Consider the following 140196-nt stretch of genomic DNA (forward strand, 5'->3'; position numbering starts at 1 on the left):
ATCCCACATAGCAACAGCTTTTCTTTTTCTTCATCCTTTACACTGCCACCATATCATTATAAATGTGGACGCAGGAAATAATAAACCATCATTTGAGCACCGCATCTTTTGTAAATATGACAAATCTTTTCCGAATCTTCTACCTGACAAAACAGCTGTGGCACAAAATACTGTGTTGGTACATAATTATGCTTTCATTTTCCCATTTGATTTCATTTTTGTTGCCAAGTTCTGCCCATGAGGACTATTTGTGCCAATATTTGCATTCATCCTTTTGTTTTCCTTTTGAAAACAGCAAACATCCATTTGGGAATTTGTATGCAATTAAACCACCAAAATGAAGGCACTTCAGTCCCCATGACACCTGCGTTGCAATCCTGTTTTTGTGCGCAGGTTGATGCTCCCACATGTTGGCAAGGCATTCTTTAGTCAGCCATTGGCATGATTCATGTTGTTTGGAGAAGGACCGATGAAGAGTCACAATGCTGTCAACACCGAAGATCGAGAAGTCAGAATGTCAAACATTTATCGCACAGTGAAGATGAAAACAGAACATAGCTGCAAGCGACTTTTTGACAGGACAAGCAAAGTCTTATATGAATCACTTCCTGTTGCGGATTTTTCTTTTTTTGATCGAGTGAAAATGCTGTCGTACAGAAAGTACCAACACAGGAAGAAGTGTAAATGGTATACTTTTCATTATAACCATGATCTATTCCTAACTTTATCACATTACACAATCTCTATCACGAATGTGAAGAGTTTGGTCTGACCAACAGTTAAAACACCTGAATGTATTTACAGTATTAATGCATTTAGAGAGTCCAATGTGAGACTTTGGTAGGCTCCTTATCACCTGTCAAGCCAAACATGGCCTGTCGATGATAAATCCTACAACACCGAGGCCCTCTGTGACCGAGTCATGCATGTCCTTCGCTGAGCTCTGCTTTATGGCTCCCAGCTTATTTCAAAGGTTCAGTTCTAGACAAGTTCAAAGAGCTTGCACGCTAAATCAACGCTTCTACATATATATGGTCACACTGAGGCCAACAGCCTGCGGTATCTGCATTTGATTTCCTTCTTATGGCGCTATTGCATTTATAAGCATCACGCAATCATTAGTTTATGGTTATTGCACCTCAAAAGACTGGATGAGCTCAGTATTTCAGTTAGACCCGAGCCAAAGTCAGCCGTTTCATGCTGAGCTGTTATATTCATGCAATGTGGAGGGGTTTCCCTTTTTCTTCTGAAGTATCAGAGGGACCACATGTGTTCTTTCTGTCCACCAAAATGGAAATCAGAAGTACACCATGGATCTATTTTCTTCTACGTACAGTCCAACTAACAGTTGTGAATCATAATGTGCACTATGTGTACCGAGAAGCATGATTCTACTGAGGCTATGTAAAACTGCATATAAAGTAGAGAAAATGATTTTGTGTGTAATATATTCAATATATTCATATATATATATTTAGTCATCAAACTACACAATATGAATTTTCCACAGATCTCTGCGAACACCAACCTTGATTCACTGACCATTTCCCCTTCCAGACTTTGCACGGCTACCATCTTTAGGCTCCACCCCTGACCATTAGATGAATGAAATGTTCTTCCTCTCAGACATATCATGTGGGCACCAAGAAAGCAAAAAGAAAAGCATGCTATGACCATCCCTGTCACTGCAGGCAAGCAAAACAACAACATTTACAACAACAAAAATGCAATCAAATGCTACAATTGTAAAAACAGCATTTAAATCAAGCTGACAACTAGTCTGAAATGATTGCAGGCGTGACAATTTTCCGAAAATTCCAAACTTCTCTGCTGTGCTTTGGGGTGTGACGAACCTTCAACTATCTGATCTGCTCAAACTCGGCCTCTTGTATGCACATTAACATTGACTCCTCCTGGCCGTCATTCTGATGTCATACTAAGATTCAAGATTCAAGATTCAAGATGTTTTATTTGTCACATACACACACAGGGTGTGCAGTGAAATGAAAGTGGCAATGCTCAGCAAGAAGGAATGCAGGCAACAAGTACACACTATTTACAAATAAAAAACAACACAATATTTACAGTAAGTGTGTGTGTGTGTGTGTGTGTGTGTGTGTGTGTGTGTGTGTGTGCGTGCGTGCGTGTGTGGGTCTATGTGGGGGTCCTGGTGAGGTCGGAGTTCACAATCCTGATGGCCTGAGGAAAGAAACTCCGTCTCAGTCTCTCTGTTCTTGCAGCTGACGGAGGCGCCTGCCTGACCGCAGCTGCTGAAACAGTCTGTTGTTGGGGTGGTGAGGATCCTTCATGATCCTGCGGCTGGTTCTGCACCTCCTGGTGTAAGTCCTGCAGGGTGGGAGTGTAGTTCCAATAGTGTGGCCAGCCACGCACTACTCTCTGCAGAGCCTTCCTGTCCTGAGCGGAGCAGTTGCCAACCAGGCTGTGATGCTTCCTGTCAGGACGCCTAGCTCCAGAGTAGAAGGACTGAAGGATCCTCTGGGAAAATTTCCTTCAGCTGCCTGAGGTGGTAGGCGCTGCCTTGCCTTTCTCACCAGAGTGTCTGTGTTTGTTGACCATGTCAGACCTCGGTGATGTCAGATCCTCAGGTATGTGGACTCAGGTATTTATACCACCCTCTCCACAGTAGTCCGTTAATCCCCAGTGGTGGTTGTACCTTGTTACAATCAGCCTTAGTGATGGTCATGATGAGGTTGGTGTCCAGGCCAGAGTGACAGATCAGCAACTTCCTCCAGGTAGGCCTTCGCCGGAGAGATCAGGCCCACCACCACTGTGTCATCCGCAAACTTGATGATGGTATTGAGGTTGAACCTGGCCACACAGTCATGTGTACAGGAGGCGGCAGTAGGGGCTGAGGACGCAACCTGGGGATCCTGTGTGTGGGTGAGGGATTTGGAGTGTGTCTGCCCACCCTGACCACCTGTGGCCTGTGCGTCAGGAAGTCCAGGATCCACACACAGGGGTGTTCAGTCCCAGCTCAATCAGCTTGCCGGCCAGTCTGGAGGGGACTATGGTGTTGAAAGTATGATCAACAGTAGTCTCCAGCCCCTCTGGCTGTCCAGATGAGAGTGTGGTGCAGTACCTGGAGACAGCATCATCCGTGGGATCTGTTTGGGCGATAAGCAACTGCAGCGGTCCATGGAGGAAGGAGAGCGCAGGATGTAGTCTCATCAGCCTCTCAAAGTATTTTCATGATGAGGTGAGGCCAATTGTCGGTAGTCATTCATACATGCTGGAGGTGAGCATTCTTGGGCACCGCCCAGGTCATTCCATGCTGGAGAAGCATTCTGGGCGTGGGGACCACGGATCTCTTGAAGCAGCTAGGGAGAGGTTGACACAGGTGAACACTGGAGCCAGCTGGTTACAGGTTCAGTACTCGCCCAGACATGCCATCTGACCTGCAGCTTTCCTGGTGTTCACCTCAACAGAGCCTCCCACCTGTGCTCGGTCACAGAGAGTGTGTTCATCCCCAGCGTAGAACTCCACCTGCCACGCTTAACGGTAAGCAGCAGCAGGCCGGGCGAGCTAGCGCTGTTGTTGCTAGCCTCAAAACCGCATAAATGAGTTCAGGTCGCCCGCTAGGATGCGCCGCACCACCATTGCGCTGGGTCTGCTCTGGTAGTTTGTGATAGTCCGTAGCCCTGCCATAGGCGCCTGGTGTCGCGCTGCTCCATCTGTGATTCCACTCTGTCTCGCACTTTTGGCGCCCTTCACCGCCCTCAGTCCATAGACCGCCGCCTTGTACTCATTCATGTTGCCGGATACAGACCGGAGTTATAGGCAGCACGGGCTGCTCACAGCTTCACGGATGTATCTATCAACCCACGGCTTTGATTAGAAAGACCCTAACTTTACCGTGGGGACGATGGTGTCCATATGTTGCTATGAGGCTCATTGTTACTCAAGAAACTCGCTGACGCCACTGGAACTGGCTTGACCGTGTCCCAGTCAACCATTCCCCAGAGCGCCCTGTAGCTCAGCCTTCACTGGTCAGGACCACCGCATTACGCTCCTCGTCATCATCAGCTCTACATCCTTGTTTATACCTCGAAGCAGAAAATACAGATGGTCTCATTTCCTAACGGAGGAGAGACAGCTTGTAGCCCTCTTGAATGGCGAGGCAGTGGTCCAACGCTCTTTCCTCTGATGTCATACTGCACTGTTACCTCCATTTCACTGTTTAGGTTGAATAGATTGTGATTCTACATGTGAACATACCGCTTACTAGTTTGATGGCTTATCTGATAAAAACTGTAACAAGATTTTAGGCCTAATTAAATAACATGTAAGCCTAACAACTAGTGTCCAAGATTACAATGAAAGCTGTCCCAGATTATAAAATATGCAAATTCTGAAACAATTTAGCACAGGAAACACTAATTTGTGTGCCATGTCCCCTTTGAATACAATATGTGAAAAATGTCTTCTGATTTAATACACCATCTTGGGGATTTAATAATAATATGCTGATGTTGGCTGTGAAACTCCTAAATGTATCCTCCACGTTAGAATTGAATCGAATCCAAAATTTCTTGACGTGACGCCATAGAATCAGTTGAATAAGAAGAGATAAGTTTCGACAAAAGAAAAAAGACGGTGGTCCGAGGAGGAGATAATGCTAGAAGACGTGGAATTCAACTCTCGGGAGGGTGAACCTCCAATTCATTTCCACCACAGTTCACGAGAAGAATTATTAGTGTGAACGTGAGGACATCGTGGTGACTGGCCGGCCAATTCCCCAATCATCTTCAACAACAAAAAAGGAGACAACCATTAGTCATGAGAAATATCTCACGCAGAGCGATATTTGTGGCCTGAAAGCCCAGCTGGATGAGGCTCAGTCTAAACATGTCAGGGATACAAACTAACTGAACTCCCAGCTGGCTCCAAATGGTGCGGAACGTTCTTAAAGATCTTGAGCAACAAACCTCCAACACCGAGGACCTGCAAATCAAATTGGAGCAGATGATGGCAGAAAAAGAGGCCCCTCAAAATTAAGTGTAGGCCATCAATCCAGAGTGCCGCGCTGAAAAGGACTCTGGTGCAGTGGTCATATACAACCTGGAGTGCACCATTCATATAAGCTGAGCAGAGGTGACGGCTTAATCAAGAGCGTTGGGAGCTCTCATGTTTGAGAGGGTTCAAGCTTAAAAGCTGCAGTATCAACTGAGTAAACTGGAGGAGGCTGAGAAGACACTGGGAAGGTCCCAGGCTTCCCATCACGCCCAGCTTGAGAAAGTGGAGACAAGGAAGGACTCAGTTGCAGCAGGCCAGAAAAAACATCTCCCTGGAGAAGATGAGTAAACGACAGCCTCCTCTGTGGCTCAGCTGTGTGGCTCAGCTTGATGAGCACTCGCCAAGTGCTAATCACTTGGAAAGTGAAATGACTCTTTAACCGGTGCTCACGAAGATATAATTACGTAATGCACAAACACACACACACACACATCTGTGATATTGTATTCTTATAAGGATGAATCAGTCTTTTTATAGTCGTGCCAAAGACAAAGCTCTCTTTTCTGACGAGCTCCAGGAGGCTTTGTAAAAAATTGTGTTCCGCACACACTGCAAGAGATGTTCAGCTGCACAGTGTGGCCACGCCGGCATAAAAGATGTTGTTTAGATGCTCAGTTAGCGATACAGCTTACAATAGCAAGCCTATGGATAAACCCAAGCATGATACACATGACATCTATTGCTTCTGTCCATCCTGGAGAGGGATCCTCCTCTGTTGCTCTCCTGAAGGTTTTTTTCCATTTTCTCCCTGTGAAAGGGTTTCTTCTATTTCTTGGGAGTTTTTTCTGATCCGATGTGAGTTCCTGGGACAGGGATGTCGTATGTGTACAGACTGTAAAGACCTTTGAGGCAAATCTATAACTTGTGATATTGGGCTAAACAAAATAAACTTAATTGAATGATCATGGCTTGTGAAACACTTCAGGGTGGGGGCTTGAACATGTGGTCTCACATAGTTGTCGGTCTCCTGCTAAGAGTCTCCAGCTAAGACAAAGGCTCTGTGAGACAGTTGTGAGATGCGTGTGAATGTCAGCATGCTGGCATGCTCACAAGGACACAGCTGATATGTTGATGGTGAGGTAGATATGTTTGACATCTAGCATACGAACATTTGATAACGAGCAGTTACACAAAGTCGAGTTATTATCTAGATTCTCGAAGGTATCTGGTTACAAGGAAAAGTGTTGCTATATTTACATCAGATGATGGCACCCGGGATCCATTTAAATAACTTAAATGGTTATTTGTCTTACATCTAGTGCCACCGTTAGTCTAATCTCTGATGTCTAACATACGAAACAGTACTCAAACATCGATATTTTAGCACATTGTGAGCATGTTAGCCTTTAGCTCAGAGCACCGCTGTGCAGCTATTGTGGCTGAACACTCTTAAGGTGCGTTCACACCAAAAGCTAAACTATTTTTTTGCGCGACTGAATCCCATGAAAAGTCAACGTACAGACGCGTGTGGCTGCGATAGACGCGATATTTTCCCGGGCGGCGCGTTTGGGGCGACGCGATGTGGCCGACGCGTTTCCAGAGGCACAATTTTCGCCCCGAGTTGAAATATTTCAACTTGGAGGCGGTCATCTCGCAACTCGGGCCAATCAGCTCTCGTGTTCCGCTCTCGTAGCGCTGGAAGCGGAAGTCTTTCAGACGTAACAGTAACTTCATCTGTGAAAGTGACCGAGCTGAGTGAGCCTACGGGTGATGTCATGAACCCAAACACGAGGGCGTTAGTGTGTGGGATGTCCACGACAAATATAAAGCAGAACTAGTGGTTAGTTATTCTGGTGGAAGAAGGAGATAACGGTCTTTACGGAGACGAGACACGGCGATAAGCCCCGCCGCTCGCGCAGTGTCTCGACGCTTATGCTTGAACACGGCGAATGGTCGAGCGAGTAAACTCACGCCATTGGGCGACGCGAAAAATAGTTGGGCTTTTGGTGTGAACGCACCTTTAGTCTTGTCATATTTGAAGTTGTCAAACCTGTTTGTTTTTTCTAAACTTCAACAGCAAAGGAATTTACATTATATGGGATCCTTTTGATTTTTGGGATTTCTAAGGCAAACCAAAAAAATTCTCCAGCCCTATATCTATTTTTGTCAAGGCTAACGCCACAGGTAGCGAGGTACAGGAGATCAAACGCAGAGAAATCGAGAGGACTCAATGTAGATGAACAAAAAACACTTTACTGAAGCCAAAAGGGTAACAAAAAACACAACAAAGTCCAAAAAGGGGCAGGCAGGCAGGATCAGGTACGAAAGACAGGACGACGGAAAAAAGACAACAATCCAGCAACAGACAAGGGAAAGAGTGGCACAATATATAGGGGGGAAAACAGGTGTACGACATGGAAACAGGTGTATGACATGAGACATTAACGAGACGAGAGTGGCTGAGGGCAGGTGCAGGGAATGACACAATCAAGGAGACAGAGGAGACACAGAGAAGACACAGAACAGAACCTTACAATTTTAGAAAGTATTTCAGTGTGAGTATACTCCTCAGCTCAAAGGATGAACAAAATTAAATTAAAATAGCAAAGCTTTGCATTTCTTAAAACATCAAGGTGAGACCACAAGGAGTACTCGGTCTTCATCCTGAACAAACACCTCCAATTGATTAAGGCTTCAACTGATATTTTTATGCACAACACTTGGTGACACTAATCATAAATTTTCTAGCAAAAATAATAATTGCGACTTCTAATCCATCATACGTTTATAATTAACTGGTGGAAAAGTTTATCATTGAGAGTATAGTAAGGACTTGAATTAGTATTGGGGGTAAAACACGTTCCTGCAGTGTCAAGGATTTTTAGCACATTGATGCAGAACACACACACACACACACACACCAAGGAGCTGAGCAGTCAGACAAGTGACAATTGTGGATCCAGAATGGCAGATTAACTTGTGGGGTGCATGGTGTGTGTGTGTGTGTGTGTGTGTGTGTGTGCATGGCCAGGCGTGTACGGGTGAGAGAGAGCCAGCCTGACAGGGTCCGATGCCACTGTGGGGTCAGGAGTGTGTTGCTGAGTGCAGAGCTGTTCAGCTTCGGTCAATACTGTACTCCTTAGAGTTGGTCTCTTAGGAAGAAACATGGGAACAAAGAGGCAGAGACACAAAAAGAGAGGATGATCTAAACTCCTGCACCAATGGATGCTGACACAGTCCATCTGCTTCCATTTTGGCATTTGTCTTCATCTTATGCTCTCTTTCTTTTTCAGCTTTCTGTTTCAATCATCCTCTACTGATCCTCCTCCCCCCCCCCCCCCCCCCCAACGCTTTCTTTTTCAACTTTCATCTCTTTGTGTAGCGTTCATATTTCAAACCAAGCTATAGCTGGAAAAAGAAACACTGAATCTAATTGGTAGCCGCAGAATGTAACACGAAAGATGATGGGATCCGATTATTGTCATAATGATGCATAAGACATGAGTTGCAGCCAATGTCGCGAGGAATTTAGAATGTCATTTATTTGTTTTTGGATGACAGAATATCTACCGTGTGAAATTCAAGTCGTTATTATGTCCACTCAAAGTTTAATTTCAGTCAAAGGTAACTTAGATGATCGTATGCTACATTGCCTGTCTTGAGTCATGACAGTCATGAACATGAAGAGCGACGCAAGTTTACGGGGCTGTCGTGACTCCAGACTGCTAGCTACCTCCGGCTATCGCATAGAAAAACGGTTGAATTACAAGCAGCGTCGCCCGCCAAACCCGTGTTCTAGACGGGAATCGGTTCTGAATTAATAAAATCCCAGAGTACTGATAACATCTGAAGTTAACTGCTTAGCTTTAGAAGTTACGCAGTGAGATCTTAGCAGAAAATAGCAGCATCACAAACCTCCTCTCTGTGTGTCCGTGCCGGCCTTCGTTTACTCTGACACCCAAATACTCCGACTCAGCACAGCGTGAGACACACATGCTGCTGGGGAAAACAAAAAGATGGAACGTGTCTTTCATTTTACTGAGGTTGATGCTGATAACTCTCATTGTCGCAAATGCAATAAACCCCGAACAAGTAAGGGAGGTTGTAGCCTACCAACAATTTATCAAAGATTTGGAGAAGCATACCATACCCTGAAAAAGACTTAAACCACAGTTAACAACATCAGTATGGCTTTGAAATAAATAAATAAATGTTCTTAAAAGCTGTTTAGAAACCATCCAATAAAAGATCTCATAAAATACGAGGAAAGCTCTGAATTGTTGTCAGAGAAACCCAAAGGAAGCCACATGTGCTTTCGTGAGAATGATCAGAAGTGTTGGAACGCAAATCAGCAGGATACGAAAGTTTGCTTTATAACTGAGCGTAATCTGACTCTCTTTGGAGTTTAGCGAGTTGGTGGCCTTTAACTGTTGGAAACGATGACAGTCCTCCGTCATCAATCTGTCATCGTTAATAATCACACCGATGCTGATTCCACCTCCACACATCCTGCTCCTCCAGCGTCATCACATCAGAGGCTTTAACAGCCAACACTCTGAGCGTCGAGGTGCCGGATCAGATTAAGTTCAGGTCCACCGATGCCCAAACCTCGCTGTAGCCTTCAGGACATTGGTATGAGAAAAAGAGCTGCTGTTAGTGACCCGACAAGAGACAGAGCCGATAAGCCTACTCAAGGAGCAATGAGCCTCACTGACTAGACACTGGGTAAATTGGGATAGGGGTTGAAAAAGAAAGGTGATGAACCTCATTCTAAATCAAAGTGCCACTTTCCTTCTGCGATAACAGCAGGGGAAGGTGTCTGCCGGCTGGATCAGTGGGATCTAGAGACTTTGATTACCTCTGTGATGGCCTAAACTGTCCTTTTGTGTGTGTTTTTTTCTTCTTTTCTTACATCTTTTTCTTGCCTTTGCTGTACTTTTCTTCAGAAGGAACTTGAGAGAGTCACACGTCAGCCCTGAGGAAATGGGAAGGCTGGTTCAGTTTCAATTTCAGCAGCAGCAGCAGGGGATTGCAGAGGAAGCTGTAGCCTAGTCATGTCTTATGGGGATTGTGGGGCAATGAGATTCCCGCTAAAGCCACTTAGAGCTTTATCAGCACGAGCCAATCACTGTGGCCACTGTGGAGCGCCGATGACCGTCCATCACAGCACAGAGAGCAAGGCCTGGGACGTCTATGTCACTAGATAACGCATTGTGAGGAGAGACAGGAGGAGAGATGGCTCAAGAGGAGGGTGAATGTCCTCCACTGACCCGTCTTTTTCAGCCTGATGAAGTCTTTGACTCAAGGAGTGACTTTTACTGTGCAGAAAAGACAGAAGAGACAAAGTGAAACTTACCCAGAAACGTAAACAGCTTCCCACACTCTAACAGCCATGTTTTTCTAGAAGCCTCCGCCAAAAACGCCAACAGCATCGGCAAGGCCTAAGCTATGAGAGCCAGAGGGCTCGATGTCCACCACCATCGCCCAGTCTGGAGAAAATCCCCACAGCCACTGGATCACTGCGTTTGATTAATGCCCTGTTTCCTCAAACTGTTAACAAGTGAGAGAAATAGAGAGCCATAGGATGGGAAGAACCCGAACGGAGGAGAAATAAATGAGCAGCGAAGAGGTGTCTAGAAGAACTCTTTTCTCACAAGGTTTTCCCCCACAACAGGAGCAGAAGCGCCAGATGTCTTCAAGCTGGAAGAGCGACCTGGCTGTGGGATGTGAGGTCACCTCTTGACATGAATATTTCAACTTAAATGAGGCTCTCCAGCGGCCGATCTGCATGCCAGTGAGCGATCAGAGAGAGGGCCAGTATATAATCTATTAAGAGATAGATCTGGTCTGTTATATTCTTGAACTGACAGAGAATATATTTTTTTTTTCTCTAGAGTTCCCAAAGACACCACACAGTTTAATCTTCAACACCAGGTCCTCTGACACCACAACATGGGAGATGCCCTTCAGTAATCTACGTGATGCAACAGATCGGTTGTCTTTGTGAGAACAATCATTCGTCTCAATACTTTTGACCAAACATGAAATTGAAGTGTTGAAGACACATAGCTAAACAGCTTCTGAATATCAGAATATGAATAACATCTTATCTTACAGCACACACCACAACACACAAGCATTGCTTGCCACTGTTGTGAGTTTTACATATCACATTCATTTTCAGATCATTGACGGACTAAATGATCCTGTTGGTGTTATAAGCCTTAGTTTTCTCATCTCTCCTTTGGGGGAATCAGAGTATGCGCTGGCCTGCTGAAGGTGCCCGTGTCCAACATGGACTTTGAAAGTTGGATGCCACCTCAGCCCACCCTTGAATATTATAACAGAGTGATATATCCACCTCAAAATTAGATTGTGTTTGGACTGTTTTTGTGGTGGATTTGGATCAAATAATAAAATTGGGATGGTAACATTTCCCAGCAAAGAAGTACCAGAGCGTACCTTGGTGGTGCTGTGCTCGTTCTTTTAATTAAAACAAATTAAAGCATTAAATTTTCGACACTACAGACCACAAATCCAAAAATATGCAATTTATTTAAGGTGTTTGTAGACTGTAGGTGCGGCCTGTTGGTGGAGCATTTGTCTCTCTGATGGATATAATGGTTTTCTCTCTGGCTGTCTGGTCGATTAATCTTGAAGCTCCACTGCTGTTACCTGCTGATAAAGTGGCAGGATGTATTAAAGCTGATATAATGGTGTCTGTTAAAAATAAGATGCAGCTGTATGCTTGTTGTTTCCGACCAACAGTGTCTTGTGGCCGATAGAAAAACTCATTAATTTCTGCCTGGCACTGACAAATGTCATCACCCTACTGATAGGGGGTCATATCAGAAAATTATTATATTTGTACGAAAATATATATTGGCAATTTTCACATGTGTTCATTTTGCAGAGAACCCTGATACACAATGAGCTATGAATATTACATTCAGAGGTATTCCACAGTGTGTTGCTTGTTTTTTGTTGATGTCATTTATCACGACTCGACAAACTGATCTAAATGATCGAAGATCACTCAGAAATACCACGTTAAGACACCAAGACTCCGAGGACGACCAAGGAAAACCCTGTTTGATTGCAAAAACTTTGACATTTAAAAAATGTTTGCTCATAAACCCCCTTATTATCAACATACCTAGGAAATACATATGTCATAGCAATCACAGTGTGAATACAATTGGGCTCATTGGATTCACAAGAGTCTCAAGGCATTTCCAATGTATGCAATTCCAACACCCTGTTTAAAATAGGCGAAAATGACATGTTTATCCTGCATGCAAACCAACTGCGTGGCTTTGGCCCAAAACTGCATGAGATTAGTCAAGAAGTTGGCCTTAAAGGGGAGACTCCTGGTATCCAAGGAAAACATTTGCATTTGAATCCAGTATCTTGAGGTGAAAGGTCATCGGGCTCCAAAAACCACCTTGCCAAAATGTAGCCCGGGTTTGGAGCGTTATTTGGTCCCTTTCCTGACAAGCTAGCGTAACCAAAAAGGGTCGTTGAGTTTCGTATTTTACCCTCGCTCTAGCTTCAAAACTGAGGCAGCTAGCCTCTGAAAGACGTGTCAGCTAGGATCACCAGCAATCCCTCCCTTCTCAGCTGGTTTTAAGAGATTTCCTGAAAGAAAAATGTAATTATATATTTGCTTGATCTGTGTTGGCATCACCAGCCGTAGATTCACGTGGTCACGCTGTCACACTTAGATACAGATTTCACCAACTTTCACTTGTCCTGAAATGTTAAATTTCTCTATTTTGCAAGGTGACTGAGCTGAGCTGTACTTTGTTATTATCATTTGCTATGCCCCAGGGACCTTTCAGTCCCTCATGCCTCACCACCAGACTGGAGGCACTCCATAGGCAATTGCAGAGTGAGGAGTTCATGCAACCCTTAATGAATAATGGCGCAGTGCGTCTTTTGGCTTTTTACTCAGTCCTGAAATGACTGTCTAGCCTCTAAAAGTGAAATAAAACTCAGTGTATTTTTGCCTGACAGTAAGCCCAGTAGGATTTCCGTGCACCTGACTAGTCCTGAAAGACACTCTACCTCGGTTGACCCTCAGAGCGGGATGGGAAGGAAAAGTCATTTGGCATTGTAGCGCTCCACAGGATGACTCACTCCTCCTCTGCCAGAGCCAGATGAGAGGGGAACTTCCCTTCTTTCCTCCTTCAGCAACTGCTGTCTCTTCACTGCTCTTCTCAGAGTCCACGTTTCCACAGCAATATGAGCGCCTGGATTGGTATTTATGTCCTGCTTCTTTTTCCGCTCCAGGCACAGTGTCAGACACATTAAAAAAAGAAAATGAAAAAAAGAAAGATGGGCAAAAAATGGGGTAAGAGCCATAGGGTGAAAATGATAAGGGTGGAAGTAATCTGAGGTGATATTGTATTTCCAGTACTGTATGGCTGCAGGAGGGTTTTTATCGCTGGACGCTACAAAGCTGCTTCCAAGCACCTGTCTCATATTGGAGAGTGACGCTCTGCCTCTCAGTGTTGTTCACTCCATCATCGCTGTGGCAGGCAATGTGCTGGCACAGACTCCTCAGCAATCGGTTCCATCTCCGTGGGCACTCCACGAACACACACATCTTCACTTACGCATACTCAACTGCACTAAAACTCTTTTTCTACTGCACATATGTCTTGCAAAGACAGCTGTGCTGTGTGAAAAAGCATAATCTACTTATCAGACGAGATGTATGTCACGCCATGAAAACAGCCGCTTGGTTTGAGTCATATCGCACATTAACAGAGCTGTGGTTGAGCAGAGAGAGAGAGTGGTTCAAGTAGTTGCTCATGAGACCAGAGTTATAGCATCACTTCTTTGGATGTTTACAATCTCCACAAAATACTTTAGCATACCCCGAGTCCTGTAGGTCTCTGGATAAACCCGGCAAAGAGTCTGGAGGCAAAGCAGAGAAGCTGGAAAGATGCATGCTTTGTAATAGGATTCCAATGAAAGGATTATTCACCTATATCTGGGTTTTATTGTCACAATACTACAACATACTCACAAAGCTGTCTGCTGATAACTGATACACTTAGAACCATTTTCAGTCGGAGGAGGAGCCGCTAGAAGACATGCAAACAGGCCACATTCGTGCACATTACATATCAACGAAAGTATAATCAGGTTTTATTTAATTTTTTACCTCAACTGACCAAGGCATGGTTGCAGCATCTGCATTGCTGCAAATGGCCCACGTGACCTACTTCATCATAATGTTCCGTGAAGCAAACTTCAAGTTGTATTGTTCTTTTAATTAACTGCGGACCCAAGTGAGGACCTATCGGCTCTTTTACCACGCGGCAACCCGGCGGCACAGCAATGAGCTGAGCTTCGGACCGTGAGTCACGATGTCCGAGGCCTCAGGACTTTCCACATATTTATCACGGCCTCTGGTTCACAAACATAGATACAAAGCCAGAGCAGGCTATCACATTTCCATATCCACTCTAACATGATGGTGCCTATTGATCCCAATGGCTGCTAATAAATACCTTGTTGCTTCGTTTGCTGCGGCTGCAGCAGTTTTTCCATGAGCTTGCATTTCTCAAATATGGATCTCCCGTTGCTGCTTGATTCCCCTATTTGCTCAAAGTGGAACCACCTGCCATTACTTTCTAATAAAGATTAAATATAATATAATATAACACATAGGCTCTTAGATAATGGTGTCGATGCAAATGGGTGTCTCATGATAACAGATGCTATTAAGAAGAGCAGAGCCATCAGCCTGGGCAGAGAGTCAAGAAATGGATAGCTGCAGTGTGTGTGAGTGTGAGTGTGAGTGTGAGTGTGAGTGTGTGTGTGTGTGTGTGTGTGTGTGCGTGCATGAGGCATGCTTGGCTTTCATGGTAGTATTTGCAGTGTACAACACGGAGACAGCGGGCTGTCTGGAAGGTTTCCATGTGTGCAATCATTGTTATTCTTTTTGACCCACCTGACAGGTCCTCAGTCCTTCAGAGTGTTGTGACATGTTGGAGCCGCAGCTTCCAGACAGCAGTGTGACCGACATTGAGCTGCTCACCTCTCAGTTCCCTTCTCGGTGTTGATTCGGCTGCTCGCTGTCGGCCACCTCAGTCGTTGTGATCACCGTGCTGCTTTGTTCATTTCCTGGAGCAGAGCCAATCAACATTTGAAACACTCAGTTTTCATTGCTTTCTTAATTTGACAGACTCTGGTGTGTCATCAGTTTTTGGGTGTGTGAATTCTCACTATTTCTAAGCAGAGCTGCAAGTCCATCCATGACACTTGGAATGTGGAACCGAATAATCTCAGCTCAAGAAGATTTCAATCTCGCATCAGAGCCCACTCCATTGGCCAATGAAGACTGTGATGTAAAGTAAAGGTTAGAGGATCTGTGATCATTTTGTCACACATTTACCGAGCTTTTCTTTTATCAAAAGAGTGATTTGTGTTAATACAGTTATTAATGTCCTCTTACGTACTTTTAAAAAATAATCGAGGTATTTTCTCGTAATGCCAGGAGTAAAGCATAGACATGGCAGTGACTAGATTATGAAGAGAGGGGAAAAGAAACAGATTTTTTTTGTATGTCTCCACCTTCTGGAACAATTCTGTAAAAGTTGGAAGGAGGAAATGGAACTGGAAAAAGAAGACAAGAAATAAGAAACATAAATAGATGAAATCAGAAAGAAAAACATTGTGAAAACAAAGACAAAGCAACTCCTTTGCTGGAGTCCCATCATCCTTCTGATATCAGGCCATGAGCTGATTTCCGCTGACCTCACGCATCAAAGGCTCCTGTTCCTCTGGCCGTTACCCATGAGCACGAGGGCTGGACACCCATCCCATCCTGTCCCAGAGAGACGCATCGTCTAAGGGAGGGGTGGAAGGGCAGGTGCTGCGTCCCAGCAGGATGGCACGGGGAGGGACAATGTATGCAATTCCTTTCTGGCACACAGTCAGGTTCTCACAGGAACAAGGCACAGGAAGTGTATGTGTGTGTGTGTGTGTGTGTGTGTGTGTGTGTGTGTGTGTGTGTGTGTGTGTGTGTGTGTGTGTGTGTGTGTGTGTGTGTGTGTGTGTGTGTGTGTGTGTGTGTGTGTGTGTGTGTGTGTGTGTGTGGGTGTGTGTATATGCTATCATTGGGACTCTGCTCCCCGCCTCGCTGAAAAGTGAAAATCTGGTGAGGCAGCAGGCATAGGTGTAAAAAACTGCAATGCACTTGGATGTGACATAAGGTCAGCAGTACTGTGCTTGCACACAGACACACACACACACACACACACACACACAGACACGCCATAAATGCTTTTCAGCAGGTCTGTTGTAAAAGTCAAGTGATCTGTTTTAGGTGCATTATATGCCAGCAACACCTACAAGAAAGCCATACTTCACTCAAACTCACACAGACTACGTATGATATGAGATCCTGAAGAGTTTCAACAAACTGTAAATGTTAAGGCAATTTGGAGTCTGCGCAATAGTGACCGAGGCATGGCATCAGGGTATCGAGGTCCCGCCCACACACCCACACCGGCCGGCTCAATCACGAGCCAATCACAGAGCATTGCTACAGCGTGCTACGTTAGCACCACAATAGCTGTTTAGAAATGTTACAGCCTATGATCACACAGAGCTCTGCGACCTGTACGACCCTTTACCGATCGAGATGGTATGACTTCACTCGTGCTTGCTGTCATGACATCCATCTTAGTACACAGTCTACGTTTTCAAATTGCAACATTTTAAAGGGTTTCACTATACTGGAAGTCAGTGAGCTATAAGTCTTCTTCTTCTTCTTGTTCTTCTTCATCTTCTTCTCCACCTCCTCCTCCTTCCTGTCATGTGAAGATAGAAATTAGATAGAATATTTCTCGTATGTGCAGTGTGCTCTGTTCCTGAGTTTAGATGTTGCCCATTAGTGTCCACGTTAGTGTCGAAGCGGTACTCTCAAACCGTCTTTAAACTCTGGGATGCGTCTCGGCAAGAGGAATACGATGAACTGGGAAGTGGGCGGACCCATCTTGATTTGCTCTGTGACGTATGAACTTTTCTGCTTTACATTTTAAAAAATGATGTCCAAATGTCCACCCGTTTGTCCCAAACGTTAGAGAACATTGTTTCACACTTGTTTCGTGAAGTGTTGTAATGTGTATGGTGGTATATTATTCCTTATTATTCCTGTTTTTAGTCCTGTGATCCAGGTTGTTCCGTGTGCCGGGATGGACACCAGCCCAGAGGGTACCCAAACTACCCATGCACCAGGAAAAAAAGAGTCAAGGAATGGATTGACGAATGTAATATGCAATCTAATATGTCCATGCTTCTCAGGTCTGTGGGTGCACAGATCAAACTTTCGGTCAGACCACGGTCTCTGCACTCCCAAACACGAGCCAAGACAGAGTTAGGAATGATCCTCGGTGGTGCTGCGGGCGAAGTGGAAGCCAGAGCGAAGGTACACGGTGGAGGAAGTGGATGCAGTCGCTACTGAGTGTGAGAACGGGAGGAGGCTGTGTTAAGGCCCGTGGAGGTGATGTGGGCCTGATTTAATAAAGACTCTAAAAGACTAACTTAATCTCAAAGAGTTTTAAACTCATCCACTGTATGTTTGATTGCATTGCCAGTTAAAGCAGGTTCCTCATTATTCCCAACATGAATTCAACTGAATTTATAGTGGTAAGAGTGTCATAAATTCATCATATGGAAATGTATTTTATGTATTTAAAGTAATGCACTGTGGCAGCGGGGGGTGCGGAAGCACGGCTGCAGAGGGGGAGGAGGCGGGGGCGTGGCTCGGGGAACGGTGCCGGAGTGGCAAAGTGACCGCAGCTGCGCCGAATTACGGGGGTGTTTCTGTCCAATATAGGGACAGAGCGAGCGAGGGAGCGGGAGGACAGGACCTGGCAGCAGAGCGGCAGCGTCCTGGGAGCTGGAGCTTGAATAAAGGATTGTTCTTCCTGGCAAACCCCGTTGTGCGTGTCCCTTTTGTGCCCGGAACCTCACGGACGTGTACAAGTGGAGCCCAACTACGGAGGGCAGCATGGACACGCAAGCTCAGCAGGCGGGGGCACCGGGCCAGCCGCTCATAGCCTTAGGGCAGATGCTCGAAAGGATTACAGTGATGCAGCGCGAGGAGGCGGTAACAACCCGACAATTCCTGGGGGCGCTGCACGACCAAGCCCAAATGCACGCGGCGGCCCTGGAGCGGGTGCGGACCGACCAATCAGCGGCAGCTCCAGCACCAACGGGACCGTCAAGGCTGGCAGGGGTAATCATGCAGAAAATGACGGCGGAGGACGACGTACAGGCGTACCTCGAGACCTTCGAGGCTACGGCGGAGGCGTGCGGATGGCCGGCGGACGAGTGGGCGGTCCGTCTCTTGCCGCTGCTGGTCGGAGAGGCGCAGACAGCAGCACTGGGGCTACCCCCGGCAGCCAGGCGGGTCTTTGCGGACATCCGCAAAGCGGTGGTGGACAGGCTCGGCCTGTCCCCAGAAGACCACCGACGGAGGTTCCGGGAGGCCAAGCTGGGGCCTGAGGACCGACCGTTCGCTTTCGGCCAGCAGCTGAGGGATGCCGCAACCAGGTGGCTGCAACCCGGGGACTCCACACCGGCGCAGGCAGTAGTGGAGCTGATTGTCCTGGAGCAGTTTGTCGGCGGGCTCCCGGCCCGCACATCGGCTTGGGTCCGCTGCCATCGGCCGGGGGGGATGGAGGCCGCCATCACCCTGGCGGAGGACCACCTGGCGGTCCATGGCCCAGGGAAGGGGGATGGCGATCGACCGCCGTCTACGGGCCGGCCGATGCCCGGCCAACGAAGGAGGCTGCCTCCGCAGCAACCGTCACGGCCGGTGCCGTGGCCGACAACCCGCCCTCGGATCCCCGAGCCGGGGTCCTCGACCGGTCCCGGTACTCTTCCTGACCCACAGGGGGTATTTCAAGCGCCAGGGCAGGAGTGCTGGAGATGCGGGCAGCCCGGGCACTTCCGGAGGGAGTGTCCGTTGATGGAGGTGGGCCAGGTGATCCGGGTTGCCGGCTCGCCAGCCTCTTCCCCAGGTCCGGGACCGACGTACCGCGTTCCGGTAAGAATCCAGGGGGGTATACACCAGGCAATGGTGGATTCGGGCTGTACGCAGTCTATGATCCACCAGAGCCTGGTTCGACCGGGGGCATTGGTGGAAGCGTCGTGGGTGAAGATACGGTGTGTGCATGGGGACATTCACGAGTATCCTATGGTGGCGGTGGAAATTAGATACGGGGGGAAAAAGCATAGCGTAAAGGTCGCGGTTAGCTCCCGCCTTACGCACCCCTTAATCTTGGGGATCGATTGGCCGGGGTTTAATAAATTAGTGGGGAAGGCAGCGGGGGTGCGTTCGCGGCAGACAGGGTCATGCGATGTGTGCGCCGTGCGCAGCGGTGACGCGAGGTTGTCCGACACTGCAGACGGGGAGGGGGAACCGGAGGAGCCTCCTATGGCGACTCCTCCGGCTCCCGAGTTTCACTCCATGGAAGATTTTCCACTCGAGCAGTCTCGGGACGATACTCTACGCTCAGCCTTTGACCAAGTGATACGAATTGATGGTCAGCTGGTGCGCCCTGACGCAGCGCAGACATATCCGCACTTCATATTGATTAGGGACAGGCTGTACAGAGTGAGCCGTGACACTCACACAGGGCAGGAAAGCACCCAGTTGCTGGTGCCAAAAAGCCGCCGGGAAATGGTGTTCCAGGCGGCTCACTATAACCCAATGGCTGGCCACATGGGATATGATAAAACTCTGGACCGGATAATGGCCCGATTTTATTGGCCGGGCATCCGGGCGGATGTGCGCCGGTGGTGTGCGTCCTGCCCGGAGTGTCAATTGGTAAACCCTCCGGCCATTCCGAGGGCACCGTTGCGGCCGCTGCCATTAATGGAGGTGCCATTCGAGCGTATCGCGATGGACCTCATCGGGCCATTTCACCGGAGTGCACGCGGATATCGCTTTGTGTTAGTCTTCGTGGATTACGCAACACGTTATCCGGAGGCGGTGCCATTGCGCAACATTTCCGCAAAGAGTGTCGCGCAGGCGCTGTTTCAGGTCATCTCCCGAGTGGGAATCCCGAAAGAGATTCTGACTGACCAGGGCACCCAGTTCATGTCAAGAACACTGAGAGAACTTTACGGGTTACTGGGCATCAAGTCTATTCGGACCAGTGTGTACCACCCCCAGACTGACGGTCTGGTGGAGCGTCTGAATAAAACTTTGAAATCCATGATCCGTAAATTTATTAATGATGATGAACGTAATTGGGATAAATGGCTTGACGCTCTGTTGTTTGCAGTACGGGAGGTTCCCCAGGCCTCCACGGGATTTTCTCCCTTTGAACTGTTGTTCGGTAGGACTCCGCGGGGGGTGCTCGACCTCATTAAGGAAAACTGGGAGGAGGGGCCAAGCACCAGTAAAAACGAGATCCAACACGTCCTGGACCTGCGAGCAAAGCTCCACACCCTGGGTCAGCTGTCACGTGAGAATTTGCTCCAGGCCCAGGAGCGTCAGCAGCGGCTGTACAACAGAGGTGCCAGGCTGAGACAATTCACACCGGGAGAGAAGGTACTTGTATTGCTTCCTTCTTCCAGCTCTAAACTCCTCGCCAAGTGGCAAGGGCCCTTTGTGGTCACACGGCGAGTGGGGGATGTCGACTATGAGGTGGTGCGTTCTGACAGGGGCGGAGCTACACAGATTTACCACCTCAACCTCCTAAAGGCATGGAGGGAGGCGGAGTCGGTTTCTCTGGTGTCCTCGGTATCTGAGAGAGAGGAGCTGGGGCCCGAGGTCCCAAAATCCACTAATCCGGCCTCGCTCCTTTGTGAAGACCGTCTCTCCGGGACCCAGAAAACAGACATTGCCAGGTTGCAAAAGCAGTTTGCTGATGTGTTCTCTCTCCTTCCAGGACGCACAAACCTCATAGAGCACCAGATTGAGACGCCAGGTCGCGGCCCTACAGGTTACCTGAACACAAGAGAAAGGTGGTTCAGCGGGAATTAGCGGCCATGCTGAAAATGGGGGTAATAGAAGAGTCCCACAGTGCCTGGTGTAGTCCCATTGTTCTTGTGGTCAAGAAGGATGGGTCTATTCGGTTCTGCGTGGACTATCGCAGGGTGAACGATGTGTCACGGTTCGATGCGTACCCAATGCCCCGGGTCGACGAACTCCTGGACCGACTGGGCACTGCATGTTTCTTTACGACACTGGATTTAACCAAGGGCTACTGGCAGATTCCTCTGTCGCCAGAGTCTAAGGAAAAAACGGCCTGCTCCACTCCGTTTGGGTTGTACCAATTCACCACGCTTCCCTTTGGGTTGTTCGGGGCCCCGGCCACCTTTCAACGCCTCATGGACCGGGTGCTGCGTCCACACGCGGCATATGCGGCCGCCTACCTGGATGATGTGATCATACACAGCACCACCTGGGCGGAGCATATGCAGCGGGTCGGCGCGGTGCTGGAGTCCCTGAGGCAGGCGGGGCTTACGGCCAACCCGGGGAAGTGTGCAGTTGGACGGAGGGAGGTACGGTATCTGGGGTACCACTTGGGCGCCGGGCAGGTGCGCCCTCAGGTGGACAAGACCGCCGCCATCGCAGCCTGTCCGCGGCCCAAGACTAAAAAAGAGGTAAGGCAGTTCTTGGGGCTGGCAGGCTATTACAGGCGGTTCATCCCGAACTTCGCAGAGCTGACCAGCCCCATGACTGACCTGACCCGGAAAGGTGCCTCAGATCCGGTCCAGTGGACGGAGCAGTGCCAGTTGGCGCTTGAAAAGGTGAAACAAGCTCTCTGTGGGGAGCCACTCCTCCACACGCCTAATTTCTCTCTCCCTTTTACTCTGCAGACGGATGCGTCGAACAGAGGGCTGGGGGCCGTTTTGTCCCAGCAGGTAGGGGGGTTTGACCGCCCCGTGCTGTACATCAGCCGCAAGCTGTCGGAGAGGGAGGGCAGGTACAGCACGGTGGAGAAGGAGTGCCTCGCCATCCGGTGGGCGGTCGACTCCCTGCGCTACTACCTCCTGGGACGCTCATTCACCCTCTGGTCGGACCACGCCCCGCTTCAATGGCTCCACCGCATGAAAGATACCAACGCCCGAATCACTCGGTGGTATCTGGCGTTACAGCCTTTTAATTTCAAGGTGATCCATAGGCCGGGGACACAGATGGTCGTGGCCGACTTCCTCTCCCGCTCTCATGGGGGGGAGGGGGAGTAGGTTCGGCCGGATGTTGCCCCGGCCTAAGTCGGGCGGTGGAGGTATGTGGCAGCGGGGGGTGCGGAAGCACGGCTGCAGAGGGGGAGGAGGCGGGGGCGTGGCTCGGGGAACGGTGCCGGAGTGGCAAAGTGACCGCAGCTGCGCCGAATTACGGGGGTGTTTCTGTCCAATATAGGGACAGAGCGAGCGAGGGAGCGGGAGGACAGGACCTGGCAGCAGAGCGGCAGCGTCCTGGGAGCTGGAGCTTGAATAAAGGATTGTTCTTCCTGGCAAACCCCGTTGTGCGTGTCCCTTTTGTGCCCGGAACCTCACGGACGTGTACATGCACGTTTGGTATAGTACGACTGCCAACTCACAATGTCGAAATGCATTTTCCTTTCCATTAAGTTACATGTCTTACCTTGCGTGTTTGACTTATTTTACATGAATAAATGTTAATGAAGCACACTGTCAGGGATTTAACCTCAGGAGAGCATTTGCATTTGTCCCTCTTAGCAATCAATGTCTTCCGAGGCAAAAGGCCTTTAATTCACAGGGTGCGATGTGTTCATGTCTCTCCTTTGTTTCAAAATCAACGTTAAAAAAAGGAAGAAATGTCAGCGGTTGCCATAAGATTGCAGCCACTACCACTAATCAGCCAACAGATAACCACGAACAATAACACAATGCTTCATCTTGAGATGCCCAGCGGAGACACTGATTACGTTGTTCCACGGAAGTGATCTTTTGGAAGTACATTATAAATCACCAGAAAGGTGACGATGAGAAGAGGAACTCCCAGGTGGCCCACTTCTAAAGGGTAATGCCGGTGTTTTCAGTCTCTGTCTCTGCACACAGTCTAGGAAGCAGGAGAATCCCATTGCACGTTATGTATCACGGATTGATCGTGTGAATTCAACTCTTTTTCGGTACAGCGGTTGTACAGCAGTATAAAAATAACCGCAAAAACAGTCGGAGGAAATAATAGTGCTACTGGGATGTTTGTTCACGTGCACGTCCACCTGCTGTGCACAGGCCTCAGAGGCCCCTTGATAACGCTATCAAAAGAAAAACAGCGTTTTATCCCTTTAAAAACACCAATTGGAAGCACACCATGTATCCTGAAGCTGAGGTCAACTTCATGGATGCTTTATCTTGAGCAGATCATTTTTACATAAAGAAAATAAACAAAACAGCACTACTTGTATTTCATGCACATACCGTCTCAACAATGAAACGCTGTCCTACATTCCTCACGTATAAAACACACACACACACACACGCACACACACACAGAGTGACTGATTACAGTTGGCATCCGTAGCCTAGATATGAAGATAGTTGGTGCTCCAGCTCTTATCCAGAGGAAGTGGAGCTCAGCCGGCGGCCACAATGTATGAGAGGAGAGGGAAAGGGAGGATGTTATCACCGTCTCCATCTGTGGAGGGGGGCACAAGACAAGATGAGAGACGCACCTTTCATTAACCTTCACCTTCCTCCCCTTGAGCCTATTTGTGTTCATGCGGTCAGATGGCAGATACCAACGCGGGCGGAGCAGCGGGCAGAAAGTTATTAAGAGTGAGAGATGGTGTACTCCCTGATGTTAGTACTACAGACGTTTAACACTTGTCTTTACTGTATCTACATCAAATATGTTCTGCTCATTGGTTTTATGTTTGAAGCACATGAACATTTTCATGTTTTTAAATGTCAAAATCAGAATTTTAAAAAACAGCAAGAAAAAAAATTATTCAATCACTTCAATCAGCTTTTTGATGCAGAGACTATTTGCCATGACTCCACTTATTCCCTTAGTAAACATTGTAAACACAAGTTCATGTAATAAATCTCTAGTTTCAAGTCTTCTTCAATACAGCACGATGTTCATTTAGAGTAGAAGTGGCCTGAAACTGTTGGGTTGCACTGAGCTCCACACACTCGTGTCGCTTATGCAGAAGATACAGACGAACAGAAAACCGAGGCGTGACGGCCAGAATGCGACCTTGAGGCTTCAAAACGTAGAGAAGAGAGGAGGATCCACCTCGTGCCAGTGAAAGTTGCTCACAGTGTGAGCCCACAGAGCATTACAGCTCCTCTGAGCTGGTCGACTTCCTGCTTGCCCTCTGACATGAAAACCAATTTGGCTTATAGCTTCGTTTACTTCAGTCCAGTTCTTGTTGATAACAAAATCAATCAATCAAGTAGTTCAATTCAATTCAGTTTATTTTGTATAGCCCAATATCATAAATTACAATTTTCCCTCAGAGGGCTTTACAATCTGTCCACATACGACATCCCTGTCCCAGGACCTCACATCGGATCAGGAACAACTCCCAAGAAATAGAACAAAATATTTTCCGACATCCGCCACGGAATAATTAACCAATTTTGCTATGGTATACTTCTTGTGGAAATGCCACACACGTCGTAACATCTAGCGCCCCGGTGTGAATGACTTCCGCATCCAGCGCCACCAGAGCAGCAGCAGGCTCAAGCACTGGTCTCAAGCCTACTTGAGGATCTGGGAGAGTCCGAGGTCGGCCTACCAGAATGTGGTAACCAGGATGTGTACCCGAGATACTGGTCGGTATACGACTGGCGGGGGATGTGTGAATCCCACAGAAGGGGTGGGGGAGGAGGGTTCTCTGATATACATGGTGAACTAATCTGACATTAGGTTGTTCAGCTGTAGTAAGACGGCATTGAAGGCCGAGGTAGACAATGCACGGCCCGCCACTGCGAGCAACAGAGGAGGATCCCTCTCCAGGATGGACAGAAGCAATAGATGTCAAGTCGTACATTCAGTGCGTTGCTGGTTCAATGTTACAAGACCCAACATTTATATTCTATATGCCACAGTGTGCTGCAGTGTCCGCTTCCCCCCACGGACCAGGAGAGTTCTGCTGCATCACATCTTAGTCCGTGTAGCTGATTCAGAGAGCGTTGACACTCGTATTGTTCAGCAACAGTTGAGCCTTGTCTGCGATGAGGAGACCTGGAGCTTAACGCCGGCTGACAGCCTTGTCGTGGAGGATTTGATTGGTCCCCGGGGGAGCGTCAGACACTGGCATGAAAAAGAGAAAAACATTAATTGGGCTGTTAACATTCATGAGGAATGATCAGGACGTCAAAGGGAGTTCATCAACTCGTCATCTCTCCAGACACTGATCCATGTGACTGTGCATCTCTCCTCTATTCAGCCCTCTGATGTGGAGATCTACCTTTTATCGCTTTTTGTTTACCTTTTTCTTCAGTCCGTCTCTCCAGTCCTCCCCTCCCCTTGTTCCCACTCTTCATGCACTAGCACCCTTACTTGCTTCTCTGACTTGATCCCTTCTCTGTATACACCCTACCCCCTGTGAACATGTTCTCCCTATGTGTTTTGTTTTTCTACTGTGATTCTACTGTGATTTGTGTATGTATGTTTGTGAGTTAAGTTAAGTGTATAAGCTACGGGATGACCTAAATTTCCCTCGGGATTAATAAAGTATCCATCTATCTATCTATCTTTCCTTTCTTCCCTTCCAGTTAATGTCCCCCTCTTCCCTCCCTTGTTCTCTCTCTCCATCATTTCCATCATTCCCTTCATTCCTTCCCTCCACCCCTCCCTTCACACACTGACACCCTTCCTGTCTTCCCTTTTTTCACTTGCTCACTCCTTTTTCCTTTCTTCCCATCATCGGTGGATGATGTCATGTAGTGTTGAAGCGCTTTGAGTGGTCGGAAGATTATAAAAGCGCTCTACAAGTACAGGTCCACTCCCATTCCCTTCTTTATCTCCCTTCATTCTTTCCTTCCTTCCATCCCTCCCTCCCGTCCTCCATTCTCATCCTTAAACCCTTCCTTCCTTCTTTCACTTGCTCAATCCCTATTCCTTTTTTCTCAGCCCTTCCCATTCATTTCCTTTTCTTTCTTCCTTCATTTCCTCCATCCGTCTAATCTTTCCTTTTCCTTTCTTTACCCTTCTATCCATTTCCTTTTCCATTGAATGACCGCAAATGAGTCCCAGCCTCATCCTCCTCTTTGGTCGACTTTTCTCAGCCAGTTTGTGGTGTGACTTGAATCAAGTACACAGAACGATATGATCAATGAGTTCACGAAAATAACACAGACACAGTGTAGAAATGAATAACCACAGCCACGAGAGACATTTAGCATCACAACGCAAATCTCAAGGCCTGATGTAAACTGTTGAGTGTGAGCGCGTCCCCACTTATCAGCTACCTGTCCATCCAGAACCCTCTGCTCAGCGGGCGGCCCGGAGCACCTGATGTGCTGGCCGATTCCTCCCGGCCCAAAGCCCCATTGTTGTGACAGTGGGAGCCACGTGACTGTAAGCCTTAATGGGCAGTCTAAATCACAGGCCTGTCACTTTGTGCCTTCATTCAGATGAATGTGCACACCGACCGGCCGGGCATTAAGCCCCACAGGCCCCCTCAATATGTGACACACCTCAGTGCTCGGTGGCACTCTGCTGCGCACCTGCCGCATCGAAACGCACACTGAAAACCCACAGCGAGGCTTGTCACGCTCTCCTTACGAAGCTCGTTCACAGGCACACACACACATCACGAAAAAGCCACTAAAGCAACATTCTGCAACCTCGGGAAGAGAGATGAGGTGGAAAGAGTGAAACAATGGGAATGTCAAGGAATCAGAAGCTTCTCAACTGCGGAGTTCTCCAATAAAAACCACGCAGCTATGGTCTCACCTCATATCACCCTCTTTAGTGAGCAGCTGACACACACACCAAGGGATCCATACGTGATCATATTATTTGACTGGTGTCTGGGAAACAAAAGAAAATCTCATGTGAATCAGGTGTTTAAAAAAAGGAATAAAAAAAGAAACAAAGAAATGCATTTATTAGACATTCACTATCGATCCAAACAACATCCCACATGGTAAACAAAGGTTAAAATGTTAACCTGACATTAAAACATTATTTAACAGCTCTTAAGGGAGCATTCACAAGGAATATGGGGGGGATATCACCTCGTTGTAACCCCTACATTAAACATTGTCATTCACTGAGACATTCCCTTTTCAAAACAAAGCTTTTGGAGCTTTCACTGTTGGAGTATCTTAACAGTCACAGGCATTGCCCAAATAATGTCCTCATCCAAAAGAATCAGATGTTAAGTATTAATTCTTGGGTTTGACGAGTGGCTCTTTTTGTTTTCTTGGCCCAGGTTCTTTAGTGCCACCAGATGTTGGTGTTTTTACAAATGCTCATAAGTCACACTGGTGTCCGCTCTTTTCCGCTTTCTCCGAGCTCAGAGGGATTCCCAAGAGCATCTGGCTAATTCTAATGAAAATAGTTTCATCATCTGTAGGAGGGGAGGGATGTGAAGGGATACTCTGCCCCCATTTGGTAGCAGACAGAAGTGCAGCGCTCCACATTCAGGACAGCGAGACCTCGCATGACCGAAACCAACACTATTTTCAGATATTCCTTTTGAAGATGTATTGAGTATCATTCCCACGCTACACTGAACACGGCCCATGCTCCAAGTGTTTAATCACCCAACTATAACTCACATGCAGGAGTATACAGACGGCACAGTAGTTCACCAGATTTCAATTAAAGTACATTTCATGATTGTGAATAAAAAGATTATTATTAGCAATTGTTTGTATTTACAGAAACGCATTTTCTACATCAGAGGGTTAGGGAGGAAATAGCAATATGTGATGAAATAGAGGAGAACTTGATATGTAGCACGAGCAGTGAGGGCCAGCATGGCTCTGCAGAAAAGCAGAAAATACCACAACAACTTTGCAACAACATTGTGTCTAATATAAAAGAGGTCACTCGTAGTGACATAAAGGTCACCCAACCCTCCATCTCCCCGTGCCAGTGTCTTCCAGGTCATTGTTGTGGTTCTGTGATGGTTTTCACTCTCTGAGCTGTATAAAACAAACACCTGTACGCCTCTAATGTTGCACCCATCCAAAGACACAAAGAGCTGGAATTAGAAAAGAAGGGGTTTCCATACAGTACCTGAAGGAAACTTTATAACCGAAACTATATGTGAGGTTGCACTTCGCAACATATTTAAACCTTCACACAATCCAAAGATAAATGTCAGCAGCAGCCAAATTAAATATACTTTCAAGCTTAAAGCCTTTCCATGATCAAGTTGTTTTGACTCATTAAGTTCAGACACCACTAAAGAAAAGAAACTTGAATAATTCAAACACAGTTGGGATAAGTATTCTCTCCACTTTTTCGACAAAACAAACCACCTCCACCTTCCCTCCTACGTCTCTACCCCTCAGGAACTGAACAGCACTTGATTTTGATGGCATTGTTAAAGGAGTAATCATTGTGGCCTTTTCTTTACTCTATGAATTGGCCTCCCTTGGTTAGACCTTCATATAAATCCCAGACCTCTGGTTGAGAGCAGCTCTGTATGATGCCAATAAGAGCGGTGAGTCATATGTCACCGGCCACCGGAGAATTCAGCCTCCTCCACTTTGTGCTATAAATTTACCTCTAGATGTTACAACGTCACGGTCTATTGTCATTCTGCTGCTGACGGACAGGGGCCATTGATATATTGCCTACCTGCTGCTGTCAAGGCGATGTGGTGGACTGTGTGTGTGTCTGTAAAAGGTCGGAGTTTAATCTGATATTATATTGCAATTGCGGTCATTCATTTCCTTTCAATCACTTTCTATTTTGCATGAGTCGTGTACTGAAAATTCTACCAGAAAACGAGGGCATTGAAGGCTTCTCTTCACCTTCCTCTGAGTGTACAGCGAGAAAAACAACCAACGCAACAAATGATTTGCTCTTGTTGATACGCGTTGAGCTCTTACACAGCGATGTGAGGCGCTAGGCCCAACCCCCAAGGCTTAATTAGATTAATGGAAGAGATGGAGAGGATCTAATGACCTATCTCCCTGCATCGCTGGACAGAGTAAAGATGGAGAGGCATAAAAAAAAAGTGCATCTCCACTCTTCCCCTTCCACTCACGCTCTCTCTTCTCTGCACCAGACAAGCCAATGGTCCTTGAGAACGCTCGGAGATGCATCACAGGCAGCGGCTGAGTCGAGTCCCGTCTGCATCACTGTGGCATTTCGTTGGTTGTCCCCGCGCTTGACAAGAGGAACGGAGTGGGTGATGATCGTGGTGTCATTTCATCCTTAATGCCAAGCGAGCGTACGAGTGTCTCACTGAGATAAGGGGCTAAATGAAAACAAGAAAATATCCAAAGATAATGAAAACGACAATGGGGAGAGATTTATGAGTGGAAATGGCCATACATGCATCACGCTGATTATGAAACCAGCTTAATGTATTCATGAGGTGGAGTCTACATTATATGAATCACTGTGATGATATTGGTAGACTGCTAAAAGACAAAACATAGAGCAAAACCTCTCAGATGTTGATGTTTGGTGTGTAACTAGAATATTCTTTTTTATCCAATTGTTACAATTTTCCAAATGTAAAGACGAAGAAGAGGACTGCTTTCTGACACGGATGAAAAACAAAGCAACGTTTTAACATTTTATTTAATAAGGGAACCCATGCCATTAAATACACTAAACATAACAAAACTACAAAGGGTACCTTTTCACAAAACTGCATTTTCTAATATATTCAGACATTGTGGAACGAAATGATTTTTGCTGAGTTTGAGTTCACTATAATTGAGCCATCAAACAGCAGGACTGAGTCTTTGGCGTTTCTCCTGCTGTACCCTGTAATCTGCTGCTGTACTGCATCAATGCCTTTCAGCAGATGCACTGTGAGTTTTGTTTCTCCAGTTATTTCTTTATAATTCTCTGTATCCTGGCAAAGGACAGGAAGGCTGCTCATTCAGCATGTTCTTAAAAGGAGATAATGGTATCAACAATATTTAGTTATTGTTTCATTAATGAGACGGTGTGGTCTCACGGCTTGCATTTGGAACACCTTTGCTTCATGGAAATGTTTTTTTATTTTGTATTTTATTTATTTTGCACAATTCAGACAATAAAACAAAAATAAAAATCACAACAGAGATAAATGAATATCACAGTGCATGAAGAGACAAAAAGCCAACTCGGCTTATTTGAAACCTCCACCTATGTAATATTTAAGATTTTCCAAAATTACAGACATAAAAAGAAAAATGCATAAGATAGACAACAAAAGAAAAAAGAAAGAAAAATAATCTAATTATATCGAGTCGGTGTAGGCATGTGTGTGCCTGTGTGAGTGTGTGTGTGCATCACACTCAGCCATGCAGGCTGACTTGAAGTGAACTCAAGGGAAAGTTTGGGTGTTTAACCTTTGAGGTTATGTATAGGGTACTCATTCATAATTCTGAAGGTAATACCTGCAGTGGACAAACTTTACTCCAGAAATGAGGAGCATACCACGTGTATCTGCCTGAACGACGGGGATAACCTTGTCAATCAAACCTGTGACGTGTGAAAAGTGTCTCGTGCTTGGATAGATTTCTTTCTGCCGACAGCCAATTAAAGCTGAGAGTGAGGCGGATGACAGAATGGGCTGCGGTGCGTTCACCGTATGTTGAGGCAGCTCGTGAACTGAAGCGTTTCATTTAGAGCAGTGGCACATGCTCTCCACACACATGCATCCTAAGCCCTGCTTTAGTGGTCACCCGTAAGCCTCTTGGGCTTTCATCTCCTTAGGAATCAGTACCCTTCATAGTCACCTGCAGACGGCAAAGCAGATGCCCCTTTAGGATTCTAGACATGTTTGGCAGGTTGAAGGGTCTCCTCGGTGGCCCGCAGGTGCCAGAGGCTCCGGGGAACCCTGACCCGGCTCCGGCTCCGGCTCCAGCCAAGGTAAGACATGTCTGGTGGTATAAATTAGTGTGCTGTATATTCAGTGAGTAAATACACATTTTCTTTATAACCTATAACGTATTTGTATTCATATCTAGTTTCTCCCAATGGCAATGGATCCTTGTTTGAAGCCCTGACACGTGTTTAGTGGCTCCGTCAGGGACGCCAGGAGAAGCATGAACTGAAATCGAGCGTTGTCCGTAAATGCAAAAATTTGAATTTGGCTTTGCGATTGGTTTCCACTACGATCACAGCAGTGGCTTCTCATCTGCTCCAACACCATTACATTGCCCAGTGCTTTAGCCAACAAACAGTCTCAGAAAATTGTTCCATGACACAGACACCATTGAAATTGCTCATTAGCCAGCGGGCACTTTTCAATTTATTTCATCTCAAACTCATCTTGTTTTTAAGAGAGTCGATCGGACGAGGGAGTAATTTGTCAAATGCTCAATTCACTTTTCTTTAATAAGGCTTTCTTAATTAAAATGTCTCTCTAATGGCCGAGGTTTGACTAATGAAGGCTAGCATCCAACAATGTGGAACATGTTGATTTATCTGGTAGGAGGAGAAGCCAGCCAATACGGAGAATGGAGCCAAGAATGTGGACAAACCCCAGGGTAAGCCATCATTCAGAGACGAAAATGTTTAGAAACAGGATTATTTAATGTCTAGTTTTGTCTTGCATAGATGGTTTTTTCCGTCAAACTGAATCCAGTGTGCCTCATCCCTCCACCTGTGTCTGTGGCTACACCCGTATGGGTGGACCGGGTCATCCAGAGAGTTTAGGAATATGTCGTCTCTTTCAGCTGAAATGACACCCGCTCACCAATGTCTGCAGTCAAATCATTATGTTTTCCTTATTGCTGTAATTTGTCAAAACTAAAGTGGCTGTAATCTGATTTGTGTGCACTTGTAAGGCCGAGATATTGATTAAGAAGAAAATCAGATCTTTATGGCAACAGAGGCCCACATCGACTGCTGACGGGTTCATCAATATGAAAGTTCACGTTGTTCAACTTGTCTTGAGCTTATTATCTATCCAAACCTCATTATTGTTCACACTTTGTGAGTTCTAACGTAAAGTGAATTATTGTAATTTGTTAATTGTGCTGCTTTCAGTTTAGACACCTGTCTTAGAGAAATTGTGGCATCATGCAACTGACCTAATTTAACAAGTGAATGCAATTAAACTTGTAAAATATGAAATGATAAAATGCAAGGCTTAAAAAATTAGCATTACAAAAATCAAGTTTGGAAGCGATGAAATGTAAATTATGAGTGCTTCCCTATCCCAGAATCGACGCCGGCTCCGGCTCCAGCTCCAGCTCCAGGTCCAGGTCCTGCTGCAGGACCAGGTCCAGGTCCAGGTCCTGCTGCAGGACCAGACCCTGCAGCAGCTCCAGCTAACCCTGATCAAGCTGGGCCTGAGGGGTAAGACCTGTTCCCCCTTAAGCAGTTTCCGTAGATTCCACTCGTTTCAGTGACAATCACGGAGACACTTTCTCCCTGATTGGATATTTTGATTGCAGGAGAGGTGCACTGTCAGTGTAACGGAAGCACGGGCAATTACAGAGAATCTGTGTGTCGTGTATTTATCACTCGAGCCTCCAAACTCCACTTTAGCTGAACAAAACACATGCCTGCCAAGACACTGACACCACAAACCAGTATCAAATGAATCACCCCGTTGGCCACTAATTAATCAGATTCCCTGGCAAGATCGCAGAGAGAGAGAGAGAGAGTAACATGTGAAATCTTTATCCCCTGGTGCAACACGCATATTAGGACGGGGATGACCTGAAAGTGGATTAAAAGCTTTTCAGCTTCTTAGGTTTAAGAAGCTGCTCAGCTTTGCTTCTGGACGAGCAGTAAACACCATGAAGGCGACACACTGATCCTCACGACTGTACACACAGTTTACTTTCAACATGATGAGACAAAATGTAAATGTTTCATCAGTCGATAGTAAAGAAGGCGGAGGAGGAGCTCGTTGTGGAGCGCAGTTAGAGGTGTCGAACCAAAACTACATTTCAATTGCCGTGATTTTAACTGCTACTGTACATCGTGCTTGACTTGTGCAGTAGCGTTCAGAAGCATTCAGTTACAATATGATGGACATTCATTCATAAATGTGAACTTTTGGATGCATATGTCTAAACTCTAAAGTTTGCTATGGCTTTAAGCACAACTGACAAGGTGTTTAGGTGTGGGTTTTTTCTATCTATATAAAATAAAGATATTCATTATTTACCTTAATAACTAACTCATTAAGTGCACCCAGATGAAAGTTACCTCAAATAGTACCTATGATGGTTATCATGTCCAGGTTTGTGCTATAATTCCCTCATTGATATAATATATATATATATTATATATATATATGTAAAATACATATAGTATAATATTGATATATAATTATATTATATAATATAGTTATAATATAACTATAATATATAATATAATATTGATATATAATTCAATAATTCTATCATACAATATTGATATATAATTCCCTCATCGATATAATAATATGGATAAGTACAGCAGCTGCACACAAAAGAGAGGAAGCATGTCACTCACCTTTGAGTTGACGTGTAACGGAAGCTTTGTTTCTCACGTGTCGCCCTGTGGAGGACAGTCCTCCACATCAGCGGACTGCACAACCTAGAACATCAGAAAAGTATATCGTCTATGATTTGATGGAGTAAAGTGCTTAAATTAAACATATTGTGGTGGTGGTGGTGTTTCTTTGGCAATGACTTGACAATAAATACATCTGGCTCCTCCAGTCAGCCAGATGTAATGATGGAGTGTGTCCACTAGGGGGAGACCTTCGTGCACAGATCTATACTGCTCAGGCGAAAGTAGCCCGTGTGTGTCAGCTGAGCCTTTCCACTTGACATGTCATTACTTCATAGTACAACTGTCTTTATTTGACATTCTAAATTGCACATTGCTATGCCAAGACACACATGTCTTGGCATAGCAATTGCAAAGTAGTTCTTGTGATCACGAAAAATAACAGATTGTCACCACGGTTGCTGGTTTTACTGATTTTCTCTGGAGTAAATAAACCAGCCATAGTAAACTATGGTTAGTTGGTTGGAATTTAAATGATTCAAGCCCCTCTCATACCGGTAGGTTTTTCAGTGTTTTTTTATTTATTTTATTTCAGTTTAAACAACAATCCTACTGAATTAAACTAAACTAAAACTATCATAAGAAAAAGCTCTTCTAACATATCAAAATATAACCTAAATAATCAATGATTAAACAATATTCCTTTACAATGCAATGAAATACAAATGTCAAAATAAATAGCTCCAACACCGCTGTTGGAGCTATTCAATTTGACATTTGTATTTAGGTTTTACTGTAAAGTAATATTGATTGTTTATTGCTTATTTAGGTTATATTTTGATATGTTAGTTGTTTCTTATGATAGTTGTAGTTTAGTTTAATATATTTAGTTTTAGGTTCACTGATTGGTTAACACTGGGCACCTGTGGTTATATGTAGAGGTGGATAGGCACAGGACCAGCATGCACCAGGGTGTCCAATGTTTTTTTACCACAGCACAGAGAGGAAGTGTCAACATTTTGTTTGTTCTTTTTTTGTTGGTTTAAGAAATAAATTATCAGAATACTAACAGGCGGAAATGGACATTACTTTCTTTTGCATGCGTCAACACCGAAACCCACGGTGCATCAGCGGCGGTTTGATTTATAGTTTTGTTTGATTTCGTACGACAAATGGCCACCATAACCGCTATTGGCAGGCAACGGGGGGAAAGACGTGAACACAGCACTTATTAGCTCAAGTTGAAATTGCAAAATTGTCAGCATAAATATGGCCCTTTAGACATTTAGCTGATTTTAATTTGTTCCATTTTTCTTTACTTGACAAGTCCAATCTTGCTACCATGCATCTTATTATTTTAAATGTCTGGTTCTTTCGCTCCTCGTGTTCACCAGCTGTGTCGGTCTATTGTTTGGTGCTAAGCTGGGAATGAACACTATCTTTTTTTACTTGTATTCACTAAAACACATGCTATTGTCCCCCAGGGTGGGAATTTAAAGCAAGCGTTGAAAACATGTCATATTACACGTCAGTGTCTGTGGCTCAGATCTAGTCATGTTTAGAATATTGATGGCGCTCTGGGATGAAGGACTTCTCAAATACATATTGAGTTGCTAAAAGGAGGTCAAACTGGCTTCCTAGAAAGTATATTTTTAGATCTACAGGGAAGGATTTCCTGAGCATCTCTGCAAAAATATACTCAAGAGCTGTGCCAAGGTTTCCACACTTTGATCAAGTGAAACTGCCTCTGTTGTCAGATCTTGTTCATGCAATTAATGTATTGTTCTGTCGCGATGTTGTTCGGGCCCTCCTGTGGGCCAGGTAGGCAGCTTCCCCTTCTGTGGGGTTCTGTACAAGGTCAACTAGGGTCAGGTCAACTAAGGCCCTTGTGTCCGCATACGTAAACGATTTAAAATGTTTCTCACTGATCATAAATTCATTGGTAAAAGAGTGAGAATGACACTGCTAAGAGAGTAGTGAGAGTAAACTGAAGCTACAGTCTTTAAAAAACACACAAATAGATAGATGCTAAAGCTCAATAGATATAATAGAAACAAAACAAACAAAAATATTGATTAAAACCACTAAATAACAATAATATGAGTATTTTACTCGATAACTCCCTCATTTGACTCCAATTTCTCGTCCACCCATTATTATTAGATTTTTAAAAAGCTTGTGTGGCTCATTTGTCTGATGTTATTTTCCATCTTCAGACAAGAGTCGGCCCCTCCCCCACCTGCTCACATCGTCATCAACAAGTATTCAGACCAGAGGCTCAGATCCATTGTGGTATCCATGAGTGAGAGACTGGCGCTCTACAAGGAGAAAGTGACTGATCAATACGCTTCCTCCCCAGAGATCAGCCCTCCTGTCAGTGAGTACAAACACCCGAGTTAGACCTGCGAAGGCTTCAAACGTGTGACTTGTGATTGTCGTCATTGAGGCTTCGTAGGCCGCAAATTATGATTATTTAAATTGCATTGTATGCTTGAGCACACTAAGACTTAATATTGTCCTTTTAGCACCTTTGCTGCGCAAAGAACACGACGCAAAAGTCATAGAGGAGAGGAAGAGGCAAGCAGAGGAGGACCGCATCAAGAAGGAAGAGGCAGACCAAAAGAAGAAAGAGGAGCAGGAGAAGAAAAAGAAGGAGGCCGAGCAGAAGAAGAAAGAGGACGAGGAGAACAAGCTCGCTGAGGCCAAAGAGGAGAGAAAAGAGGAGAGGGATTTGAAGAACAAGTTGAAAGCGGCCGCCTGGTATTCGGTGGACGTTGTGCTGCAGCCGTTTGAGGCCCTGATGGACCGGGTGCTGGGGAAGACCATCGACCCTTTCACAGACCGCCGCTACATCGCCTGGCTGAGCTTGGTGACGCTGGCCTTCAACTACAACACCTGGTTCCTCACGGCCCGCCTGTGTTTCCCGTACCACAACGAGAGCGCCATCCCTTACTGGTTCGCCATGGATACGCTGGCCGACATCATCTACCTCACAGACTCCATCTTCTTCCAGGCCCGCAAACAGTTCGTCAAAGGAGGTGACATTATCGTAAATTTGATGTAATCCCGATTGATGGAGCTTGATGAGAATGATGGTGTGAAAAAATGGCAATCTTGTCTCCGCCTTTCAGAAAGACCGAGAGGGGACGAAGATCAACTACAGAAAATCGGAGAGATTCCTGGTACTGTAACTTGAATTTCTTTGAACTTGGAACATTCGGATGAACTCGTCCCCGTGGCCTCACACATCTGTCTCTCCTCCACAGTTGGACACGTTCTCCACTCTGCCATTCGACTTGCTGTACTTCCAGTTTGGATTCAAATCCATTTTTAGATTCAATCGCCTGCTAAAGGTGAATTTAACCACGTGTTACGAAGGCCGGTCAATTGATTCAAGATTCTGCTTCCTCCCTGGGGTTGCCTGGCTCACGTTGTCCTGCTTATTCTCCAGGTGGATACTTTTTTTGAGTTCAGCGATCGTCTCGAGAGCCTCATGACCAAGGCTTATATCTGGAGGTTAGTCACTTTTTTGTTATTATATATATATATATATAAAACTATGTATCTGTTATGTAGGACAAGGTGTAAATATCCCTTTCTGCATACTCGAGACTCCGTGGGCTGGTCGAATGATTGATGGCATCCTATGGGTTATCAAGTGGGCGCCCTCCTTCTTCGATGTTTCGCTGATTGACCCACGACATATCCAGAGGGTTCAGCAGTGAGATCCGGCGTCCCGGGCTCACTCCCTAGATGTCATCACTCATCCGACAGCCCAGGTGGAGTCCTTCCTCTTAATCCACAGCCACTGACTTCCCTTTTCAGCAGCCCTGGAAAGGTCTTTGACTGCTTGCCTGTGGGCCTTCCCCCGCACTCCCATCTCTAGAAGAAGCCTGGATGTTGAGGTGGCTACAAATCCTCTGCAGCCTACTTCAACTGGACAGACCCTAGCTTTCCAGCCTCGTTGATGTGCATCTGCTGCAAGGTCCGCATACCTTATCTTCTTGCGCTCGTAGGCCTCCTCCACCGCACTCTCCCAGGGCACCGTGAGCTCGATGATATAAACTTGATTGAGTGAGGCCGACCAAAGCACAAGGTCTGGTCGCAGATTTGTTAATGCTATTTCTGCTGGAAAGCGGAGCTTCTGGCCTAGGTCTGCCAGCATCTTCCAGTCCCGTGCCCCACGTAGCTGTCCAGTTTCTGGTCTTGAAGTGGTGAGAGTGGCCTGGCCCCCGCCCTCCCGGACAAATGTTGTTGCCGGCCTACGAGATGGTGGAGGAAGGGCATTGACGCTCATCCGTCGACTCTCCAGCACTGCCGCAAGACATTGTAGCACCTGGTTGTGCCACCAGGTGTACCGGCCTTGAGTGAGGCCGGTCTTGCAGCCCACCAGGATGTGCTTTAGTGTAGCTGGAGTCGGGCAGAGGGAGCATGTGGGGTCTTCTCCGTACCACTGGCTAAGATTCTTGGGAGACGGCAGTACATCATAAGTGGCCCTGATGGTGAAGCTAGCCTTAAATGCCTCCATCTCCCACAGCTCCTGCCAGGAGATCTTCCTCTTCTCCACTCCCTCCCAATTCATCCACTGCCCCTGCCTTGCCTGTGACACAGCTTTTGCACACCTTGCTGCCTCCTCTTGCTGACGTACCTCCTGGACCACCAGCTTGTGTCTCTGGAACGGAGTAGCCTTGCTCCAGGCCGGTGTACTGGCTTCGGCTCCAAGACCACTCCTTCCGTGCTGCACTCGGCCCACGATGTCCCTGTGCTTGAGTGCTGCCTTTGCCTGCTTGGTTGCTTCCAGTGGGGTCCACTTCCGCCCAGTAGCCAGGATGGGTGCAGCTTGGGCTACAAATGGATCACTAGAATCCAATAGCATCATTTCCAGTCTAACTTTGGCACATTTATACTCCTCTGCCAGACTGGAAATGGGCAGTTCTAATACTCCTTTGCCATAGAGCCCTATACTGCAGAGGCACCTGGGAAGCCCAAGCCACTTCCTTGCATATGTGCTGATCAGCCTCTCCAGCTTTTCCACTTTCGAGATCGGGACCTCGTACATGGTAAGTGGCCATAAGAGGCGTGGAAGGAGCCCGAACTGCATACACCAGAGCTTCAACTTGCCAGGTAGTGCGGTTCTGTCGATGTTCCCCAGTCCGCTAGCTACATCCTTCCTGAGCTGATCTACTTGCTCTTTGTCCTTAAGGGAGGCATCATACCATCGGCCAAGGCTCTTCACAGGCTTCTCAGAGACAGTTGGAATAGGCTCATCGCCAATGAGAAAGCGTTGGTCTGACAGCTTCCCCTTGACGATAGAGATGCTTCTGGACTTGCTTGGCTTGATCTTCATCCGAGCCAGCTCAATGTTATCTTGCAGCTTTCTCAGCAGCCGTACAGTGCAAGCCTTGGTTGTAGTGAGGGTGGTAAGGTCGTCCATGTAAGCTCTCACAGGCTATATATATATATATAAAACTATGTATATATATAACTATATATATATATATACACTACCGTTCAAAAGTTTGGGGTCATCCAGACAATTGTGTTCCATGAAAACTCACTTTTATTTATCAAATGAATTGAAAATTGAATAGAAAATATAGTCAAGACATTGACAAGGTTAGAAATAATGATTAATATTTGAAGTATTAATTTTGTTCTTCAAACTTCAAGCTCAAAGGAAGGCCAGTTGTATAGCTTATATCACCAGCATAACTGTTTTCAGCTGTGCTAACATAATTGTACAAGGGTTTTCTAATCATCCATTAGTCTTCTAAGGCGATTAGCAAACACAATGTACCATTAGAACACTGGAGTGATAGTTGATGGAAATGGGCCTCTATACACCTATGGAGATATTTCATTAGAAACCAGACGTTTCCACCTAGAATAGTCATTTACCACATTAACAATGTATAGTGTGTATTTTTAATTAATGTTATCTTTATTGAAAAAACAGTGCTTTTCTTTGAAAAATAAAGACATTTCTAAGTGACCCCAAACTTTTGAACGGTAGTGTATATCATTAAAAGACATAACACAACATAATGAATACCGGCAGAGCAGTAGGCAGACAAGTCTTTACTTCTCCATTAGAGTGATCCGGACCATCGGATATCTTCTCTTCATGCTCCACATCAACGCCTGCTTGTACTATGTGGCTTCAGACTACCAGGGCCTCGGGGGAACTAAGTGGGTCTACTCCGGTCTGGGCAGTGCGTAAGTACAGAAGCTCCACCTTCCTGCTTGTGTTTGAGTGCTTGTCATTCTTGTTTGTTTTTTCATCCTAAATGCAAACTTCTGAAAAAGTGTATCCGAGTATCTGTAATGTGCTCTTCTTTTACTATAATTTACCATAAAAATACTACAATTGTGTTACAATTGTGTTCACCACAATGTGTCAAATACAAAATGAAATCTGATTCTTTTGAAAACTTTCGGGAATGTGATCAACTTTTACCAGCATCCATATAACCATCGGAGCATTAACTCCAGTCATTTAAGTTGATGATTAATGAACAAAACATTTGAAGTAATTCCCCATTGGGTTTTTTTAAGACACACAACTGATAGGGCTGCCACGCATGACACAATGTGACGGACATCAACGCAGAGCTGTTCGAGTCGCTGCAGGGCCTGCTGCACTGAAACAGAGTTCCAGTTGTCTCCATCCATATTGAAACTGTCTCTTATGTTCCACCTCTGCTGCTGCTGCAGTTACCTCAGCTGCTTCTTCTATGCGGAGAAGTCCCTGCTGCTGATCGCTGAGTTGCCCTTTCCAGACACCATGTTCGGACAGATCTTTCAGATGACAAACTACCTTTTTGGGGCTTTCTTTATGTCCATCATTCTTGGCCAGGTAGTTTATTCGTAATATTATTTATTTTTATATTTTATTGCTGTAATTGTTTTCATTCATATTGTACAGAATTATTTTAAATGAACCTGTATTTGGATTATTTTTGCTTTTAATTTGCAATTTTAGCTAATTTAATTTTGTTGGGGGGGGGGGGGGGGGTGGGGGTTCTTCTGTGAAAATCCGGCAGCAAGATGTCAAGAGAATCCCACTCGAAAAAGGGGAGAAATAACAATGATTCCCCCCAAACACATGTACACACATACATCTATCCGTCTGTCCAAAAAGCTGCAGCCCGATGACCCACCGGCTTGTCTGTAACCGCCCCTCTCACGCCCACACCCTCTCTGCAGGTACCTGTGTTGTTACTACTATGCTGTCCGCAGTCTGATCAACATCGGGGGTCTTAACGAACCCCATACCGTCTTTGAGATTACCTTTCAGATGACTAACTTTTTCGTGGGCGTCTTTGTGTTCTCCAGTTTGATTGGACAGGTAGCATAAAGACACACTCTGCCCGTAGCACGAGTCAAAGTCCCTAAATACTCAGCTTAGCACCTCTAAATTAGCATGTCTTTCCCCACTTGTTTTATGAATATCGTGACAGATGAATGGAACCCTTCGTGTTAGAAATGGCAACCCTCCGTCATCTTACCATACTAGTTTCACTAACACCCCGTCATCTGTATTTCACTGGTTCCCTGTTGAGTCTTGACTGTCAAAAATCATCTATTTTAAAGAACGTTTTCCTTATTGGATGTTTTTAATCTTGCCGACATCTTGCCTCAGATGAGAGACGTCATCGGTGCAGACCTACTTCAGATCCACCATGGACGGCACCGTGGACTACATGGTGAACAACCACATCTGCACCCTTTGGTGCAGAACCGAGTCCGCAGCTGGTACACCTACACCTGGGACGCACAGGGCATGCTGGGTCAGTAACGCTGCTCAGATTTTACAGGATGTTAGAAAGCCTTGAAGTATAAGAAACCAGTTAGTCCTTCGCATATATCGTGTACACATAGTTGCACCACTCCCCTCTGTAGCTCTGGACTTATATGACCCCGGAATAAATGAGCTGCTTCGTCTCGATGCTTTCAGACGAGTCCGAGCTGCTGGACAAGATGCCCCTGGTGATGAGAACCGCCATCGCTGTGGACATCAACCTGACCACCTTCCAGAAGATCGCCCTGTTCCAGGTGAGTCAGCAGTCACCACGTCCTCCTGGTGACATCAACCTGACCACCTTCCAGAAGATATAGATCTTTTTAAGACAAACCAAACAGGCAGAAAGCAGCCTGGGAATTAAGTCAATTAAATATTGTTGTTCCTCTACAGGGCTGTGACCAGCAGATGCTGGTGGACATGTTACTGAGGCTCAAGTCTATCGTCTATTTACCTGGAGACTTTGTCGTAAAAAAAGTGAGTTCAAATTCGTCTCCTCTCGTCACCTGAAATTCTATATTTGAATCTTTATCATCCTTCAAAACCCCACGAGTCTGTACAGTATTCGATGTGTTTTCTGCACGTGTAAATGACTTTGCCCTCTCGGCAGGGCGACATCGGTAAAGAGATGTACGTCATCAAGAGTGGAGCGGTGCAGGTGGTGGGAGGACCGGACAACAGCATCGTGTTCGTCACACTGAAGGCCGGCTGCGTGTTCGGAGAAATCAGGTCGGCCAACGTTCAGCACAAATATAAAGCTTTAAGAAAGAAACCTCAGAGCTTTGCTTATTTCAGTTCATCCATCCAACTGTGATGAACATTACCATGTTTAATGTGCAACGACTGTATGTAACGGCCCTGATGACAGGATAACAGATTCAACACTTTCAGGGAATTTTCTTTTCATCAAATCTTTTTCCTTCTCAGTCTGTTACAATCCTCCAAAGATGGAGGGAACAGGCGGACGGCTAACGTCAAAGCCCACGGCTTCGCCAACCTGTTTGTCCTGGAGAAGAAGGACCTGTTTGACATCCTGGTGCACTACCCGGAGTCTCAGAAAGTGTTGGCCAGGAAGGGAAAGTGAGTCAGAGGCCTGAAGACTCACTTATAATAATAATAATAATGCACACACTTGTTCCAATGCAAATACTTATTCATTCACCATCTATATCAACAAACACATTAACAAACTCTGACACGCCACCCACGTGGAGTATTTATTGTTTTTACTATTTAGTAACCCGTTATATTTTTAAATAACGAAGTAATGACTTAAAGAGTATTAAAATCGCTCACCTTCTTGACAGTTGTTACCCACATGCGATTACATTTCTCACTCATGAATCAGAACACTTGTTACTGTTTTTCAGCTGCAAATTTTAATTTTAAAATGATTCTTTTTGAGATCATTCTTCAAATGCAGCCAATCCTCGGCTCTTAGATCCAATACATTTGAACAAGCTTAGATATTATATTATTCTCATACTCCCAGAGGCTGTTTGATTAGCCAGCTTCTCTGTGCGTGCGTGTAGGAAACTGATGAAGGCGAAGGGTCCAGCAGCAGCTAAAGTCGAAGAGGAAAAGAAGAAAGGCCTGGCGCTGTTCGGACCCAAACACCCCACCCCCAAACTGCTGCGTAGAAACTTTAACAAACTTGTCAAAAAATGAAGGTAACGACATTTTTGTGTTAATATGTGTTTATATCAAAGCTAATGCAGGTATGCTGATGGCTAAACCCATATTTTGTGTTTTCTCCACCCCCCCCCCCCCCCCCCTCCAGACTGCTGCTGGTGGCCTGCAGTGAGGATTGTTGTGAGCTTATTTTTTATGACTCCTTTTTGGGAGTTAGTGTACAGTTTTGATTTCAACCTGTTACTCTTTCGTACCGTGTGCATTTCCGGTCATTTTAAGGTGTATTGTTTAAAAAGCTTCTGTTATTTCCCATTTTGATTGACATGCTTGTTGGTGACGGCACCAGATAACACAAGGTCAGCAGAACTGGTCGACGAAACCCACCTAACGAAGACAACGGGCAAATTCTAACACATTTCTAACTATTTTGATGATATGTGAAATATGTTAATTTGTCTGTGAACATCAATCACTGCCTCTAGTGGAAACTATATATTCACCTTGTTTTGTTTGTCTGCTTTTATTGGCTATATTTTCAGTTTGCCAATGCTCACGCTTGTAAAGTTGTTGTAAAAGTCAAACAGAGATTATCCATCATAACAATTGGGAACAATAATGCTCACAATATCATATTTGATTGATTTCACCAACGTTATTATCTGCTTGAATAAATAATTCCCTGACTTAACTACATTTTACTTATGTTGGCATCGTGTCCTGTTTGAGAGAGAGAGAGATTTTTTTTTAGATTTTTAGAAAACCTTTATTTTACTTGTCTCAAACATGAGTGAACAGTCATTACAACCTTAAGACAAAACAAAACAGTTGCTCCTCACTTTGAATCAAAAGGAGCGTTCAACAGCAGCTCGCCTTCAGCTACATGACACACTACTCTGTTGTAGCACCACTTCTCACAGAACCCTTGTGTGTTGTTTGTGCTGTTAAAAAACTTAAAATCCAGCCGAATTCTGGCTCTGATGCGGGAGGTGAAGATGGGGAGAGCCTCTTGCCCTGCTCCGCCTTCCACCCTATTCTTCCTGCTAGTGTAGACCGCCAGTTTCGCTTTTCCAACCAGGTGGTTCAGCAGCCTCCACTTGGAGGCCTTCACCTTTCCATTGTTGACTCCTAGGATGAAAGTGGTCCTGGACCAGTTCTCCCCAATCCCTTTAAAAACATCTTACTGTAACACCCTGTTCTGTTTCTCCTATGTTCCGTTTCTCCTATGTCTCCTCTGTGTCTTCTCTGTCTTAATTGTTTAATTCCCTGCACCTGCCCTCAGCCACTGTTGTCTCGTTACTGTCTGATGTCGTACACCTGTTTCCCCCCCTATATATTGTGTCAGTCTTTCCCTTGTCTGCTGTCGGATTGTCGTCTCTAGTTCCGTGTCTTTTTCTGTCAGGTTCTTGTGACGGGGTGAGGCTCAGGTGCAGAGAGACAGGCTGGACGCAATATAAATAACACAAAAAAAGCACTCTTTAATGAGGCAAAACTGTGAAATGCCGCTGCATTTGAGACACAAGCTCCTAACTATGAATTACTGGGCCAACCTGCAAGGGCATTCTGGAGATAATCAGCCAACCAAAAAAGTACTTCTGCCATGTTGGGAAAGAGACAGGGCCAAACACGAGTGTTTCGCATGGAGCAGTGAAGAATTAGCCAAAGATATGTCATTGGATCAGATAACATTCACCCCTGCAATACCGCTATCAATTACACCACCATGGCTATTTCCCTCAGTGTCAGTTGATCTTTATTTTTTAGACAAAGACCAAGCATTTAAAGACAATAATAACGTGGCAGGAATGGTGGAGGATAGACGGGAGACGACATACTTATCATTTATTCCAGCATTTACAGAGGGATCAAAAGACCCTGATACAGGGAGAACTGGGTTTGCAGTCACCATACCGTCCTTAAGATATGAAGTTAAAAAGAGAACCTCAGAGCATCTGTCTGTGTATACAGTGGAGACGTTGGCCATTTTAACAGCACTGCAGTGGGTAGAGGAGGTTCGGGTCGAAAAAGTCATTGTCTGTTCAGATTCTAGTTCAACACTATCCTCAAGAGTCATTACAATCATTCACTTCACATAGCAGGCAGGATTTAATTAATGAAATATATGAAACACTGTTCCGTTTAAAAAATATGGGTATTGTCGGAGCATTTATGTGGATACCAGCACACAGGGGGGTGCAAGGAAACGAAAGAGCAGATACACTAGCAAAACAAGCGTTAGAAAGGCAGCACAAGATGGACATTTTACACAGCAAAGCAGAAGTTAAAACAATTATCAAAAGAAACATTAAGGAATGGCAGCATAGTTGGGATGTAGGGGAAACAGGAAGACGTCTGTATGCTGTGCAGAGGGAAGTTGGCAAAGGGAGGCCAGCTAGAAGAAGCACCGCAGAAGAACATATAGTAACCAGACTGAGGATTGGGCACACAAGGCTGAACAAAACAATGCATCTAGTAAATAAACACCCAACAGGACTATGTGAGCACTGTCAAGTCCCAGAATCTGTAGAACATATAATTTGTCATTGTCAGAAATACACACTTGAGCGACACATGTTGAGGAAGCTGGGAGTGGAGGAACTAAATCTAACAGATGCGTTAAAATTGGGGGCAGGACAAGTATTACAATATTTGAAAGAAACAGGATTAAGCAGTAGAATTTAAAGCACTGACATTTTTTAATCTCCCTTTTGTTTCATTTGTTTTATTCATTTCGTTTTGTGGGTATTTTGTTAGGTTTGGTTTTGTAAGGGGATAGGGTACTCTGGTCCACACTCCACTCCAGTAGGTGGCGGAAATGCACCGTTCACTGGATGCCATCCGCCTAAAAATTTAAAAAGAAGAAGAGGCAAAACAGTTTACAAAAAAAACAAGGTCCAAAAGGGGCAGTCAGAGGATCGTCGGTCAGGGCAGGCAGGCAGGGTCGAAGCAGGCAGGATCAGATACGACAGACAGGACAATGGGAAAAGGACACGGAACTAGAGACGACAATCCAACAGCAGACAAGGGAAAGACTGACACAATATATAGGGGGGAAACAGGTGTATGACATCAGACAGTAACGAGACAAGAGGGGCTGAGGGCAGGTGCAGGGAATTAAACAATTAAGACAGAGAAGACACAGAGGAGACATAGGAGACACGGAACACAGGAGAAACAGAACAGGGTGTTACACTTTCAGTGCATTAAAAAGGTTAAAAAGCCTCTCAGAAATAAAAACAGTGGAACACAGTTTCTATCTCATCACAAAATGGACATTGTTTATCAACAGTGGGATTTATGACAGACGAATGCATTCACGGCGATGGCCCCGTGTAGTATTCGCCACTGCAGATCCCCAGTTCTCTTGTTTATGGACGGTTTGTAGAGAACCCTCCAGCACGGGTTCAACTCCACGCCCAGGCTCAGCTCCCACCTCCACACCGTGTCGGCCCTCTGGTCCAGCTTTCCTTTGTTCAGCAATTTCACGCATGCTGCATAGATACCTTTTCCTTTCATCATGTTGAAGTCCAACAGCTTTCGATCGGCTTCTCTGAACAGTGGTCCCGAGACCCCGCTCAGCCTCGGAACACATCCTAGATCCGGAAAGGGGTCCGTCGCGTCGGGAGCCTCCTCTCCCCTGCCGTACTCCTGCAGCATCTCCACCTCGTCTTCCGTCAGCCTCTCCGCCCAGCTCCTCAGGAACCTCGAGACCTGGCGGATTGATGTCAGCCCGAGTCGAGAAGCCACCGCAGACGAGTCCCACAGCCCAGGGCCGGCCACTTCCACCAGTCTCCCCAGGGTCGTGACTCTGGCGGAGCGCAGCCTGCTGGTCAGGCCTGGTGTTGAGTCGTCCTGGATGTCCAGCCTGGCTTCGTACACCAGTGGTTCTTGCAGCAGCCAGTGTAGGGAGCACGCCGGTCCTGGTCTCTTCCACTCAAAACAAGTCCAAGCTTTAAAAAGTGACTGGTTAAAAGGAGACAGCCCACAGTTTAAAAAGGTTAAAATCCATGAAAACAAGTGCAGTGTCTAGTCCCAGGCCAGCTGCCTGCCTCAGAATGCAGTCAGTCAGCTCTCTCCACATCACGTCTGTTGGCCCTGTGAGGTACCTCTGTAATAACTGGACCCTAAATGTGGTCACCCTGCTGTCGATGTGCACCAGCCCTTACCCCCCCCTCTTCTTTTGGTAAAAATAGTGCACACTGAGGGACCCAGTGCAGCTTGTCCCAAAAAAAAAAATCATGAGGATGGCCTGGAGCTTCGGGATGAGGCCTTTAGGGGGCTGTATGTAGGCCAGCTTGTGCCACAGTGCTGAGGCCACCAGGTTGTTTATGACCAGCGTCCGGCCCCGATATGACTGCTGTGGCTTCAGCCACTTCCACTTAGCCAGCCTCCCCTGCATTTTCTCCACAACTCCCTCCCAGTTTTTCTTTTCAACACATGCATTCCCCACATACACACCAAGGTACTTAAAACCATCTTTTCTCCAGACTAACCCCCCCGGTAGGCTCGGCAGACCCTCCTCCCAGTTCCCCACTGCCAGGGCTTCACTCTTTGCCCAGTTTACTTTTGCCGCAGACAGGGCACCAAAGTCTTTAACAATAGAAGTCAGGGCGCTGATTTCTTCCTGGCTTTTAACAAAGATGACGATATCGTCAGCGTACGCTGATAAAACGACCCTAGTAGTAGTATAGGGACATGTATGCGCGTATACGTACGCGCACGCGCACCACCTCACATGCACTCTCATGCACGCATATATATGTCCCTATTATGCATATTTTTTATAAAAATAAAAAAATTATTTAAATAAAAATTTAAATATATTATTTAAAATATAAAAATATTATCACAAATTAAAGATCTATAAAATAAAATAATTCCCTATAGATAGGAGCTCTTGTTTGTACCATTTAAACATTTATAAAACCCTTCCCTGTGTCTTTAATAATACAAAGATTCAAGATTCAAGATTCAAGATGTTTTATTTGTCACACAACAGGTGTGGTGTGAAAATAAAAGTGGCAATGCTCAGGAGGAAGGTGCAAAGACAACACTATTACACACTAAAAACAAAAAAAAAACAACACAATATTTAGTGTGTGTGTGTGTGTGTGTGTGCCTAAGAGGGGCAGTTGTGTGGGTCTATGGGGGTCCTGGTGGTCGGAGTTCTCACCTGATGGGCTGCTGAAAAAAGAAACTCCGCTCTCTCTCTTCTCTCAGCGTGACTACGCGTGACTGACGCCGCCTGCCTGCACAGCACCGCGGCACCGAGCGGGCATGGCGCGGGCATTGGGGGAGTGTGCCGCGCCCGAGCCGTGCCGCTATTTTTTTTATTTTATTTTATTTTATTATTTTTTTTTTTTTTTGGTTTTTGTTTTCATCTTATATTCCTATCTCGATCAAATAATTCACTATATCCAAAATCCTCCATAATACAACAAAACCCAGTAATTGGACAGCCAGTCAGGCACAGTCAGAGGGACTGAATCACTCGGATCGTCACAATCTGCCACAACGTCTCCGTGCGCCGCGTGCAGTAACCGCTGGATATTCGCCATTTCTTTCAGAATATTTTTTTCTTTCAGAAGAATAGAGGAGAAGCGATGCGGACAAGGACGATGACGATGCGTGCCGGAGCACCCCACAGCACCCGACCACGGACATTCCAGCGATGGAACACTGACGCGATGAGCACGAACTCAGGCTAGGGCACTAGCTAACTAGGGGTAGGACTAGCTAGCACAAGGAGGCGTAGCAGTAACTCCGGCGGGCTGCAAGTAAGTGACAAAGACGTCAACAACAACAACAACAAACAACAACAACAAACACGTAAACAACAACATGCGAGAACGGCCAACAAACAGGAACAGCAAGTGAAGAACAACAACAGAGAAGCCCCAGAGAAAGCCCCAAGCGCCTCCCTCCAAGAACTTTTCTCCAGGAAAAAAGAAAAAAAAAAAAAAAAGGTCATTTTGCAGTTCATGGATGGAGTATTCATGGATGCTGCTCAGCATGCAGAATATGCTGCTGCCAGATGCCACTGACTCAGGATTCAGATCATCACTGACTCCTTCACTCTAACTGGGTTCGTGACTGGAGCTGGGAAAACTGAAACTGGAAACAGGACAAACAAACTTCAAGAGCATGCCAAAAAGACGAATGGAGGATGAAGAGCAATGATTCACACAAGGAAAGTCTCACACAAGTAAAAAGAATTACAACACTTAAACTCTCAGCATTACAGCAGTATTGATGTCTGCTGTCTGCCGCGATGTTGATGTTTTAGATGAGACCACAACCACAGTGGAATGAATGATTGAGATGGGCGACGATGAATGAATGTGGAGGAATGGCAGTGCTATCTTGTCTATTTTTGTCATACTGTGATGAAGATGCAGAACACAATGCAAGAAACAAAATTAACAATGACAATGCAAGTATACAATACAACAAATTCAAAATGATAATGCATACAATAGAGATAAAGACCACTTTAGAAGGAGCACATAGTAGGAAGCAGGAGAGACCTACTACACTTTAAAAGCATGGAACCAAGAGAAGACCAGGAGAGAGAGAGACATAGTTCTTAGTTCAGTGCTGGACTGTGTGAAGACTGACACAACTGGCCACTCTCTCACCACTGCACTGCTGACCACAGATGGAAACTGACAGTCAGGTATGAACACTATATCTCAAACACATCTGACCTGGCCTGAGAGAAAAAAAGTCAGGCAGCAGAATGATGACAAGCAGATACCAGAGTAAATACAACCATGTACAGAACTGCTGCACATCCACCCATGCCCTGGCAGCGGAAAAGGGCAGTGATGGATTCTTCAGTGTGTTGTAACATGCTGTAGTTCTGCAGAGAACCGACGCCGCCATCTCTCTAAAAGGAGAGACACTCAGCCTACGCTGGACCAGCGATGTGGACATTTTTTGCTTGGTATGTTGCTATCCACACTGTTCCAAGAGATCACCAGCGGGCATTTGGAGCAGATGTGGCGCGTTGAAGCTGGTTGGGGTTGTGCATATGTCTGGGCCCAGCCATCAAAGAGGAAACGCACAAAAACTGCCTTGACACTATTATGTTGTTGAAATCTCAGTAGATACTGATGATGCAGAGCTACTAGAGAGCATTGATCCTGCACAAGCGACATTCTTGGATGCCAGCAAGGTGAAGCCTTTACTGACCACCTGCTGTGGACTCTAGATTTTGGTGGCCCGCAACTTCCTCAGGGGGCACATGAAAGAGCCTGTGGATGAGCCAGCACCGCGTCCTAAAAATTCGTTTTTTCGCTCAAAAAAATGTCACAACACACACGCTAACTATATTCATGCTTCAGGCCAATCGGTTACCACCAGCATATGAACTTTGCCTGATGTGGATGTAGCAGCTCCAGCAGACGACCCCATACTTCCTTCTCTGGCCATCCCATATTTTGCGTTTCTTGCACACTGCAAAACACAAACTTTACCAGAATGACATTTTGACTGAAAAAAGAAATATTCTTGGTAACATTTTGAGTTTTTGCAGTGCAGCTGAAAAGTAACACTGCTTGGTGCTCCTTGTGCTCCTAGTAGCTGTAACTAAACCCTCCTTGCATGAATACTTACTTTGACTTGATCGTAATCATATCATCGTTGGAATCTCGCTCCCGTCCGCGCATCGTCCTCTTCTTGCAGGAATGCTAGCCGCAGTATTGTTGAGTTTTTGTTTTTGGATTTGGGGATGAACTGCCCTTTTTAGAGAATAATATGAGTTTTTTTTTAGCAGGAATAGCCAACAGAGCCGTTGAAAATAATAAAATAATGAAAAAAAAAAAAACCCCCCCCCCCCCCCCCCCCCTCTAATTTGTTTCTGCAGCCGGGTCTGCCGCAGCAGCTGAAACAGTCTGTTGTTGGGGTGGTGAGGATCCTTCAAAGTGTTTATCAATGTGCTGAAATGAATGTAAGGGGGTGTGTCACCCCAGCCGCACATGCACTGATGTAGCTTCGTATATCATACATGCACGAGCGGCACAGTAGCTAGGCTAATGAGCACACTCTACTTATGAATAGGTAGAGGCGGGAAGCTAAGGTATGGGGGCGTGTTTGGTGGGAAAAAAAAGGTATGTCCGGAGGAGTAGGGAACGATGTTATTGGGTGCATACTACTTATGAATAGGAGGGGCGGAGGGTCAGGTAGGGGGTGTGTCCCTTAAAAAGGTACGTCTGTGAATCGCTCTCACATCAACAGTCTACCGTTATCTGTCTGCTGATCACATCGCTATATCTGTTGGCGCAGCCCATTCCTTGAGAATAATTTTTTCTCCAAAAAAAAAAAGGTAAGTGATGTTGTGTTTGATAAAATGTTGTATAATATATCGATTGTAATATGGTTGTGTACTTGATAGCGAGGGTTCCGCATGGTGGTGGCTGCGTGACCAGTGCCGTGCTCAGTAGTCTAGAGCCGTTAGCCTCCGGCCCTTTAGCCTCTCCGGAGCTATATGAACACACGTGGACCCAAGGCTGGTGTATAATGTTTAGCTTGTAATAGTGTTGTGTACTGGCTAGCGATGGTTCCGCATGGTGCTGGCTGCGTGTTCTGTGCCGTGCTCAGTAGTCTAGAGCCGTTAACCTCCGGCCCGTTAGCCTCTCCGGTGCTATATGAACACACGTGGTCCCAAGGCTGCTGTATAATGTTTAGCTTGTAATAGTGTTCCGCATGGTGGGGGCGCAGCAGTCTAGTGTCGTTAGCCCCGGTGCTGTTGTATAATAGTATTGTGAACTTGCTAGCGAGGGTACCGCATGGCGTTGGCTGTGTGTCCGGGGCGGTGCGCATCAGTCTAGAGCCGCTAGCCACCGTACAGCTATCCCCATGGGCTACAGGGACACACGTGGTCCCTATGCTGTTGTATAATATTTCGATTGTAATTCATCTTTATATAAATATATATTCAATCACTCTTTAGTATAAAACATACACTGACGCTGTGTTTTTATTAATTAGCAGATCATGGATAATATAAATATTGGTAACATCGAAAATATGCTGCCGTCAGCTGCTGTATGTTCCGGTAGTGAGTATTAAATAATTATAGTAATGATGATATGGGCTAATAGCGTTTTGTTACGGTCTATATGTATGATTTATCTTGTTTTAGACAGGCTGAAACGTAGGCGACCGCCCACAGTCGTAAAGTCAACCCCCCCCAAAGACATGTGCGCAACAGCTGTTCGACCCCGCCCCACCGATCAATGACTCGCATCAGAACTAGCTGCGGCAATAGCTGGTATACCTGGGGTTGTCGGTGAGTATTTGTTTTAATTACATGATGGCTGCCTAATTATCCATACGTTAATATTGTGTAGTATGGTGCAAAAATAAAAATTTTTAAAAAGTGGCATTATCTTGTTGATTTCTTCAGCTTTCAAGACTCCTATGAGACCTGCTGGTGTTAAAATATTGACACATCCTGTTGCATACAGTCAGGACATCTGTGCACAGCTATCAGGTAATATATAGCTCCTGTATTATTACCTCCGTATATATATATAGAGATGTAGATATATATGTATAGATATGTGTTTTCTCAGAGGCTTTAAATACCCCTTTGAGACATGCTGGTGTTAAAATATTGACACATCCAGTGGCATACAGTCAGGACAACTGCACACAGCTATCAGGTAATATACTGTATTATTGTTATTATTACAACCATATATATATATATATATAGAGAGAGATGTAGATATGTGTTTTCTCAGAGGATTTTCAGAGCAGACCAGACCTAGCATCAGCCCCCCGGTGTGGGAACACCCCCTCATCAGATGATGACCCCCTTAGCTGTGCTCAATTGTACACACTCTCATCACCAAAGCCAAAGAAGAAGAAGCAGAAGAAGCTGATAAATAACAGGTCTGTTATGGGTAGACATAATGACATGTCATATTTGTTTATAAACAGTCTATAAAATATATATGCTATTTCACCCCTAGAGCGGCGATTCCATTATCAAGGGATGCGTCTACACTATGTGTCGAAACGCAGACCATTGATAATACATGCTCTTCTGAGACACAAACACCTAGGGAGCCAACGACGAGAACACTTGCTACACAGACAAAGCAGTGTATTCAAAACCGTAAAAGGTGTGTTTTTAGTTATCTTGTTGACATTGTATTATATATATTTTTTTTTTTCAAAATGAAAATGTAATAATAACTTATTATTATTGTTGTTCCACAGATCTGTGAAAGCGCAGGAGGAGCCAACAATACATTTGCTACAGACAAAAAGTCAAGATTCAAACCGTCCCAAGAAAGCAAAAAAAAAGTGTTTTTTTTATCTTGTGTTTTGTTTTTTTTTTTTTCAAAATGAAAATGTAATAATAACTTATTATTGTTGTTCCACAGATCTGTGAAAGCCTCCATTACCCGATTCCACACCCGTACAGCCCCTACAGACATCTGCAGCAGCAGCATCATCAACAATACACCCAACGACATCCTCGTCGATGACATTGTGATAAATTCAGGTTTTGACGCTCCGTCCCCACAGATTGTGATACACCCTATGGTTCATACATCAACAGCTCTATGTTTAAATGCCTATGATTTACCAATGGTTCAGGCATCACAAGATCTATGTTTAAATGCCTATGATATACCATCCGAGGTGCAAGATCTTTTAGACAGCGTCTGCCCAGAGCAACTGTTTGATGGGAGGGGTGTTTGTTCCAATGGGGTTGTCGATAATCAGTATACAGAATTGAGAGGTTTGCTTGGCGACATACAGGGGGGCATTAGTACACTAAACACATCACACATTAACTTGGGAGCCGTCCTATCTGACCGTCACAGGTCTGAGGATAAAACGGTGGCCGACTTTAACACTACACTTTTAGAGGCCATCAATGCACACGGTGTTGGTCTGTCTGCCGACATACACAGGGGGATTAGCGCACTAAACACATCACTCAATACTTTAGGCTCCGTCCTATCTGCCCGTCACAGGGCTGAGGATAAAGCATCGGCCGTCGTGAGCACGAAGCTTTTAGAGGCGATCAATGCCCTTGGGGTTGGTCTGTCTGCCTACTACCGTGTCGAGAATAAAACCACTATCGATGTGGTAAATACCCTCGGTGTAACTCTCGGCAGAATTGCACAACAGTTAGTCCGCAGAAGCAATGTCAAAAACACCATCACTCGTGCTCTAATAACCACAAAACACAATCCTGTTTGAACAGCTGTAGACTGCTGCCGTGTTATACCAGCCACCTCCACAGGGGGGAGCCACAGTTGTTTTATTTTTATATACAATGTCAACAACACCATCACTTGTGTTCTAATAACCACAAAACACAATCCTGTTTGAACAGCTGTAGACTGCTGCCGTGTTATACCATCCACCTCCACAGGGGGAGCCACAGTTGTTTTATTATATATATATAATTTTTTTTTTTGCTTCCATTTTTAAATTTTGTTTTGTTTTGTTTTTTTATTACGCTATTACGGTCTAATGTAGTTTTTTCTTTGTTTCAACTGTGTTGTTTGTTCACATAATGTCGCCACCACGTAAGGTTTGTCGTTATAGCCCATCACACTGTATCAGTGGTCAGGACCTCGCTGTTGATAGGTTATCAGATACAACTGATGATGATGATGATGATGAGCTGGCATGCCCTATACACACACAAATAAATCCTTTGGCAACTCTTGAAGTCGACTTGAATGAATGGCTATCTCTAAACGACCCCAATCCACAGGCCAATGTGAATAGGTGTGTCCCTGATGATGGAATGATTGACACACAAATAAATCCTTTGGCAACTCTTGAAGTCGACTTGAATGAATGGATAGCCCGAAACGACCCCAATCCACAGACCAATGTGAATAGGTGTGTCCCTGACGATGGAATGATTGACGCACAAATAAATCCTTTGGCAACTCTTGAGGATGACTTGAATGAATGGTTAGCCCGAAACGACCCCAATCCACAGGCCAATGTGAATAGGTGTGTCCCTGACGATGGAATGATTGACGCACAAATAAATCCTTTGGCAGCTCTTGAGGATGACTTGAATGAATGGTTAGCTCGAAACGACCCCATCCCTCTGGCCAATGTGAATAGGTGTACCCCTAATGACTGTGTGATTGACGGGTCATTGTGTGATGACGGTGCTGTGTCCATAGATGAGCAGTTAAACATTGTCGAACCCCCACCTGATATGACACACGACTCCCCACCTGATATGACACACAACTCCCCCGGGATTGATGAAGCTACAAACTCTATGTGCGTTCAAAGAGGGTCTACACCCGTACAGAATGCCTCAAACAGCACACGAGGGAGGGGGGTTGCTTGAGCAACCTTCGTCATCACCAGCAACAATATCGTCAGCAGGGGGGAGTGTTACGGGTAGTTTACCCATCCGTGATATACCATTGTTTAATGCTTTTGAGCTACGCCAGCGTGTTGATTTTCGTAACATACGGCTTCATGATATTGAAATGATTCCCTCCTTGATTCGTGATGCTGTGGGTGGGGCGATCGACCAAGCTGTGAATACAGCTCCTAGAGGTAGTGTTTTCTACTCTACCTCGTTGTTTTATCACCTGTATTAATTGTTTTTGATTTATTTTGACCACTCTACCTCGTTGTTTTTTCATTACCTGTATTAATTGTCCATATCATATACTCTGAATAAAAGGCTAAGCAATAACTGGGTGTCACATGTTTTATTTATAAAGTATCTGATAATACATTACATTACATATACTCTGAATAAAAGGCTAAGCAATAACGGGGTGTCACATGTTTTATTTATAAAGTATCTGAGGGTCTACACCCGTACAGAAAGAAAAAAAACAACAAGACCTAAGTTAAGAAACTAAGAAGCTATGTCTCTTATACATAAACAATCTGCAGAATGTGTAAAGACCGAGCTGGATCTGTTTACGGTTCCTTACACTCAAACATCCCTCGAGAAATCTACATTTTTAGAAATTCCTCCAGTGTCTGCAATAACGGAGACCGGACCCTTGGAGTTCTACATCTCGTCGAGTGGTGAAGATTATCTTGATTTGAATGATTCATATCTGTCTTTGAGGGTGAAGATTACGAATCCTGACGGGTCTGATTTACCCGCTGCCGCAGATGTAGGATTCATAAACTATCCAGGATGCACCTTATTTTCCCAAGTAGACATCATGCTGGGTGATAGACTCATATCACAATCCTCAAATACTTACCCCTACAGAGGAATAATAGAATGTCTGCTCAACTATAGCATCATTCCCATCATTCAATAGTTTTAGAAATACTGTTTTATGGGTCTAAAATGTAGCTTTACAATCACTTTACCGTATAAAAAAGGTATATACCTGTTCTGGTCGTCTTTTAAAGCTAACTCAATGTCATCAAACACGTTTTTGGAGAGCGACGTGTAGTGTGGCTTGTCAAAAGTTAGAGTGGGTATACGTCGCACCTCGTCAGACACATTTATACATCTCAGGAGTGGTACATGGCTATCGCCAACCAGTTGATAGTCTACAATATCACTATATACATATATGTTATAACAGCCCCCATGAATATCGGCAGCATGTGGGGCGTAATTTCGGTGTAGAGGGTCCACATCTGTGGGAAAAACAGTTCCAGGAACGAATCCTAGAATCTCAGCCAGACGGCCCTTTATGACAATGTCCCTATTTGCCATGCCGCTGATGTAGACCCTATTTTTAAAGCTATCATAGTACATGTATTCCTTGTAAGGCTTTTTGGTTAAGGCACGGATTCGGACGTTAAACTCGTAAACCAGCGCCTCTATAGACTCATAATAGCCCACTGTCATGACGATAGAAGTCCGGTCCCCCGTTGCTATATCGTCGGATATTTGAATGCTGGTGTCGCTATCATTGAAGCTGTTCCACATTTTGGGATATTGAATCTCAATCAATCCAACCTCGTGTGGCTCGCTTAAGACGATAGTTTTTGCTAATTTGGTTCTGTAATTCCATATCTTATTATTCGGATATACCAGGCGGGAAGCGTTACTAGGAAGTGTAACATAGAAACCATTCTTATCCATAGCTATACTGTACCGATGTTGTCTGATGAATGGTGCTCAAGTGTGTGACCTTTTGAACGATGGGCCCTACCCTTTTCTATACAGGCACCATGTCTTTTTCAGGGATCCACGTGTTAAACTTCTGGGGCCACCCTAGCCACTTTACAAACACCATATTTTTACCATGATGTTTTTCTGGTCAATACGCTTTCTATTTTAAACGTCTTGTTTTTACCTATAATGACCTTGTGTAGTTCTCCCTCGTAAAAGGTGCCCCTCACAGGATCGTTGGCACTATCGGTTAGTTTATAAACAGGCGGATCCCTGGATAGACACTCTGATATGATGAAATGCTCATCTGTGAATGTCTGCTTATAACCTTTCCTAAACACCCCACGGAGTTTTGAGATTCTCACGTTATCTCCCTTGCTAAATTTAAAAACCAGGGGTTTCTGAGGCTTCAACTTGTACAGATGCATGAATACTATTTTTTCATTGTTTTTATCTACAGTGCTTGGTGTCATATTTATAGACCTATGATGAGAGTTATTATAGGCTTTAACAAGATCCTGAACCACCTCTACATATCTGCGTGAGTTAACAGACGTTAAATACCTCCACATGCGGGTCTTGAAGGTTCTGTTAAAACGTTCTATGATGCTAGCCTTTGTCTCGTTTGATGTTGAAAAATGCTTGATTTTATACTGATCCATTAACTGATGAAATTTTTTGTTATAAAATTCTGTCCCCTCATCTGTCTGCAACTTCACAGGGATGCGACCCTCGTTCAAAACGTCTTTAAAGGCATTTGTCACAGAAGCAGCTGATTTGTTAGATAGACATCTCACCCAGGCATATTTAGAAAAGACATCTATACACATCAATAGGTATCGTACGTTATCGTTTTCCTCTGAATATTCGATCATATCTACAAGATCGGCCTGAAACTGTTGGTCTATACCCCTTACCAGTACTCTATTCCTAGGGAAGTTTATAGCTGCTTTGGCATGGAGGGTATAAACATCTTGTTCTAATAAAAAATTGTTGACCTTGGATAATTGTGGCATAATACCTGTTTGCTCTCTGACGGCATTACGAAGTTTTGCTACACTACCTAAGCCCCCCGGATGAGCTGGATCGTAATAAATCGTCTGTAGTGTCCTATCCATGATAAAGGATTGTTAGAAATGATCACAGCAGTATCTGTAACAAACTGTTTTATTGCACCCACCCGCACATAAACACCACATCATCGTATTTTGTCGATAGTGATAAACACATGTTTGATACCATAAGAAGAAACAATAGCATACTCAACGGTTATAGGGTGGCCGATGTACAGACTTTAGCCACCTATCACATAGTTTCTCAAGCCTGAGGGCCCAATTGTACCCTGGGGGCTCATACTCAGCTGGCATAGGGTCCTCGATGTTTTCAAGCACTGTGGTCACATTATCAACGGTAAGCAGATTATGACATATCATGGCTGCAGCTCCGTGGATCTGATCAGCCTTTGTTTCAATACCATAGAGTGACACATACATTTGCACTGTTGGTATGAAATCGTCGGTCCACAATGTATACATCAAATCCTCATAGTGCTCAGTGTAGAAATCTTCTGGTATAGGCCATAGGCAGGGATGGTGGATCTGACTGGGATGAGCAGTATAACATCCGTAACATTTTTTTCTCCTTGTAGTATTGTATGGCGGTAGACAGCAGACGTAGAACACCTGTTTTAACACATTCTGTGAAACACGGGTGTTCTTTTTTAGGGGAGTCGGGAGGACCTATGATGTCAAGCCCTTGGGTATTCGTTGCAACGGTCTCCCACGTGTCCTGATGATGCTGTAAGGACATAGCATGCCCTGCCATAAAATATGCAACAGGGTCAACAGTGCAGGTGACCTTGGCGTCCGTATTGTCAGTATGGGTATAAGGGGGGTTCTTCACTTGATCGGCCCATGAATGGTTGGCATCTGTGTTTTCAGCGTCTGAAAATAAAAAACATTTGTGTCAATTATGCATCAAATTTTAAACACATTAACATATAAAAACATACACATGTTGAAACCTACCTTGATTTCCCCCGTTTAGAAGACATGGGCTTGTCGACTTTATCAGATCCGTGGCCGCATGATAGCAGACACCCCAATTTGCATACCAATTGGCGCATCATCGTAGACAAGACGTTTTCTAAGAGTGCCGTAAGTCTCATAGACTGTCTGCCCTGATCGCTTTGTCAACCTGGCTGAACAGACCCTGCATGGCCTGCCAATCACACCATTGAACAAAGAATGTGGTCTGAAACCATTTATCATACTCGATACTATTGAACTGGTGGGTTGTCTGACCATAACCCGTCACCCCTCTACACACCAACATGTGTTCACGGTTCATACAACTGCTAACAAATAGAAACCCTAGCGGTGATCGGGGGAGGTGTCCTGTATCTATATGGTATATTTGAGCACCTGTTTCACTATACCAGTGGGCTGTGGTCATACTATCAGACGGGTTACCCGGCTCAAATGACTCTCCGATTACTGTACGACACTGTCTCCAGTCACTAACAGACAATAACATGCTCTTCACGTAGCCCTGGGATCTGGTACGCCCCATATGTTTACTCATTAGCCCTACAGTACCGTTAGAATAGGTAACCTTGTAAACATACCCATAGACCCCTAGGTGCTCAGCATCTACGCAGGGACCATCAACAGAGGTACGCCGCCCCGGTATGACTGTATCCACATCTGTATACACGGCTGCAGCGACACCTGCTGGCTTATCTATATTATTAGAACTACAGGACCCCAACGTACCTATAGAACCAGCAGGGTTGTCTTTATCGTTGTTGATGGTGTTGTCGTTGTCGATGTCAGACATAATGACTGTATGTAGATAGCTCAAAAATAAAAACAAACAATAAAATAAAAAAAAGATAGCTCAAAAATAAAAGAGATAGATCAAAAATAAAAAAGAAGAAAAATAATCCTGGCAGATATCCAACACACTCCCACAAACAGCAGCAGCAGCAGGAGAGTTAGCAGTTAGCAATAGCAGTAACAATAGTAATAGGAGCCAACTACGAAGTACACGCCAGTGACCAGACTGTTGGAGACTGACCCCTTGCCCCAAAAACCCTCTCTATATATACGCCTATCGGTATAAGCCCACCCTCCCCTTATTCATAAGTAGTATGCACCCAATAACATCGTTCCCTACTCCTCCGGACATACCTTTTTATCCCACCAAACACGCCCCCATACCTTAGCTTCCCACCCCTACCTATTCATAAGCAGAATGTGCTCATTAGCATCACTATAGTGCGCAAAGCCCCGCTCGTGCATGTATGTACAGTCGTGCATGTACTGAGGGGGGCGGGACCCCACTTTCATTTCAGCACATTGATAAACAGTATGTATTATTAAAGACACAGGGAAGGGTTTTATAAATGTTTAAATGGTACAAACAAGAGCTCCTATCTATAGGGAATTATTTTATTTTATAGATTTTTAATTTGTGATAATATTTTTATATTTTAAATAATATATTTTAATTTTTTCATAAAAAATATGCATAATAGGGACATATATATGCGTGCATGAGAGTGCATGTGAGGTGGCGCGCGTGCACGTACGTATACACGCATACATGTCCCTATACTACTACTGACCCTCCTGTTAAAACCCCTTAAAACCTGCCCGTCAATCTTCGCTCTGGCTTTGCACAACAAAGGTTCAATAGCCAGAGCGTACAGCAGCCCTGAGAGAGAGCAGCCCTGTCTCACCCCTCTACGCACTCCAAAGGGGGCGCTAAGACCCCCATTGATCTTCAGCATACTCTCAATGTCCTGATACAACACCGTGATCATGGCTATGAGACCTGGGCTGAGGCCAAAAGCCTCCAGAGTCTTCCAGAGGTACTGGTGCTCAACCCGGTCAAAAGCCTTTTCCTGGTCTAGCGAAATGAGACCAGCTTTAATGCCCAAAGGACCAGAGATGTCCAAAAAGTCACGAATTAAGGACACGTTGTCCAGTATGCTCCTACCAGGCACACAATAGGTCTGATCCCTGTGGATCACCTGACCCACCACCTCTCTCAGCCGGTTGGCCAGTGCCTTGGACAGGATTTTGTAGTCGGAGCAGAGCAGGGACACCGGACGCCAGTTCTTCATCTCCTGCAGGTCTCCTTTTTTCGGGAGCAAAGTTATCACCGCCCTCCTACAGCTGAGCGGCAGCTTCATGTCTTTAAAACTTTCTTTAAAAACCAGTAAAAGATCTTCACCCATCACACTCCAGAACTCTTTGTAGAGCTCTACCGGGATCCCATCAATTCCTGGGGCCTTGCCTCCCTCCATGCCCTGCAGTGCTGCGTCCAGCTCAGCTGCCACTAGAGGACCCTCCAGGCCGGCATTTATCTCTTCCGGGACCTTTGGTAGGCCTCCACAGAAATCCTGGAACAGCTCATCATTATCAGTGTACTCATCGGAGTGGAGCTCAGAGTAGAAACTCACCGCTCTCTTCCGGATGCCGTTCGCATCTCTGATCTCTTGCCTCGACTCGGAGCGTATGGCATGGATGACTGCTCTTCCAGTTCTTCTTCTCCAGTCCAAAGAAGAACTTGGATGGTGCGTCCATCAGAGCTGCATCCATGAAGCGGGACCTGACCAGCGCCCCCTGAGCTTTAGTGCCCAGCAGTAAGAGCAGACTTTTTAGATTTGAGATCTTTAATATGATCTCCATTTCCAGTGGACTCAGCTAACTTCTGCATCTCCACAACCTCAGTCTCTAGATCTCTCATAGACCTGGTGATGTCCTGCGTGACATTGAGAGTATACTGTTGACAGAGCTGCTTTATCTCCACCTTCCCCCAGTCCCACCACTGCTTTAAAGAGTTAAAAGCATGTTTTTCGTTCCTAAAACCGTTCCATAAAAACCTCTTTAAAATGTGCGTCTTCCAAAAGGGACGTGTTAAAATGCCAGTAGGCACTTCTCGGCTTCACGTTGGGGATAAAAAAGTTACACAAGACCAGAGCGTGGTCTGTGAACCCAACAGGTACGATGCTGCACTTTTTAAAAATATTAAAATGGTGCTTAAAACAGTAAAGCCGGGCCAGGGAGATCAGGTTCCCTCTGGAGTGGGCCCACGTGTACTGCCTCTCGGCCCGGTTCGACCTCCTCCATACGTCAACCAGTCCGTGCTCCACCACCAGCTGCCTCATGGCTCTCTGTGAAGGCCCATGAGGCTCCCGGTGGTTCCTGTCCAAAGACTCATTTTCTGTGCAATTAAAATCACCACCCAGAAATAAAAACTCCTCCACCCCGTTTAAAACAGTCAGAAAACCCACTCGCTCAGGCCCGGTGACAGGAGCGTACACATTAATAAAAATTAAGTAAAAATGCTCGCACTTGGCCCTCACCACCAGCAGCCTGCCGTCCACCACGTGCTCCACCTCCAGGGTCTGTGGGGCGAACCTACTTGAGAACAGGATCCCCACCCCTCCACTGGTGGTGCTCTTGTGGCTCAGGACCCCCCCCCACTGTTTTCTCCACTCGGCCTCATTGGTACAGTCACTGTGGGTCTCTTGTAGAAACACTACATCTGCGTTTTTCATTGACATTAATTGGTGGAGCAGGGACCTCTTCACGGGGTCTCCGGCTCCATTCATATTTAACGTGCATATGTTAATGAGACTCATCATCATATGGACTAAAAACGGCAGCCTAAACATCTGAGCTCCTCCCCCCTCCTCCCCAGGAGGGTTCTCTTCCTTCAGCCTGGGGACCAGCCTCCTGAGCTCCTAATAACGCTGGAGAACTTGGCACGAAAACACAAGACAATCTGGCAGAGGACAAGTGGAAGTGAGGGAACTTAAGTAGACATGGACTAATTAGGGAATGGGCAACAGGTGAGATGGGCATGAAGACCAGGTGAAGGTAATGAGGGACTAACGAGGGAGTGATCAGAGGCAGGTGAAGGGAGTTGGACTGACGACATGGGAAGCAGGATCTGGAATGACATGATAGTTAGTGAGACAGGATGAAAACAACTAATACTAAAAGGAAGGTGTGGAGCTAAACTGTTACAGAAACAAAAACAACATTTTTGGGCTGTGTCTTTTTTCTCTCAAGACACATTTGTCTGCACGCTGGTACCAGTTTAGTTTATTTACAGGAAGAAAAGCCCCCTGAAAGGAAAGAGGACAAAGAGCAGCCAAAGAAAGAAGAAGGGAAGACAGGGGAGGACACAAAAGAAGAGGAGAAGAAAGAGGAAGTGAAGAAAGAAGAAGAGCCAAAACCAGGTGAGAGGTCTAGTGCTCTGAGCTGATCAGTGTCACTGGGTCTGTCTGCGTAGAGATGAACACAGATGATGTTTTATGTATTTAGAAAAAACCACACTGTGAAAATCCTGAAATGTGGACTTAAACTGGACTGATCATTTTAAAATGGCATTGTGCCCCAAAGCTGAAGTAGCTCTCTGTAATTCTTCCTCGTCTCCAACTTTGTCAAATCATGTCACTGACGGTGCAGGAGGAACAGATGTGTGCAGATGCTGAGACTCAGAACAGAAGAAAGTGCAGTCGTGTTACCGCCCTGTCGCCCTCAGGCCAGGAGTTTGACCTTTTAAGTGGACAAGTTGAGGGTTTCTTCCTTTTTGTTTTGTCCTGGACGCGATCTCCTTTTGACATTGCTGCTGTGTTTTTCCGTCCTCAGGACCTTCCCCAACTCCTGCTGCTCCTCCTGCTGCTCCTGCCGCTGCTCCTGTCAACCCAGATGGAGCTGAAGGGTAAGGATACATCCTATCTTGTGTAGTGCGAGTAGGGAAAGGCTCCAGTCCCTTGTGACCCTGCACAGATTGAGCCGGTACGCGAGGTGGATGGATATGTAACGCTTTCAAAAGGACCCTAATTTAATTCAGATTATTTTGAAACACACATTTTTCGAGAACCTTTTGCTTCTTTTTTTCCAAATGTAAGCTATCAATACCAGTAATGTGTCTATTGTCTTTAATAAGCTACTCTACTCATGTACATGACATGTTAGTGCAGATGTTACTTGTTAAATTGACAGACTCTGGCTTTTTATTTCAGGTGTGTTGTCTCGAGTGAGATTAGACACAAGACGAACATTTAACATTAGTTTATTTTAGTACAAATGGGGACTGAGAATAGCTTGACCCGAGAGCTTGAGCTTTGTCCAGTTCAGGAGTAAATCAGCTCAACACGGTCAACAATTAGCATAATGTGGGATTTCTTTTTTTTGTGCGTGACTTTGTAGCATTCAGTATTTACATAATTTCCAAACTTAAGACATAACTGTTACACCTAATATCTGCCATTTAAAACCAAAACATGTTGAATGTAATCTTCAAATATACATTGACCGCGTTGCAGGATCCACAGTGTGACTCTCAGCCCGGGCTCCAAAAGCAGGAAAGGAGATTAAGAGTTTAGTGGTATTTGTGACCCGACTTTATTCTATTGGAGAATGAAACATAGCTGAAGGAGATTAGAGACATTTTATTAATATAACATATTTATAAAATAATGTTTTTTCTCTGAGGTTCAGATGAATACGGAAACACGTTATGTATATATATATAAATAGGATATTATGATATATAACTAATATAGGGTGTGCATCTCTCTGGTCTTTCTTCCATCTCATTAGATGAATAGTGACAATAACAACATATATATATTACCAAACTGTCCCACTTAACTGAGGATACTTTAACTTTTTTACCACATACAATTCTTCTCAAATTCAGCCCCCTCACGCCTCCTCCTCTCTGGTAATCCGTTGGTCACCCTTCGGTTTACTTTGCTCCCTGTTTGCAGTGAAGAGGCCCCTCCTCCTCCTCCACCTGTTGTCTACTACCGGGAAATAGATGATATACTCAGAAGTATAATCAATAAGTTAAGAGAGCAGACAGCGATTCTCAAGGAGAAATCCATAGACCCGTATGCCACTTCGCCAGAAATCACCCCGCCCGTCAGCGAGTATGGACAAAAGCAACCGGCACACGGACCCGGCCAAAGCGCCACCTAACTCGGCCTCACTCTCTTTGTCTCAGCACCTATTCTAAGGAAGGAGGACTACCTCCGGGTGAAGGAAGAGGAGCGAATAGCAAAAGAAGAAGTGGATAAAAAGAAGGCGGAAGAGGCAGCGGAGAAGAAGATAAAGGATGAGGAAAAAAGGCTGGAGGCGGAGAAGAAAGCAGAGGAGGAGAGGCTGGAGGAGGAGGCCAAGAAGAAAGCAAAGTTCTTCACAAACATCATCAGCTCCTTCTTCGACTTCCTGTTGCATCCAATCGAGAGCAAGATGGATACCGTACTGGGACGGACTCTGGATCCCTTAGGTCTGAACGGTGCACACAGCCCAGATGAAATAAACATAAACACACACAAAATAAAAGAGTGGACTTCTGTTTCTCTCCAGACCGTCGGTCCATCGCCTGGTTGTCCCTGGTCGCGTTGGCATTCCAGCTTTAGGAGTGAGCCCGCTGCAGCCTCAGAAGGACACGATGTCGGTCACTTGGATTCATATCGTGTCTTTGAACCACTGGAGGAACCGAGACAGCTGTGGATGAAGTGATTGAGCTCCACCTCAACCAGCTGCCAGGGTTGAATGCTATTATAGTGCATCTGTATTAACAATCTAATCATGTCATATAATCATACATTAGTTAATTACTTTAACAGTAATACATTACATTTGAAATGAAAGACATTTACTGGTATTTTCACAATGTTGTACCACTTTTATTTATGTATATTTATTTTCTATTTACATTTATTTAACCAGGAAATGCCTCAGAGATAAAAAATCTCCTTTACAAGAGTTTCCTGGCCAAGACAGCATCAGCAGCACGTCACACAAAGTTTCAGACAATACAACAATATATATAAAAAAAGAAAGGTAATTTTTTAGATCACAGAATAAAACTCAAACTAAGACTCAAGTCATCATAACCCAGTTCACACAGGGGCACATACTGTACCTCCATCAAAGAAAACATTTACAACCAGACGAACCAAAGTAAACGACCGCATTACCTCCTTCCTCTTTGTATTGCTTTCTTTTTAGAATATCTTCAGCATCCTCCCCTTTGACCTTTTCTGCCTGCACTTTGAATTCTCCACCATTGACCGAGTCAACCGCTTTATCCGGGTAGGCAGACGACTCATCCTTTTAAAATTGGAGTTGTTGCGTTGGCTGCCAGCAACAAATGATGCTCGTTGACAGTTTCAGAGTTTCTTAACCATTTACTTTTCAGTTGCTTGTCATTTCGTCTTTGTAAATAAACAGTGTGGATATTTCCAGACACTCCTGTTCACACTCTGAATTCTCAGTCATCCATCTGTATTTTTTCTGTGCCCTATCTTCTGCTTTATTCACAGCCATGTGTACATGCTGCCACGTGTTTAGTTGATGACGATACTTGCACACGGACCAGTTCAGTTCCTTCTAATTCCTTCATATCGCTGTCTAACGCAGAGTGATTCGCACCACAGGTTACCTGCTCTACGCCCTGCATCTCAACAGCTGTGCATACCTCGTGGCCTCCGTGCACCACGTGGGTTTACGATGGAGAGGGCACGGCGTACGTACTTTGACTTCATCCCGTTTGACGTTTGTGTTTAGACGTTGTTGCTGAAACCCCTGCGAGCCGATGGCTCTGTGTGCCTCTGTCCGTGGTGCTGAACAGGACTCTCGTAAATCCCTCCCTCTCTACTCTGCTGGTGGCAGCTGAAAGCATGTCTGTTCAGAACAAGCCATCGCTTTTTGCAACTACTCGACTTTTTTTTAACTATAATGTTATTTTTCGTCTCATTTTTACATTAGTGGTTTGGATATTACCGGAATTAGGTTTTTTTTTTTTTCTTTACTTTTCACAACATACAATACTATAACTTTCTTGTCCAGTGGCTGGACGGATGAGAAGCGAGAGCTGGATTTGACGGCTGAGAGAGAGAGGACTGGTTGGTAGAAGATTAAAAATACAGAACGACAGGCGGAGATCTGAGCACGAGGGAACAGAGGATGACTCAGACCAAAAATAAACAAAGGAACTCTCCCAAAAGTACTTAACTTTGGCCCAAAATTTTACAGGAGACCATATGAGACAAGAGGGCAAAGAAACGCAAGTTAAAGATACGGCAGAGACATTACACTGTATGACTTCTATACATACTAATTGTTTTACTATGGCCTTTTACAATACTGACTTTTTAAAATAACTTTTCAGTTGTGGCATCCCTCGACCGACACGTGACGGTTTGGGGGAAGCAAACCACCACGAGGCTTTCATTTGTTATACAAATGAAGTTCTGATGTTCTCCGTCCCTCCACAGGTACCTGCGTTGTTACTTCTTTGCAGTCCGCAGTCTCATCAACATCGGTGGCCTTCCAGAGCCTGTGACCACCTTTGAGATAACGTTTCAGATGGCCAACATTGGTGTCTTTGTGTTCTCTAGTTTGATTGGACAGGTAGGTTGGAGGAGGGTTTTTAAAAAAGAATGCATCTTCATAACTTTGCTATCATACATCCTACCGAAGGCTCATCTTCACAATGTATATTGAAATTAAACCCGCTGCCTGTCCACCCGTCTCTTTCCCTCAGATGAGAGACGTCATAGGAGCAGCAACAGCCGGTAAAACATATTTTAGGGCATCTATGGATGGCTGCGTTGACTACATGAATACCTCCGGGATTCCCAAAAATATCCAGACCAGAGTCCGGACCTGGTACAACTACACCTGGGCGGCTCAGGGCATGCTGGGTGAGTCCAAGAGATGTTTAAGTCACAAATGTATGAAAACCATAGAACAGAATATCAAAACATGTCAACAAAATGTCAAGAACTTGCTCTGGACATCTTTCCGTATGTCGAGGTATCCTTGTCCTCTCCAGACGAGTCCGAGCTGCTGGACAAGATGCCCCTGGTGATGAGAACCGCCATCGCTGTGGACATCAACCTGACCACCTTCCAGAAGATCGCCCTGTTCCAGGTGAGTCAGCAGTCACCACGTCCTCCTATGGTGAGAGACAATTAAACCGAGTTTTATAAAATGCGATGCACACGTCCATCTGAACACGGCACTGAATACCCGCTCAGGGCTGTGACCAGCAGATGCTGCTGGACATGTTGCTGAGGCTCAAGTCTATCGTGTATCTCCCTGGAGACGTTGTTGTGAAGAAGGTGAGCGTGCATGCGTGAGAACGATACATCTTAGTTATCGCCATGAAGCAAATACAAGGTTTCAATATCCGAATGGAACGCTGACCTCGGCGTTCATGTTCTGCTCGTCCCTCGGCAGGGCGACATCGGTAAAGAGATGAACGTCATCAAGAGTGGAGCGGTGCAGGTGGTGGGAGGACCGGACAACAGCATCGTGTTCGTCACACTGAAGGCCGGCTGCGTGTTCGGAGAAATCAGGTCGCTCTGCGTTTCGCGATTCGACAACGACAACTAGAAAAAACAAGCTGAACGAAATGCAACACAACACATATTTATGCTTCATTTCCATCATCTTATCGTCCACTAAGTGACTTGATGACACTGAATGGCGTGGTTATGATGAGTACTGTACAAGGAGAATATATTAGCTCCAGTTAAATCTGGTGCCGTTTAATATAAACTGTAGTATAGTATACGATACAGAGATGGCTGCAGCATTGGAGTTATATTGTACACAAAACATCAGTGCCCACATTTCCCCAGAGACCAATTATATTTTAAATGGACATTCTGAATAGCTTTCATTCATTGTTTTGCCTCCGTCCTCATCAGTTTACTACAGTCTGCCAAAGATGGAGGGAACAGGCGCAGCGCCAACGTCAAAGCCCACGGCTTCGCCAACCTGTTGGTCCCGGAGAAGAAGGACCTGTTCGACATCCTGGTCCACGACCCGGAGTCTCAGAAAGTGTTGGCCAGGAAGGGACGGTACGTTACATGTTTCATTGGGTCTCTGGCTCCATCATAACAAGTCATTCATCAGCACCAACCTCTAGAAACACATGGGCCAATCCTGGTGATTCTACATTACATCCAAACATGCCAATTGAATTCTGTAATGCCGCCCATTAAGGATTGTGTCCGTGTGATTGTTTAGGAAACTTACCAAAGCCAAAGGCCCTCCATTGGCCAAATGCAAAGAGGAGAGGCCAAAAGGTTTCACGTTCGGAGAAAAACCACAAACACCGAAGCTTATTCGACTTGTTGCCAATTTCCAAAAACTGAAGCGTCTCTCCCTCGAGGTAACGTCTCTACAGCGATGCAGCATTCTTCATACAGAGATAGTTTCATTTGTTTGCTGACAAGTCAACCCCAATGAGAATGTAAACACTGTTTAGCTTTTGTAAATGTTTACGAGCATCCATCAACATTCATGATTCAGACGCACACTGCAGCTCACTTGAGGCTCGACGACATAAAGCTCGTTTGTCCTTTGTCCGCAGAAAAATGATGGGTGGCTGAAGTGAAAGTGAAGTGCTGCTGACCTCCACCTCTTCAAATGTGTCTCGTTGTGTATGTTACACTCAGCGGCTACACAAGAAGACAGAAACGGGGACGCTGTGTAGTTTGAATTTAATATTATTCACCTTGTAAATGCAGATTCCTCATAATTTTCGTTAACCTGGCAATTAACGTTATGTTTAAAGTGTTATTTCTGTACAAAACTATTTGAAGATGTTCACGGTAAAAGCACCAGCGACTGCATTAGGATGTTTACTTTCACCAGATGAAAATTAAAAGAAAGAAAACAGTCCTGCTGTGTGGCTGAGCGATGATGTGGGGAAAGCTTATGACAGAAACGATGACTCGCTGCACTGCAAACCAGTAAAGTAAAACCAGTAAAGTAAAACCAGTAAAGTGAAACCTGAGGCCTTGCCGGGTCCAAGTGTGGTGCTGAAGATGTGCAAACATTAAAGCTCAAGAGCAGCGTGTTGAATTGTGAGTGATTGAAACATCAGCCTTCAAAAGGAAAAATAGTTTGTGGAATAAAATGATACTGGTTGCAGCCTGGAGAGGAAATAATACTAAGATCAGTGTTATTTAAATATTGATAACACCAGGCAGCCTTCATGAAGCTTTGGACAGACATTGTAAGTCCACTTTACAGACTAAAATGCACATAAAGCTTTTGAAACATAATTTTAAAAAGCAGCGTGGAACATGATGCGTATAAAATAATACATTTCAAAAAGAGAAAATCCACACATGTAGAATGAGCTGGAAACAGAAGTGGAAAAGAAGGCGTGTCCTGTGTCGCAGTTTCCAGCCGGCACCAAACTGCAATTGGACATTTTCTCTCAATGTGCAGAAAGCTATGAACTCACATGACTGTCCGCGACCGCGCGTCTGGATTTAAACGGGTTCTTAAGTCGTCACCTCCCTCCAGCTGCTCCGAGATAAAGCACTTTACAGAGGGCAACGGTTTCATGAGTCTCTGGTCAGTCGGATGGTTGGCTCAGGCAGGCTGCTCGGTGCGGAGCGGCGCACTGGGAGTCTCCAACAGAAGCGATGTGCAGAACCGCTCCTCTAACTCTGGAGCTTCCAGAGGATTATCTGTCTGTCCTCCCCGCCTGTGATCACCGTGGAGCACAGCTCACTCATCCACATGGCTGTGACAGCACCTGGGCAAAGACGTCATTTTCATAAGCACATATTTGACATCATAATAACTTAAAACTCCTCCTTTATCATATTGCAACGATCTGATGATTGAAACGAGTATTTACGGAGAAACCGGTGCAATGGTGCTCATAAAAAGCCGTTTTATTGTTGCTTAATACAACAAACACAACAGGTGAGAGGTACCTGAATGTGCAGGGATCCTTTGGGTGATGGTGTTGCTGAGCAGGTCCCACAGCAGGAGGTCACCAGACTGACCCCCGCACAGCACAGAGTTCCCGTCCCAGCAGAAACACCTGGACCCACACATGTTAAATCAACTAAAATAGCCTCTCACGTGTCAGGTCCAAATAAGATTTACAACATTCTTTCTCTTGGGTAAAACTGTCATCTGCCTTTCCCGTTGTGCAGGCGGTGTGACCTCACCTCTGCTCCTCCACAGCTTTCACAGTCGAGATGACCATCCCCGACTGGACGTCGGTCACCTTCATACAGGAGTCGGCACCGACACTCAGGACGTGTCGGCTGTCTGAGGGTGTGATAATCAGAGTTCTTACTTTAGTCATGGTTTCTAGGCGACCCTGTGTTAACTGTTAATAGTTGGCTGGCTTAATGTGGAGGTGCTAGCAATCACCAATGACTGTGTTCTATGTCCACTCCTGAAAGTCAGTCTCTAAGAATTAAGATCCAATAAACCAAACAAGAACCAACAAAAAAAGGGCCATACAGGCTCTACTTGACACGTACCAGGACTGAAGGCCACGTGGTGGATGGTTCCAGTGTGGCAGTGGACTTGCTGCAGTATGCCGGAGCTGCTGGTGTCCCAGATGGTGACGGCTCCATCTTTACAGCCAGAAACCAGCAGAGTCCCGGCTGGATTCAGACCGATGGTGTTCACCTTTGGAAGAGAGGCGATATCAGAGGGAGCAGCTCACTTCTACGTTTTCATTGCTGCTGCCACTGTTGGGTGTTCAGACGCAAATCCCAACACGTTCCAACTCCTCGGAATAAAGTAAATTAGAAATGAATGAAATGCAGATATCTTCCCCACTCACCCCAGCATCATGCTCCAACTCAGCCAGCAGCTGAAACTGGAATCTCTTGTGGTTTAAACTCTGAGCAGCGCACTGCCAGACCTGTGAAAACAACAGCATCATCAAATCTTCCCTCAGTTGAAACGCACACATAAGCAACCCAGAAAATAAACAAGTAATACATGCACCACATCCGTCTACAACAATGACGCAATGTTGTCAGCTGACTGAGATTAATATTAGCATTTAGACACACTCGCTGCCTGATGTATTCACGGCTCAGTAACAATAGCATCATTAGAGTACGTTGGCGTTTACCTTAACGGTGGAATCCCAGGACGCAGTGTACAGCCGGTCGTCAAACCAACACATTTGACTGACCGCATCATCGTGGCCCATCAATGTGTCCTGCCGCCTGCCGAATGGGACGGAGTAGAAATAACTAAGGGAAGAGGAACATGTGGGTGAGTGTGAAGTCCTGAAGATCATTATGAAAATCAGATCTACGTAATAACCATACGCACACATTGTTGTCCCAGGAAGAGCACACTGCCGTTTTACCGTCCGCCAGCATCAAACACGATGACAACGCCTGGAACGGCAAAGCGGTTTACAGTTTAGAGGGAGTTCGCCACGGCGAGAGAGACGGCGGAGTGGAAGGTAAATACAGCTGCATACCATGTTAGAGAAGGACATGCTTCTCTGGAAGTCCTTCAACTCTTTGGAAAACATTTTAAGTGTTGTATCTGGAAGGAAGAAGAGTGACGGAACATGAGGATTAAACTGATCAGAGCCGTTTGATCCACTCGGCTTGTACAACTGGAACCTCGCTGCTTCTGATGGGGGAACTCATTGAAACTGCAGGTGTTGAGCTATTCCTCTGATTCCAGTGGGAGATCCTGACATCGATGACATCACTCTGCACCATTATGGTAAGAGAAGTACCCCAGATGGCCACTAGAGGCAGAGGTTGCCGTGATGTTGAGCACATACAATCTCATCACACAATGTCACTAAAAATAAGAATGAAAAAGGCCCGACTCTAAAGAGTCTCAACACACACACAACCATGTCCTGTCTTGCTACTTGATGATGATGATGTAACATGGTTCAACATTACACACACACACAGGGTTATCGTTATGGGATCAAATCTTTCATCGTCATGGATCAGAATATCTCAGTAACACTAAACTGCAGTTCCCAAACAGAGTCAGTGTCTATTGGTAATTTGTTCATGCCTTTACAATAATCAATATTTGTCTCCCATTTTATTTCAGATATTTTCCAGACCTTGAGATGTGGAGAAAATAGCTGCTCCATCAGGAGACACGGCGATGCCCGTCACAGCCCTGCACATGCAACACCGAGACTCAGTTACATAGAAAACAGAAAAATATGCAGAAATATCCATCAGAGAAATATGGAGGGCAGGATACACTTAGGCAACAGAAAATGTTTCCCTGACTTGTAAATGTTTAGAAAACTATTTTTTTTCAGATTGGTCTACAGATGCTTTTTTCCCTCTGAACTGGAGGAAGAAGCTCGACAGCAGCCGCCCGTCCACGGCTGTTCGCCCTCTACAAAAGTCTTCAAAATACATTTTAATAAGTTACGATTCTCTTTTCTGCAGCTGCATCCTGCGTTTGCATCCAGCTTTACTTGCACTTCCTCTTTTTTAAACCAGAGCTTTCACTCCAGTTATATCTGGACCTGCGATGCAATTATATTAGTACTTTGACTTCACCGTCGCCAACTGGATGCCTCCCGACTTACTCTTTATGGATCTTGTGGCTGGAGACGAGTGTCAGATTTCCCATGTTTGTCCAGGCTAACTTCCTGCTCTCCTCGGTCAGGTCTTCGAAGGACGAGTCCTCACTCTGAGAGGCTGCAAACAAAGCACAGGGAGAACTGCAGTTAGCACATATGGAGAATGAAAAATAAATGTTTATGCGTTAGTGTTTTATGCTGCTTATGCACATCAGGGGAAATCAAACAAATCTGCAGTTACGGGCAGATATTCAATTATTTCTTTCTGTTAAAAACATTATCTCTCAGTTGACTTATAATCAGTTTGGACACACACACATTATTATTGGACACATGTTGGTTTATGAACCAAGACCCTCCAAACTGTCTCATGGATTGCATGTGAACCATTACTCTAAAAGGAGGAGTCATTGAAATACAAATGGCCTCCCAAACAGCACAAAGCGAGAGCTCCACTAACATAAAACTCCACTTAGAGGTATGAATCATCATCATCATCATCGGGCCATTGGTCATCATAGCATGATATTTGAAGTGCGGTTTCAGATGTTTCAATTCTTTATAACTGTGTGTGTGTGTGTGTGTGTGTCTACCTGGAGACAGGTCACTGATTGTGGAGTTGCTGCTCGGGCTTCGGGTTATGTTTTGAAACCGTGGCGTGATCCTCTGAGGGTGAGGGGTGGTGAACAGCTGTGTGGGCGTCTGGCCGAACTCCAGGATCTGGGTCAGCATGGCGATTCTCTGGTCCGGGTCCTCGATGCTTTTCAGAGAATGGGAAAGTTAGTTCCATGATGTAAGAACAATTATCTTTATGAATAATTAGTGAGTGGCTTTCTTTAATACCTATCGCAGTCGATGCCTCCTTCATAGGTCAGTGGGTGAAACACTGAAAGATAATGAGATGCATATGAGTCTTTGTCCAGCTTTGGAGGGTTAGATGTTGGTGACCGGCTGCAGTATTGTACCATTATGGGCTGCGAGGGCTTCACTGCCTCTCTGTTTGAAGCCAAACACCAGGTCAATCCACTCGTGAAGGTGCTCCGACACATACTGACTCTCCAGCGCCGTCCTGTGCTTTTGAAGAAAATCCCTGGTGTCTGGAGTCATGACAAACAGGACACAGTAAATATGAAGCAGCCAGAAAGGGATTGTAATGTTTAAAAACAAGAGGTAGAGGGTCAACAGTATCATGGTGTCAGGTGGAAAGCGCGGGGGCGAAGGAGGACACGGCGTCCAACAGAGTTTACATGCGATCAGATGGGAGGAAGTTACCTGAGGCCCACGGTGGAAGAACAACATCCCCCACTAAGCTTCCGTTCTGCTTCCTCCCCAGACCAAGCCTCAGTTTGTTCTCGAGGAAGCCGCAGTCATTCCCGTAAAACTCTGGAATCAACTGCCTCACAGGAAAGACAGAAGCCATGTCAACACTGAGCCCATGATTTTCCCAAGGAGAAACAGTCTAAGCAGTTTTTCACGGTACCTCAGTCAGAGCGTTTTACAAACCGATGGCGACAACAACCAAATGGAATAATTGCTTGTTTTATACTTAAACATACAGTTATGGTTGGAGTATTTTCAGCATTGACATTCTCAAACAACCTTACACTTTCGTTTTTTGCCACTAAATCTGCATCTTATCAAAACAGCCAATGGCAGTGGCAACATTTCAGAGGTTCAGAGTGACCTTTTCACAGCTGTGTCAAACATTAATGATTGAACAGAAGAAACAAACCACAACTCTCATGTGTCTGTATTGATTAGGCGCACTTCACTTCAGTCATATGTTACCTCTTTGAAGTCCGTTGCCCCCTCTAAGCAGTTTTTCCATGTATCACCTATACTGTAAAAAAAAAAAAAAGACATAAAAGCTCAAAATACTACATTTAATTAATAATCATGTATGCCACCACCTTTTAAGATGTCATTTAAATATGTATGCCTCTAGTATAGTTGCCATGCTGATTTGTGGCTGATGACTAGATTACACAGTTTATTAAATTCAAAGTAGAAAATAACGTACTTATTAAACATGCGGTCGGCGTGGTCGTAGCGGCCGGTCTGCAGACACAGCATGTGCTCTGGAGCTGCAGGGAAGACAAGAAGCATTGAAACATTATTAACTTGGTTAAAGATGGCGGCTACATATCAGACTAAAGCCCACAATACATTTCCAGTAGAAATGATCTCACTTCTTTAGTGTAATCAATCCCTAGATTGCTGTAGTTTAAACATGTTGACAACTGTAGCGACAACTGGTGCTCCAAAGAGGTGAAGATAGAAGGTTTTATTTTTGTATTAAGTGGTGTTTGCTGTTGTCTCCATGGTCTGTATTCACACTAAAACTGTTCCCGATATACTGAGGCTGCAAAAGGAATAATAATATCTATAGTGTTAAACTAAACATGTTTTTGTTGTAGTTTTTGAAGGCACATTTCAAATTTACAAAAGAAGAATTGCAGTTCGCCATGGATGTGTTAATTAACCCGATACACGCCAACAACAAACAGACGTTATTCCTACAGCTGTGGTAATGGACATAAAGGTGTATAAACACACGGCGTATATGCCGTGCGTGTGCTCCTCTTCTCACACACGATGGAGCAGGAATGATGACGTGTGCCACGTACCGACTCGGACCAGGTAGAAGAGGACGTAGCCCGGAGACGAGTAGTGACTGCCATACATGAAGCGAGGTTCAGGCATGCCTCTGTAGCGAGCCTGTAACCATGACAACTCGGTTTGCTGATACTCACAGTACAGAAACAATACTTCTATATGAAAGCCTTTTTGCCCAACAGTACATTTTGCCATCAACAACCCAGAAGCAGCAGCAGTCTCACCAGCAGCTGGTCGAGGCGCTCCTTGTTTAGTGCTCCCACCGGTCTGCTCAGGTCCCTGAATGTGGCAGCATTTGACAAATCTGGGAAATAGAAGGAGAAGTCCTGATGATTATGCTGCTGGTGCATGTTTACGCACAGTAAGTACATCTCAGAAGATGGATGGGTACGGATCGGGATCACAGCGGGCCTCCGCCATAACATGTTATGCAGATGAGTCCTGTGCGTTTGCCGTTGACTCACCCAACCGCGCGCTGGTGTAGTCATCAACGACCCAGGGGAAGACGGGGTACTGGGAGAGGTCGTTGCAGCTCCGGTCCGCCAGGTTGTTGAGGTGGAGAAGGTACTCGTAGTTGCTCAGATGGCCGCGCTGCCACTGCAGCATGTAACTCTCCGCGGTGTGCTCAGTCACATGGTTCTCTGAGCGAGGAGGCAGACACCAGCAGGGTTAGGTTGTCATGCGTTATGGGGCTTCACCAATTTGGGTTTCAAAAGGGAAACAGCAATATTTGGGATCAGTGCCAATAGCCAACACATTTAGGAACTCAAGCGTCCTCTGCAAGCCTGGTTACATCGTTGTATATTTTTCGGATGTTGGAGAGTTTTTGTGACCTATGCCAGTAACTAACATCCATAATAAGCGACCTTCAATAGTGTTGACCTTCTTGTTTTTCAGAGGCTTCAGAACTCACGGCACAGATTCCCTACAGGATTTGGGTTTTCTTACCCAGGAAAGTTGCAATGTAATAGTAGATTTCATCTCTATCAGCAGTCTTGTAAAACTTCAGGTAGATGTCAGAGCAGAAATCATTCTCAGTACAGAACACCTCAAGGCCCTGGGTGAGGAGACACGCACACAAACATGGGCATTTAAAACCACAATATGCTTAGTTTACTTGCTCTGGCTAGTTGAACTCACCAGAGGTCGGAGTCCGTGCCGTCTTTTGTAGATTCTCCTGACACTTTGGAGTTTGATTGGAATCACCTGTTCCTGAAAGGACAAAGTCATATAAACGTGATATTAGTTTCAGCTCAGCTCGAGAGCAGACCCGTCCGTGTCCACTCGGCTGTGGCGGCTCACCGGATATCCATTGAGAGGCTGGAAGTAGAGGCTTTCATCCGTTATGCAGACGTGGCCTGGATTGGACACCAGAGGCATGACCATCTCCACGGCACACTCCATGTGAGGCTTCTCAGTGACACTATGAAAGCTTTAAATCGGAATCCCACCGTTGTCTTATTCAGCAGCATATTATTACGACAACAATAACCGTATTGATCGCTGGATTTTGTTAAATTGAGGCGGAGCAGACAGTGAAATGGGAATCAAGAGTGCAGAAGTCAACATACCAGTTTTTGTCAAAAGATGACCTCGCCAGTCGAGATTGCAAATTGGCTGCAATCTAAAAATATACAAGAACTGTATGATTGAGCAGGGATGATTCTACAATAGTTGCCAACAATTAACAAAAAACATGCACGGCAGGAAGTTAGATTATGTGAAGTACAGTAAAGATGCAGAAAGGATCATTCATACTGGTCTCCCCTCATCTTTCCGGTTTTAAGGGGCCCACTACGTGCCTAAACGTGATCGATTGACTCACCATTGCCGTCTGGTCTCCAAGCTTGTCGAGACAGGACGCCCTGTGGAGCTGCAACATCAACCAGAGTCAAAATGAGCAGAGCAACGTAGCACACACCACAGCAGCACAGGCCCAACACCATGCAAGTCAAGCACAATCCAAACTTCATCAAATACTACTGGCCGAGTCCCATGACTCTTTGAAAACACCCAACCGGGAGCTGCTACCGTTTAGGAGCAGCTACGTACCTGAAGTAATGTTTGAACGACATCTTCAGTTTTACTCCAACCTTCCAGCTGAAAGGCCACTCTCTTTGACCCCTGCAAGTGATGAGATGAGCGTTTCATTTGAATCGATGAGCTTTTCAGCATTAAATGTTTCTGGATGGCTTCAACCAATTCATTACAGATCTTAATGTTGACATGATTACGCAATAGCTCAACCTGGACTGTTTATGTGGGCACGGCAACGTTAAGCACAGAAGACCCCACCGTGCACTCAAATAGGATTCCTGCTAAACAACGCATGAAAAGCCTCAGTATGACTCAGATCCACATCTCAAGTGTAACTGATTGTATTTCACACTCTATTTCAACTTAACAAGACCCTTTACCCTGCACAGGTTTTCAAACAGAGAAAATTAAGAAGAAAGAAAACACATTAGTGGACAGACTTGCTAAAACAGATTTCCATACTACAAATAAACTAGAATGGGCACTCGGTAGAGCGCATACCTTCGCATTTCACAAGATTGGGCATTGAATTATGAATATTTTGGCATTAGTTGCATGCCAATTGGATAAAAATTGACCGTGCTATGGTAAAAAGACCTTTTCATGACCTTGACCTTTGACCCGATTGATCCCAAAATCGAATCAAATGGTCCCCGGATAATAACCAATCATCCCACCGAATTTCATGCGATTCGGTTTAATACTTTTTGTGTTATGCGAATAACACGCATACAAATAAATAAATGGCGATCAAAACATAACCTTCCGCATTTTCAATGCGAAGGTAACAAACGCATGAAGAGCACCGTCAAGTCCATGCAAATAGGTTCTGGTCTATTACGATGAGAGGAGAACCCCTGTTGAGGTTTCGTTGACTCACCCTTTCATTTCTGTAAGGTGCTATGACATTACTCTCTTTGATGTAAATAACCTGGAACAGAAATGAATAACAGCTGTCATGACAAACAATGAGCATCTGGAAAAATTAAAAGATAATAATTGTGGACAATCAAATACAAATGAAACAACTAAGTATTCCCACAATAAGGACTGATGCATCTTTGAAGATTATTATGTCTACAAAATAAAAAGATATCTACATTTAATGATGACTCACCTGTCCACATGAAATAGAGATGGCAGATGGCCTCGGCCTATGGAGGAAAACACAAACGCGTTAAAAAAACCAAAAGGTCACTGGTAGAATAACCAATAAACTAAACTATCTGGGTTTGTCATCCAGAAACAAATAAGTTTGTTTTGAATATTAAGATACAGTATGCAAAATTATTTGTAGATGTACAAACTGCAACCGACAAATCCGACTCATTCTGCCTTCCTGTGTGCACGCCTTTGGGAGAAGTTACCGGACCAGTTTGACAAACTGAATAAACATCAACGTGTGGACTGAGCTGGAGATGAAGACATGCTCACTCATTGAAGGGGTTGTTCTCTCGCGACACACACTCGATCTTCTTACAGTCTCGAAGAGGAATCTGCAGGAACAGAGATCAATAATTAGACATTGTATTATTTCTTTCTAACTGCACATGTACCATTAGTTCTTATATCTTCAGATGTGTAAGATAGTATTATTGGAAGATCAATTTTTTGTATTTCCAAGATGTTTACCAATTTGTTATACCTCATTTCCTGTTTTGTTAAAATAGATATGTTATCTGGAAGCAAGAGTTTAAAAAATACATATTATACACAAATACATTTATAAAACCAACCTTTAAAATTGGCTCTGCAAGATCCTCTGGATCAAATATGACAGATCTGGAACAGACCTTGAACGAGCCTCTGACTCTTCTGGAAGGACAAATGATACTTTAAAAAACGGTAATATAGACCAATACAATAAAACCTGATTAATACATTATTATTAATATTGTGAGTAACAAGGACATGTATATAATACAAAGCAGTACTTAACAGTTTTAAAATAATAGGGAAAAGATGCTAAACATATCTTGCTTGTTAAAAAATAAGCTTACATTCCTCCTCAACATGAATGAATTCCAACTTTACCAAGTGCCATAAATGAAATTGTGTTTCGTCTGAATCTCATCAACCCGGCAGATTATAGACTAATCTAGCATGGTGACCAAAACTGTCAAATACAGTGTGCTGACTGGTAGAACTTAATTATACCAAGGACACCAAGTAAATAGGCAAAATACACTAATTATATATCACTTTCAAATTCATACCCGTCAGTGGTAAAACACAGCTTTTCATATAAATGTGTTCATTCTCCTAATGGCACACATTTCCTCCTGCTTTGATACGACAAGCCGAAATTATCGTTAGGATCTTGTGACCTTTTAGTTTGCTCAATGTTTGAGCAGCTGCTGCAAGTTTCAAAGGCCTTTGACTAAATACCAGCAACCTGCACAACCCTGATCAGCACAATAAATCTGCTTGAAGCACATCCAGCTCTGTAGTGCGTGTGGTTTTACACACGATTGAGTTGTGGCTGAGGTCACAACATGGTGATGAGGATGACGACATAAAGGAACAGGAAAGTTTAAACAAAATACAGCTGCTGACCCAAGCTGACAATTCCTACACACACACACATATATGTTGCATACCTCTCCTTTTTTGAACTGGTTGTCACATGGTATGCAGTGTGCTGTTCAAAATAATATTCCTCCAAATCCAGCAACAGGAGAGAAAATCTAGGAGAAGAAGGAAAAAAATGCAAGATTATAATCTTTTTTTAATCCTTAATTGATTGTCAGGTCTTCTGATATCAGGAGGAACACTAAACTAAAGTACAATGTCTTAAATGTCCTGATGAGGCATCACTCAGGTGATATCACTAGCTCGAGTTGCATTGTAGAATGGTATTTATGCCTTTTATGGCTGTGCTGCATCAATACTTTTGACATTTGAGATGCTGTCAAAAATGTTATTCCATCAGTAATTTGATTTACACAGCTTGAAAACATGTTGCATAATGATCAGACAAACTCTACATTTTCATTAATTCAGACTACTTTTAAATTATCTAAATAAAAAAGGAAGGGGTATTTAATGAACTGTAAACAGCGGTGTTCAACGTCAGGGCAATGCGACTCTAATGTGTCAGCTATACTGGACTTTAGGTTTGATGACGTCATTTTAAAGAAAAATTAAGGACATCCAGGCAGTTTCCCACGTGCTCCCACCGACCAAACATCCAGGACATACAGTATCTCCACTGGATACTCCAATAAAAAACACATCTGAATCTGGGCAAGTCCAAGACACCAGACGATGTAACCAGTACCAGTAGTAGATGTAGATGTCTGCAGACAGCGCTTCACTTTAGTTTATAATATATTGTTCTTCATGGCCCAGCTCTGTAAAACAGAGCAGATTCACTCAGATAAAGATCCACCACTTTAAGTAGAGGGGCCCTCGTGGTAGGCTACAAGGGAAAGACATATATAAAATAAGGCCTCGAGTGAGTTTCATTTTAATAAATAAAAGGTTTTATAAGATCGTATCGGGGAGACGTACGTCTGTGCCTCTTTGGGTGGACAGCTACAGACCTGAGTTCCTCACCGAGGACACTCACCGAGGACACTCACCGCGCCGGAGCGCATCGCACAGCTGACAGCGACCTCTCATTAGCGGAGTGGCCCAGTCGGACGTGACATTGTAATTCGACTCATTCACAACTAGCGAGGATCAGACACACCGCCGCTGCCCCTGCGGAGCTGGGGCTCAACCCCACACAGAAGGACCGAGTAATGTTGCGTTAACGACGAGATACACGGCACAGACCTTTCTTTAGTTCGTTGTTGCGTCTTTAAAAAAGCCATGACTGCAAAACCATCCTCGTACGAGCTGAACGCCGACCAGCCTCAGTCTGCTCACATCTCTGTAAACACGGAAACTTGCTTGCTGCCCACCACGTGACTCACCCTAAAACAAATGATCCGTGGACTATGGTGAGGACAGAGGGCTCACTCTGACTCTATTTCTGGATACCATGACTGCGTAACAAAATGAGGGCTGGGGAACCCTTGATCAAAACCAACATGTCATCATAGTATTTCTATTTTCATAATGATTATCTTTTAATGGTTAAGCATGTATAAATGATGCTAAAGAGGAGAGCTATTCCTTAAAGGAGAACTCGTGTGATTTAATATGGCACCTCTGTAAAGTATAAGGATGTATAAGGGTCAGATCTATAAAGAATGGTTTCAATTAATACAGCGGAGGCAGAGACAGCCTGACATTTGTTTTTATTTCGAAGAGGTTACACTTCCTGAGTTTCTCTCACTGACTTCGGGCTGCAATTAATGAGTATTAATATTATTGATTCATCTGAAAACATGTATCCTTCTGATTGATTGTTTCTTCTCTGATGTGTCAGAAAAACCGTGTCCAATATTTATAATCATTTTCCAGAATTCACGTTGTAAAATAAATGATTTTGTCCAGCCAAACAGTACAAAACCTACACTACAGGCTAAACATATAAAATATTCAGGAGAACACTTTTAATTAAAATTGTTTTCAATTATTGTGTTATTTCCTGTCTTTATATTTTAAAATGTAGTTTACTTTATGTATGTTAATGTATGACATTTACTATAGAAATATAGTTGGTAAGTATAATTTCATTCAGTTATATAAAATAATATATAATAAATGCTGATACATATTTTCACGAAACAATGCTCAAACCTAATTGATCAAGCTTTGTTTTATTTCGTATATATTTAAGTACATTTTGAATTGGCGATGACCCTGCAGAAAAACTCAAAAAGACGCCTTCATGAAGCAGCGTGACGCAGATTTGTGCAAGTGAACAACCCCTCCCACACATAGACGATCTTTGTCTCACAAGGTCTTGACGCGTCAACACAGTGAGGAAAGTTTCCGATCTTGAAATGTCTCTAGTTTGAGACAGTTCGCGAATTAGTTCAGCGATATGTCTTGTTAGGAATCATGTCCCTGCTGCAGTGTGTCGGAGGTCAACATGCAGTGGAGAAGATACATCACTGGCCTCGCTTTCAGTTTTATATTCGTTGTGTCATATTTCACGAATAAGGTGAGTCGAGTTTGGTGTTAACTTCAAGTAAAGGTACATCATCTCTCGTAAAGTTAACTGCTGGTACTCATCAAGCATGAAGTTGAACTATCAAAGCAACTAACTATTAACGCGTACATCCTCAACCTCAACGTTGTCAAACGGAAATAATAATGTTTATATAATAGTAATAAATGACATGTTGACAGATGTGCAATATGCCGAATTGAAGAGTGAATCCCACCCATGACAATATACAGAGACCTGTAGTATACCAAATAAGTGCCTTTATACATACTAATGGACACACTGAATTGAAAGATCTTTTTTAGGGTTTTGGTGCCAGTAGGAGTATTTACTTGAACCAAGACAAAATATACAACTGACCACACTTGCTTGCTTGTGATAAGCCCATGACCTGAAATATATATGTATTTCTCTTTTTTTCAGTTTGTTCTGTCAGTGTTGAAATTCACCTTTCCAACCTTATTTCAAGGGTGAGTAGCGAGGTCCATGCTGTATAATTTGTATTGTTAAAAAAAAGAAGTTCCCTGTACGACATTAATACAGCATCAAACAGCTATTTTTCATTAATTCAATATATATATTTGTAATTAATAATTGAAAAATAGTTGTTTGATGCTATATATACACACATATACATTGATTGATGCTATATATACACACACATACATTAATTGATGCTATATATACACACATATACATTGATTGATGCTATATATACACACACATACATTTATTGATGCTGTATACACACACATATACATTTAAATCACAATTAAGTTGCATCTCGATTAAAATGGCCTGCATATTTCCAGATGGCAGACACTTATCGGGGCGGTCCTGCTTCTACTCTTTGGGAAGTTTGGATGGGTAGAAATGAGCCGCATCTCCAGGTAATATTTATGTACTACTGTAGTAACAATACTTGTAGTAACAATACTTGTAGTAACAATACTGTATTTGCAGTGGCTGCCCAGAAGATGATGAAGCACTTAGTTTGACATGCTGTGTTCCAGGTCAGCAGCTCTCTCCTGGCTTCCAGGCTCCCTCCTCTTTGTGGGAAACATATATGCCGGTTCCAGGGCTTTATCGCGCATGGTACGTCATTCTCACTCATTCTAAATAATCTAGTAGGTTGTTGCCATGCTCCGCATTTACTGTTGGACTGTTTCTAAAAATGTTTTTCTTTTCCTGTAGGACATTCCTTTTTTCTTCACTCTTCAGAATTCCTCACATGTTGTTAGTTATATCATCTTAAAGGTTGTCAACAGAGAGGTAAGTGACTGTACTGCCTCCTATGTATATAGAAAAAAATATGTATTTAAAGATATATTTAAATGTATATGTATAAAGGTATATATGTATAAATAAATATATATATACATTCATTTTCCAATTACATTATATATATATACATTCATTATATATATATATATATTTATATATGAAGATATATATTTACTCCCTTGTTTTTTTTGGAGCCTAAAGGAGACTGCTTTATGACCTTTGCCAAATACTCATATTGTATTGCTATGATACATCTCCCTCTGTAAAATATGCTTTGATCTCTTTTTAATTGACAGAAGACACAATGGCTGAAAATAATCAGGTTTGTGTTTTTCACGTTTTTCCGTCACCTGAGAAGTTGTACTGTAAGCGTTAAACCAATAAAGGTTGCATGAGCTGGGATAAAACAAAGGGAATACAATGCATTTGAGTTTTCCCATGAAAGGAGCATGATTGTGTCATGGGAACAACAATGATAAAGTGGACAAATAAACCTGTAAAAGCACTTTTCTAGCAATAATAATGTTTAAAAAATACAAAACTCAAAGATGAAATATTCCCTTTCACGTGACTGCGTCTTTAAATATGTTTCCTCTCATAGCATCTGCTTGATGCTGCTCTCGGCCATCATCCTCCCCTTTCACGACCCTCAGGTAATAATTCATCATCACCACATGGGGAATTCCTTATTACGACGCCATCAATGTTACACTGAATCTACAATCTACTCATTTGTACATGTTTTCTCGCTCCGCAGTTTGACTACAGCGGTTACCTCTGGGCTGTGGGTCACCTGCTCTGTGTGGGTAGGTCTCAGAACACACACAGATGCCTTCTAATAGCTCAGGAGTGGCACAGTGAGAGTTAACAGCAGCTCAAGGTTTGAGCCTCGAGAGACACCGTAGATAATTAAAGCGTGGTCATCAGTAACGATGTGGCGTACTCTTTCAGGTGCATACAGGGCCTTTCAGGGTCACCACAAATCTACTAATTTGAGGTAAGTGGAAGCACAATGTCTCATAAACTCTTTGCTTGAAAGTGTTTTTTTATTTGTGCTCACGTTCCTCATCTAACACAAAATGTTTATTTTTAGCTTAAACTTGTAAATCCACTTCTCTGATTAAACCGAATGAGGACGTTGTGCACTTGTTTACACTTTCTTAAACAGCTCACTGAGGACACTCTTTGTGTGACGTTTTCTTTCCACTGCAGTGACCTCGAGAAGCATTGCATCAACTACTCGTTCAGGTAAGAGTCATAAATACGTCGTCACGCAAAGATGGAGATGAACAAACAATAGTTAATTCCTTCTCAATGGGCGTACACCTGCGTTCATGTCACGCTCCTTTCATTTGAGGAACACAAAAAGCCTTTTCAGGGAGCTTTACAACACCGGCATCTCGAAACCATTTAGATGAAATACTTCGATGGTCTGTGCACGTTTATATCGCCTTCCCTGGAGCCCCAAATGAGCAACCGTATGCCCAGACGTACTAATCTGAGCTTCTTCTCGCCGCAGCGTGCTGCTGCTGGCCGTTGCAGCTCATCCGACAGGTACGAATGACCCCGAGCATATTTCCTGTGGCGATGAAAGTTGCGATCCACATCGGTACCCGTGAACAGATCCTTGTCCCGCTCCAGGTGACCTCATGGGGGCCTTGGAGTTCCCCTCCCTCCAGTCCCACACGTTTCACTGTGGTTGCTGTGCCAGGTGAGATATTCCAGTCCACGGACACACGTGATGTTTTTCTTTTCTTCAGAGCTGAACAGTCGTCACGATGAACATTGGCTGTGCCAAACAACCCTCAAGGTTAACGTAGATTAGTATACATGAGTGTCCAAATATAACTTGCTTTAGGTAGCTGTTGACATTTCAGACTGCGCATGTGGAGCATTGTGGGATATCAGTAAAATATATACAAATGTATCTATTTATAATGTGGAGGTCCACAGGCGTAGAGCAACATAAAACACATTGCCGGTGTTCAGCATGATAACTCCCCCGCGTCTCGTTTCAGTGCACTGCTGGGTTTTTTGTTGCTGCTGGCGACAGTCAAACTAAAAAGTGGATTGTCCCTGGAGCACTTTGGGGTCTGGATCTTCTTGTCTAAGGTGGTCATATATCATATTGTTTTATGGTTGAATTATTGGACCGGTGCACTGTGTCCAACACATCATCATCATCATTCACACAAAGGAGTGAATCAGTGTGATGCTGGTTTCAGCTCATTTCACTCCTTCCTTCCAGATCACCACCGTGTCCCTCTCCCCATTCTTCTTCGACATAGACATCAACACGTCATCTCTTATTTGGTAAGCGCATCACCTCCACCAGGTACTGGCATGTGTCGACTGGTTATCATCAAACCATTAATGATTCCTGCCCGCTCTTTTGCAGTGTGGTCATCAGTCACGTCGGCGAGGCCCTGCTGGTGTTCTCTCAGAGAGACTCTCAGTTCGGGACGAGATGACCGCAGCTGTCCCGGATCAACCCACAGCTTACGCTCTCAACTTTTCTTCTTTTTTTAACCGAGAGCATGTATTTTATTTTTTTGTACATTATTTTTCTCATCAACGCGTCGACAATCTGATCAAATAAAACGAGATTTGTGAACACACTGACACACGTCATCTCATTAAAAGCCCCCTGAATGAAGCGCTGCAGCAGACATGGTATTGTTTTATTTATTTACAAGCACACTCACAATGTAGTAAATCTCACCTCAACACAAACCAGTCAAACAGTCGATACATAAATACAGAACATCGACAGTGTAGACTGAAAACACAAACTTTACGACGGGCCACATTCTTCATAAGGTCACTGTAATGCTTCGTGGTGCAGTTCCAACGCAGGACGGCCTGCTGCTCATGGAACTCGTGTCCCTGGACTCGCATCAACGCGCTCCTTCCCGTTTAGCTCTGCTGCTGGTTTTGCTTGGGGGAGAATAAAGCATTGAAGGGTTGTCTTCTCCGAGTGCGAGCCTGAGGATTCTCCTCTTCCCGGACATAACCTACGAGGAAACCACATCTCAGTCTCTGTATGGATTTGACCTCATGACGGGATGCTGTGAAGAGGACGGTTAAATGATTCCTGAACATGGCAAAGTGTTCAAATGTTCTGCTCATGCTTTACCAACCACGTTTAATGGATGCTTTAACTAAAAGGTAACGGTGGGCTCGTTACCTCTTTCAATGCACGTCTGAGTTGACGGGAATCCAACTTCCCAGAAGTTTTCCGGAGTGCAAGGAGGAACGTATAGATACCGGTGCCTCGAGCACGCGGACAACTTTTTCTGCTTTGCCTCTTCTGGGAGATGGGCGTAATACTAGAAGTAAACATAATTAAAAACAGGATCAGCGATGAAACATGTCACGTTTCTCGGCTTTATGACGATAATACTTACAATTTCACATTCCTTGCAGGTCGTGGCCTTCAGTTTCTGTCTCTCGTCTTTCTTGCGAATCACAGCCATATGTGCAAATGTTGGACGTCTAATCCAAACGGAGAACATTTAGATTGAAGCAATATTGACGGTTTGTAAAACTGAAGAGATTTTTGCTTGATTCTCCTGCATAAAATATCCCAAAAGACGACACAGATCCCCTCCAAAAACGTCAATGAAAAGCTGCCGACTGAGGCGTGTTTCTTACCTCGCTTTGTGCCCGTAACCTTCGCTCATCGTGTTTTCATGAGGATCTTGAGATTAACATGAGGACATGAGCACAAGTTAAATTCTACAACAAAAATCCAATGTCAAACCCAGAAATACTGGCGATGACAATCAGATAAGCTCAATCTATAAAGCCTACCGTCGTCCCCATCTCCATCTTCTCCTTCTTGATCTCCTCCACCACTCAGCTGGCTCTGGCCTAAGTGGGAGTTGTTGTAAGACTTGTACTCCCCGTGAGCCGTCGCGTCAAACATCATATCCAAGCTGTCGTTGGCCTTCTCCCCGAGTCCTGGAAGGGCAGCCGCATGAGAGACGCAAGACCTTTCAGCTGGTGTATGACAACACTGTCAATCTAAATATTTCAGGAAGTTATTCATCCTGAAGTTGTTGATATTCACCTGACACACTGTTGTCCCTTTGGGCATTTTCTCCCCGACACTGGAGGAGACTGTGACTGACCCAAGTGCGGTCGGAATCTAGTAATTCACCATGACACTCCTCTTCGTCTTCCTAAGATAGAAACAGCGATACAGATAAACAGCCGAGTGTAGGAGACACTTTTCATCCAATATATCCCACTGATTCTTGAGATAAGGGACACAACTACTTTTGAAACCTAAAAAACTAAAATGGGCAGCACATTCATTTGGAATTGATTTTCTCATAAACACAGGTCTGACCTAACAAACCCTGTAACGGAACAAGTTTTTTTATTAAATCACTTTTTTATAAAGAATGACATTTATCCAATTTGTGTGTTGACATTTGTCAACTCCGTCTGATGCATTAGAAATCATTTAATTTTAATTTTAATGATTCAGTGACACTTTTAAGTATTTAAATATCTAATAATAGTGTGCCTACTCCTAGTTAAGTGATAAAAAAACATTGTATTCCACTTTTTATTATTTTACACAGTTGAGGAAAAACGCCGTTGGAAAAAAAGTTCACATACAAAACCTGTGACGACAGTTATATCAACTTAGTTTGCTAAAAATAAATATAAATGTTAAACTTACGAGACCATGTGCTGTACTGCTGCATCCATCAAGAGAAGAAGCATGTACAAGGGGTCCTCAGGGTTATAGTTCAGACCATAATATGCCAGATCTTTTTAATTTGTAAAAATTCTGACGGAGTTGACATGAACTGAGGACACTACTTTGAGCGGCAATTTTTAACGTATAATTTGATGGGTATTTTGCTTTATGTATTCGGTTACATTTTATAAAGCCACGCAATTCATATTGATATTTATGTATTTATTACATTTTTAAGGACTTTTCTTTGCAATTAGAACCTGTGACCTCTTGCAGAGGACATGTTCATTTGCATGTACTTTCTAGGGCAATGCTTGCACTTGGTCAAATTGCTATGAAAATATCTAAATATAGACAAAACTAAGTACATTGGGGTAGTTAAGTATTTCATGTTGAGCTATTAAAGTCTATTTCAATTAATTTATATCTGGATTTTTAAGCCAATCTTTGCATTTCAGTGGAGGACATGTAATGTCCCTTATCTCAAGAATCAGTGATCCATATGAACACACCCAAAAGTGTGCACTCCCAAATTAAACAAGTCAAAAAGTAATCGCTAACATTGGGTGACTAATTATACAAATGGTCATTTTATGGAGAAGTATTTCTTTAGGTCATAGACAGAGGAGAGAAACTTTCAGTTTTGTTCAGCACGATATATCCATCTACTGTATATATAGCTAAAACAAGGCCCATGTGACCTTACCTCGTCTCCTCTCCGCTCACTGTCGTACATGGACAGGGCGAGCGCAGGGTCAATGCTCCACGAGGGCGCCACTTTGACCCTCCTTCCTGCTGGGAAAGCAGAGTTAGTGTGCTCACATTCAAGTCGACCGATTCTAAGGGAATACTTGAGATTCGACAACATTCAGCCTACAATTTAGGAATAAAAAAAAGGGATGCATGAAACCACACAGCAACAGGACAGAAAACCCACCTTCATGTCCTTCAGAGGCATTCAGGTCCTGCTGGGGACTTCTTCTCTTCCCAACACTGTCCCTGTTTGCTTTGTCTTGAACATGTGGCTTCTTGAAGGCAGGACTGGGAGAGGACCCGTTTGGCTTGAGGCTGCAGGTCACGCTCGGTGTCAACTGATCCTGTTAAAAGAATCAAAATTCCATTTTAAAACCATACGGAGGAATTCAAGCCGAGACACCATGCTTCTATCAGGGTTCATACACATTTTGACCAATGGATTGCCATGACTTTATACCGGACTATAGAGCGCACCTTAATAGGCCAAAACCTGCTAATTTTTTTAAATTAAAAAAATAAATTGTACATTAATAACCTGCACTTGTCTATAAGGTGTCCTCGTTGAAACATGAGAAATGAACGCAACAAGATGTTACAGGCAAGATTTTATCAAACCTTTAATTAAATAAATGCCGGTTAAAATCCACAACTACACACGTACTGCAAATGCCTTTTTTCAGAACAGTGCTTTTAACAGTCCTAAAGTTGTTTTCTTCAGTATCGGAATTGAACAGCACACGTTTTCTGGGCGAAAATATAAGAACCTACCGGCAAAAATCATTGATCACTCTCGCCATCGTCCTCCTGTGCACTAAAACCACTGATGTCCTCTTCTTCAGTGTCGGAATTAAACAGCCTGAGAATCGCTTCGTTGCACTCGGTCTTTTGTTTGCGCTCTCAATGCCACTTTCCTCCCGAGGCCATCCGCCCTTGAGCTTGCGCTGTCCAGCCGTTCAGAACCCGTTGGTGATGCTGGATTCTTCGACGCTGCTCGACGCCGTTAGGATCCACTGGCAGACTCGAGAAAAAGTTGCTCTTCGCATGCGGCCAGTTTTTGTAAAAGGGTTTCTCGCCGCTCGTCATCCAAGCCTCCCACTGAACTCTGAGTGCCGCCTTAAATGAACGGTTCGCACGAATGTCGGGGGGCTGCATATACTTTGTTGTGCCCCCAGGAATCACAGCTGGAATGCAGTTTGTTGTCTTGATGGCGGCTTTCACAGAATCTGTTGGATGAGCCCTCATGCGGTCCAAAACAAGCAACGCCTTGTTTCTGTGACACGCTTCCCGCAGCATTCATTCAGCCATTCCTTCATTATGCTTTCTATCGTCCACCCTTTCTTGTTCAGTTTCACGGCGATTCCTTTCGGGAATTTTTCTTTTGCCATCGTCATCCGCTTAAAAATCACCATGGGTGGAAGCTTTAGTCCGGATGCAGTGAAATGCGTTCTCTCATGGCCAGTTGTTGTCAGTGTGACGGACGATTCACCTTTGTAGTTACCAGCCCTGGTGAGAGGTCGGTCAAACGTCAAAGCTACTTCATCCATATTTATGATGTCGTCTGGTCCAATGGAATTTTCTGCCATCCTTCTTTGAGGGAATTCGCTGAAGTTTGTAATTTTTTCCTTGAAGTCGAGAGGGAGTTTCTGACACAGTCGCCCATGCCCTCGTGGTAGCTCCTCCCACCAGGAACAGGGTTCTTACACATGTTGACCAATGCTTTTCCATGACTTTAAACCAAATTTCCATGACCAAACTGAAATCTCGGTATACACATGAACAATTTCGAACATTTTGCGTATTGAGAGCGTACGCCGACTTATATTTCGAGCGTCTCTTTAAAAAAAACATCAATTATTTTAAACTCCGCGTAAATGAACATGTGATTATAACAAATTTCCATGACTTTTCCAGAAACTTTAGGATTACTTTTATATAAAGGACTTTTCCAGGCCTGGAAATAACCATTTTAAAATCCCATGACTTTCATGTTTTCCATGACAGTACAAACCCTGTTATATATTATAGACACTTCTATAGATGTAAGTGTCTTTAAAAAATGGTCGATCAAAATATGGCTATATGGAAGCCAGGAAACTGTACTGGGTCTGAAATATATATTGGACATGCTGCTTTACCCAACACACACTTTCAGACAGGCCTTTGGAACACATCTCTTACCTTGCTGTCCACCCGACACTTCTTCCAGCTTTGATGGCTTAAAGGCATGGAGCTTCCTTTGATCAGTTCAGCTTGTATTTCTTTGCCTTCCTTCGGTTTGTCCTTCCCTTCCTGGATTCCTTGTTTGTCCTCCTCTCGGGCCTCTGGCTCACTCTCCTCCTTTATCCGTTTTGCTTTGATATTGGCTCCATCCTCTGAAAACCGTTTGACACTTTGGAGAAGTGATGGGGACTTTCCTGTGGTCTTCTCTGGACTCCGGAACATGGTGCATCGAAGGGATGAGCGGTGAGGTCTTAAGGAGGGAAAACAAATAGGAGTGTGTTATTGGAATGCTTTTTTTCATGGCAGGAATGGGAGCATGGTGTTACTGTGCTGTTGTTTGAAATCTAAAAGACTAAAAGTCAATTGAAACAAGTAATGGGGGGGTTGAGGGGTGGGGATTAGCAGCATGCATTGGTCTGCCACAGTGTCCTTTTGATGAGGCAAAGTTGCATAAGTCTGAAATGATAACGAATGATACTGTCCAACATAACCAATGTTTTTCATCCTTACTTCAAACCAAAGCCAAGCTTCCTGCTCTGCTGGCCTGCAGTTTTCTCAGGTTTCTGAGAAAAGATTTTTTTTAAAGGAAATTAATCTAATGAGCTTGCCATGTACATTAAGCACTTGGATTTTACCATTTGCTAATTGCAATTAAAAGAGAACAGCTGATGTGGATGGGATTGATAGGAGTTTTGCAGTTATTGGGTTGTAAACAAAAGCACTGGACCAATTACAATGTGTGCAAAAAAGATACTTTTACAAAAGGATCACCTAAGTTTTTTTGCAGTTTTCTGCAAATGAGTAATGAAAACATTCCAGAATCAATGCAAATATATAATAATAAGTTCACACACAATCGGTTTTACACAGACTTCCCAACAGTACGAAGCCTTCCTACCATGTGAGGCTTGTCTATAAGTTCGAGGCCGCAGGTTTCTGCAACCGCTTCTTCGAGGTTCAGATTCACGTCATCTGAATAGAGACAGAGACCCAGAAACACCTTCACACATCTCATCGGAACAATTCTATCTTCTTAAAATTTCAATTCCCAGAATTCCCACTAGATTGCAGTCTAAAAACTCATGTCTACAATTCCTGCCAATCTATGCTGCTTCATATCAGACAGATAACTAGGAGATGAGTTTTCATTGTACTCCAAGTAGAGGGCTTCAGACTTTAGATTGAATCTGCAGCAACGCCTCTTTCTATGCAGCCCCACCGTGGGAATTAGCTGATATGATGGGTGTGCGTGTGTGTAGATAAATATTGCCCAGTGTTCAACTCGGACTTCGATAAACAGACAAGTCCTAAAGAGAAGGAAATAAATATAGTTTCCAATTCCTGTCCTCTTCCATTTTTCCCATTTCATGTTCATGAAATAATGATGATGTATTAAGAAAGCAGGGGATGAAGTCATACTTGAGATTTGGGATGTGTCCAATTCACATGTGTTGGGTACAAGCACTTGTGCTCTTCCGGGATTCTTTGTAGCATCAACAGGCTCCTTATCCAGTACTTTAGAAACAAAACCACACGTAAGAAGACCAGAGAACAAAGAACATAAATCGGCATTAAAAATAGCCTGAATGTTTCTTTTAAGCTGACTGACCACTGAAAGGCGACTTGTTTGCTCGAGGCATCTCTGCATAACGAACGTGCTTAATTTTGTTGATATCTTTTCTTTTCCTCAGTTTGTTTGCAACAGGCAGCGAGCTTGGCAGGATCGGTGAGTCTGGGATGACGCCTTCTTCATGGTCCGAGGATGAAGGCTGCTGGGGCTCTAAGCTGATTAAAAACAAGAAGGTAAATGTATAAACAGCTGATAAAATATAGAAAAGGGCATGCATTCACTTTATTTGACACTTTTTACGACGTCAAAGAGAACACAACATAACAAATCATGACCAATGAGCTTACCGAGATATCTTTATATTTTGCAGTTCAGCATTTAGTTTTCTGTTTTCATCCTCGAGGCTCTCCGTTTCATTGCCTGGGGAAAAGAACACCAAACACATAGATAACATTATGGTCTTCAACATGCTAGTGGCCATAGCATGTGGTACACTAGTATCGTCAATATAAACTCATAATATAGTCGTATGTCACATGGATTCTCATGAAAGCTCGTCGCTATGCAATCAAGTGCTAGCAGCTCTGCGCGGCTGTATTTAGGCACCAGAAACATTTGCTCATTAGCACTCAAAACAAAGTACAGCTGACGCTGATGGGAATGCTCTTAGTTTTGCATTTATTTCATATTTAACAGGAGTACCAATTAAATTATTGACTTAATTGTGACACTAGAGGTAGTGATAATGTACTTCCAGAGTTATTAAGACACTAGGAAGCATGAATGCATGTCCAAAATGGTGTTCCAATCCACCAAATATATATTAAGCTCTTTCTCAGGCAAAGTGAATAATACAACTTGCTGTTGGTGCAACAAGAAATCAAGGGCTGACCAAAAATGCACTCATTAAGATACATCTTCGAGGCACTATGACCATCGACACATTTAATGGCAATCCACCGATCGGGTTTTGAAATATTGCAGTTTGGACCAAAATGCTAGACCAACCAACATCTCTAGAGCAATGCTAGATACACAAGCATGAGAAAACTTAATGTGAACACTTCTCCCGGCTTTTATGTTGCGTTCCACTATTCTTTTAACTTGTCCTGTTCTGTGTTTTTTGTTTGTAACTATGTGTTTCATATGTTGCTGCCTGTCCTGTCCAAGTCATGCTCGAAAAATAATGGGATTCACCTGATAATAATAATAAACTATAAGTCTCACACATGAATTCTTGAAAGTAATTAACATTTCTAGTGCCTGGTTATGTTCTTGCCTGACCAAAATACAGCCTTAATAAATGTAGTCTCAGCAAACCGCCATTGTGATATTGAGAAGTGTCCCACTTCGGCAGCCGGGATTGCTCGGTGTCGAGTTGCAGTTCATCACTTCTCTATATGATAAAGGAATAATACGAATTTTGAATAAACTCACTCAGTTTGGCGATGAGATGCAAATTCTGATCCTGGTTACTTTTAAGGTTCTCCTGCAAGATGGCACATCGATCACAATCTCCTGTACCGAGCCTGGAAACAGTGAAACAAGTTGCTGGTCTTTGTTACATATTGTATCTGTAAAAGTGAACCTGTTGGAAATAAAGCTACCTTATCTCGAGGCGAGTGACGGCATCCTGCAGGGTTTTGATTTGCTCCTTGAGTTGCTGGGTACGAAAGTGAAACACCTCAAGACTCTGAGCATCTCTGAAGAAAACAAATGCAATGACACGTAGATTACACTCAGCCGTTCATAAAAGAGCTTCTAAAGCCAGGGTAAAACATACTCATGTTCTTATCATCATCATGTTAATATTATAAAACTTATAGACTCAATATACTCACAAATAGCGCTCCTTCTTCAACTTGCTCACTTTTTCCTCCAGTTCTAAAAACAGCAACACGTGCAATGTTGAAGAGTGTGAAGCACCACGCAAGACCCAAACACATTCAGTTTGTGAATCTGACTTCTGGATCACCTGCATGAAGCACAGACATTACACCATGGGTCAGTTACCTTGAAGGGCTTCACGGTGGTTCTCTCGAAGCTGCCTCCACAGGTCGTCGAAGGGGTCGGTTGGGTTGGGAGTTCCGCTGCTCGGTCCTGGGCTGCTCATCCTCCACTCACTGCCAGCCCTCCTGCTCCGGCCCGCACGACAACCTGTCAACTTTACATGGAGATATAACTGTTACATACACTACCGTTCAAAAGTTTGGGGTCACTTAGAAATGTCTTTATTTTTCAAAGAACAGCACTGTTTTTTCAATAAAGATAACATTAATCACAAATACACTCTATACATTGTTAATGTGGTAAATGACTATTCTAGGTGGAAATGTCTGGTTTCTAATGAAATATCTCCATAGGTGTATAGAGGCCCATTTCCATCAACTATCACTCCAGTGTTCTAATGGTACATTGTGTTTGCTCATCGCCTTAGAAGACTAATATCTGATTAGAAAACCCTTGTGCAATTATGTTAGCACAGCTGAAAACAGTTATGCTGGTGATATAAGCTATACAACTGGCCTTCCTTTGAGCTTGAAGTTTGAAGAACAAAATTAATACTTCAAATATTAATCATTATTTCTAACCTTGTCAATGTCTTGACTATATTTTCTATTCAATTTTCAATTCATTTAATAAATAAAAGTGAGTTTTCATGTATGACACGAAATTGTCTGGATGACCCCAAACTTTTGAACGGTCGTGTATGCCACATAGTTCTGTAATAATTCGTGACGTCACGTAAATTACCTAATGTACGTTAACGTTGGTTTCTCAAAGGTAAATACTAACTAGCTAGTAGTGTGCCACAAGCTCCTTACTTCAGTTCTGTCATTCTGGGCGAAGCTAACTTAGGTCAACTTTTACGAATGTTTCTATTGCACATTGACATTATGTTGGCCATTAGCCTTCATTATGTTACGGTTGCCTCCGTGTTCTTACCTCATGTCATTCCCTGTGTGTACCTCTTGTATGTTAATTGTTAGCTCGCTAGCTAATAGCTTTATAAACTTTAGCTGTTAGGTAATTTAGCTTAGCGTCCAATCTGATTCGCTTGTGACATTTTACTGAACCTGAAGACACGTTCATTCTCGTGTCTGCGGACTCGAGCTCAGTGTCTCACACACGGTACAAAACACAAAACACGGCGACATAACGAAACATTAACGGCGTCGACGTGACTACTTTGCTTGACTGAACACAACATGACAGCCGTCAGTTACGGCTGTCGGCTTTCAAAATGAGCAACTAGTTCACCAATGCGTCAAACATAAAAAAGGTAGGTTAAAAATATTAGTACTGTTCGACTAACTTGTTTCTGTAGGCTGGTCCAGTCCGAGCATCCCCTGGATGGTACTCTTACGTGCGCTACTCCAAAACAAGAATCCAATTTCCCGCGCCGAAATGCATGCCGGTATGTTATTCCCCATTCTTCTTCCGCTATTCATAAATCTCCAGGGCCACATCCTGTCCCATTTAAACGTATTATTACCCAGAAAGTCATCGTAAACAACGTGGGCATAATGCATGTCGTACAGCACGCGGAGCTGATTCCGTCGTATCAGTAGATACAGTAGAGAGCATAGAGTCGCTCTAGCTGGATTACAGCAGCACATTCATGTTAGTACAGAAAGTATTAGCTGTCGATCTAAAGTAGTCGACGTTTCACAGCGTGATTACAGGCCAGCTATAACCAATTTTGGAGAATGTGGTTGTGCAATTACTGTGTAAACACATGTTCTTTAATAACCTTTCATGCTAGTCTCGCTCATATTCGTACGGGCTAGATATGTGCCAAGTGAGGCGTTCAGGGGCCACAAGTAGAACATGGCACAATAAAAGGGGAAACAACGATTATTCTTATATGTTTATTTTTGGTCTTTCCTTAGAATACAAAACAAGAACCAAAATCACAAAAATAACATTTACAAAACAGATTATTTAACCGAGGTGACTGAGGCAACATAGAAAAGCATGTCTGAAACAGTGATATTGGTGAGTTAGCCTGGAACCTTGAGGTAAAACAGCGAGCAATGAAAAAGGTCAGATATCTTTACCGTTTTTAATTAGTGCCTTCTTTCAGTAGTGCTATTCACAAAGAGTTTAACAATATCATGTTTTCCTAACATGTCCACAATTAGCGTGATTTAATGATGTAGTGTTTCAGACCTACCTAAGAGCAAATTGATTATTGTGAGTTGTAGGTTGAATATTCTAGGCATGTCTCACTAGATGGCACCATTTTGAATGGTTTCTATATTTCAATGCTCATTTATACACACACACACACACACACACTATCACACGCGCACACACACATACCTCGCTGGGCCTACTAATCCACTCTCTGCACTCTGAAATGGGTGCAAATGGTTTCCGAAACGTTCTCTACTTGTTCCCCACCAAGAATGCTTCCGGCTAAAATAAGTGAATAGTTAAAACATTGATATCACTCAAAAAAAAAAAAAAGCAGGAACCCAAAGCTGCTTTACACTTGTGGAATAGGTGGGACTGTTTTCCTAAAAGGTTTTTGACAGCGCAGGAAAAATAAAACACTTGAATGATTAAGTGTTGGAGTGGCCATCAGTCAGAGGCACAAACTCAAAGTCCCATCTTTCCTAAAATACAAAAAAATGGTAAGACGAAATGCATGAACTGCATCACATAGAAAAAGAAAAAAAACTAGCTCCAATAATTACCAAAACACAAAGCAGTGAAAAGAGTACAGTTTGGTCTGCGCATGTATGTTTTGCATGAATAAACGTTTCTTGTCTTTTCTTCTTTCACATGTACGACATGGTCACTGGTGATTCAGCATTGCAGATTATTACTTTTCTTTTTTCTTTTTGTTCCTTTGGACGTGTGCCTTGTTGATTTTGCATCCGTCACAGCAGGTAGATTGCGCTAGCATTACTTCATATATATATACACATGCATTCAACATCATATGTATACCCCAAATGAAAAAGAAACAAAAACAATTAAAAAAAACTATTCCAAACTCCCTTTTCACCACTTAATAGTTTAAGCTATAAAAACCTGCATGACAATTCACAAAAAAAAGATTTGCATTGTGGCATCGCTGTTTGATGTGAGATATGCAGCAGGTTGTAGAGGTGCTGGCGCTGGGGTGTGACATGGAATGCAGCCTTATTCCATTGAGAGGGGTCATGGGGATGGGCCTATTCTTCACCCCCTCCTATCCAAATGGGCCTCTTTCTATGTAGTTGGGTTTTAGATTCACATTATGCTGGAAGAAGAGTAACTGGTTGCGGACACTGGCGGGGCAGGTCTTCACCAATAGCAAAAAACACTGGAGTAGAGTGTGAATGCATATCTACCATCTCCTGACCTGCAGAGAAAAACAACATGTAGAGATATACACTTAACGTCTGCGTGTGTTTTAAGTGAAGGTTTTAAAACAGTGCTCATACAAAACAAGTGTTAAATGCACGTAGAGAATCTGAAAACCATATCAGTGATATACAGCCCAGCAAATCCCAAAAGAGCATACTCGCGTGTCCCTCTCTTCACCACTGTGGGGGCACATAGCCGTAGCCGGGTGTGCCAGGATGCCGATATGTAGGCATCGTGACTTGGTGGGGGGCGACAGACGCTGGTGACTGAGTTGTCAGCAAAGTTCCTAGGAAGAAAAAGTGGCCACAGAGTGAACACCAGTGCGCAAGTATGATATAACGTATACTTTCGCAACAAAGAATAGGGCCAAGATTTATCGAGACCGCGAAGGCAAACTGGGCATGCATAATATTATATGGTTTAATTATTTTGTTAAACTTAACACAAGTTGATGCAGCTTCAAATGTATGCATCGCTATAAAACATAGATACCGGTTAAATAATACAAGATCGTAAACGGATGCTCACCAGCTGACATGGCCATGGTGGTGCCGGCTACCATCCCCATGGCGATACTGTTGTGGCGTTGGTGAGGCATTTGCTGATACATGGCGGCAGGCATCCCATTGGGCTGGACCACTGTAGTGTGATGGATAATGTGAGGCGGTGCAGCATACAGGGGCTGTGTGTAGTAAGTGCCTTGCTGTTGTGACGGTATTAGTGCCTGGATCCAAGAAGACCAAAGTTCAAAACATTGACACAAACAGGATTTTATTCAAATTAAGTGAAAACCTGACGGAAGAGAAATCGAAACAAAGAACCCCAGTCATGACCTTGAAGTTTGGACCTTTGATAATTGCTCCGTCCTCGGGGTCAACCAGAATAAGAGCTTAAATGTGTCACCCTTCAACAACATACATGCACTTACCTGTGCATAGGGGTTCTGTTGGGGGTAGGTGCTCCTGACCGGGTACATGGCAGCGGCGTAGGGGTTGGGTGAGGTGGAGTACGGTGGGACAGTCCCAGTGTTGGGAGAGCAGGACATTTTGAAAGGAGTGCCCGGAGCGTAGCCTGGGTGGGAGAAAGACAATTAAAGTTTGACCTGCTGACCACCGAGGCTTAGTCACTTTCATTCAGCGGGGTGCGGATGAAGAAATATGCAGCAAATTGGGGAAAACGAACTGCATCTTAAGAAAAGGTCCACAGACTGAAACTCTGACCGGCATGCCACCTGAAGAGGTGTTGACAGCCTTGCACCGACTTGTAAAATCAAAAAATGAGCGAATGTCATGCAGGGTGCAAACACACTAGTCCAAAGACATTCTTACCGCTGGGGAAGGCCGGGTTCGCTCCTGCATAGATGTTGTGAGTGTATGCTGGAGCAGCTGTTGCATAGCCAACAGGGAATCCAGCTGTCATGACACAAAATTAATTAATTAATCATTTCCTATTTTTAGAAGATTTTATTGCAGTCAAGACATACGCTTGAAGCATTACACATTAACGCAGGGATTTACCTGGATAGCCCATGCCCTTAGTGTTGGTAAAGGGGATCCCTGTAGCTGAAGGGCTGTAGACTGGATTCATGATGCTGCGATAAAAGAGAGAATGTGAATTTAACAGCATTTAAAAGGAGGGAGAAAAAAAAAATCAACCAAACAACAAACTAAATTGTTGCAAATACCATGTGGGTGAATGTAGCACAGAATCATTTGTCAACTGTCCACCAACCAGACTGTTCCAAAAGCAACCTTTGTACGGTATCTTTTGCAGTAAAAACAGAGCAAAGCATGCTGAAATGTAGACATTCCCGGCGACGCTGCCGACAGATAACGGTGAAGAATGATTGTCTTGACATCTCAGTGACTAGAATGGTTAAAAGAAAAAGGAAAAAAATGCTGTTGGGAATATGATATCCTGTTGTGAGGGGGAAACTGAGTACTGCCAGTGGCTTACATGAAATGACCTTGCAAGGTCATAGTCACAATATTGTTCTTCACCTTTCAAGCGCAGTCCACACACAGGGATAACTGCAATACCACCAATTTGTGTTTGACACAATGTGCATAACTTAACATAGTGGCGCTCAGTACTTCTGCACCACTTTAAAACCCTAGTTGGTTTTTTTTACCCCACCATGTCTTAACTAAGTATGAACACTAAGAAACAGTAAGGTGTAGTGTGTATTTCGACTCCCCTTCTACAGAAATCATCTGTATTAGTGTACTTTACGGCAGCGGTCCCCAACCTTTTTTGAGCCACGGACCGGTTCCGTGTCAGAAACTATTTTCACGGACCGGCAATATAAATGACGTAATAAATATGACATCATACAATTATACGAAGGGCATAAAGTGCCAAAACTACAACTCATCATTACGCCGAATGAGTGTGAGCCGTGCGCTTGTTGACCTGCAACGAGCCGCTCATGGAGACGGCGACAGACGTGTGTTTGGTCCGCTGCTCCTAACCGAGTTCTGGTCGCTGTCATTAGAACACCGGCAGAGTTGTTGTGTGAAATGTCCCTTAAGGCCACCGTCCTTTGCATCTCGAACACATTTTCTTCTGCTCGGACGGGCTCGATTCACCGGGTGGGTTTGTTTACAAATGGGTTGCAGGTCTATTCTTTTGCAGTCGGGTCTTTTGTGGTTGGAGTACCGCTCAAACTCTTTTAAAAGCCTCTTCCACCCTGTCAACGTCTGAAACATGTAGAATATTCCGCTGTTCACTCGCCCACACAGCAGCGACTTTATCGGCCAACTTGAAACCAGTTGTCATTTCCCTGAAGTGACAGAATTCATTGAGCAGGTTGAATATGTTTTAAGATTCTTTGTCACTGAAATGTGCCGCCAGCAGAGGGTTCGGCGCGTGAGACTCGCCTGCAGCGATAAATCCGAACTTTAAGACTCCTGAACGCGGCTCAGACGTACACACGGGTGTATCCGCTCCTTTTTCAAAATAATATATTTTTCCGACTGATTTAAAAAAAAAAAATTACAACTTTATTTATTCACTTTTTTTCCGCGGCCCGGTTCCAACCAAGCCGCGGACCGGTACCGGGCCGCGGCCCGGGGGTTGGGGACCCCTGCTTTACGGCATATAGAAAAAGCTGAAACATCCTCCCCAGAACACATGCATTTTAAAACATTTCATAAATTAAAAAATAGTAAAATAAACAAATTCTCATAATTTTACAGATTTGCGTTGCAGCACTTTTACTTTCTAAATTCCTTTACACGAGAGAATGTCTCGACGTCCGCTTGACATGATGCTCATTAACTGGGAAAATAGAAACGCTGCCCCCTAGCGGTGGACCGCAAACCATTACATCACTGTACAAGTCTGCCGATTCAAGGACAATTTAAACCGTGAGGGAAAACCATCGCATCCATACGCGATTAAATATTAAGGGAAAGCCGAAAATCAGGACGCCTCTATTTATAGAGAGTCGCTTATTAGCGCCTCGTGTAGTTATGGAGAGAATGCGACAACCAAAGCCCCCCCCCGAATTTTTTTAATCTATTCTATAACCTGACTTTGTACAGAAACCACGGAGCTAAATATAACCCGACTGTCGAAAACGAATCCCCAGCATCGTATTTTCTAATTGACATACGTCACAATCTAAAGTAAATTTGTTTAGCACCGGTTGTTTTTTTTCCACCAAAAGCACACAGTCGACATGAACAATGCGTGTGACGCAATGAGGAGATTATTTTCTATTATTTTTATTTCAACAACGTGCTGCTAGGTGGTTGGCGTGGAATCTCGTTTCCAGCAGGCCTCCACAATTACGAGGCGCCAACGAGGGGCTTTTTCATGTGACGTTGGACATGTTTGCTTTGCAAATAAAATACAACAAATAAAATTAAAATGGCAACCTTCTTTTAAGTAGAAGAATTTCGGAAAGGTGAACGTAGCGGGGCTTTGTTATCATTAGCTAGCTTAGCCCACGAGCCCGTGTCATCTGCACGACACCCCCCGTCGTTAGCTGAGCACGTTCGCACATCGCAGGTTGGGGGCCGGGGTTCACACCGACCCGCTCATCACCTGTCCGGCCGAGCGAATCCACCCGACCGTCCCCGGACGGCGGCCAGATGGGGGGCAGCTTGTCAACAGGCCGCATTGCACAGGGAGACAGACAGCCGGACAGCTGTGTTCTGCGGTAACGACCTCACGGGATAACCCGGGCAGCACGCAGACCCTCCTGGGAGGAAAACACCCCGCAAAGACTCACCGTTAACGGGTACGATCGTCCGCTGGTCCCCTCCGTTGGTCTTCTGATGTCAGATGTATTTAAGCTAGCTGGTGTTTTGCTCCCAGATGCTTTCGCTGAACTCTTTTTGAGCATCCGCGTCACTTCCGTGTCAAGTCACGTGGCGAAGAGAAAATATTACGCCGCTTTATCGGACTGTAGCCCGTTTTCTTTTGGTAATGTGTATTTTTCTTTGTTATTTATGTTGGTCGTTACACACACTAAAGCATTTTTCTATCGAAATAGTTTTCTATACACGATTATTAATTTGACTTAACGACGTAACAGGTCAGATACAAATGATCCATTCGTGTGCGATGACATTCTTGTTGAGTAATGTGCCTTCATGATGTGTGTGCGTGTGTGTGTGTGGGTGTGTTTTGCAACTCTGTTGCTACAATGTGACAAAGCAACAATGTAACGTCCGATATCCTAAACGCTGCAACGTTGTGGCAATTCTCGGTGAGCTCATTATTATGTCCCCCCCTGGGGTCCTTGAAGGCAAAAAAAAATAGTTGATGTTGTCAAGGGCTTTCCTTCATCTGACATGTTGTCATCACTTGATTTAGCCTATTTGTGCTGAACAAATAATGTAAACAACACCTACACAAAAATGTAAATACATCTCTTTTTTTGGCAGCACGACAACATGTACGTTTACTCTTCAAGGACCTTGACGCATCGCTTCCATTCAGCCATTGCACTGGGACGAGCAGGGTCCATACTGTTGTGGTTTTACTGCGACCTGTATGTGATTTGTAGAGGTAAAATGTTGCTCTGTAACTTATATTAGGGATCCTTCTGCGGTGTGAGGTGAAACTACTCGGTCGACTGGAGGCGTCGGGAAGGATCAGGCGTATAATGTCCGGAGCGGCCGGTGGGGGAGGAGGCTCCTCCTGTCAGGGCGCAGCAGCCGCGGCCAGTTGCAGCTCCGCCGGCTCTCCCTACGCTGCTGCAGCCGGAGGAGGCGCAGGGGTGGCCGGGAGGCTGCCCGCAAGGGTCCTGGAGCATGTTTTCTCGTATTTGGAGATGACCGACTTGATGCGTTGCGCGTTGGTCTGCTGGCATTGGAACAACATGCTGGCGGACGAAAACAGTGAGGTGTGGCGCAGCCTCTGCAGCCGGTCTTTGAGCGATGAAGCTATGCGCTCGGACATCCTGTGCAACCTGCCCACCTACAAAGGGAAAGTAGGTTTACCTTTTCATACCGCTGTTGGGAGAACTCGTGATTGATGGCGAACCCCGTTCAACAATCTGCCCGTTTAGTGCCACCTGTGCTCCGCAAACACCTTCACGTAACGTGCCTGCTGATGCACTGAGTGTCTCACTGTCCTCAGGAATATATCCATGACAATAATAGTGTATGCCAGAAGAAGACTATAGCTATTCATGCTCGGTCTTTTATAAACATATACAAAGTCAAAGTAATACAATGTTTTCTGAAATACTGAATTAAATTGGCAGATTCTTAAATGGGGCTTGGTGTAAGGATTTGACAGGTTAAATACTGTGTGTTGTTGTCATTATGTAATGGTAATGGTGTATTACATGGCCTCAGAGGGGTTGCTGTTTATTTTTGGGTAATTCTGTGCACGATGTGCAAGGAAATATTTGTCCCACTGTAAGTGAAGCCAAAGAGCTGTTTCTGAATGGGACTGTATGTAAATGTGTGTTATGAAATTATTCTTAATTTACCATGGGACATTAGACTTCTTCAAAGAGCTGTGGAGGTCCCTATATAGACTGCATGTTTAAGGGCCACTGGTCCAGTTGTATCACAATGCTACTCAAAAAACAACTTGAAAACGAGTCTTTCATTGGAAGATATTGATTAATGTATCTGAAATTACAATAGCAGCCACAGCTAATTACTTATAACTTATACTTATAAAAATAAGTGAAGGAGACCGTACAGAAGCTTTGAGCTCCTGAGCGCTGTTCACCATAGCTGCTTTCCCAATCCAATCGTTCCCTACAGCTGAAGGCCTATCAACACGCTCTGAGCTCCCACGACTGCTCCCGCAACGTTTACGTGAAGAAGAACGGCTTCACCCTGCACCGCAACCCTATCGCCCAGAGCACGGACGGTGCCCGGGGCAAGATTGGCTTTTCGGAAGGGAGGCACGCCTGGGAGATCTGGTGGGAAGGCCCTCTTGGCACCGTGGCAGTGATCGGCCTCGCCACCAAGCGGGCGTCCTTGCAGTGCCAGGGCTACGTGGCCCTGCTGGGCAGTGACGACCAGAGCTGGGGCTGGAACCTGGTCGACAACAACCTGCTTCACAACGGGGAGGTCAATGGCAACTTCCCCCAGTGCAACAATGCGCCAAAATATCAGGTAGGATCTGTTTGTACCCTCATCAGATTTGAGATAATCCAAGAATAACTCACCCAATTAGTATCAATGCTGGTAATATCTTTGTCTTTATCTTTTTTTGTAACCCGGCAATGTGGAATTGTGTTTGTCCACAGATCGGAGAGAGGATACGAGTGATTCTCGACATGGATGACAAGACGTTAGCCTTCGAGAGGGGTTTTGAGTTTCTTGGTATAGCGTTTCGCGGGCTGCCCAAAGCCTGCCTGTTCCCAGCTGTCTCTGCAGTGTACGGCAACACGGAAGTCACCATGGTGTACCTGGGAAACCCTCTGGACGGCTAGACGCAGAGCCACCTGTGCCACCATCAAAACCAACAGGCCACTGGCGAGTGCAGGACTCTTTTTTTTTTTTTGTCGCACCGTCTCAAAAGGTTTCGGAGACCAAGGCGTCATGTTCCTTCCTGAGCAGAATAACTATTCACACACTCAAAGAGAACCGTTGGCGTTTCTACTCCAGCTCGACACGAGGACTCAAACTACAGAGGGGAGAAGGAACGTGTGGGATACTGTCACAAACACGGCTCTGTATCGACGTGGACGTGTCCACTTTTACAGTTCAGCTGCTGGACCGCTTTATTTTCTGAACAGGGGGAACATTATTTAAGTCTGTGCGATTCAGGCCAACAGCGCTGAGCATTTACGTGGGACTTTGTGTCTGCTTAGTGAGGCCAAAGCTCTTCTAAACCGTGGCATACTTTAAGACATTGATTTTAACAAGCGAAACAGTAGTTGTTATCGATAGCTATCCGTGTTATGAGTTAAAGGAAACGGCTCATTGTGGATTATACAATGTATAACAGTTATATGCCAAATCGATGTGACCTGATCGCTATAGGCAAACATAGAGGACATGCGGACCAACTGTCATGCATGTGCATGGATACTGGCGTAGAGACTATAACACCCAGCCTTTGATATACCTACCCCGTGATGGTGGAAACTATAGCTGTATCATGTTTATGTGCCTCCTTTTTAATGTGCTACTGTAGTATTATACACTATTTATTTCTTGGTTTTTATCCACGGTACTTTAGATGCTGTCTGGTAATAAGGCCTGAAAATAAAGTCTACATGATGCCACTCTTATAATAAAGATGTGTTGATGTTTGATGTCTCTGCTTCGGCCATCCGATTGCGCTACATGTTTCCAGACAACTTTAGTTCACATTTTTTAGAGGCTGCGCAGTCGAGGTTGCAGGATGACCGCATATCGTCGCTGTCCTGATCCAACGTGGTGCTCTAAAAGTTGTGATTTTGAAATATGAACTGCTCCTAAAAGTGAAAACAGGGCTGTTATGGAGTCCCAGTGCATTGTTTTCACAGGACAGCGAGTTTGTGAAGGTCATTGCTCATGAAGAAAAGAGCATATACAAGATTTATTAACCATGCGTCCTATGGATGAATTGCACAATGATACAGGCAGTAGCTCGTATTCAGCAGGCACAGCGACGATGCCTGAGGAGCACATCAAGTCAAGGCCGACCACTCAGCGCTGACTGAGAGTGTTGCTGCATGTCGATCAGCGGTATCCTGAAGAGTCGACAGTGCTCAGCACTCATCTTTTCCTCTGGATTAATAGAAGTATAGATATGGAAACATATTGCTGTTATGGCCTGAAATATTAATTAAGACAGAAAATAAAATAAAAACATCTGACCCTGATGGCCGTGCTCGAGAAAAGGAAGTTATGCGGCTATATATTAGGTTTAACTTCTTAGTCAGCATTCTTAATGAACATAGTTATACCTGAATGTTTTTGGCACGTTTCATATCAGAATTGAGGCCGATTTGTTATTTTATTTTAGGAGAGCAACAGAGGAGGATTCCTCTCCCCGGATGGACAGGTGCAATAGATGTCATGTGACCAGAAGGAATCATTACAGAGTTACAACACATTCAATGAGTATGACAGAGTGTATGAATAGTTGGTAGTAGTCATGGACCACGATCCAGACCTCCGTTTTTTTATTAAATTGTAGTTATAGGGTGACGACATCCTGGTCAATGTGCACAATGATAATATGGGGGCCAACGTTACATTGTACTGCGACATCTATAAAACAATAAAAAGATAAAGAAATCAAGACTTCACAGGAAACCTTTATAGAAGCTGTGTCTGACATTGTGAGCATGAATAAAGCCACAAGCAGCTGTTTGCTGTATTGGTATGTTCTCAAGGGAACATACGTGGCCTGATTAGTGCTACAGGATCTCACACTACAAAACTGTGTGACATTACAGGAGAAGCTTCCCAAAATACCAACAATATGCTGTATGACTGAAACAGGAAGTAGAGCCACAGTCTGAAGACTTTAACATTAACATTTATTGCAAACCCTGTGTTTTAAAGGTGCACTTCGATTGGCTCCCCACGGCTCTCAACATGTAAACAAAGACGTTACTCCACCATATCTTTACATCGAAAATACATGTCTGCTGTTATTTTTATACTGAATGTTAAATACAATGCTGTAAACATTGTTCAACTGTACTAAAATAAATGATTAACAATGATTTACTTTTTTAAAATACTTTTGCTGTAAAGACTGAATGTCTGGTACGTCGGCCTGGGGGAAACCATCCTACAAGGGAAGAGATTTATTGGTGAAATTCCAGCTTTTTGTATTAAAATATACTGAACCAGATCATCAGGACGCATGAATGTGAATTGACAGGCTCTCTGTACCCTTGATTGTGTTTTACTGCCTGCCAGTCAGCCAGTCAGTCAGCCACTCTACCTGTTGGTCTGCTTTCCACCTGGCTGGATTTATAACTCGTTACCGACACCCTAGCTGACTGTCAATAAACATTCCTCTTCTGTTGTCATGTTTATCCCTTATTGACAATTTAATTACACCTGCAATACTAGTTTAAATATGAAATATATCCGGTCTCCACCGGGAGGCAGAATGGAGCTGCTCTTCCTTACTTTTCAATACATTCAAGGTTTTCATTGCATTTAGTTTTCATCAGCCTCCAGCAGTGGATTACGTTTTATAATGAGACAACAACTTAAGATATTACAAAACAAAATGATGTATGCTCGAAATATTATGATGAACGGAGGAACTGCATTCATATCTCTTGTAGAATCTGTTTACTGGCAGTTGATCAAGAAAATGTAAAAATGGGACATAGGAATCCTCAAAATTATGAAGTGTTAGTATAAGTATTCATCCTCATTTGATACTGTAACTCCTTGCTGTTGGTTTTTTTTACTACAGGGTTTGAGTTGCCCACATCCCCACTCACCCATGAGACTTCACACCCCAACTGCAGTGGTGGGCCGTGCATTTTCTACCTACACTCTAAAAAGCCCAACTTCAAATTTGTTGTCTTAACACATTTTTTTAAGTTGAGTCAACAAATGCCTTTGAAAAAAGTTGAACTAACTCAAAATGTCAATTTCATTCATAAAGAGTGGAATCCACTTAAAATGTTAAGTTGAGAAAACTTAATATAGTGGTTTGGGCATCTGCTGAGGTAACTAAGGCCACATATATATATATATATATATACAAATACATATATAAATACATATATATTTATATGTAAATACATATATATACTACTTTAATCTTATATTTTAAGTAATAAAATAATATAAAAATATTTTCTTTAGCCCCTGTTTAAAATACATTGGTTTTTGATACCATTGTTTGTTTATTATATTTAGATATGGATTAGATTTGGAAGGATATTGTCCATTGTTTAATGGCAGATTTGCTCCAGTTCAGGTTTTTGTCACTTATTGAATTAAATGGAGCCTGTACCGTGAGAGCAAATGTTTCCCTGTATTTTGCTCAATTTATTTATTTAATTTAACAGACTATGAAGATTGAAATACCATAATACTAATGTGTAGGAGGTGACTCTTGTATGAAAGTGGGATATTTTAGTTTTTAAAATCTGCATAAAAATGTCTTTTGACTTTTAAATTGTATTGTTACAGAATGGGAAGAAAAAAAATGAAAATTTAAAAGAGGCGGTGAATATTTATTATAGTCTCTGTATGCTTGTTTTTGTGTAGAATACAGACCCGCAGGAATCTTATGTAAAAGGAGTTGAACTGGGAATACTGCAGAGTGGGTGGAGCAGGGGTGTGGTTCAGGAAACGGTGTCTGATTGTCATCAGCTGGACTGATTGGTAATCAGATTGGTAATCAGTCCAGCTGATGACGATCTGTGTTGGTTATCTGAGTCTGTCTCCATAAAGGAGCTGGACAGACAGGAGATGAGAGGAGCGTGGAGAGCAGAGACACAGTCTGCTGTCGGAATAAACCTTATTACCGAATATCCCTCTGGCTACTTGTTGCTTATTGGTGCTTTAGGGGTGGGGAACCTACTCGTGAGGGCTACACACGTGTCACAACCATGTTCCAAAGCTTGTTTCAAGGCCTTGATTTTGGATTCACAAAACATAATTTTTTTTCTTTTTCTTTATGCAGCCATTTTGATTTTTAAGGATGTTGACCCTCTGCTGTCTATGTTCAAGTGTTGACACCTGGAATTCATATAGTTATGCAAACAAATGTTTAGTTATTGTTAATAAACATTTTGTGTTTGAAGAAGTTTGTTTTCTTTAACTGTTGACTTTTCCAAAAAAACGGTGTACATTTTTAATTAATTTAAATGAAGGCAACGTTGCAAAGAATGTTGAGTGTCCTCAAATAATGGGCAGTGAAATTTAGTAACAAAACATTTTAAGTTAAAAGTAAGTTCTCTCAACAAAACATTTTAAGTTAAAAGTAAGTTCTCTCAACAAAACATTTCTCAACAAAAAATGTTAAGTGCTGTTTATGTATGTTTTTAATCTACAAGAACACACAATTTAAAGTTTCTCCAATTTAATATTTTAAGTGTTCTGAGCTTAAGTACATGAGTAGATCAAATGCAATATTTTAAGTAGTGTTAACTTAAATACATAAGTACGTCTGAATAGTAATGTTACGTTTGACAAACTTAAGATATCACTTTGAGTGAACTTCTTATCATAAGTTGACACAACACATTAGCCCTTAGTTGAGTGAACTCAAAAAGGCTTTGCAGCTGGTTGCCTCACTTTTTTAAGTTGACTCATTTTTTTTTTTTTTAGAGTGTAGGCCTTCAATGCCGTCTTACTACAGCTGAACAACCTAATGTAAGATTAGTTCACCATGTATTTATGTATGTACATGTGTATATATCAGAGAACCCTATACTCAGATCCTCAAGTAGGCTTGAGACCAGTGCTTGAGCCTGCTCTATCCCCCCCCCCCCCCCCCCCAGTCTACGAGTACCGAGGGTACACATTCTGGTCCCCAGGACTCTCCCAGATCCTCAAGTAGGCTTGAGACCAGAACAGTGCTTGAGTTCTGTTTGTGACAGGGTTCACACACATGCTGACTAGTGGATCTCCAGGACCTTTCCAGGACTTTAAACCAAATTTCTATGATTAAACATTTTGTGAAAACTCTGTGTATACATGAAAAAGTGAGAGGATATAGTATATATATAACTGCCACATCGCCTCCTCCACTATATCCCATGTGAAGTTACATCAGATGCAACCCGAGACAGCGGCTATGTTTCTGCAGAAGCCCAGGAGGGCCATTCACGTTTTAACATGTTAACGTTTGGAAGTTTGGAAGTTTGAAAGTGTTTACGTTGCCTACCATTGGTACACGTAAAAAGGTTCAACTGGTTGGAATCTCAACGTCGTCCCAACATAGACAAGCTGAGAAAATCCACCTCAACAACTCGTGGATCAGAAAACCCTCTCGCCACCCAAATGTGCCACAGATGGCTGGAGATGTCCTGTGTGAAAAACAGCAAGAAATGACCAATACATCAACTCTAGAAGGATGGCACCATCACTTCCTGATTCCTATTCCCTATTCTCTCACCCGTGAGTAACTTGTAAGGAGAAACAAAGGTAACGAGCACATTTAACAACGTTAAGAGCCCCAAAGACAGATGGAGACACATGCATGGAGGCAGACCAACAGGTCGAGGGACTGACCGATGGCTGGTTACTCCACTTGGTTACTCAAAGTAGCCGTGCTGGAAACATATTAGTATTGAAAGTGGAACATCCAACGGCATTATTCACTCAGGGTACGCTGCTGTGACTTGGTTTCTGCATCAGCGTTATCCTTCGTGGCGGCCCGGGAGCATTGTGAACCCCAAACCTCTTCCCCCTTGAGCGTCTCTACATCTGTGTGTGTTGCAGTGGCTGTTGCAGTGAGAGGCCGAACAGAATATCGGGCAGGAAGGGTGTGTGCGCCGAGTGGTTTCCTCTCTCACAGGGTTGGCTGATCACAACAAGCCGAGGGTGTGAAGGGTGCGTTCCTGTTCGGTTTTTGTGGTTGCAGTTGCGCTACCAATCGTAGTTGCCTTGCACACCCTCCATCCCTTGTGTAACAAAGGGGGTTGGTTGGGTGGGGTGGGGGGGGGGGGGGTTGTGCCGTGCAGAGCTGTTGAGCCTGCGCTCGCCTTCCTGTGGCCCCGGCCTTGAGAACCTCTTTCTGATTGCAGCTTGTCCATGTGACTCTGGTTTCCGTTGCTTGCCTGCTTCCGTGAACAGTCGCGAGAGGCTTCAGTCGGAGCAGAGGAAGGCAGCTGAAGCTCACACACGAGAGCACCCTCTGCAACAGCCAGCGACATGGTCAGGGGATCAACCGTCAGTGGCTTGGGAAATCCACACCTAACCACCAGCGTGAGTATATAAGCACTGCGCATCGGTTTACTGCAGGATGCAGGATGCTAGAAGGAGTGGCGTGCGTTGTCTTCCATAAGAATGTTGAGCGTAAAGCGTTTGTGTCTTCTGAACACGATGTCTTACGGATCACCTTCTTTTGTGCATACTTGAAAAAGGCTTTAGTACTCTAGTATTTTAAGTAAATTATGTGATAAAGTCTTGTTAAACTCTTGTTGACATGAAAATATAGTTTTCAATATGTTTATTAGTGTTGAAAAATAAGTCATTATTAATGTTACTACATTGTTTTTGAATTGAATTTGAGTAATGTCGTTGAGTTTTGGATTGGAACTTGACATTTTGTAAAAACATTATTTAATAATGCTGATTTTTAGTTTCACTCTATAAATGTTTGATTAAAATATCGCGCTTTTTAACATTATTCTAATTAATTAAACCAAATGCTGTCGTTTTGTGCAATCCTATCTTCTTTCTAGCTATATTATGTCAGTATCAAACACTGGGTGGACGCTCAGAAAATAGATATTATTCTGCTAAACTGTTTGCACACAACAATGTAGTCAACTACCGTCAGATAAACTATTCACTTGAACAGTAAAATAATTAATAAAACAGCAAAGGGATAAGATCCGATCTGATAAGATTTTATATCAAAGATGTTCCTATAAAAGTAAAAGCTAAACAACATCACATACTGCATGAATCCACTGAAATACAAAGATTAAACTGCATACAAGCCAAAAAGGGAACACACGGCCTCCACATCCAGAATGCGTCATGCAGTGGTTTTAATGGAAATTAGGGAAACTTCACCAAAATGTCCAGCTGCTGTATTGAGTAAAATAAAATGTAGTGAAGACATTCAAACATTTATATTATATTAATCAACTCCAATTTATTTTATTGAGTTCCGTCAACCAAACAGAACAGAAATTAAATGCAGATTCTAGATTACGGGCATCAATAATGTGAAGATCACATTCATCCCACATGAAAGAGATGAAAACTTGTCAAGTCTGGCATGTAAGGTTTAGGATACGGCAGGTGAGGTTTAATACAGACATGGTGAAGTTATGACTCAATAAAAACATGAAGTGAAAAACCTTCACCCACAGTATGAATGTGTTTGGCATGAGAAGGCAAGGGCACCTGCCACTCCACTAGACTTTGAGCTTTCAGAGAGATAATACATTTATCGTGGAGGGATTAATTTACCCAATTTTTCATGCCAAGAGAGATATGGCGGCATTGGTGCTCTTTCCAAAATGTCAGGATGCCCATGCTCATCGCCACATGTGCATTTTGAACTGAGAGAGAAGGAGGATGAGGCCGATGCTCACGGACTGATTACGTTGAATCATCTGTAGTCAGCCATAGTCACACTTTGATCCACCCGGCATCCTCCCTCTCTCCTTCTGTCCCCTTGTCAACAGTGAGGATGTTAAAATGCCAATCCACGGGCGCACCCCCATCCTGCTCTGCTTGTTAGCCATGTGGAGAATCCTGACGCCGGTCTCAAGTCATCCACAACACAGTCAGTGCCAGCTGGTAAGATGTCTCTTTTTAACTCAGCTCCACACCTTGAGGCTCAATGAGATTGCCTATAATAAAGGTCAAATTAGGAGTTCTCTTTTGGGATTAATAAAGTTATGTCTTATCTTAACGAAAAAAGAAAGACACACCTCAAAATGAACTGAGGTCCCCCTGGGAGATAAACTCAGATATACTTTGTTGATAAAAGATAAGCATTGTGATGTTAATGTCATTACAACGCTCTACTCGGATGCTGCATTCAGTGCGTATCAGATGTTCTGTAAACATGATAACTGAAACTAAAAATGGTCATGTGAACATCCTGCAGGAAATAGCATTTTGAAGATATTTTGAGTGCTGTGACATTTTCCCCTCTGGCTCATCACAAACGCAAATTGAGTAATCTAATCCACAAGCAATCCATAGAACTTGAGGTGCAATTGGGATTTGAGTTTAACGCTAATATCGGCATGCTAAAATGTTCACATTACCATTTGGCAACGTATTGTAAAAATTGATGCAAGTCATATTTACCAAGTTCACCAATTTAGTGTAGCCTAATGCTAATTAGCATGAAAAACAAAGCACAACTGATACTGAATGCCCTTAGTTCTGCAGGTATTTAGTCAAATTTAAAAATATAAAGTAAAGTATTGGGCTCCAGAGTCATTCTAATTCATCCTCTCGATACCTTGAGTGTGTTTAGCAAATGTAATCCTAATTGAGTCAACAGCTTTTGATTAATTATTATTATCTTTATTTACAAGGGACCATGTACAGTTAAAACATAAATGTCACCATTCGATGCACCAGAGTGTAGCTTCAGCTAATTTGCATCTGTAGTTCCCTGACAGACCATACAACATACAACATAAAACAATAACAAATAGTCCAGGATAAATACACACAATGCAAAGTTACAGTACAGCATTTTACAATCTAATATTCATATGTCACTGTGGACCAACTGACCGACAGACCGACATCCATATTGTTGTTAAAAGCAACAACAAAAAAAGGAAAGCCCATGTTCGATAAAGTGATATGAGAGGTTAAACAATCCGTCCAAAAAGGAAGCTTGTTGATATAAACCCACAAATGAGTTATTTCGAACTTGTGATTTTTGCTCCAGAAAGATGCACTATTTCTAAAAAGCAAGCAAACGAGCATCACGATACAATCAACCAACCAACAAATACAAAGACTCGTGCTCTCCTTCTCTCTGCAGATACAAAGAACGGCTCAATGCAACAACGGCCATCTCTCCTCTGTGCCTGCAGCGCTGCCCGACAACGTAGAGGAGCTCCAGCTCAACGACAATCACATCCAAACACTACGGGACGACTCTCTCCTCCGTTACCCCTCACTAAACACCCTGAGCGTAGCTTGTAATAATTTGGAAAAAATAGAGTCAAACACTTTTCAACACTCCAAATTGTTAGAAAGTCTCAATTTAGCAAATAACAACCTTCACATTGGCTCCCAGGAAACCAGCCATGCATTAAAGACTCTCCCCGGGCTCCGGGCTCTGGACCTCTCCCAGAATGCGCTCGATGACGAAATGGTGGCCACTCTCCTGGAAAACCTGACATCCCTGGAGTACCTCGACCTCTCTGGGAACTTATTGCAGAGACTGGATGAGACCTCGTTCAGGGATCTTCCCCAGCTCAAAGAACTCGACCTGCAGAGAAACATCATGTACGAGATCGAAGGCGCCTTCGACAGCAATCCGAAGCTCCAGCGGCTCAACTTGGCCTTCAACTATCTGCTTTGCCTCACAGACTTTCACATGACCCAGCTGGTGGTCCTCAATGCCAGCCACAACTTCATTGAGTGGTTCATCACCAGACAAGACGTGAACGACACTTTCCAGTTAGAAACCCTTGATCTATCCAATAACAAAATGCTCTTCTTCCCTTTCTTGCCCGACCACAGCCACTTGAGGACTCTCTACCTCTCCCACAACAGCGTTAGCTTTTACGAACACTTGGCAGACAACAGCTCATACCCGAACTCCACCACGACGGTGGAGTTCTACAATATGAAGAAGTACACGGGCAACGTGACGGCTCAGCTGTGGGACGAGAGCCTTCACGGGGACATCTCCTCCGTCGAGATTTTGGATCTGAGAGGAAACCAGGTGGAGTATTTCCCCAATGGGTTCATCCAGAAAATGCCGGCCCTGTCGAGGCTTCAAATGTGCACCAACTGTCTGGAAAGCTTAAATCTAACAGCGGAACAGTTCTCCGGCAGCTTGTACGAGTTAGACCTCAGCAACAACCGGCTGAGCCAGATCGTTGCCGATAGAGATGCGCTGACCGCTCTTGGCAATCTGACGTACCTTAACCTGAGTTTGAACAATCTCGAGCGGTTACCCTCGGGATTGTTTTCCTCACTGCAAAGCCTCCGGTCGGTGGACCTCAGTTACAACAACGTTGACATTTGCCGTCCTGAGGAAGCTGACACCGGCACAGACGCAAGCTCGGCCTGCGCGGATTGGAGAGACGTTGCATCCCTAAAGCAACTTCACCTGAAGGGATGCAACCTGAAAATAATTCCATCGTCCGCGTTCGCCGGGTTGTCTCTCACACACCTGGAACTGTCCAACAACCCTGGACTCGTCGTCCGAGAATCAATACAAAGTCTCAGCAGAACTTTACAGCATCTAGGTTTAGGAAACACTCAAATACAAGACGTAGACTTTTCCCATTTACAAAATCTTGAGTTTTTAAACATTTCATGGAACTCGCTTGCCTACCTTCCCCCGTCCATTTTAAGTCTTAACCTGAAAGTGCTGGATTTGAGAGACAACAGACTGTCCACCATTCCCTCTGGCCAGGCGAACGCATTAGCCACCAAACTGCACACCGTCTTTCTCACGGGGAATCCGTTCAACTGCTGCCAAACTGAATGGTTCAGCACATTTGAGACAACGAAGACAATCAATATGGTCGGACAATCAGGCATCGAGTGTGAAGATCTCATCCAGATGACACACAGAGTGGAGCACCCTCAGTCCTTTATTTGTTTGGAGAAAGGCGGGGAATCTATAATCTGGTATATTCTGCTTTTTGTACCCATCGGTCTTTCTTTTGTGGGCATTTTGGCCATAGTTCTGCTCACCTTCAAGCCCACAATGCTCCAAAAGTCCATCAAAAAGAATTGTTTAAAGCCTACGTCTTACTGATACTTTATAAACCAGAACAAAAAGGTGTTTTATATACTCTATGTTATTGACAAATGTAACTGAATGTATGTTGGAAATAAATGTAATTAAATGTAAAACTGTCAATATGATAATGAAATAACAATTCCATTATATATATTCAAGCAAGGGGGCATTTACTTTTTCGCAATGCTGTGCCGTTGACTGAAAAAAACAAAACCTTGAACAATACCCCGATGTAAAAATGTGTCTGCGTTCATTTGTGTGTGTGTGTGAACATATGCAGAAGTAGTGTGATGCAAGTTGTTGCTATAAGCAGCAGAGGAAACATGAAATTTCCTGTTTTGCTAAGATGTGCAGGAACTGCTCAGTTCAGTATCTCAAACTATGAGGTTTCCTTCCCACCAGGGAGACACAGATGCAACATCAGCGCGGCCTTTCAGAGCGTCCGTACAGCTATCATAATAAACCTTACGAATAATCATTCCTCTACGGTTGTGTGTTGTGGCTCGGGAGTCGGAGGTTGGAAGATCAGTGGGTCGCTGTGCACTGGAGGCCTAACCAGAGAGTAACCAGAATACCGCTGTGGTGATGCTCAGGGTCATGGTGGTGGAAACATAAAAAAAGAGAAGCCAGAGTAAAGCTGTGTCAAAACCCAGAAACACCATCGTATTTACATCACTTTTTAAAGACAAAGTCATCAGAGTCAAGGTATGTTTTGGGGTGTTCATCAGCAGAGCAGGCAGGATTCCTTCTGGGCATCCAGGTGGGCTCAACTCAGGGCAGCAGTTGATGACAGGCTTGTTATTAGAAGGTTTCTGGTTAAATATCCAAAATTAAATTAATAATAAATAGTTACTTCTGCACTTATACTGATTGGCAAATCAAAACCACTGTAAGTCTACTTTGACAGCAAAGCACCAGCAGATATCTTGCTGGAAGGTACAAATCAAGGTTTTCAGTTTATATCAGGAATGTCACGACGCTATTAGAGTGGACCCAAAAGCTAGACTCAGACAGGAGTCACAAAGAATACTGTCTTTGGTTGGCAACAGGCTGGGTCAAAACCGGGAGATCAGTCGAAGACGCAAACAAGTCCAAAAAGGGGCGGGGCAGAGAATCAGAGGTCAGGGCAGGCAGGCAGGGTCAGAACAGACAGGTCAGGAATATACACTAATAACGCTGGAGAACTTGGCACGAAAACACAAAACAATCTGGCAGAGGACAAGTGGAAGTGAGGGAGCTAAATAGTGAGGGACTAATGAGGGGATGGGCTGCAGGTGAGAAGGGCGTGAGGACCAGGTGAAGGTAATGAGGGACTAACGAGGTGATCAGAGGCAGGTGAGGGGAGTTGGACTGACGAGATGGTGTGACAGGATGAAAACAACTATTACAAAAAGGAAGGCGTGGAGCTAAACTGTTACAAGGAAATTAACAGCATGACAGCTGTAAAGGGCAAATAAGTTGTTCCCATTGGGAAATACTTGCCGTCAGGAGATCATCATTTGCGGAAGGCCTTTGTTACCGGTCACAGATTGTTGACCAAGGGGAATTTCATTTGATTACTCAGCTATATCAACTTTATATAGTTGAGGTAAAAAGACAACGATATACACATTCTGATAAATTTGAATCCAACTTAACACCGTGAATGAATGGAAGACACGTGATTGGAGAAGCCATATCAATGGACAAGTGACCACATACATATCAGTGATATCACGATCCAGGCAACTTTGTCGCGTGGACACGGCACAGCAAATGTGCAAAATGTGCATAATCGCAGCAGATTTGTCATCGCTAACCAACCAGCTGTGGGTTTGGGCTCCGTGTTTAAAGTGAGCAGCTCAACACACGCCGCAATATTCGAAGCAATGTGGCCGAGTGACACCGTGGTAACGGTGTCAGATAAATGCAAAAGTGAATGGAGAAGTGACATTTCAGCCTCAGTGGTGAAATGGCATTCTGTCAGCGAGTGAGTCCTGTGATACATCCTAGAGCTGTGCTGCCCCCCCTTTGGTTCCCCCACATTATGGAAAGAAAACACAGCAATGAGTCTTCTTGGAAGACCCTTTGGTTAATAAAATGTCTGACAAGATCCGATGAAAATCCCGTGAAGATTCATCCCGTTCAAGTGATGCTGTGTGTCCAGCCGGACCAATCGGGGTCCTGGCCTCGGTGTGCACAATTTGCAGCTGAGACTAATTTGAATATCAGAATAGCATTAGTATTGCAAGATTTGGTTGTAAATCCCCAAAAATTGCAATGCCATCCATAGAGCCAAGTCGCTGGCACAGCCAAACAACAACAACAACAACAACACACGGCCTGTTCAGAAAAGACAGCGTTAGCTTCCAGTTCCACAGCTTACAGTGTGAAGCAGCATCCTGAGCAAACACACCAGATAAGCGGCAGTTTATCTTCTCGCTTCATCATTTAACCTAGTTTTGTTTTCTCCATCTCCTGATGATAACCGGCAAAAAAATAAATAACTTGTTGTTGCACCGGAACATCCTCCTTTGGCCTCAGTGTCGAGCTGCCTGATTGGAAGTCGACATGCGAGCATGAAAAGCTTGTTCAAGGGATCAGCATTTCTCGGTGCAACATATGAAAGAACATCAGGACTGATGAAAGAGGAAGTGATGTTTTCTCAGGATCACTCATCCTGATCTGGTTTCAGGCTTACTTTATCTAAGCGGGCAGGGTTGTCTTTAAAAAAGTCCTCCGGGTTTCAGAACGCAGAACGCAGAACACTGCACAACTGAAACGTTGAGCCCACAGCTGAGGTTTCACGAGGACCAATGAGAGCTGAGAATATTAGATTTCTTGGTCTTTACTCTTTCTTTTGGTTAGGTGTACAAACATTAAAATAAGCCTTTTTTTCTCCATTGGGCTTTCAGTCTTCACCTCTCACTATCGCACTCATGAAAACTCTTTTGGAAAAGGTAGCACAAGCGACTGGAGGTCAAAGGTTAGTGCGTATTGTCTCTGACGCTGATGGGTGCACGCTGGAGGAAAAACCCCATTGTCCAGCGTAAGCTGATGTACAGGCAGCTTCTTCGTCAACAGGCAGTTTGCAAAACTCCACTTCCTCTTCCCCCTTCCTGCTCCAACGACCATGGAGGCTCTGCTCTGGACTTATTGTTTCGCCAGGAAGCGTCCGCATCATTTGTTAACCGCGTGACTGCCTCGAGACGCCGAAAAGAGACGTAAGCATCTGAGCGTGGAAATAAAACAAAAACATGATTTCAGTGTTTTTACAGGAGGGTTTTATGCGGCTGCCCTCAGTCGTCCACTGGATAGTCTAGAAAACGCCTCACATATTCTAAACTCACAAATCTTTGCAAATTGAGAGATTATGTCAAACTGGGTCAGAGATTTGAGGTATTTTATGGTCTGGGGAGTCAGGAGAGCCCAAGACAACAACAGGGAGAATCCACTCCTTTGCTCACCAAATTCTATCTGAATGTGTCAACATTGAGATTATAATTCATGTGTCCATGTTTGTTCCAGTGGGAGGGATTTGTAACCAAGCATTGTCCCCAACACCAAGCTCCGCACCATGGGCAACCGGGCCTTTTGCTCGGCAGCGCCACGCTTGTGGAACCCTGACCACCTGAGGGCAACTCAGACACTGAACTCTTTTAAGACTGGCCTAAAAACCTTTTTATTCAGGAAGGCATTTTTTACCTTGAGTTAATTTATTGTCAGCTATCAGATTCTTTTTTTTATTTTTATGGGTTGCTTTAACTATGTTTTAATCGGTTTTATTTGTTTTCACTATATGTGTGGCACTGAGATTCTTTGAAGGAAGAGTGCGATAAAAATGAAATGCATTATTATTAAGCACGACGAATTTTAGTCTGGCATTCAGAGGTGTCTTCCGCACGAGAATAAATATCCTTGAGATCACGGTTCAGCTGGAGTAATTGCTTCAACTCATTTGACCTCTTTCACAGGAATTGTCTCGCTTTAGAAATCAAAGTGAACCTTTTAGAGCCAACGCATCAAGAGGATTGGTGATCGTTGACATGCGAGTGCTTCACTGAGGACAAAACAATCGGATATTGACCTGTACCAGGACGCAGTGAGATTTTCTTTTTTCTTTAGTGTTTCATTTCAGTTTTTGTTGTACACTATGTGTATGTTAATGTTGGGTCCTCCCGTGAAACGCATCACTAGCAACACGACCACCGGGTATACAAGGGCAGCTTTTAAAGGTGTTCATGGATGACTTGAGCTTGTTAACTCACTCAGCAATGTTTCCCAATCACAGGTCTCAATTTCATACGATTCTGCCAAATTACATTTCTTCACTTGTATTTCAGTTTAATTTATTATAATTTATTGAATTGCTTGCTCTGCCCTCTAGTGGATCCAGCAGGAATCGATAAAAAAACAATAGAGGCAGCTGTGTAGGACATTTAGCTTCCTCACGACTGAAATCTCATGCATGGACAGAGATAAAACCATACCTCAAAGCAGACCAGTCACATCTTCTTATTTTAACGCATCACATTGTATTTTTATTTTACGATTGTATGCCATCTTATCAGTTACACACAAAAACAAAAAGTAGCCATGGAATAATATACGTTCATCTCCCAGAATGTAACGAGGCATTTTTTTTTTTTCATCGTGGAGATGCAAGTTTAAGGGAAATATTTTTACTTTCCGGCTTTGAGACACCAAGTGGACCAACGGCAGTGACAACAAACACGTCACACACTGTGTATTTATGTACAATACACAAGTCAATAATTTAAATCAGAGATAATGGCCATTTTCAGGTAGATTTACTTCCAAAATGCTGGTTTCCAACTGGCAATAACTTAAATGAAAGTATTGGGGTTCAATACTTAGAGACGGAATAGAGCGTCTTCGTGCAGCCGGTGGAGCTGCGAACAAGGCGAGAGGTTTGAGGGAGGCCGGGCCGCTGCGATGGCCACCCAACGGTGCCTGGCATGGCGCCTCAGCGCCGCGTGGTCAGCAGCAGGAAACGACGCCTCATCAACCGAATGTACCGGAACAACGCGTTAAACTCGCTGTCCGGCATCGCTCCATCCGAGTAAAGCTGCCGCTCAACACTTACGATAATGATAATAAAAACTCATTCTTTGGATAACCATAAGAGCTAATGTGCCGTAAGATTAGCAATTATTATGAAATATGACTTAATAATAAGCGTCACTCTCCACTTCAAACTGAAGTGCATTTTTGTGTTATAAAAAGAAGTGTCTACTCTATCGCTACTTGAAATAATTTGCAGTGAGGGAAGAGAAATAAAACCCTCACATAAAAAAGCATTGAAGTCACCATCTGAGATTTATATTGTAAACATTTTTTTTTTTAAAGTTACAGTTTGGGAGATGTTTTGGCACATATTGCAGATCGCATGGCATCAAGCACAAAAGGTATGGAAGCATGTTATAGAAGGATACGACAGCTGCATACAAACACATCGGGGAGTTTGGGGTCCGCTCTCCTTCCTTCTTTCAAACGTATTCCACCACGTCCGCTAAAACTGAGACTCCTTTTCATAGAAATATAACTCATTCTAAAATGGCCGAGTGGAAGGGAAAGTGAGGCTCGACCCTGCAACGCAATTTAAATACGAGATCACATCGGGTTACAGAGGGCTGGGGGGGGGGGGGTCTCAGTTAAGCAACTCCAGGTAAGTGATGGGCACTTTGCCATTCTGGTTGCCGCGCTCGCCCATCAGCCAATCAGAATCCATACCGACGACGCTGCTGACGACGATCACCTGCGGAGACGGGGACTCGGTCTCAGCTTCCATTCAACAAAAGTTAGACATAATAACTCAGTTATTAATTCAACATTCATTTGTGAAGGCAAATTACTGACGTCGGAAAAGCTCATCAGGACATGACGTTGCACTCGTCCACTTGACAGTTTTGTCTCGGACACCAAATTGTATGAAATGCGTGGTCGTGACTCCTGTTATTACCAAAGTCAGTTGGCCACGGGCCGAGTGGAAAGTGTGCCTGAATGGGAGATTTAGAGCGAATGAGGTAATGCTGGGTCATTGTTAGTCAACCGCTGGCTTGGAACGGGAGATTTTCCAGCAAATGCGGGCGGCTGATGATCCGACTGGGCAGGAACTGCTCCACTGCAGTTCGGTTTTAGAGTCAGGCGTCATAAAGTGATCAGTTTATAAAATTAAATCCATAAATCGCGATTAGGATTATTTCCCGGCTCACCTCGTCAGCCAGCAGGGAGAGCTCGCTGCTGCTGGCCGCGTCGTAGTCGTAGAGCACGCGGGCTTTGCGGCTGCCGTTGGAGCTGCGCAGCTCATTGAAGCCGCCCGACGCCGCCGAGCTGCTGCGGCCCGCCGGCGCGCTGGGCAGGGAGGCCGACACCGAGATGCCGCCCGGCGCCGACGACCGGTTGTTGTTGGAGAACGTGGAGGGGAAGCTGGCGGGAGGAAGAGGAGGTGATGAAACACTGGCGACTGCGGACTGCTTGTGCCAGCCTGGAGCAGAGAAGTGCCCTCCCCCCCATGCAGCACATTACGCATCACTCCTATTGGGTGGCCCCTCCCTGTATGAATGACATGAAGCCCACTCCCCTGGGACCTCATCGCTGATTCAGTGTTAGTCATTTTGAACAGACAAGAGAAACGTTCATGTCCCCCCGACTCGAACCACTTTGATTTTATTGCGGGGGGGAAAAAAGGAACGAGGAAAACATTCAACATCAATACTTTTGTTTCCAGGAAGAGTTTCTAAAAGTTGTTGACCCATTCACAAAGAAAACGGGAACAACAACAAGAGCCTGGAGTCAAATAACTGCTAATAGCATACTAATACTATTAATTATGAAATGAGCAACATAGGTCCGCTTGGTAAGTACTGAGATGAGTAATGATCTTCTCTGTGACATTAGGCCCCCTATTGTAGTGGGACACCAGTAAAATAGTTCAAAATACTATTACCAGAAAATAGTTATTACCAGTGTCCTACAATCACATCATGGAGAGACATTGCAACAGAAATCTACAGAATGGAGCAGATTACAGCTCATGTTACCCAAAGAATGGAAACAGTTCTTAACAGCACAAAAAAAAGCAACTATGTCACAGATAAATGCCTGACTATTTCTTTATTACTATGGTATTGTTTTTGTTTCTTTATTTGTATATGTGTTTGTTTGTTTACTTCTCTTTATACAGAGTCTGAAAAATTGAAATATGTGTTTGTGAGATTCTGAACACTAATAAAATATACATTAAAAAATAAATGTAAAAAATAAAATACTGACAAATAAATACATAAAAAATAGTTCAAAATCAATCAAAATGCGACAGTGGCCTCTCACCTGCCCAGCTGCTTTTGGAGGTCCACCATGTAGTGGTAACACTGAGCGTAGTACGTACTCTGGGCCTCCACAAAGTCATTCAAGCAGCGCAGGTGGTGGGCCTGGTAGTGTGCACAAGGAAGAGAAGAATACTGAAACCGTCACCAGTTTGGATCAAATACTTCAAGTCGAGCAGCTTTCTTAGCTTAGACATTTTTATCTTTTAAAGTTAGGTTTGCGTCATTCGATAACAAACATGTCGTCGTCATAAATGGCAGCTCTACCCACTTCACACACCAAAAGGCGGTACTCGTGGAAACCTTAGGTTACAGAAAACCAGTAGCTACGCACGTGGGTGCTGCTGACGCCTTCCAGCAGCAGCCGGGTGATCTCCGCCTGCCGGTCGAACTCACTCTGGGTCATCCTCAGCTCCTGCTCGGCCTGAGGAGCACCAAGCAAAGCAGAAACAAATGTTTGCTTTTATAGAGCAACATCACCATTCCACGAGGTTGGAGGATTGATGCCGATCCAGTCGAGGCCCCGTGCTCTACAGAACCGAAGAACAGACGTATGGCATCAAAGTAAAGCGAACGAACATGCATCGGACTAAAGAATTGGTTCGCTGATATTCTCTTTATGAAAAGGCCAATTCATCCGTATTTGAGCCGAGTGGATATCCCGTGGTATGAAACTTGCCTTCTAATCAGGAAATCAAATAGAACAACCAAAAACTCTGGAGATAACCAAAATCATTTAAGCTGAATATCAACATGTACCACATTAGTCCGTTAAAAAAAAATGCATGAAGAAATAAAAAATGCCACGAGAAAATACTGCCAGCGTCTGAATGTGCATATGACATGAAATGGCTTCGGCAGGTCCGGACCAGAGAAGACGGGGCCCGTCAGAGAGGAGGACAACAATGAAACGTGAGGCTCATTGTCCCGTCCCTCACGTTGAGCCAGAGGACTCAATGAGTCCTTTAGAACAACGGCTTGTTGAGGCTCACTTCAAAAAAGTCCAACAAACATCCGGAGGCTGATGGGGACCATGGCCTCCCGGTCCTGAAAACGGCTGACGCCAGAACCAGGGAGAGAACATCTACAAGGACTCAAGGTTCTCCGTGAGGGACGGCGGTATGCGTCACAGAGGAGATAAAGGAAGCCACGGACAGCAGCTGCTCACACTGCTACCAGGGGGTTTGGAGTGTGTGTGTGTGTGTGTGTGTGTGTGTGTGTGTTCAATTCAAAGATAGCTCCAACATTCCACTCACCTCTGTCACTTCCTCTGCTCACATCTGCTGCTTTGCGTTTTGAAAACAGTGACACAGTAGTTAGAGCTACAGCTGCTGCGCGGTCAACACATCCTCACACCGCGAGGCCGAGCCGGCGCCGTGCTTCAACAGAACCACGCTCTGTCGGCACCAAGAGGACCGGGACAAGGTAGCACATGCACACATGTCATCCCCGAGCCTCCACACAACCAAACCACCTTGGTTTTGTCGGGTACACAGACCGGCGGAGGAGCGGAGCCGGTGTTAACCAGCTGATGTCGACAGGACACGCCTTTGAATATATGGATTAAAACTAATTACAGGAACACTTGACAGCCCTGCTATTTAGGGAAAGCTAGAGGCTTCAATGAGCACAATAAGAAGCCACGGGGACAGCTCGGCTCCGACACCACCAAGGGAATCAGTCATAGATGGAAGTCGGGCTTGCTGGGTCTCATCTAGATAGTTTCTTGAAGCATTTGTGGAAAGTTGTGTTTAAAAGCTCCTCATCTCCTCTAGACTCTGAGGCCTGCTGCCAAATAGCTTTGCCTGGATGTTGTCCAGTAATGACCCCCCATTTGGCGGACACTGCATCATATTGTTTGGGGATTCTCTAAAAAAGTCTGGAGGCGAACTAATATGTGAGAATGTCTCCTGGGCATCTCTGGCACAAACATTTCTTTAAAGTGAAATGTTCAATCTTATCTCATATTCAGGTTGCACCTACAAGTTGTGAACACTTAGCGATTTAGGCTGCAACTCAAAAACAGTTTCTGCCTTCTCGAGCGACCGATCGCAAACTTGATCTTTTCAGTTTGAGTTCTTTAGGAGTTAAGAAACAGGTTCACGAAGAGGCTGGAAATGAACTAACTTTAGGAGCCCAACAAGACTTTGTAGCCTCTCTGCTGTTTGAAGAGCGATGCCGTTCGTTGCATTCCTGAAGCACAATGCAGTCTTTTAGGTCCCAAACTTTAATTGTGTGTATTTTTGTGTTCATTTTGGGACACTAGTGCCTGTAAACAAAGAAGACGAAAAACCCAGATGTCAGGAGGAAAAAGTAGAGAGCACAGCAAGAAAGCAACTATCCAGAAAAAAAGGGAAGTCTGAAGTTCCCATCACCTCTCATGTGACTGTATGCAAGTCACATGAGATAAAATGATCAGCATCGTGTTGTGTAACTTGGCGTGGCCGTCATGACAGAGGAGGACACGCCCAGGCAGCTTGTCTTCCTCTGAAAGGAAGTTGGCTAATGATCTTAGAGAATTCACCACCACTGTTCATTAATCAGTATTAAAATGACCGAAAGGCATCCAAATGCATTGATGACTGTGAGTGTGTGCGTGTGTGTGTGTGTGCACTTACCGCAGCTCTACCATCAGCCATCCTGGCTTTCTTGAGTTTGGTTTTAGCTGCATCCAAATCCAAACGTTTGACCTGCAGCAGTTTCTTCTCTTTCTGAAAAACAAAAACACAATAAAATCCTAAAATAAATACAGGAGATTAAACATAAATGGTGGGAAGCGCATGTTTTAATGTGCAGGATGTTTGGAGGTATTGATTAAAGGTCCAACAGGGCAAGTAACAAACGGGTACACTGGGTCCAACACGGCAGGACAAGCATCTGAAATGTGGATATCTTTAAGCCAGTGTCCCTCTCTGACGCTACGGGAAGCTGAAGCTTCAACTCGGAGCGACAGGAAGTTGTTTGTTTGTGTCAACTAAAGCGTAACTGCTGCTTCATGGGCTGGTGACAGCATTACAAAGTGTTGACTGTAATGACTTTAACCACACAGTTCAATCAACAAGTACAAGTCGTTTGTTTCAACTGTTAAAGGAAATTCTATCAAAGTACTTTTTGGACCAGATACAAATGCCAGATATGAACCTAAATTGCCTTTTCATTTTTTTTCTTATCAACTTCACAGAAAAAATCAAAACCTTTGCTAATTGCTAATTTATAATTAGTTATCATTTTGTCGAGAGGGGCCCTCATCAAGCCAATACTCGTCTACAGTCAGTTCCAGATCAAAAGTGCAAAGTGCTGTGAAAAGTGATTTAAAGAGCTGTAGCCAGCAGTCAAACTCACCAGGATGGTTTTGAAGTCTCCCTCTAAGAAGTTTCTGAAAGGTGTCAGGAAGTTGATGGCGGAACTTTGGATCAACTCCCGTTCTGCCCCACCTAACTGCTTCTCCGTCTCACCACATTTTATCAAAGCCTTTCCTGTAATGGTCAGCAGCGCACAAACACAAATTCACTCCCAGCGTCGCGCTGGCCTGTACTAAGGAGTATGCAGAGGCCTGTGGGTATGTGCAAAAGCAAGAAGCTACATCTGAGGAATGACCTTGACCACCAAAGACGGGTGCAGGGGATCAAAGTGATGCTTAACATCATAACAGAAGAATGGTGTTCAAAGGTTACCAACAAACCGTCAAAATAACTTTCATCAGTCGAGACATGACAGAATATTCACATCCAAACCATTTCATGCAAGTATTCCCAAAAACTACACATTAATATCGAGAAGCTGAAGAGCTTCCAGCTCAGTGTCGTCGCTCACCATAGGCAGTGCCAGGACCAAATTCACCTCCCGACTCGATCATGGACTGGCCCAGCAGCTCATGGTTGTTCATTCGCGTCGGGGCTTTTTTCTCCAGTTTCTCGTACACAAATTCTTCTAGCCGGACATCTGCAGACCGCAAGAAGAAAACCTAATTACAAAGTCATAAGACGACAGTGAGGGAGCCACACGTAGGGCAGTCGACTTGAGGACAGAGAGGCCCAAACTGCCTACTTTACATTTGTAAACTAAAACTAAAGGCTCTCAGAACGACAATAAAATGTGAGAACATCAAGAAAACGAGCACCGACAGCCACAGCCGACATGCATATATACATCTGTGTTATTCGGATGTACAGAAGGGGGTGGGGAGACAAATCCAATTAAAAATATCCAGCCTTCACACGAGTCTTTAATCACCAGCTGGTCCGTCTGTGTGTGTTTGTTGTGCTACAGCATCATGGTGTGAACACAGGAGGATGCACAGCTGAGCTTACAGACTTCGCAGACAGCCCACATCCTGGTGTCGGTCAAACACCATCTCAGCGATGTCGAGCATGTCTGTTTTTATGCGACCCCTTTACACTGGCAAACGTTGAAATCCAGGCATTTTCTGATTCAATGAGGTCCTTTGGAATGTAGCAGCTATCATTTGTCAACACAATTAAACAAGTTATGAACTCCCAGCACGGACGTCATTCTGATAACATTGCAGAAACAGTCAATTTCCACATGTTGACTTCAAAAAGGGAAAGCCGGATGGAGGATACACATTATGACGAACAGTACCTGAACATTTAAGAGTGGAATTAAGATGACGGAAAATGGGGATTTGGTGGTTTCCTCCCTATAGAGAGAATGGTACCTGCTACAGCTGATCATACATACAGTATGTCAGTATGTTCTGTTTGCCAGGCCAGTCACGTTCGCCCCAGAGTCACCGGCGGTCTTACTTGGGTTGGGCTGCAGCAAGACTTCCGTCTGCTTCATGATCCGCTCCGTCCAATGCTTGGTGTTCTCGGCTCTGACCAGGAGATTCTCCAAATGAGCGTCCAACTCTGTCTTTTCAGCCTGACCAAGTTTCTCTTCTGTAAACTGAAGAAAAAAAAGGAAATAGTCGTGGTTATTGTCCACACGACCTTTCGCCCGTTTGACGTGACGCCACACCTGCAGAAGAAGGTGACCAACGGAACATAAACGCGACCTGCTCAACTAACGTTCATGTCTCCATCTATTGGGTCCCGCGGCCTGCTTTGATGGTCAGTGTTAGCTGTCGTAGAGACGGGGGTGTCGGTGGAACTATTTAAGCAACAGGCATGTAACCGCAGACAACTTTTAAGGGCGTAACATTGCCTCTCAAGATGATAGCACAGGCCACTTAGCAACACAATAACAGCTAGCGGCGTGAAGCTAATTAGCAGCTGTTTAGCATGGGAGCTAACGCTACCTGATTTAAACTAACAGCTAACGTTGGTTAGCAGCCACTTCCGCAAACCAGGCGCTCTGACTTACTTGTACCGCACGGCTTAGAAAAGTACCGGCGTCTGCAGCTAACCGCTTTACATTAAAATCCATGGCACCGCGGGGGTAATAGGCACATACAAGATCAACGAGCGTGTCTCAGTCAAACTGACATCCCTGTACGTGACTCAAGCAACTTTTTTTGTGTGGGAGTTCCTCCCAGCTGTGGGTCCTGACAAAGATATTGTACGGGCAAGATACTTCACGTCCACTTCCGCGTCTGACAGCTGAGCGGAAAATCTCGCGCTTGCGCATGTCGTCACACGACACGATTGGATGGTTGACAGCGGAAAAAGGATGTGAATAAATTGAAACGACTCGAGTTTTAGTGAGTTATACGTGTGTGCTGTTGGTTCTGGTCAGCACCGCAAACGGAAATTGTTTATACCTTGGGGCTTGTAACTTGTATCTGCATGGTAATGTCATGTTACACGGGAGTGTGGCGGAAACACTACGTAGAATCTTTGGCAGTGGGTTTATGAGGTCGACGCGCTCTGCTCAGCTGTACGTTAATTAGTTGCAGTCGTTCCCATTAGGCTAATGTTGTGTTGCACTCGTTTGGAAAAATGTGTAATAAAACAACAAGCAACATACCAACTCAGAATGTATTGTGCACGTTATTTTTAAAAGGGTAAAATTAGTTAGGGTTTATTATGTCCAACCAAAAATAATCTAATTAATATTCACACGTTAGACAATACAAAGGGAATATAAACTACAAGGTGAAGGTCCCTTGTGGTGGCTTTAGGAATTAAAATACAGCACACTGTAACACATTTACAATCATTTGCCCTGAAGCCTGGACATCATACCTTTGGCCTGTCACCCCTCATGGGTCCTTTTTACATTTGTTCTTTTAGTGTCAGATATCATTGACAGCTGTGAAATCTGAATGATAATTGACCTTTGACCATAACATGTTTTTTGTGCGTTTGTATAGTAGCATACAAGATCCACATGTAAAACCACCATTCCATCAGATGTATTCCAATATATTTTTTCCTGAATATCCCCCTGACATCTCCAGCCTGGCTGCTGCTCATCCCACTGTAAACACACGTTCTAATTTCACTGTTCTGTGGAGGAGGAAGAGGAGGAGTAGGAGGAATGAAACAGAGAGGCTCATCTGTCCTCATAAGTTTTGCATTATGACGAGAGTCATGGCTCGACTTTAAACTTGTCAATTCTGTTGAAAGTAAACGACACGGTGTGCACTTCAAGTGAGGCCATTATGGAAGACAGGGAGAGATTATAGATAGAGATGCCCCACGTTTGCATATTTTCCGTTTTATTCCACCATAATGTATCTTTGGTACATGCAGGTCATTTGCAATGAGGATAATGTTCTTGCAACTTATTATCTTCTGCAAACCCTCGCCTCTTCATGGAATTGTCCCGAGTAAGAGGACTTTGGACGATTTTGGAAAAACAAAAACACTCTTCAGGTCTGGATGTAATTATGCCAGAGAGAGCCTGCTACCTGCTGCGTGGGAGGATGTCAGAGGGAGAGAAATCAAATGACTTCTCTCTGTGTCAGCTACAACCTCTTGCTCGAAGGTTTACTCAACCACACATGTGTTCCTATGTTGGGTTTGGGCTTCACAAATATGAATGCCGTGGGGTTTTTCCCCCACCACACACACACACACACACACACACACACACACACACACACACACAGTAGTTTCTCATTGCACTGCCAAGATGTCATGTAATACACATTTTCATAAAAATGGTATTGATTTACAATGTTAACTTTGATAATGTTTCAGATTTTTCAGAACAAGCTGGAGCTATTGCCTATTTATCATCACATATAAGCTGTTAAAAGCAATTGGTCTGCAACAGTATAGCCCACACACTGCATATTTTTAAATAACCACACTGTCAAAGATATTAAGGCTTTGGCTTTGCTTCGTGCTTGGCTAACTTTCAAAATTGTTGGGGCGGGTGCTTTTAAACATATGAATATGGAAGTCAGCACTTTCAGGAAGGCAGAACAGCTCCTTTGAGGGAGGACTCGGTTGCAGTCTGGTTGCTCCAGTAGTAAATCTGTGCGTATCTGCTCTTTCACTTCACAATTACAGAAAGCACTCAATGGTCAGAGAGAACCTAAAAACCAGCTGAACCCTCAGCAAAAGTACTCATGTTTCCTGAGATTAGGCAATCCCAACTGTCCACTTTGCAGCACAGAACCAACGGAGCGACGCATGTACGTTGGAGATATTTCAGTTCTTTATTGGAGACGTTCTTTACAATGCAGCTGCTGAGGATGGATGCATTCAGTGACTTTCCCTTTCTTACATGACGCAGCTTTGACACAGAGCGAAAGGATTCGAGTTTCATTCAGCACGAGACTTTAAAATGCGACCGTCATGGATCGTCGCGTCAAAGCACATCTGCAATTTGAGAAAGCCTTCTTTGATTATCCGCACTCCATGAATACTTGATACGTGTTAAAGCAACTGCATTTAGGGCAAATTCAAAGCTGAACTACAACTGGAGCTTTTTTTGGACCAAATGTTGGGATAGCTCCAGCAGCAGAGGATAGCGCAGTGTTCTCTCCCTCCAAGACTCCGGGACTCCCTGCAGACCAGTCTGAAACACATCAAGATGACAGCTGAACGCATTACAGGCAGCTGAAAGCTCGCTGTGAAACTCATCACACAGTCTCCTCAATTATGATGATAATATATGAAAACACTTATATAACTAAATGTAGGCCTAAGTGTCAATCTTCCAAAATTATCCATTTCAGAAAAAAAGTAGTTCATATAAGATGATTGCATTCAATATTTGGTAAATGTTAACCTCCCACCGAGTGCAATATTCATCGCCTTGAATGCAATCCTTTTTTATTTGTTCTTAAACGGACAATTGCACTACTTCTTAAATGTTATTTTATTATTAGTCTTTCTCTCATGCAGGCTATGCAGAACTTCACAGATTGTATTTGCGGAGTGACAAAAAAACATCTTGAGTCTTGAACAATTAAAAACAAAATGCTAAATCATACGCGTGGACCATGAAACAAACATGGTTGATTGATTTTGTGACCAGTTTTACACTGTGCTGTCATACATTATTTGCATATATACTTATCAGTGCATCTCATTAATAACAAAACAAAATACTTTTTAGAAATATAAACTATTGTATAAAAATTAAAATAATTATAGGCGACTGTTTAAAAACACATATCCGAAAGCATTTCCTACGCACAAAGCACCAGTGACTGATAAGTAATTCACATGCCGAGAGCCACGCTCTTCAGTACCTGTGCCCCAAAACAGGCCCCGATGAAGGAGGCTCTGCTGGAGGTGCATCCCCCGCAGCGCATGGTGTCCCTGACTGCTTCATCCAGCTGTTTCAGTGTCAGGACTCCATGTAGCGCTCCCTGGAACGCACCAGGCAGAACTAGATGGAGAAAAAAAAACAGATTTAAAAGATTCATGCATGGTCAGATCATCTGTCAAATATAAAGGATCCAGTCTTTTGTAAGTGTTCTTATAATGCCACCAAGTTACTTCCCCGTGTATTTTCATGCACTTTAATGCATTTTCATTTACTTTCATTTTACGTGGCCTTGTACAACCTCACATGTAGAGTCAGCATCTCAACCTTTTAGCCCTGTAAAACCCGAGACACTCAACTCAGCAGGAAGGGGGGAAATGAAAAGCAAGGAGACCATTAGTCAGGAGATCAAAGGCCGGAGGACCCTCCTAACGGATATACTGACAGGGAGGAGGGCACGCAAGTCGTGCCAAGTCGGATCTCGCCGCCACCGCACGGCTTACCTCATGTGTTTGTGAACACAGCAGGCACGAGCTGCTGGGCCGTCTTGGCGAGGTTGTCCTTCACCTGGTGGATATGAGCTTCAGATCCAGGAAGAGAGGATGTATTGTTTAGTGTTGAATCACAAGGCCCATTCTTATGGGGCTGTGGCTGCCGATTGTCAAAACACACATTCTGTATCTTCGACATCTTTTCTGTAACCTTAGATATTGATCTTGAATGACAAAAGCTAGTAGACATGTTGGGTTTCTTGCAGTTTTAACCACTTTTCCCACAAGACCTCTTTGTTTATGTGGTCGGTCTGCCTATCTCTCCCCCCCCATCCCTCGCCCTCATACTAGAAGTTTGATCAACAAACGTTCACTTTCTTGCACAGAGTTAGATGAGAAGGCTGATATAGGTACATTTATTAATATATGGAAAGCCAGAAGTGTAGCTTAATTTCGTAGAAAGAAGCAGCTAAACCGGCAACACAAGCTCACTAATTAAAAAGTTATGTCTTGTTTGCTCACGCTGAAAACTATTTAAGATAAATCTTCAACCTACGAGCATTTATAAAGCCATAAGTGTATTTTCTGTTAGCTTTGGAGGTAGCCAGGCTGACTGCCGACCGCTGCCTCTGGTGTGTATGCTAAGCTAAACGAAGAAACAGTTATTGCGTCATATTAATACACAGTTATTTGTGCGTTGCTCTTTTTGTCTAACTCTCGTCAAGAAAATTGAATAGCCGTATATCGATGCTATAATGTCACTATTCCTTTAAATCTCAAAAAGGACCAAGACACATGTCGCCTCACCGATGACAGCCCGGTCCAGCTTCTGAGGGTTCTGTCTCTTCGGGTCATTCAACTGAGCCAGAACTGCTTCCAGGGCATTGGGATCTGAACCATTCAGAATGAAATGCTCCAAAAACCTGACAATGTTAGGCAGACAAACAAAGGGTGAAGCCTCCCTTCACTCATATTTCTGTAGCTCGCGTGCGTGACCAGAAGTTGATCGTCTTCCTGAGAGCCTTCTCTTACCTCGCTGCAGCCAGCGTCCCCGCCACACAAATGTCATTGTTCTGGGTCACCCGCACGACTTTCTCCACTTTCTCCAGCATCTCAGGCCGGCCAGCGTACAAGGCCACCAGAGGAGCCAGTTTAGTGACGCCGTCCATCTGACAGTCCACATCGCAGCCTCAAAAACAAAATACAGAGATGAATGCCACCAAAAAAGAGTTCTTCACGCACTTTTGATCTGTGATTTTTTTTTACCAGTTTCTTCTTTGCCAGCATCCACATTTCTGATGAAAGCCTTCAGGCTGCTGTTTCTCCATGGGCCATCGATGGGGAGTATGGGTTTGGGGCCTAACACATGAAACAAACAGCTCATTTATAGAGGGAAATAAATCTATTCAACAGCTTCAGCCTCGTTAATAAGATGGAATCAGAGTAGTGTGTGTAAGGGACAAAGGAAGCGAGAGAAGAAAAGAAACATTTCCTTTGACTGTCTGTCAATGCAGTTCATGTTTCTGTAGGTGGAGCCATTTTCTTTGTCGACTCAGTCATGGCTCCCACTGCCCATGATGGTGACACAGCTCCTTTTATATTATTCGGAGACATACAACCGTCGACGGTTTACTGCACGCATATGTGCCCTGTGGTGATGTGCAGCAGCACTGTATTTATATGATATCCTGAGCATTAAAAAAAAAGTACAAATTCAAAGCTCTGAACACCAAGAACAGAGAAGTCTGACTGTATGGAATATCTTAGAGGGAATTCCCCATCAGCTGGTAGGAAAAACGCTATGCACAGTGTTATCAGACACTGACAGAGGCTCTCACATCCGTTGAGGCCGCTTCAGTTAATGATTTATACATATGGACATTACAATATGGACCGTTACATGAGAGCAGAATGGGCACGGTACCTCCTTTCTTCCTGTAAGGGTCGTTGAGAGGCAGGTCGTACACCGTTCCTGGGCCAAAGAACTTGTACATGCGCTTGGTCAAGTCTTCCACATTAACATCTGCCAACACATGACATATTGTATCTTTAAGAAAAACATTTTATTGTTCACTATCAAACACAGTGAGGTGAAATCGTGATCAATCCCAGGAAGTCAGAGCACTCAGAGGATAATAGTCGAGCACATAACCCACAGATTAAACCACAGCATGTCCCTTTTAATCTTCAGCTTGGCTTAACGATGACCCATGTTTCCAGTTTTTAAGTTTCTTAGTTAACATATTTGCCTCCTAAATCATGCAGCCAACAACATTTTCACTTGTGTCAGGAACGATAAAGAGTAAAACCTCCTTGAAACATCAGGATTTAGGTGAAACATGTTCTTGATTTTACTATTGCAACAATATCATCTTGAAAGGAGTACGTTTGATGAGTTATGCGCAATCGAACAATGTGTAACAGGCGGGCACAGACAATGTCATGCTAGTCATGTTCGTACCTCCACACTGGCTGAGCGACTCCAGCAGGACGTACGCCTGGTCCCCGTAGCACGTCTGCTCGCCAGTCGCTCTGCGGTAGAAAGGATTCGCTGACTGAGGCCGGAACTCAGGACAGGGCTCCAGATCAGAGAGAACTTCTTTGAGCCTGTCAGCATTGTAGATCCAATGCATGGGCTGGGCTGTATGGGGGGTAAAACACACACACACACACACACACACACACACACACACACACACACACACACACACACACACATGAAAGAGAGAGGAGAATAGTTTTTAACATGATAGTCTGGACAGATAGCATGGAAAGGGAAAAGATGTGCGTTCTTTGCCAAACAGTCATTCTCGTTTAGGTTTAGTCAGCAAGCAGGAATTTAGGATTATTCCCTTTAGTGTGCATCATTATATGGCGAGTTAAGAGAAAAGAAGAAATATTGTTATTGTCATACTAAATATAGTTGTATACATATATATGAAATTCTTCTCTGCATTTAACCCATCCTGAGTTCTTAAGGAGCAGTGGGCTGCTGTGAAGAATGACGTGGTGGTAAATAAATTAGACAAGGTAAGTATATTGTAGTATATATTATATAGTAAATGCTACCAATAAGTGATCATATTGGCTATAGTTTAGGTGTTTCATCGTAGCTACTGCAGAAACGGCGCTTTCAGAACATTATGGGTGAAGTCAAACCGACTTACACGAGTTAAGGAAACGCCTGTTTTTTATCAGCATGCACAGATGTTGCTGTGCGACACAGAGGAAAACAACCAAACAGTTTTTGAAGCTGAGACACTTGATATATGAAAGATAAATGCGATGTAAGCTCTAGAAATATATATAATATTAAACAGTAGAAGGTAGAAGTTTCATGAAAGTGCCATAGCATGCACTATGGACTATGGCTTAATAAATGAGAATATGGGAAGTGTAGGAAGCAGATTTGGTTTGTATGAGGCAAAGCCCGCTTGCTCTAATTAACTCGGTAACACATGGTTTATCTTACCCGCTGCATCTGCTACTGCGGCCCCAACAATGGCCCCGATGGCTCTGTCTGCCAAAGTCAAGGCCATCTCCTTTTAGTTCAGACACAAGGACAAGCATACACAAGAAATTACAACACAGATCGCCCGACGTGAATGTCTGTCAATTGAAATAGAAATACAGCTCACTTTTCTTGTTGTCAATGATCTCATGTAACAAGGCACTCAGATACTTCTACGCATTGAGTTTTATTTCAATGTTTTAATTTATGAATGCAACAATCAGTACAACCAGATGCAGAAGTCAGTCTATTTTATTCTTTCTTTTTTTGTGAATCAAGCTTGGCTGCATGCGGTTGTCTAGCTTTCATTTAGGTGGATAAATAGAAGTTACCTTGTAAATGTTTGCAAAACAGCATTTGATTACCAAACATCCCGAATAAAAGGTGAGAGGATTATTCGTATGCATCCAAGAATGTAACCTTAGAAAGGTCACACTTTGTAATTTGGTTGTTAAATTTCATAATATGCTTGGAATATTAATGTGTGTTTTTTCATTAAATACGCCAGAAGTCCTTGAAACAATAAGGTGCATCATAACAAAGTGCTAGGTTATATTCAATGTCAATCGCGGGACAGCTCGTCTACCCTTACCTTTGAGCCTCGTCTTCACCTTCAAGCAAACCACATGAAGTTTGGTAAAGCGTCGTCTCCGTGTCTGTTTTCTGACAAGGGGAGGGTTCCATCAGCCGGTGATAAGTACGCACCAATGGGAACCCAAGATAAACTGTTTTGTAACACTGGGCTCCAGCTGGTATGCAAAGGCCTACATTCAGGCGCGTGCAGATAGAGCCCTAGTGGTGCTCAAGCACCTGCCCTTTTGCCCTGGATGAGAAAAGTGCCCTTTCTGTATGCAAGTCAAATACACATTATTGTGGTCGTCGTGCTCCGGTTTATTTTTTCTGTTTTTTAGACGTGAGACGGGAGTTGTTCTTACAGAAAGCCCGTCGGCCCGAAGATGAACGGGACGATGAAAGTCTGTTTGATTCCTTCTTCAGGTTGGACCCGACATGCCACGTTCAACGAGTCCAGAAGGCCGAGCCCTGTGTCCGGCTGCTGGGAGGCGAGGAGCTTCCAGACTCTCCAGGAGCTGCTGGACGAGGTGCCGGCTCATGTCTCCTGTCCTCGGCCTCCAGAGGACGTCATTCATGCTGCTGAGGTCCAGCGGCTGTGGAGACGTCCTCCTCCATGTCGTCTGTTCTTTGGTTTTGTTTCAATGTTCTCCATCCAGTGAGGAGTTTGGTATAAAAGCATCATTTCATAAACTGCTGTTACTTACTTTCCTATTTTCTATATTTGTCAATGAAACTCTTGTAAATATAAATGAGGCATTGCTTTAGTTGGATTATTTAGAGTGAAGATATATGTTGGTATTTGTGACTGATTGTTGCCAACTGACATGACACATGTTGACGTTTTGCCATGTAGGATGTTTTGTACGATAAAATATCTTTGTGGTCATTTAAGCTATTTTTGGCAAAACACAAAACAAAAATATAATTTTTGGTTTAATCATTTACCCGCTATGAAGATGAAGAATTAGCACTGGCATAAACTAACAATATATTACTGACATTAATTAATAAGAATCAACACAATAAGTAAATATAAAAACTATAACATTGTAGTGCATAAGTCTCAACCATTAAAGTTGATATAACCCAATGTGAACATCATAACAGTGTTTGCTGACCCAGTAGTTTTGAATAAAAAGACATATTTTGATGTTGTGGTAAATGTATTCATTAAAATCAGGAGATAACAATCTACATACTGTACACAGTTTACATGAACATACAGGATTCCATGTGACAAATGAAAGAATGATGATGTCTTGTTCAGGCTGAAGCGTCCGTCTTCTTCACAGCTGCTTCCTGTGTGGGCGGGGCGGGCGGTGTCGGGGGTTTGGGTGGACGGGCGGGGGGGGTCCTGATTGACTTGTGTCGTGGTCTGCTGAAGGTGATGGGTTGGTTGACATCCACCTCCAGCTGGGAGAGAGACAGAGGAGTCCTGCCCTGTGAGACACAAACACCAGACATGAATACGTTTGAACTGAACTCCACAACCTTTACATTATTGGGTTGGATCTGGCCTCCAGTGATGGGATCGTATTACTGATACTTCTGTCGTCTGAGTGAGGATTACTTACTCCGCCCACTGAAAGAAAGGCAACCGCCGCTCTTCTTCTGGTCCTGTAGTCCTTCATCCTTCTCATGTGGTCCTCCCTCGTCATCTTCTTCGTCGTCGTCAAGGAGATCCTGGAAGTTTCTTCTTGTATCACAGCATTCGATACCTAAATAAAAAACTTGGAGAAACCAGCCTTCCCCTGCCAGGCGCGAGGGAAGGCTGGTTGGCACTTTATCCGTCCTGCCGGGCAGTCGGGCTCCTCCTCTTCCTGCTGCTCCTGGTGGACTCTTCTGGTTTCTGGGGGACGGGCCGGAGCTGCTTCAGGACGTTCCACAGCTGGTTTCTAATTTAATTGTATATATTGTGTGTCTGTCTATTGTAAACTATATTTTCACATACAAGGAATGTGTCATGGCGGGTGGTGCAACATTAGACAATAACATTAAACAATCAACAATCAACAAAGTGCAAGAATTGTAACATTACATTTACAGTAGAATATAAAATAAAGTGCCCATACAAACCAATAACAGTCCTTTAAACAGTGTAGTGTAAGTTTAAAGGGACAAGTGTATCACTAACCTGATAACTTACCTGCGGGCCAGTCCCTGGCGGAGTCGGCGGATGGCGCGGAGCTGGCGGAACCGGCGGCGGATGTCTGGGTGTCGGAGTCGGCGCCGGAGCTCGTCTGGTGTTAAAAGGGCAAAGACACGCAACAAAGACACACGCGCATTATGAAGCCTAATGTCCGCAATGTTATCTTCCTCGACTAACCTGATGGCCGTAGGGAGGCCAGGAGCTCCATCGTAGTCGCCACCAGCTGAAGGGAAACATTTAAGGATTCTTCATTCAATAAAATAGTTCTGGATTACATTGAGCAATAATAGATTCAGATTCCAGCTGCTAATCAATCAGTTAGCAGGTCGTTATGCAACTGTTTAGACTCGTGAG

At 44.0% G+C, this 140196-nt stretch overlaps 11 protein-coding genes, 2 long non-coding RNA genes and 1 pseudogene across 19 annotated transcripts in view; 7 read left to right on the top strand and 7 right to left on the bottom strand.

Annotated features, from left to right (window-relative positions):
• Positions 1-17783: 17783 nt before the first annotated feature.
• LOC130206240 (uncharacterized) lies at positions 17784-22236 on the top strand. The gene is made up of 2 exons (XM_056434103.1): positions 17784-19045; positions 21832-22236. Exons 1-2 carry the CDS (start codon positions 18005-18007, stop codon positions 22198-22200), a joined length of 1410 nt encoding a protein of 469 aa, XP_056290078.1. The 5' UTR covers positions 17784-18004; the 3' UTR covers positions 22201-22236.
• An 8659-nt stretch (positions 22237-30895) lies between these two features.
• On the top strand, positions 30896-43040 carry LOC130206660 (cyclic nucleotide-gated cation channel beta-3). The gene is given in 18 exon segments (XM_056434716.1): positions 30896-30988; positions 31554-31608; positions 35329-35392; positions 35788-35948; positions 36097-36620; positions 36703-36753; positions 36838-36924; positions 37023-37087; positions 39665-39787; positions 40286-40427; positions 41214-41230; positions 41232-41292; positions 41295-41361; positions 41529-41626; positions 41766-41849; positions 41983-42101; positions 42300-42452; positions 42905-43040. Coding segments are annotated over 18 exon segments (2100 nt in total).
• Positions 43041-44826: 1786 nt separating this feature from the next.
• On the bottom strand, positions 44827-47295 carry LOC130206048 (uncharacterized). Its single transcript, XR_008834022.1, has 2 exons — positions 46505-47295; positions 44827-45843 (listed from the first exon to the last, which is right to left on the bottom strand). It is a non-coding gene; the product is annotated as an uncharacterized LOC130206048 (long non-coding RNA).
• Positions 47296-52595: 5300 nt separating this feature from the next.
• Positions 52596-53079, top strand: LOC130206047 (uncharacterized). Its single transcript, XR_008834021.1, has 3 exons — positions 52596-52669; positions 52751-52901; positions 52982-53079. It is a non-coding gene; the product is annotated as an uncharacterized LOC130206047 (long non-coding RNA).
• Positions 53080-59437: 6358 nt separating this feature from the next.
• On the top strand, positions 59438-69552 carry LOC130206661 (cyclic nucleotide-gated cation channel beta-3-like; annotated as a pseudogene).
• Positions 69553-69638: 86 nt separating this feature from the next.
• Positions 69639-82041, bottom strand: nsmaf (neutral sphingomyelinase (N-SMase) activation associated factor). 2 transcript variants are annotated; one of them, XM_056433746.1, is made up of 31 exons: positions 81940-82041; positions 80760-80846; positions 79896-79974; positions 79594-79655; positions 79277-79313; positions 79040-79090; positions 78175-78246; positions 77948-77995; positions 77694-77746; positions 77425-77554; positions 77263-77334; positions 77071-77179; positions 76587-76763; positions 76347-76426; positions 76134-76224; positions 75527-75590; positions 75295-75346; positions 74779-74899; positions 74472-74603; positions 74350-74392; positions 74100-74266; positions 73513-73624; positions 73030-73088; positions 72415-72482; positions 72261-72328; positions 72055-72178; positions 71758-71838; positions 71450-71600; positions 71129-71231; positions 70889-70998; positions 69639-70704 (listed from the first exon to the last, which is right to left on the bottom strand). In XM_056433746.1, exons 1-31 carry the CDS (start codon positions 81975-81977, stop codon positions 70610-70612), a joined length of 2736 nt encoding a protein of 911 aa, XP_056289721.1. In that variant the 5' UTR covers positions 81978-82041; the 3' UTR covers positions 69639-70609. The 2 variants fall into 2 exon arrangements, with proteins under 2 accessions (XP_056289721.1, XP_056289723.1); XM_056433748.1 differs by lacking the exons at positions 76587-76763; positions 77071-77179; positions 77263-77334; ... (8 more) ...; positions 80760-80846; positions 81940-82041 and having other exon boundaries at positions 75295-75341.
• A 1003-nt stretch (positions 82042-83044) lies between these two features.
• LOC130206503 (transmembrane protein 241) lies at positions 83045-87177 on the top strand. The gene is made up of 15 exons (XM_056434502.1): positions 83045-83218; positions 83648-83694; positions 84037-84114; positions 84238-84319; positions 84419-84496; positions 84805-84830; positions 85110-85161; positions 85266-85314; positions 85460-85505; positions 85721-85756; positions 86028-86062; positions 86150-86219; positions 86527-86620; positions 86757-86821; positions 86907-87177. The coding sequence occupies exons 1-15, from the start codon at positions 83147-83149 to the stop codon at positions 86977-86979; spliced, it is 903 nt and encodes a 300-aa protein (XP_056290477.1). The 5' UTR covers positions 83045-83146; the 3' UTR covers positions 86980-87177.
• Positions 87176-97184, bottom strand: rbbp8 (retinoblastoma binding protein 8). Of its 3 annotated transcripts, none has more exons than XM_056434500.1 (19): positions 97085-97184; positions 95782-95932; positions 95610-95652; positions 95376-95471; positions 95206-95297; positions 94116-94188; positions 93808-93983; positions 93618-93713; positions 93097-93170; positions 92709-92761; positions 92157-92448; positions 90160-90319; positions 89929-90014; positions 88581-88692; positions 88322-88510; positions 88163-88208; positions 87916-88003; positions 87696-87837; positions 87176-87522 (listed from the first exon to the last, which is right to left on the bottom strand). In XM_056434500.1, exons 2-19 carry the CDS (start codon positions 95879-95881, stop codon positions 87425-87427), a joined length of 2016 nt encoding a protein of 671 aa, XP_056290475.1. In that variant the 5' UTR covers positions 95882-95932; positions 97085-97184; the 3' UTR covers positions 87176-87424. The 3 variants fall into 3 exon arrangements, with proteins under 3 accessions (XP_056290475.1, XP_056290474.1, XP_056290476.1); XM_056434499.1 differs by having other exon boundaries at positions 89929-90017; XM_056434501.1 differs by having other exon boundaries at positions 88322-88471; positions 89929-90017; positions 97085-97183.
• A 441-nt stretch (positions 97185-97625) lies between these two features.
• fam168b (family with sequence similarity 168 member B) lies at positions 97626-103456 on the bottom strand. Its single transcript, XM_056434173.1, has 7 exons — positions 103367-103456; positions 100647-100720; positions 100458-100541; positions 100058-100200; positions 99658-99853; positions 99287-99415; positions 97626-99124 (listed from the first exon to the last, which is right to left on the bottom strand). Exons 2-6 carry the CDS (start codon positions 100714-100716, stop codon positions 99303-99305), a joined length of 606 nt encoding a protein of 201 aa, XP_056290148.1. The 5' UTR covers positions 100717-100720; positions 103367-103456; the 3' UTR covers positions 97626-99124; positions 99287-99302.
• On the top strand, positions 100727-106864 carry fbxo45 (F-box protein 45). Of its 2 annotated transcripts, none has more exons than XM_056434171.1 (4): positions 100727-103375; positions 104178-104572; positions 105363-105719; positions 105854-106864. In XM_056434171.1, exons 2-4 carry the CDS (start codon positions 104246-104248, stop codon positions 106037-106039), a joined length of 870 nt encoding a protein of 289 aa, XP_056290146.1. In that variant the 5' UTR covers positions 100727-103375; positions 104178-104245; the 3' UTR covers positions 106040-106864. The 2 variants fall into 2 exon arrangements, with proteins under 2 accessions (XP_056290146.1, XP_056290145.1); XM_056434170.1 differs by lacking the exon at positions 100727-103375 and adding an exon at positions 103413-103560.
• A 5379-nt stretch (positions 106865-112243) lies between these two features.
• Positions 112244-117640, top strand: nrros (negative regulator of reactive oxygen species). The gene is made up of 3 exons (XM_056434572.1): positions 112244-112454; positions 113891-114005; positions 115219-117640. Exons 2-3 carry the CDS (start codon positions 113904-113906, stop codon positions 117175-117177), a joined length of 2061 nt encoding a protein of 686 aa, XP_056290547.1. The 5' UTR covers positions 112244-112454; positions 113891-113903; the 3' UTR covers positions 117178-117640.
• Positions 117641-121653: 4013 nt separating this feature from the next.
• Positions 121654-129998, bottom strand: sh3glb1a (SH3-domain GRB2-like endophilin B1a). The gene is made up of 9 exons (XM_056434219.1): positions 129816-129998; positions 129257-129398; positions 128304-128432; positions 127833-127966; positions 127109-127201; positions 124825-124914; positions 124495-124595; positions 123378-123591; positions 121654-122920 (listed from the first exon to the last, which is right to left on the bottom strand). Exons 1-9 carry the CDS (start codon positions 129876-129878, stop codon positions 122813-122815), a joined length of 1074 nt encoding a protein of 357 aa, XP_056290194.1. The 5' UTR covers positions 129879-129998; the 3' UTR covers positions 121654-122812.
• Positions 129999-132037: 2039 nt separating this feature from the next.
• Positions 132038-137811, bottom strand: LOC130206453 (crystallin J1B-like). 2 transcript variants are annotated; one of them, XM_056434435.1, is made up of 10 exons: positions 137713-137809; positions 137082-137151; positions 136071-136250; positions 135534-135632; positions 134876-134968; positions 134642-134798; positions 134417-134532; positions 133622-133699; positions 133102-133241; positions 132038-132422 (listed from the first exon to the last, which is right to left on the bottom strand). In XM_056434435.1, the coding sequence occupies exons 2-10, from the start codon at positions 137146-137148 to the stop codon at positions 132318-132320; spliced, it is 1035 nt and encodes a 344-aa protein (XP_056290410.1). In that variant the 5' UTR covers positions 137149-137151; positions 137713-137809; the 3' UTR covers positions 132038-132317. The 2 variants fall into 2 exon arrangements, with proteins under 2 accessions (XP_056290410.1, XP_056290411.1); XM_056434436.1 differs by lacking the exon at positions 133622-133699 and having other exon boundaries at positions 137713-137811.
• A 1026-nt stretch (positions 137812-138837) lies between these two features.
• LOC130206455 (WAS/WASL-interacting protein family member 3-like) overlaps positions 138838-140196 on the bottom strand; it is a 4291-nt gene continuing 2932 nt past the window's right edge. The window contains exons 4-6 of one of the 2 annotated variants that reach the window (XM_056434438.1): positions 140020-140065; positions 139268-139933; positions 138838-139133 (exon numbers count right to left, since the gene is read on the bottom strand). In XM_056434438.1, the coding sequence (XP_056290413.1) occupies positions 139783-139933; positions 140020-140065 (197 nt within the window). In that variant the 3' untranslated portion in view covers positions 138838-139133; positions 139268-139782. Of the gene's footprint in view, positions 139134-139267; positions 140066-140196 lie in introns of both variants that reach the window. The other variant, XM_056434437.1, reaches the window with a different exon arrangement.

The sequence above is a fragment of the Pseudoliparis swirei genome, chromosome 16, assembly GCF_029220125.1.
Source record: "Pseudoliparis swirei isolate HS2019 ecotype Mariana Trench chromosome 16, NWPU_hadal_v1, whole genome shotgun sequence".
NCBI lineage: Eukaryota > Metazoa > Chordata > Actinopteri > Perciformes > Liparidae > Pseudoliparis > Pseudoliparis swirei.

Bases quoted from the DNA above. Each gene is read 5' to 3' on its own strand.
- fbxo45 (XM_056434170.1), top strand. From the start codon at position 103,413: ATGTCAGATGTATTTAAGCTAGCTGGTGTTTTGCTCCCAGATGCTTTC. The intron at 103,561-104,177 runs GTAATGTGTATT...AACTTATATTAG, and splicing joins CTGTAGCCCGTTTTCTTTTG to GGATCCTTCTGCGGTGTGAG. The intron at 104,573-105,362 runs GTAGGTTTACCT...CGTTCCCTACAG, and splicing joins TGCCCACCTACAAAGGGAAA to CTGAAGGCCTATCAACACGC.
- LOC130206240 (XM_056434103.1), top strand. From the start codon at position 18,005: ATGGACACGCAAGCTCAGCAGGCGGGGGCACCGGGCCAGCCGCTCATA. The intron at 19,046-21,831 runs GTAAGAATCCAG...TTTACTCTGCAG, and splicing joins GACCGACGTACCGCGTTCCG to ACGGATGCGTCGAACAGAGG.
- LOC130206503 (XM_056434502.1), top strand. From the start codon at position 83,147: ATGCAGTGGAGAAGATACATCACTGGCCTCGCTTTCAGTTTTATATTC. The intron at 85,506-85,720 runs GTAAGTGGAAGC...TTTCCACTGCAG, and splicing joins CACAAATCTACTAATTTGAG to TGACCTCGAGAAGCATTGCA. The intron at 85,757-86,027 runs GTAAGAGTCATA...TTCTCGCCGCAG, and splicing joins TGCATCAACTACTCGTTCAG to CGTGCTGCTGCTGGCCGTTG.
- LOC130206453 (XM_056434436.1), bottom strand. From the start codon at position 137,148: ATGGCCTTGACTTTGGCAGACAGAGCCATCGGGGCCATTGTTGGGGCC. The intron at 134,533-134,641 runs GTAAGAGAAGGC...TAACATTGTCAG, and splicing joins GGGACGCTGGCTGCAGCGAG to GTTTTTGGAGCATTTCATTC. The intron at 133,242-134,416 runs GTGAGGCGACAT...TTCTCCATCTAG, and splicing joins GCTGGACCGGGCTGTCATCG to TTCTGCCTGGTGCGTTCCAG.
- nsmaf (XM_056433746.1), bottom strand. From the start codon at position 81,977: ATGGCTTTTTTAAAGACGCAACAACGAACTAAAGAAAG. The intron at 72,483-73,029 runs GTCTGGAAAATA...TCTTCCTTCCAG, and splicing joins TATTTTCTCCACATCTCAAG to ATACAACACTTAAAATGTTT. The intron at 71,232-71,449 runs GTACGTGTCAAG...TCACACCCTCAG, and splicing joins CCACGTGGCCTTCAGTCCTG to ACAGCCGACACGTCCTGAGT.
- fam168b (XM_056434173.1), bottom strand. From the start codon at position 100,716: ATGAATCCAGTCTACAGCCCTTCAGCTACAGGGATCCCCTTTACCAAC. The intron at 100,201-100,457 runs GTAAGAATGTCT...TCTCCCACCCAG, and splicing joins GAACCCGGCCTTCCCCAGCG to GCTACGCTCCGGGCACTCCT. The intron at 99,416-99,657 runs GTGAGCATCCGT...TTTTCTTCCTAG, and splicing joins CACCATGGCCATGTCAGCTG to GAACTTTGCTGACAACTCAG.
- nrros (XM_056434572.1), top strand. From the start codon at position 113,904: ATGCCAATCCACGGGCGCACCCCCATCCTGCTCTGCTTGTTAGCCATG. The intron at 114,006-115,218 runs GTAAGATGTCTC...TTCTCTCTGCAG, and splicing joins AACACAGTCAGTGCCAGCTG to ATACAAAGAACGGCTCAATG.
- sh3glb1a (XM_056434219.1), bottom strand. From the start codon at position 129,878: ATGGATTTTAATGTAAAGCGGTTAGCTGCAGACGCCGGTACTTTTCTA. The intron at 127,967-128,303 runs GTGAGCGACGAC...TGACCATTACAG, and splicing joins TGGTCCTGGCACTGCCTATG to GAAAGGCTTTGATAAAATGT. The intron at 122,921-123,377 runs GTGAGCCGGGAA...CCGTCTCCGCAG, and splicing joins TCTCCCTGCTGGCTGACGAG to GTGATCGTCGTCAGCAGCGT.
- rbbp8 (XM_056434499.1), bottom strand. From the start codon at position 95,881: ATGAGCAGCCCAGGACCGAGCAGCGGAACTCCCAACCCAACCGACCCC. The intron at 88,511-88,580 runs GTGAATATCAAC...GTCATACACCAG, and splicing joins AAGGGACAACAGTGTGTCAG to CTGAAAGGTCTTGCGTCTCT. The intron at 88,209-88,321 runs GTAGGCTTTATA...GTTAATCTCAAG, and splicing joins AGATGGAGATGGGGACGACG to ATCCTCATGAAAACACGATG.